This window comes from Peromyscus leucopus, chromosome 6 (genome assembly GCF_004664715.2).
Source record: "Peromyscus leucopus breed LL Stock chromosome 6, UCI_PerLeu_2.1, whole genome shotgun sequence".
Lineage (NCBI taxonomy): Eukaryota > Metazoa > Chordata > Mammalia > Rodentia > Cricetidae > Peromyscus > Peromyscus leucopus.
Window position 1 is genome coordinate 100,155,055 of NC_051068.1, and position 121,896 is coordinate 100,276,950.

The 121,896-nt window shown below is 41.4% G+C and overlaps 3 protein-coding genes across 8 annotated transcripts; 2 read left to right on the forward strand and 1 right to left on the reverse strand.

Moving 5' to 3' along the window:
- Positions 1-15,770: 15,770 nt before the first annotated feature.
- On the reverse strand, positions 15,771-32,281 carry Larp7 (La ribonucleoprotein 7, transcriptional regulator). Of its 2 annotated transcripts, none has more exons than XM_028856548.2 (13): positions 32,116-32,281; positions 26,655-26,842; positions 26,277-26,377; positions 26,109-26,192; positions 25,842-26,006; positions 25,651-25,744; positions 25,222-25,575; positions 24,993-25,140; positions 23,256-23,407; positions 22,599-22,717; positions 20,439-20,598; positions 20,170-20,261; positions 15,771-16,107 (listed from the first exon to the last, which is right to left on the reverse strand). In XM_028856548.2, exons 2-13 carry the CDS (start codon positions 26,839-26,841, stop codon positions 16,027-16,029), a joined length of 1,737 nt encoding a protein of 578 aa, XP_028712381.1. In that variant the 5' UTR covers position 26,842; positions 32,116-32,281; the 3' UTR covers positions 15,771-16,026. The 2 variants fall into 2 exon arrangements, with proteins under 2 accessions (XP_028712381.1, XP_028712375.1); XM_028856542.2 differs by having other exon boundaries at positions 22,599-22,720; positions 32,116-32,280.
- A 137-nt stretch (positions 32,282-32,418) lies between these two features.
- On the forward strand, positions 32,419-96,743 carry Zgrf1 (zinc finger GRF-type containing 1). 5 transcript variants are annotated; one of them, XM_037207084.1, is made up of 26 exons: positions 32,419-32,490; positions 34,871-34,961; positions 36,590-36,670; positions 39,204-39,263; positions 40,619-40,804; positions 41,088-43,305; positions 46,037-46,110; positions 48,744-48,929; positions 53,449-53,572; positions 55,515-56,161; positions 56,734-56,872; positions 58,583-58,767; positions 60,307-60,503; positions 62,354-62,493; positions 66,553-66,696; positions 69,044-69,158; positions 71,336-71,598; positions 73,700-73,859; positions 77,874-77,951; positions 78,779-78,926; positions 83,504-83,631; positions 85,951-86,074; positions 94,573-94,749; positions 94,880-95,014; positions 95,719-95,980; positions 96,168-96,743. In XM_037207084.1, exons 2-26 carry the CDS (start codon positions 34,941-34,943, stop codon positions 96,302-96,304), a joined length of 6,129 nt encoding a protein of 2,042 aa, XP_037062979.1. In that variant the 5' UTR covers positions 32,419-32,490; positions 34,871-34,940; the 3' UTR covers positions 96,305-96,743. The 5 variants fall into 5 exon arrangements, with proteins under 5 accessions (XP_037062979.1, XP_028712392.1, XP_037062980.1 ...); XM_028856559.2 differs by having other exon boundaries at positions 32,437-32,613; XM_037207085.1 differs by having other exon boundaries at positions 32,437-32,613; positions 94,880-94,951.
- A 17,296-nt stretch (positions 96,744-114,039) lies between these two features.
- Positions 114,040-116,626, forward strand: Neurog2 (neurogenin 2). The gene is made up of 2 exons (XM_028857835.2): positions 114,040-114,428; positions 114,674-116,626. Exon 2 carries the CDS (start codon positions 114,675-114,677, stop codon positions 115,479-115,481), a length of 807 nt encoding a protein of 268 aa, XP_028713668.1. The 5' UTR covers positions 114,040-114,428; position 114,674; the 3' UTR covers positions 115,482-116,626.
- Positions 116,627-121,896: the final 5,270 nt, after the last annotated feature.

The window sequence follows — 121,896 nt, forward strand, 5'->3', positions numbered from 1 at the left end:
AGGGCAACTTTGGGGTGTTGGTCTTCTTGTTCTACCTTAATCTGGGTTCTGGGGATAGACTCAGGTCAGCAGGCTTCTTGGCAAGCACCTTAACCTGCAGTAACAGCCGTCTTGCTGGCCCTAACCCTGAACATCGGCCAAAGGCTTGAGTCAGGCTTGGTGTGTCTCAACTACATGAGAGTCTGAGAAAAGATCGTTTGCTGAGTTCCAGGCTAACCTAGATAACGTAGCAAGACCTTGTCTCTAAAACTAAAAACAAACAAACGAACTTGAACATCACCTGCACTTGCCATTTAAAAACAAAACAAAAAAAACAAAACATCAATGATAGAGAAAAACCTCCTTCTTCATCCTGAAAAAGAAAAACCCACAATGCTGCATCTTTTAACCAAAGTTTCTTAATTTTATGTTTTTCTCAGAAGGACTTAGGAAGACTTACCTATCCTGGGAAGTGAGACACAGAGAGAGGGCTTGATGTGACAGAGTAAAGTGGAACCAAAGAGTCAAGGTTGAAGAGGGAGGGCAGCCTGGAGAGGACGTGTCCCTCCTGCTGGGGCCGCAGCAGCTGTGACTTCTCTTTTTGCCCTCGGCCTCCAGCCCAACACCGATTGCCTCCTCTGTTTACCTCTCTCCACATCCTGCCCTGGACACACACACTCAGGCCTGTGCTCCTACCCTTCTGGTCTCTCCCTACAACAGAAGTCCCAGGACATCCCTGCTAGACAAAGTGACTTCTGTGGTTCCCACCAGCCAACATCGCCTTCGGGGAACTCCTTGTGTTTGGACAACTTGTTCACCTAAATGAAAGATCAAAAGCATTGGTCACCACAAGAATACACACTCTGGACATTTTATGTTTAATATCTCAGAGACTAATGCAAGTACAACATATACTTGACATTTATAGCTTATCATCTGTGCTGGGCTTTCCTGTCAGATGAACTTTAAATCTTCTGCCTGGTTTGGTCACTTACTGGTTGTAGAAACTTCATCTGTTTTTATTTCTATGCTACAGGTTCCTTAGCCAGGATGAAGCTAGCATTATCTGACTGCAACGTAAATGCTAAATGGCATCATGTCTTGAAAAAATAACGCAAGACTAGGCAAGGATTTTTAAGCATTTTCTTATCAGGCCTTAAATGATATCTTCTGTGTGCCTGTGGCTAGTGAATTAAATAAATGAGCTCATAATAAACATGACTCCAATTCTTTGCCACCACAGGCATCTGAGAACATGTCATGGTATAGAAAAAGCTTGGTGGCCTGCCTGCATGCCTACCTTCCTTTCTTGTTTCATTTCTTCTTCCCTCCCTCCTTCCCTTCCTCCCTCCCTCCCTCCCTCTTTCCTTCCTTCCTTTCTTTTTCTTTTCTCTTTTGTTTTTTGTTTTTTTTTGAGACAGGGTTTCTCTGTATAGTTTTGGCTATCCTGAAACTCACTCTGTAGACCAGGCTGGCAGAGATAAACTCTGCCTCCCTAGTGCTGGGATTAAAGGCATGAGCTACCACCACCACCCTGCTGGCTTGGTGGTCTTTCAGTACAGCATAATGGTACTCCAGGCTGGCATTCATTTAAGCACAATTCAGGTTTAGAATCTCCATCAGTGTTTGTCCATGAAAAGGAATGAGAGCAGCCAGCAGTACCCAGACCTTAGAGTTACAGAATGTTGTCACAGAGTCTGCATTACTGAACTAAAAGCAGTTATCTTGAATCCAAAACTTGAAATCTGAAGTACTCCAAAGTCATAAACTTTGTGGGCACTTGTATCATGCCAAAGGTAGAAATTCCACACCTGACTTGATATACAAGGTCACAGTCAAAACACCAATGCATGTAAAACAACAACAAAACAAAACAAAAACATAATGTCACTGTATTCTCACTATCATACACAGAAGCAAGCACGCGCGCGCGCGCACACACACACACACACACACACACACACACGCACTCACATACTCACGCAACTAACAAGGTCATCACTAAGCTATTATCACTGATGTGATGTTAGGGTTTGGGGTGTGGCTCAATGGCATAGTTCTTATCTAATGTTCTTTAATCCCTGGATTCAACCCCATAACCACTAAATAAATAAATAAATAAATAAATAAATAAATAAATAAATAAATAAATAGCAAAATCCCACACAGCAGTGTTTCTAAGCCTTCCTAATGCTGCAACCCTTTAATGCGGTTCCTCATGTTGTGATGAACCCCAACCATAATATTATTTTCCTTGCAACTTAATCACTGTAATTTTGTTACTGTTATGAATCATAATGTAAGTATCCATGTTTTCAAATGGTCTTAGGCGACCCCTGTGAAAGGGGCATTCAATTCACAAAGGGTTACAACTTACAGCTTTTTGAACCATTGCCATACAGGAACAGGAAAATGAATTTTGTATGAAGACTGAATCTATGCTATCTCATATGTATCCATATATTTTTTTTAATCTGTGAAATTTGGGGCTGGTGAGATGGCTTGGTGGGGAAAGGCACTCGCTATACAAGCCTGAAGACCTCGGTTCAATTCCCAGAACTCATATAAGGGGGAAGAAGAGAACCACTTGCGAATTGACCTCTGACCTCTACACTCATACTATGGCACACACCCCACGACACCATCATGTACACAAACACATACACACAATACTTATTTTGTAAATCATTAAAAATCCAAAATTTAAGACAGTTCTGATCTCACATATCTTGGATTAGGGATGGTCAACCTGCACAGGACATTAGCCATCAGCTATAGGCCTGGTTCAGACAGAAGGCTTAGACGGGAAAGACATGAGGAAGGGATGTCTGACATCATCCTGTGGGGAAGGCAGATGTTGGGGAGGATCTTTCACACAGCACCGGATGACGGAGAAGCAGAATCAGTCTGCAGCTGATAAAAGATACGTTCCCTGGAGGATAACGTGGCGAGAATAGTGTGATCTGAAACATATCTCTGTGCTTCTTATTTCCCTTCTTTTCATTGAAAAATAGTCTCCTTCTCATGTCACCAGCAAAATTAAGGAAGAACGTCACATGGCCAGTCTTGTCCATGTCTAAGGGAAGTGAGAATGAGGTGATTTCAGAACAATGGGCTCCCCAACTAAAAAGATCTATCTTTTCCTGAAACTGGGGCAGAATCCCTCTGTAACATGCTTATCATAGTCCTGGCACTTTATACCGCATCTTCTAAACAATAGCTTAGAATCGCCGCTATACCACATTGAATATTCTAGGCTATTGTTATTTTATTTTTTCTTTACAATTTTGCAACCCCGAAAGGGACAGTATTTTAGGCTTTTTGTCACTCTGCTTCAATTGTTTTGCTGATCATGGTGGTTCATGGCTAAAATCCTCCTAGTTCAAAGGCTGAGGTAGGAGGACAATGAGTTTGAGCCCATCTGGGCTACATAGTGAGACATTGTCTCAAAAAAACTAAAACAAAACGACAGTCAGGAGAGCTCTCTCCTCTCCTTAAGCATCAAGACGGAACATTTTTACTTCCACCTCCCAATACTGTTTGTTTTCTGGCCTCCAGCTTCTGGACTGTCTCCTGTCACTAATGCCCTTGTTCCTCCAGTTCTAGCCAAACTGGCCTCTGGGTTTCACCCCGGCATCGGGGCGTGCTGCCATACCAAGGGCCTCACATCTGAGTCCTTAGGCCTGAGGTCTCTCCTCTGTGCTCAGCTTTGCATCTTCTAGATCCTTGCTAAGTGTCATTGCTTTCTCAGTGAAAACGGTGATATTTCTAGCAACCCCTGGACTGTGGCCAAGAAAGGGCATCTCTTTGCCCAGGAGGAAGAGCTAGCCAACCTGGACAACACAGACCGTCTAAAATAAAAGGAAGAAAAGCAAGTTTCAACACAGCTCCCACCTCTTCTTGGGCTCCCTATTATTCTTCCTGCCTTTGTAGTGTGTATCGTCATCTGATAGAGTGTGTGTAGATAGTCACCTACGTGTTGCGTTGCTATCCTTACACTACAGCATACCCTCAATGAGGGCAGGTAGGTTATTTTTGTTGTTGTTGTTACTGATGTTTGGCCCTTGGTAGCTGCATAACTAATGTGAACTAATGGGTGAGAATGATTGATACACAGAGCCTCTGTGGTTATTGTTTGTTGTTGGGTTTTTAGATAGTTTCAGTTTTTTTTTTTTAAATTAGATTATTTATGTATTTTTATGTATGTGTATGGGTGGTCAGAAGACGGCTGGCAGGCTCCAAATCTCGTTTCTACCTTGTGGGTCCTGGAAACCAAACTCGGGTTGTCAGGCTTAGCAGCAAATGCCTTTACCCTCTGAGCCTTCTTCTCCTGGCCTTGTGTTTGTTTGTTTGTTTGTTTGTTTGTTTTTGGAGACAAGGTCTTGTGTATCCCAGTCTGACCTCAAATGCACTTTGAAGCCAAAGGCGACTTTAACCTCTGATCCCCCTGATTCCATCTCTAAGAGCAGGTGGTCCCTGCCTAGCTGCCATCCTGCATGCCAGGCAAGTGCCGTACAAGCTGCGCCCCATGGCTAGCTCCTCGACCTTTACTCGGCACCAGTAGATTTAAGAAAACCTTTTAAGGAAATCTCTCAAAGAGCAAGAGCGACGGGTAGAGGGACTCAAGATGGAAAGAGGAGCGACCGCTGAATCTCTGAAGACAAACTTAGCCAGCTGACAGTCCCGGAGCAGGCTAACCCCTGACAGTATATTCACCAGCGTTAACCTCAGATGCCGGTCATTCAGGAAAAAACTCAAACCTCAGAAGCCCCACTGACTTCCAAAAACGCTGTCACAGTCATTTCTCATTCATGTTGATAGGGCTCCCCTTTTCCTCTCAGAGCGGCAGAGCCACAAGAAATGACTTCAAGGGCCTCACAGAGAACAACGAGCTAAATATAGCCACACGGTACTGTAAAAAGCACCAGCTGTGTAAGCCTGCCAAAACTGGAGCCCATCAACCAGGAACACATTATGTTGTTCTTCATTTCAACCTTGAGGTAGGAAAGGTTAAGGAACAAGTAGTCTCCGCTCTCTGTCTTATATAAAAATTGGAATTTTAGGAAATGGGGTCCAGGGTGCCCTGCCCGCTAGACAAGCACTCCGCCGCTGCTGAGCCACACTCCAGCGCCAGAACTTCAAATGACCTAGCATTTGAACTGTCCTTTCAAAGTGCAACCTGGATATTTAAAGGCAGGAACTATGTGACTCCAGACAAAAATACACTGTAGCACCCTGGAGGCTGTGTGTGCCTTTCCCAGCTGCTGCGGGGACACTTGTGTGCTAATGGAATCTGCCGCCCTGCTGAGAGCACACTTTGAAAGCAAAGCATGAAGACAATCTTAAATCTACTTTTTCAGGTCATTCCAAAGAATATCATCAGTAGAGATGACATGTCAATAATATGCAGCTTGAGGCCAGGAGGATGGTGAACGCAAGCAGCTCCTCAGGCCAATGCAGGGTCTTCCAACACCAAGCTTAAGCGTCAGCTTTAGGACAGGCAAAACTAACAGGCGTCACTGCACCAAAGCAGAGCAGCTTTGTCTGCATATATAGCTTTCTCTGCTCTTAGCCAGGGAGGGATGAGGAGAGAGGCCCTGTTTTAGAGAAGGGGGGAGTCTTCTCGCATAGATGCGGCAGGCTGAAGATGGGAAAGTGCACACGGCAAGGAGTACACTGGGAGACGAGAACAGATTTGTTCACAAGAGAATGTGATGCGGAGCTAATGCGATTAAAGGTGTGTGTCATCACCCATCTTATTTTTATTTTTTTAAAGGAGGGTTGGGAGAGATTTCTTAGTGTGGTAGAACCCAAAAATATTTTTAAAGTCTTAAAAACAAAAACAAAACAAAACAAAACAAACCCATAAAGCAGGATCTTCCCCAGGCAACTAAACAGAAAGGGGTTTGGCTTTTGATTACTTCAACATGCACGTGAAATACAGTATATAGTCCATGCGGTGTACTCATTTTATAATACAGAGAGTTTACAGTGAAAGATTAGGGCACTAGTACCATTTACATTGCATCAAGTAAGTGTGCCTACTAGATATTTTGCTGGGTTAAAATTAATGTTTATGTACTATTTTGTGATGTGTGGTGTGATATTTTTAAATTCTGAGTTGCAGGGAATTAAACTGAAGGCCTTATGGAAGCCCATATTTTACCACTTTGCTGCAAGCCCTGACAGGTGTGTGTGTGTGTGTGTGTGTGTGTGTGTGTGTATGTGTGTGTATAAATCACATATATATGTGTGATCTTCGGTTTATGCTTTGTCTATAATATTTGGGGTTACTATACAGCACTTCAAGTATTACATTATTAGTTTAGTTTATATTTATGCTATTTTTATGGTTTATAAGCTCTCAGTGTGTCTTTTCTCTCCATGAAATGACTAAACTCTGATTTTATGTGACAAACAGAGGTAGTAATATTTGAAACTGCTCTTAAAGGCAACGTTGAGAGCCACCCAGGGGGGAAATTCAGCTCAAGTAACAAAGAAACAAAGGATTGGTCCCTGATCTTCAGAGAAATAGTCACTGAAAAGTAACTTAGAGATTTAACAAGGACCACACTGAGAAGCACCACAGAGCTTAAGTCATCAGGGAATGCAGAGCAATGGTGTGAAGACTACGGGAAGTCTCTCAGAAGAAAAGGAAGTTTTGGTCAACACAGGCAAAGCAATGGCTAACAGACACGTTGGCAAAGAGTGGAGAAGGCATTCCAGGTTTGGAGAATGGCTTTTCTAGGGCCTAAGGAGAGGAACTAGCAAGTCATGTGCTGGGTGCTATCTGCCAATTAACTTGGCTCAAGAGGAAGGTCATGTTAGGGCATAACAAAAATGAGGTTGACAGCAAGCCCAGAATGCTAAACCCAGAACTACAGCAACCAGTAAACAAGGGATCCCAATGCATTCACAAAGAGGCAGTGAGATCCCAAAAACTACAATATCCTTTAAGAAACAGTTGACGCCAAGTAAATACAGTTGCAGAAATGAAATGCATGGGCATGGGCAAAGGAAGCCAATTGAAGCAGTGTTTATTATTATTGTTGTTATCATCATCATTATTTCATCATTATTGTTATTTTGTTTTGTTTTGTTTTGTTTGAGACAGGGTTTCTCTGTGTAGCTGTCTGTCCTGGAACTCACTCTGTAGATCAGGCTGCCCTCCAACTCAGATTTACCTGCCTCTGCCTCCAGATTGCTGGGACTAAAGGTGTGCACCACCACTGGCCTGCTTGAAGCAAGATTTTTGTGAACAAGATATATAAGAGCTGAAGAGATGACTCAGCAGTTAAGAGCACTAGCTGCTCTTGCAGAGAACTGGGGGTAGGTTCCCATCACCCACATTGCAGCTCACAAATCCCCTGTAATTGTGGAAATCCAACCCTGTTCTAGCCTCTGTGGGCACGCACACATACACAGTGAACACATACATGTAAATACGCACATGTATACATAAAATAAAGATAAATCTTTTATTTTGAATTTATTAGATATTTCGAGATACTCCTCTCCTCTCTGATGTAGCTCTGGCTGGCCTAGAACTTGATATGTAGCCCAGGCTGGCCTTAAACTCAGAAGACGTCCTCCTGGCTCTGCCTCCCAAGTGCTAGGAATAAAGGCATATACCACCAAGCCCGGCTAAAGCTTTTTGTTGTCTTTGTTTTTGTTTTTCGAGACACAGTTTCTCTGTGTAACAGTCCTAACTGTCCTGGAACTCACTCTGTAGACCAGGCTGGACTCGAACTCACAGAGATCTGTCTGCCTCTGCCTCCCGAGTGCTGGGATTAAAGGCATGCGCCACCACCACCTGGCCATGCTGAATCTTTTTGAAAAATGAAAAAGATGTAATTGTTTGCACTATTATGTCTTTCTTCAATGTTTTTCTCCTTAATGTTCTTGAACAACTCTGCCCTATTTACCCAACATCACAGTGGGAAATAATTCTACTGTGAATTACTTATGCTAAAATGTAACTCTTGCCGAAGAATTAACTTAGCCTTTCTTTTTTTTTTTTTTTTTGTTTTTTCTTGAACAAATTCTTGTGACAGTGGAAACCATGATCCTGTTTATTTTGCACTGAGGTGTAAGACTGTACCACTTAGGCTCAGTCCAACTAGAGAAGCCTAGGCCTGCTATATATTTTCACACAGGCCCTGAGCTGTAATGAAGACAACTGTACCTATATTCATGTGTCATTGTCTTTTTTAAAAATTGTGTGTATGTGAATATATATATGTATGTATGTGAATATATATGTGTGTGTATGTATGTGAGTATGTGTAAATGTATATGTATATGTATATGTATAATGTATGTGGAGATGTGCACAGAGGCCAGAAGCAGGTGTCACAGCTCACAGACACAGGGTTACAGGTGACTGTGGGCCATCCCACCAGTATGAGTACTAGAAATCAATGGAATCAAACTCGGCAAAAGATGGCTCAGTTGGTTAAGAACACTGGCTGGTCCCCTAGAGGACCTAGGTTCAATTCCAAGCACCCTCATGGCAGCTCACAACCGTCTGTAACTCAAGTTCCAGTGGATCTGACACTGTCATACAGACATACATGCAGGCAAAACATCAATGCACATAAATGAAAAAACGAACAAACAAACAAAACTCTGCAAAAAACAGCAATCACTCTTAACTGCTGAGCTATCTCTCCAGCCCATGAATTGCAACATCTTTAACTACAGCACGACCATGCTGAAATAACTCTAAAGATCTTGTGATGCTATGTTGTGGAGCACCAACCCTGTATTAAAATCTACAGTCTTAAGAAACCATTTCTAAGAACCTATCATTGCAGGGCCAGGGAGCTCAGGAAACCAAGAGTGAACTGAAAACCAGAACAAAGCTGCCAGATAACAAATCCCGGCCGGAATTTTGCCACGACTTTGATAGCCCAGGGAGTGATTGATGACAAAATGAAGCCTGCCAGGGACCAGGAGTTGGAGACAGCAAAGTCCTAAAAAGCAGCTTCTGTGAGTTTAGTGCAGTGTGCTTGACTTTCTGGGGCAAACTGCTAAGTACGGACAGATAAGATGAAGAGTGAGTAATTGAAATGGGGAGAAGAGTGTAAAGATTTCATTGTAGATAAAACCAAAGAAGATCACTGAGTTTCTTCTTAGAGACACTTACAGGTCTCACACTTCATTTCTGTCCTCATTCATCGTGTCACTAAGAGGGACTATAAACTACTATGGAGTCACAATGTATGCACGTTTACTTTAACTAACAAGCATTGTGAGGCTCACAAAGAGACCAGAGAGAAAGAGGAAGGGAAATGGAGACAAGGAAGGGATGAGGAAAAGTGTGATTATTTAATTGGCCTCAGAAATAGTCTACTCAATGGAGAAGTGAAAAGCGTCCCTTTTCGTTTCTGGCTTCTTCTCTGAGTGTGAGTATTGAGCTCCAGTGCAGCTTTGAACCCAAAGATGCATGCTTTTCATGACTTGACCTCTTGTACATTGGTGTCTAACAGAAGGAACAGAAAACTGTTTCTAATAACGGAGGGAAATTGGCTCTGGTGGTCTGAAGGACTTAATCTTTTCAGCTGGCATAGTGGTCTCATGCCTGTAAGAAGGGAGGCTGAAGCAGGGAATTTTCTGGTTCAAAGTCAGCCTAGGCTAGCAAGACTATGAGAGAGGGGAGAAAAGAGGGGAGAGAGCAGAGGAGAGGAGAGGAGAGGAGAGGAGAGGAGAGGAGAGAGAGAGAGAGAGAGAGAGAGAGAGAGAGAGAGAGAGAGAGAGAGAGAGAGAGAAAGAGATTGAGACAGGGTTTCTGTGTAGTTTTGGTGCCTGTCCTGGATCTTGCTCTGTAGACCAGGCTGGCCTCGAACTCACAGAGATCCGCCTGGCTCTGGGATTAAATCCGGAGTACTGGGATTAAAGGCATGCGCCACCGCTGCCTGGCGATTTAACCTATTTTTACTTTGCCAAAGTACAAAAGGAAGTATAAAGGATGATGATAGATATTTAATATCACGAACTAATTAATACATGTTATTTTATTTTATTTGTGTGTGTGTGTGTGTGTGTGTGTGTGTGTGTGTGTGTGTGTGTGTGTTTGAGACAGGATTTCTCTGAAGCCCTGGCTGTCCTGGAACTCACTGTGTAGAGCAGGTAAGCTTTGAACTCACAGAGAGCCATCTGCCTCTGCCTCCCACGTGCTGGGTTTAAAGGAGTGTGCCACCACTACAAAGCCATATTAAAACTTTCTAAAGTAGGGGCCTGGAGAGATGGCCCAGTGGTTAAGAGCACTAACTGGTCTTCCAGAGGACTGGGGTTCAATTCCCAGCAGCCACAAGGCAACTCACAACTGTCTATATCTCTAGTTCAAAGGCATGTTCCAACACCCATGGCAAAACACCAATGCATATAAAAGTAATATATATATATTTATTTAAAAATAATTTTTTTCTAAAGTGATGGCTGTAGATAGTTCAATTGGTAGAATACTTGCTTAGCAGGAATAAAGCCCTAGTTTGATCTCAAGTAATACTTAAAACCAGGAGTGGGCGTGCACACTTGCAATCCTAGAACTCAGGAGGTGGAGACAGGAGGAAGGTCATTTCATCCTTGGCTTCATAATGAATTCAAGGACAGCCTGGGATATGTGAGACTATCCAAACAAAATAAGATAAAAAGTTCATAAGTGAGTTTCCAAGTGTGTTTGGGACCACGTGTGTCTTTTGTGTTTTGTGCGTGCTGTGTGTGTTATGTTGTCAAGATAGGATGTTACTATGGAGCCTACATTGGTCCTCATGCCTTGGGCTTCTTCCTGTGTGCTGAGATAACAGATTGTGCCATCAGGTCTGGCCAGCTAGTACTATTAATCAAGGAAACTCCCAGGTCATGATACTCTTAAGTACCACATGCATTCTGTTAATTATACATTGCTGTGCTCCAAGCTGATGAAAGTAACAGGCTTTTTGAAAAGTCCAATGCCTTCCTTCATTCAGATTTTTATGTGACTATCTCTATGAGCTAGTTCTACCGATGTCCAGTGTTTTCTACTATTTGTTTTGTGCTTCCAAGCTGCTTTGTTGGGCGAAGGCAAAACTGGGTACAATTAGGTTATTTGGAATGGTTCGTGATTGAATGTAGTGTCACATGTTCTGTGCAATTGCTCTACCATGGAATGTAGAGTTGTGTCATTGCCCCTCTGGAAACTGGAAATAGGAACTGCATTTGGAGAGTGAGCACACTGTGTGTACTCAACCATGGAGTGTTTAGTTATACTCCACTATGGAGACCTCTACATTGGCTGACTCTCCCGCACTTCCCAAGGGTATACGGTATTGAAATCTTGATCTGTTTCTTCCTCGGACTTCATAAGCCTAATGGGAATTCTCACAATAATCTTTTTCCTTCCTTTAGTGTAGTAGTTACTTTTTGCTTCTTGCAGTCAAAAATACAAACAATACAATTTACTTTTCATATGCTCTTGGATATTTATTGAACAATTTAACATTTATCTATGTGTGTGTATGTATGTGTGTGTGTGTGTGTGTGTGTGTGTGTGTGTGTGTGTGTGTCTGCGTGAATGTGTGTGTGTGTGTGTTCCCATGCCAGGGAGCACACATGAAAGTGTAAAGACAACTTGTGGGAGGTGGTTCTCTTCCTTCTACCATGGAAGTCCCTGTGAGATTGAACTCGGGTCTTCAGGTTTCTGCTGAGCCATTTCGCCTGTCTGCTATTGCAAATTTAATTTTGTAAATGCATTGCTATGTCCCACATTAATCTATCCCTGCTTTGATTTGACAGGTGAAAGAATGGAGCCAACAACCAATACCTAATGTCGATTTTGGAAGCTGAACAGAACAGGAGAACTCCCATTATTTTGGGTTCTGAGCATGTTGCAGAAATGGTGTGAGAACTTTGGGGCCACCTGTGCAGGAGCAACCAGGATGGGTTTAGATTGGGGCAAAGCTAAGCAGTGGACTTTTCAAACAGATTATTTGAGGTTCCTAATGCATTATTAAATAAACCTCAAATTTTCACTTCACTCTCAGATTAATGGGATCTAAAATCTGAGTGACATTATAAATCTCTGCAGGTTTTAGAACTTGAAAGATGTTAAGTTGCATTATAGAAAATAAAGTTGAATTACAGAAAATAATATTTTTTTGAGATAGGGTCTCATATATATATGTATATATACACACACACACACACATATATATATCCCTGGCTAGCCTGAAACTTACTGTGTAGACCAGGCTAGTCTTGAACTTACAGTGATTGCCTGCCTCAGTCTCCAGAGTGCTAGGATGAAAGGCACATGCCACCGTATCTGGCTAGAAAATAAAATTATATATGAACTTTTATCTTCTCCTCTCTTCTCCTTTTCCTCTTCTGATTTGGCTTTGTTGTTCTTGTTTTTGTTGCTTCTTTTGAGATAGAATCCATCGTGATCTCAAACTGCTACGTATCCAGGGCTGGTCTTGAGCTAATTCTCCTGCCTCTGCTTCCCCAGTGCTGGGAAGACAGAAGGTCTGCACAACACAGTTGACCCAACTTAGAGTCCTTGTACATCTTATTTTGTAATCTGAGATTTGCATGAAAGGGAAAGAGAAATTTTTCTAATACTTTAGGTGAAGCTTTATAAAATGCAAATTATTTGACCAGTCATTCCCATCACATTCTTTAGCTAGCTTGTCTGCTATCAAGATTAACTTTAAAATGTTCATCCAATCTTATGATATATCTTTGTTATATTAAAATAAGGATCAGATAGGGGTTTACATCAATGTTTAACACTCTCTCTCTCTCTCTCTCTCTCTCTCTCTCTCTCTCTCTGTGTGTGTGTGTGTGTGTGTGTGTGTATGTGTGTGTGTGTACCCACCTGAAAACATCAGAGTTCAGGTGCCTCTGGAAGCTTGAGGCATCGGGTCTTCCTAGAGCAGTAGTAACAGGTAGTTGAGTTGCTCAATGTGAGTGCTGGGAACTAAACTCTGGGGTTCTGGAAGAGCAGTAGGAACACCTAACCACTGAGCCCTCTCTTCAGCCCCCACCCCCATGCTAATTTTTAGTACTTCTACACAACAAATCCCCAAAATCTTGATTCTATTTTTAGAGATCAAACCAAAGGTTTGGCCCATATCAGAGTGAGCACTCTATGAAAGAGCTATATCCCTAGTCCTATATCACAATGACGCCTATATAGTCACAGAGTTATATGGACATATAAGCCCAGATCTATTGACGTCAAAAGGAACTATCCAAAAAACTAAGGGCCGGTGGGATGGCTCAGCAGGTAGGAATGCTTGCTATACAAGCCTGACAGACTAAGTTTGATCCCTGAAACCATGGTGGATGCAGAGGACAAATCCTGAAGTGTTCTCTGACTTTCATATGTTCATGTGTGCACATTCAGACTTACATATGAAAGAAAGCCTTGAGAGAATGAAAGAAAAAAGAAAGGAAGGAAGGAAGGAAGGGAGGGAGGGAGGGAGGGAGGGAGGGAGGGAGGGAGGGAGGGAGGGAGGGAGGAAGGAAAGATGAAAGGTTATTGATGGAGTCTAGGCACAAAAGAGCTTCCTGTATCTCCACATCACCTAAGGCTTTTGAAATAGTTTTGGACATTCTCATTCGATTCACTTAGTAAGTGTCAGTATAATCGGGTTAAGAAAATACTGTCATCAACTCCAGTTGTGTATATTTCCTCTAAATCAATGGTGTCCAGTCAAATTTTAATGTGAAGCTGGGCATGGTAGCACCCATCTGTATTCTAGCACATGGGAGGTAGAGGCAGGGGCAGACAGATCACTGCAATTTCAAGATCAGCCAGGGGGCCATAGCAAGACAAAAAAACAAAGTCAAAGATATATACACACATAATTAAAAATAAAATAGTATTGAATTAAACCCCTACATAATACATTTGGTCCAATAGAGAAGTGATTATTCCAATATAAAAAGATTACTTTTTTTTTTTTTGAGATAGGATGGGGTCTAGATTTGCTTTGCAGAGCAGGCTGGTCTCCAACTCACAGAGATGCACCCGTCTCTGCTTCCTGATTAATATTGGAATTAAAGGTATATACCACCAAGCCCAGCTCTCTTAGAATATCTTTAAAAAAAATTCAGGACATAGTCTATATTTAATTAATCCAGATTGGCTACATTTCTAGTGCTTATTAGTTGTGTTGGTATCAAACAATAAAGCTGAGTAATTGCAAATTTGTATTTTAAAATTTCAAGACTAGTTTTTTTTTTTTTTTTTTTTTTTTTACAAGATTTTATATGTATGGGTATTTTGCCTGCATAGATAATGTGCACCACATAACATGTCTGGTGGGATGGATCCCTTGGAACTGGAGTTACAGTTGTGAGCTGCCATGTGGATGAAGGAAATTGAACCTGGGTCCTCTAGAGCAGCCAGAGCTCAACTGTTAAGCTATCTCTTCAGCCCCTTCAAGACTTATTTTTATGCATGTTTTGCATGCATGTATGATTTTTTTTTGTGTGTTTTGTGTTTGTGTATGATGGGGAAAGTACATGCATATAGTAATGGGCTATCACATGAGTTTCAGGGACTGAATTCAGGTCAAGCAAGTAGTTTTTACCCACTGAACTATCTTGCCAGGTTCCCAGAAAGTTTCTAACAAGCTTTCATTTTAAAAACTTTGTCTTCATATACAATATAGGTTTTGCCGGGCAGCGGTGGCAAACACCTTTAATCCCAGCATTCGGGAGGCGGAGCCAGGAGGATCTCTGTGAGTTTGAGGTCAGCCTGGTCTATAGAGTGAGATCCAGGGCAGGCACCAAAACTACACGGAAACACCATGTCTTGAAAAACAAAAACAATACAGATTTCATGAAAAATGAAAAACCTTGCTTTGTCGACTAGTATTTCTCAAGTGCTACAGCAACATCTAATGATGCTCTATAGTAAATATTAATTATATTTTGAGACAGTCTATATAACCATGGCTGTCCTGGAACGCTACGATTAGGCTGGTTTTGAATCTAGAGATCCACTAGCCTCTAATTCTACCACACCCACCCCTAAATGTTCAATTCTTTATTTACTAGAGCTCCTTTAGTTATAGGGTGTAACAACTATTTCCAGGTTTTTGGTTGCCACGATGCATGCATGTATATACATCACCCCATGGAGGAAAAAGAACAGGCAACTTGCCAGGGTACTTATATTTGGTAGTGATCAGCTGTTGTTCCTCGGCCAGTGTCCCTCCCTGTGGGTCACAGAAGTGAAGGATGCCTGACCACAGGCCTTACACAGTACATAGAAACTGCTACTCTGGTAGGCAGTGGGTCAAAGCTAGTGGGAGCAGAAATGGTATATTGCCCCAAGGCACAGAGATAACTTTCAGGAGATTCTGATGGAGTCTAAGATGCCATTCCTTCATAGCTGCTATAAGTAAACTTCTGGAAACAACTCAACTCAAATACTTAAGTTGTGTACATTTCTGGAAAATATAACAAACTTCAGTTTTCCTTAAGGTCGATTCCTAGACTCTGTCCAAGCTCATAGTACCTGGCACATCGTCTAACCAAAATAAAATGTTTGTTATTAAAAAAAAATTCAATGCTTTTAGAATTCAACATTTTAATAAGAAACAGTTGATACTCTGATAGTCTGTTGCTCAAAGGAAAGATGAGAAAAAGAAATAGAATGAAATATTTACCATATCTGCTTGTATCAAAAAGAAAAAGATATGGGAAGGGAAATGCAAGTTAGTTACTTTGCAGCTGGTATCCATCCGTGCACTTTTATTTTTGTAATCATGTTGATTTTGTAAATAAAAACAAAACAATAGTTTTCAAAACCCATTTATTTATGAAATCATTAAGTTGACCTGCATAATTTCAACAAGTAAGCTTCATTGAAAAAAAACAAACAAACAGTGACATATAATTCATCTGTTTCTAAGAAAAGTCTTATTTACACATTGAGGAACAAAGGTTTCTTTTTGTTTTTTTAATGTAGAACTCAGCAGAACATCCATCAAGCAGTCCTAGCATTCTAAGAACGCTCCAGAAAGAGAAACCCAAATGGAGCTGCCGTCCTTCTCAATCATACTCAGAGAATCGAATGTGTTGACTGGCTTGTTGAGTCTTGGCCAGTCTAATCTTCTCAGCTTTGGTGATTAACTATAGGGAAAGAAGTAAGAAATTAGAATGTCTTGGACACTCCAAAATGATAAAAACAAAACAAACAAACAAACAAAAAACAAAACAAAAAAAAAAAAACCAGTCCCAACCATGAAGTCTTACAATATTAGACTGAATGACATTTTTAAAAGCTGGGGGTAGAAAGACAAATGAGATCATTATGTTTTGATCAAATCAGTTTACAGAGAACTGGAGTTTTTTATGAAATAGATCTGACATCTCTGAAACCTCTCTCCCTCCAATTACACTGCATAACTCAAAATCTTTCAATTGAAATATCTGTCACTCCTCATTGAAGGCTCACAATTTAGTGTTATATTGTATACCCTCTGGACTTGCTTATTAATTCCTAAGACAAAATGGTATGAGTGAGATTCGATACCTCTGGGTTGTGTATTACTCAGGTTTGCTTTAAAAACTGCTTACTGGTCAGGAATGCTAACGCTTGCCTTTAGTCCCAGCACTCCAAAGGCAGAGGCAGGTAGATCTCTGTTAGTTCAAGGCCAACCTGAGAAACACAGTGGGATCCTGGCTGTCCTGGAACTCGATCTATAGATCAGGCTGGCCTCAAACTCAGAGAGTACTAGGAAAAAAGGCATACACCACCATGCCCAGCTTATTCAGTTACTTTTGAGACCAAGTCTTACAGGGTTTCTCTGTGTGGCCTTGGCTGTCCTGGAACTCACTATGGAGACCAGCCTGGCCTTGAACTCCCACGTGCTGGGAATAAAGGCATGCATCACTACACTCAGCTAATGTTACAACTCTTTTGTGCCTATTACATCTCCTAAAAGGTTTAAATTTTGCTTTACAAATGAAAAATTATGATTTCAAATAAACTACTATTAAGACCTATCTTTATTAAATTATATTATATACATATATATACTTTAAAGAAAGAAGATTTTTTTGAAACACAGAAGACAACAGATTGAAACACTCCCAAAGCAGTTGCTGCTGCTTTTCTGCAGTGGGTCTCTGTAACCCCAGGTAGTCTGAAGGTCACTCTTCTGTCTTCTGAGTAGCTGGGATTGCAGGTACAAACTATTGTACCAGCTTCCTTAACAGAAAAATTATAGCTTAGTTTTATTTTTTCTCTTAAAAATATAGGCTCTAGAGCTAGGGATGTAGCTGAGTTGGTAGAGTTCTTGTCTAGAATATACAAGGGTCCAGGTTTGACATCGAAACACCACATAAGCTTGGGTGGGGGGCCAACCTGCAAGTGCAGTACTCAGGTGGTAAGGGCTGGGGGATCAGAACTGCAATGTCTTTTTCAGCTACACAGTGAGCTTGAGGTAAGCATGAGATACCAGAGACCTTGTCTAAATCAGTCCATGAATCAAATCTTATGTCATATATGATTGATAGGAGGTCATAAAACACTCTTTACAAGTGAAAAGAGTAAAATTCAAGATTCCCCAGCACACCAATGATGTTGTTTACAAGTAGGAATTCTGCCTTTACTGGGAAACACAGCAGAATTTTTCATTGAAAAGGCCATTTTGAAGCTCATCCAAGCTAATGGGAGCTCACAGACTCTAGACTGACAGCTGGGGAGCCTGCATGGGACCACACTAGGCCCTCTAAATATGGGTGACAGTTGCAGGGCTTGATGTGTTTTTGGGTCCCCTGGCAATGAGACCAGGACTTACCCCAGGTACACAAACTGGCTTTTTAGAGCCCATTCCCTAAGGCAGAATGCCTTACTCAACCGCGATGCAAGGGGGAGGGGCTTGTTGGAATGCCAGCCTGTGTTGACTACCCAAGGGAAGTCTTACCCCCTACCAGGGGATGGGGGTGGGATGGGGAAGTGGGGGAGGGGGAGGAAGGGGGAACAGAGTATGTAAAATTGGTATAAAATGAAAAAAAAAAATTTAAATAAAAAAACTATCATTCCAAAAAAATTTTTTTGATTAAAAACAAAAGCAAACATCTAAAAAACAAAACAAAACAAAACACCAAAACATGGGTGGTTAGAGATTCTTTAGGGGTAAAGGCACTTTCTTCAAAGCCTGATAACCAGAGTTCCATCCTTAGGACCCACATGGTAGAGGGTGAGAACTGATTCTAGCAAGCTGTCCTTTAATTACCAAAGGCATGCTGTGGTACATGCACATCCACATGAAATCTAAAAATATAATTTAAAAAAATCACAGACTATTTAAACAACGGAAGAGAAGAAATAAAAGATTTATTTGGGGGCTGAGAGCAGCACTGTGAGGCCTTGGTTCTGATTCCTGACTTATCCTGATCCCCTTTGGCAGCTCCCTTCCTTAGGTTCCCAATGCTTTGTAAGCTCATTCTCCACATGCTGATTTTCACACATAAATCTCTCTGTAGAGTAAACATACTCTGCAGCACTGACTGACTCTTCTACCTTCAGTCCTAAAACTGAACAGGGATGCTGTCCAGAGGGATGAGGACAATGTGTCCTACCGTGTATCATGAAACGAAGAACTGTGGGGTTTTAGGTGCTTTTCTCCCACTCAGGGTGCACCAGTCTCTAGTGTGGAAACTGAGCTGTTGCATCAGGAAGGAATCATGCCAGAATCACTGAAATTCTGCCCTTGGTTTCCATACATCTACCTCCCATTCCTTTAGCCTCGAATGCTGCGCTTCTGAACTCTCAAGCACATGTAAAAGCTACCTGGTTTAACCTTCTGTGCCGCACTGGTAATGTTTATAGGCAAGCTAAGGGAGAATAAAGGGATTTGTTATCCATGACTATTATTCTACTTGCAGGAAAGGGGGCTAACACATTCAGAGAGTATTAGCAAGCTCCAGCAGACAGCTCAGCAGTGAGCACTTACTTAATCTCTTCCAGCACCAGAAAACAACAACAAGGACAAGTGAGATTGGCAAACAAGTTAGCTGCAGTTCATGTTCTTCAAACAAACTTCCAACACCATTTACTTTGTGTGGAAGATCCACTGCATTTCAATCCATGAAATCAGCTGGCTTCAGCTGTTCCTATCAAGATCATAATAATAACCACCCTGATAATGAAGAATGTGAAAACTGGACAATGAGTAATTTAAATTTTTATTGTTCTAGTTTAATTTTATAAAATACCCCGGAAATGTTTATTTCTTTGCCTGGGACTAAGATGAATCTTGATAAATTTCTAAAATGAAAAATAAAGTGTTGTAATTACTAGTTAAAAAGAGTATAACAATTTAAACAAAACTTCACACCAATTAGAAGAACAAATATTACTGGCCTGATTACAGTTCATTTATCTGTTCTGGATTACTGACTTTAACATCCGACCATCTCAAACAAGCTTTGAAATTAACACCTCCAAGACTAGAAAGAGCCTTGAGAAAGGAAGGGGGCCTCCCCATCTCAGCAAGATCAGGCTCCATTCAAGAAAAAAAAAAATTCACAAAGAGCAATAGTAGCAAACATCCCTGTCAATCATCATAAATGCCAAAGAAGCACTGATGAAACATACACCAAGCCAATAAGCACAAAATATTTCAATCAGGGCTTTCAAAGTTCTTAACAGGTTGTTCTAAGCATTTTGCCTAAACAATATTTAAAAGAGTAAAAATCTGTTTTCAAAGAATAAATGGCATTCTTGGTGAGAAATTATATAAATATCATAGAAATAAAATTGTTGAATGAGTTTGTTTTAATTATTTTGGTTTGCTTGTACCACTTACTGATTATCAGAAAAATAATAAGTTTTAATAACAACAATAGTAATAATTCTCATTGTCACCGGGAACCTGATATATCAAGTCTCTCAATCCTATCTGCAAAAGACCATCTTTCTAAGGGAATCATGCCCAAACTACAAAACACAGCAGCTCCAAATCAAGACTGAGTCTGTTTAACATGCACTACTGCTTCAAAGCACAGAAAACCCTAAATTACAATTACGGATGCCCGTGAGTGAACGATTTTAATTTCATCTATTTTGAAGCCAGGAGAATCTGCATTCTTTCTCAGTCTGAAACAGTACTCTAACAGGAAAGCCAAAGTGAAAAGGTGTCCTCATTTATTGCTGTCAAAAGATGCATTTAACTCTGTCCTTACCTTTTCCGTGCCTCTTTTCTTCTCCCGAGGTTGATTAAGTTTGGCCTGTCTATCTACCAAAATCTTCTGCCAGTACCTCTGCTCGTGATCACCTTAAAAACAAACAACAGCTCTGATCACCGAGCATAAGGATATACATTCAAATCTCACCAGCGGAGAATGTTTGGGGGGAAGAAAGCTACTTCCATTAGTCCAATGAAGAATGAATATAAAAACTACCTACAATAACAACCGTTTATTAAAAAAAAAAAAAAACAAATTAGGTTTACCAGAAAGGACCTCGAGGTTCCAACAGTGCTTCTTTCTAATTTCAGTCTGTGCATTCATTACCGCCTGAGCATCCTCAGGAGTTTTGAACCGGGCATGGCATTCATTATCTCCTTCTAGCAAATCAACGTAAACAACTTCTGAGATTGTGGCCAAAATATCCTACATGGTAAAGTATAAAGACTTAAAATCAACATACAAGATGTCTCACAATAAATGAATGTACCCACAAAGGTTGTCAAATGTATTACATCAATAAGCTACTCTGTAGTTGATGGGTAAATACATAAAACACTTCTAAAATACACAGAAAAACTGTTAAAAAATAGATTTGGACAAAAACGAGAAGCAATCTAACAACTCATCAAAAATTACTTTCCCTCACTCTCTTTGAAGTCTATCCTTAAAAGATGAACTTACATGGGGACCAGCTAAAGGCAAGGTTTGTAGAGGAAAATATAAATGACCCTTCTCCCAGCAACCTGGCTCTGTAAGTTAGTACAAGAAAGATTAAAAGGGCTCGAGAAGCTTATTTTCACTCACCTATACAATACCATGTTTGACTTAGAGCACATGGAACCATCTTTCAACATTTTACAAAAACCAACAGGAATCTTAGGGTTCTTGGGTAGATTTACTGGAACACAGCTGACAGCTCTCAGTTTTCTATAAAATACCTAAGTAACCCTTTCTAAGTAACCCTTTCGATAAGTAACCCCTTCGAAGCAAGCTGAGGTCCCCAACAAGGGGGACAGTTTTACCTATAATGCCCCACTGTGAAGACTAATTAAGAAGATTCTTGCATTCTTAATCTATTTTTTCTCACAGCAGGTTCTCTACAGAACATAATGCATTTATGCAGGAATGTTACAGTAAACTCAGTTGTCAAATTTCATTCATTAAAGCCAAAGAAATAAATAGATTTCCAACTGGAAAGAAACTGTTTAGTTTAGACCAGAATTTTCTAGACACAGGAACTCAAATTATTTTAATGTAATGACTTTCCAGAGCCATAGAAGGAATTGAGGATCTGAAAATATTATTTAATTGTAGAATAAAAAGTTTATTAGTTAACAGTAAAGGATAATAGACATTTGCAAGTTTCTGGACGACAAAAATTAGTCTTAACTCACCCTTAGCACACAATATACTGTGATATAAGAACACCCTTCGTGAAATAAAAAGAACTGGGGAGAATTATACCGGAGAAGTCCTCAAAGGTTTTATCTAGTTAATCAGATGAACTAGGATACATAGAGATCAATCTGTATTAAGTTGATGAAATTGTGATGTATTCTCTGGTAGTGGTAAGACAGTTTAGAGTACCATAGTTCAAAAGATATTTACTATATTATATCCACTATAAAGTCAGACTAATCTACTCATGTAAAACTCATATAATGACATATCTGTCTGGTAATCAGTAAGAGGAGCACACACAGATTACAGGAAAAAAAACCCAAAAAAACTATTTCACTGCATTTTTCAATTAAAAAGTGTAATTGGTACAGTTCTATAGAAAATAATGTAACAACATAATGTATAGTATTAAATGTCCTAAGATGCTAAAAAGTAATTTATTTTACACAGTATGAAATAAAGTGGCTAGGCTGGGAAGTAGAAACGGGATAATATCTGGCCTGGGCCAAATGATGAGTTAAGACAGCCTGTGCCACAACAAAAAAACTTGTCTCAGAAAAACAACAAAAGGAATGATCATTTGGAAATCTTAGTCCTGGTTGATGAATATAAATCCATAAATACAGCAGCTGGTTACAACTTTCAAATAATCACTGAGCAAGAATATTATGATATACATTTTTAAAAAACGATGGTACCAAGTATCTTTTTAGAACTCTTAACAACTGAAAAAACTTTTTCAGAGCATAATACTGAATACATATTATTTCACCAACTGCAATTTAGAGTCTCTGCACTCTTCTCCCCTGAACTACACAGCAGCCAGCTATTAGTGACTCAGTAAGAAAAGGCAGTCAGACTGTTCGATGTGCCTCTCATTTCCTGAAGAGTCAAGAGTTATCAGAGTTACCATGGACTCAAACTCTACAAGTAGTTTATCAGAGAGGTACAAATTCTAACTGGATTTGTTTTGTTTTCCATATTATTTTAAAAATGTTTCACACAGGGATCATAAACATTACCCTGACTTGTTTCCTGCCAGGTAGAGGCTCTGTGCTCGTGATCTTCACGATAACTCCGTTCACGAACTGTGGACCTTGTGCACTGGCCTTCTCCTGGGTGCAGCACTCTGGAGGGCCGACTGCTGATGTGAGAAGGAAAAGGCCAGAGGTCACTTTCACACACCTGACATTTGACATGAGGAGCACTACCCTACAACAGCAGCAGTGACTTCTCAGGCTAATTTAAATAGCTTAGAATTGTGCATTTTAAATTAATACTAATGCATTACACTGGCCATTTGGAAATTAACATGAAATAAAAGCATTATTTTCCTGAACAAAAGAATAAAACTCGAATAAAGGGAACGGGGTTGGGGAGGCTATGGCTGGGATGTTAAATAAATAAATGAATTAAATAAATAATATTTATAACTAAAAAATCTTTACCAATGTTACTATCAATAAGACTAATTCTTTAATATGTTCGTGTTCAGGGTTCATCTTCCACTGAAACTGCAGTCTTTATTGCCATGTCCAGGCACTCATGAGGAAACTCATGGTAATAAGAGGGTAAGCAGGCTGTTAAAGGTCTACTGTTTAATATCAACACTTCAATTTCTTTTCTTTAACCAGAATCTCCAGTGCATCATGACACTAATGCTATTTAGTGAGCCTCACCTTTTCCATTATTCACTCCAGACTTAGCAGCCGCCGCACAGTCTGTTTCCATTTCTGACTCCAATTTTATCTTAGATATTGTTTTTTTCAGAGAAGCCATGCTGGCTTTTTGCAGTGCCAAGTACTCTTTTTTCAAATCCATCCACTCAGTTCTGTAAAACAAAAAACTGAGCTACTGAAAGAGTGACAAGATGACTCAATGAGAAATCCGAAGTTGAACTAAAGATAGAAATTCCCAGTCTTTCCAACTTTCCTTTCTTTTCAAATCATACACTTAATTAGCTTTTAGGCCGTAAATCTATCTAGTAGACATACAAATGAAGTTCTTTTTCATTAACATTCAGGTAAAATGCTTTAATTTTCCAGTTAAGTTCCTAATGTGTTTTTAATATTTTTTAATTGTAAAAGCAAAATTTTGAGTTACTTCCTCAAAGTAACATTCACTAAATTAGGCAACTGTGGGGAAAAGTGAGAGACTAAAATTCAAAGATTTGTTAAATTGCTTCCAATTTGAGAGATAACATTCCTTAGGATTTACTTGAATCAAAAGGAATTTCTAAGAAGAAAAAAACACCCCATGGAAGCAATTTATTTATTTACATCCATTTACCATGTAGATGTCTCTTCAAACAGCCAGGGCTCCTCCAGAGGCAGCACAATGCCTCTCCTGGCTCTGTGGGAGTGCTCATTGTTACCCTAATCTATGCCATCAAACAAGCAGATAGGAGATTTTTTTTAAAAGAGAAGGATATCTTGTGGTAATGGTTTTAGCAGTTAACATTGACATCTGTTTACTTCAAAAAAAAAAAAAAAAAAAAAAAAAAAATCCAGAGCTACCCAGGATCCCCAGGACCTACTTTCCCTGAGAGCTGATGCATTAAAATAACAAAGGCTCTTGTAATGATTCTCTGAGATAGAAAGCCAAAAGGAATTCAGGAGTTAGGAGTAGTATAAATAGAAGTGTTCGGAAGTCTCTGGCTTTCACCCTCCAAGCAGAGAAGGAGATTCTTTGGGGCCAGCTCACAAAGGTAAGCTATCTCTGTGACCTGTGTCGTTTCTTTTCTCTCTGGTTGTGCCTGTCTTTTTTAAACAAGTTGCCTTCTGGGTGGGTTCCCTTCCACTTTAACATGGGAGTGCTTTCTGTGTCACGTAAAAAGAGTAAGTGCTTCCATGTTTTAGTAGAAGTGAATTCAGTGTACACCTGGAGTGGATAAGCTAACAACTAAGTATGAAGGAGTCCCCTCTGCTTTAACATGGGGACACCTGCTGTGTTAGACTAAAGTAAGTGCTTCCATGTTTGAGTGGAGGTGTCTCAAACCATTCAGCATGCTCTTCTTAATTTAAAAATGTTGCAGGTTAAGAAGCAGAACTTGGCAACTATAAAGACTGGGTTCCCCATCACTTAAACGTGGATGTACTTGCTTTGGAACTAAGAAAGTAAGTGCTTCCATGTTTTGGTGATGGTGAGTTTTCCTTTTCCATTCTCGTGCCTTGTAAGAATTTCGCTGATACCTGTTGAAGGCGCCTCCTTTCTTTAACATGGAGGCACTTGCTGTGAGTTTATGAAAATAAGTGCTCCATGTTTCAGTGTGGTGGCTCCTGCTTATCTTCACTTTCTACTGCAAATGGACTGTAAGCCATCACTGTTGCTAATATGCAACTCTGTTGACTAGAGATTGGAATTGCACTTTAGCAATGGTGATGGACTGACTGCCACGGAGAACAGACGGTACTTACTTGGACAACACTCTCAGCGGTATAACCTCTTCTCCCATTTTATGTCTCTCCTTATGTTTTTTCTTATGCTTCCTTTTCACTTTCAGGAGCGAGTCACCTTTTGTGTCTCCAGTCTCCTTCTCCTCTTCTGTAGAGCAGAATTCTAAGTCTAGAAAAAAGATTCTCTTAAGACAAGTTGTAGTTGGGAAATAGTTAGAAATGTCTGCACTGTCTAATCCTAACACAGTACCTCTGCTTTCCTTGGAGACTTCAGAAGCAGCTTCGCTAAGGCCATCCTTCTGAGCCCTTTTCTTGGTTTTTGGCCTGGGGGGTAGGCAGTCTTCGTCCTCAGCGCTGCTTCTCTCCCTCTTCCCTGTTCTGACTTCAGGTAAGACGGATGCCTCAACCTTGTCTCGTTTCCTCTTTTTCTTTGCAGGTTGCTTTGGAACGTCAGGAGTCTCTGCTTCAGAGCCTTCAGAGGCCGTCCTTGGTCTCTTAGCTTTGCACACTCCCATGCTACCGGTGTCTATACTTAACTCTTTGGCCTGCACACTGTCTTCCTTCTTTAGTCTGCCTTTCTTCTTCTTCTTTTTTTTCTTCTCTTCTGTAACAACAATGTTGGAAAAATTTTATTTTCTCTACGAATTCAGTATGTACCTCCTGTGTCTTAGGTACTCACCAGCTACTCTTAAGGAAGGGATGGGTTTGTTTTTCACTGTCTTGGGAAATATGCCAGGTTTTCTTGGTGCTTCTTCGGGTGGGTTGTTAAGAAACTGAAAAAGTATCAAAAAATGATTGCAAAAAAAAATGTATTCATACTAATCCCGTGTTTTCTTTTCCTTTTTTTTTTCAGGGTCACAGAGACAGTACCTCAATGGCTTTTGCTGCTTGTTCTTTCGTTTCAAACTCCACAAAGGCAAATCCCTTGGGATCCCCTGTAGACTTGTAATGTGGAATACTTATGTAAACCACATTGCCACATTTCCCAAATACTCTTTCAATCCAGCTATGCGTAACATTTTTGGGGAGTAACTCCTGGATAAATCAAAAGTGACATGAACTCAGTTTAAGCATTCTTTAAATTCCCACATTTTATCAATAAATGGAAACTAGAATCAAATTTGTGTATTTTCTTACCACATACACGGTGCGTTCCTCCTCATCCTTTGGTCTCTCACCTAGGGGCTTTTTTCTCCGGATTTTGGTTCCTTCTAGGTCCAACTTTTAAAGAAAAAATTGAGGTTTAAAGTACAGTTAAGTTAATAATTAATTTGATGTGATTAATTTGTAATGAAAAAACTTTACCTCTACTACAGACGAGCTTTTCAATGCTCTTGCTATTAGCTTCCCGTCAGTGGTTAACTTCTTCATTTTGTTAAAAGATACCAGAAGAGAGATGTCCACATCTAGTTGAAATGCAGAAGGTGGTAAGATGTTAGCTTTTAAAAGTGGTGTGTATCTGTGTTGCTGAGCAATCTCTGCTTGTGATTTTAAATAAAATGCAGGCAGGCACTGGCCCCATAAACATGGATACTAATTTTTTAATGTCCCTTGGAACTGGGCAGTCAGTTGAGGTGTTATGTGAGTGCTTGCAATTGAACCCAGGTCCATCTCTCTAGCCCCCCTAAAACTCAATAAAGAGAAAAAAACAAGACATGGGAGTTTAAGAGGAAGGAAACTTACATCCATCTCTAGATTTTTCAATTTGCTCGCGAAGAAACCTGTCCTTGTGAAGGTTTGCATCCCCAAACCAGAAGTCTACCTGCTTGGCAATATCTGCAAGCACCTGTTTAACCCTTGAGCGTTTCTTTTTTTCTTCTTTTCTCTTCTCAGTGCTTTCTTCCATAGTTTTCTTATTTTCAGTTTCCATTCTGTAAGTTAATATAGAAATGTACACATTACCCTTGATAGGGGAGCCACAAAATCTTCTGGACAAGAGGAACTCAGAGGATGTAAATGCCTGAGGCCCTAGGTGAGAGATAAAGTTAATGTACTCACTGTGTATATACTTGTGAAGATGTATACTGTACTCACTGTATATACTTGTGAAGATGTATACATGGTATACACAGTATACAACTTCACAAGTATAATGTATATACCTTTGTTGCCTGAGCCTTCCTGCTGCCAGACTTAAAGCAGAAATAAATGTGCTTCCAAGGAACAAGACCTTGATGCATCTCACTCAACCAGTCAACTTTTGGCATTTTTAATGCATGTTATAAAGCTGTCAAGTAGCAATTTTGAAAGTATAGAGAAAGCATAGAAAAAGATGTTGTATACAAGTATACAACTTCTGGCAAAACAGTAAGGTGAATAGTGTATAACCAAGGGCCTCATAGATTTCATTCCTACCATTCTAGTGGAACCTATTATTAGAGCTCAATGTCTGCTTGAGCCCAGTGCTTACCTGACCTCCCAGCAGCACTTACAGTCAGAAATTCCTTCATTGCAGATCTTTTCTTCATAAAGTTTAAAAGAGTTTCCCTTTTCTAGTTTCTTCTACTGTGTTTTATTTACCTTAATACGTTGTCTATGACTAGACTCATATCTTGGCCTCTGTTCTTGACTCAACCTTTCTGAGGGTCCTGCTAGTCAGTATTGTGAGGCTATATACCTCACAAACCACATTCTCTCATTAGTTCTACATTCCAATAGTCAATTGTACTTGACATCTCCATTTGTTCATTTAGAGGGTATCGTAAACTTAACATGATAAAAACAATTCTAAATTTATTTTTTTAAGATTTATTTATTGTGTATACAGTGTTCTGCCTGCATGTATACCCACAGGCCAGAAGAGGGCACCAGATCTCATTATAGATGGTTGTGAACCACCATGTGGTTGCTGGGAACTGAACCCAGGACCTCTGGAAGAACAAGCAGTGCTCTTAACCTCTGAGCTATCTCTCCTGCCCCAAGTTCTAAAATTTTAACAGATTTTTACCACATTGAGAAATACCAACTACAAGACAGAGAGTAAGATCAGAAAGTAGTCTCAATTCCTCCCACTGTACAGTCAATTCATTAGCAGTTGTTCTAGCACTGGCTTTAAAATATAGCCTGAACATTAGCACTTCTCATTCTAACAAACCACTTAACTCCAAGTTATTATCACGTCTCACTTAACTATCCAAGATCTTTCTTAATAGTCTACTTGCTTCTACTACTGCTTTCTTATAATCCATTTTCTACATAGGCTAATTAATAATCACAGAAATATGTAAATCAGGACAATTCTTTGTACAAACACTCCCAAAGACTTAACACATTCAGCACAGAGTCCAAAGATCTTACAGTGGTTTACTAGGTCCTATATATCTGACCTGGACACATTTCTCCAACTTTATCTTCCACAACTCTTTTCAGTAAGCTTATAACATGTCACCCCTAAGTTCCTTAAATATGCTAAAGCCATTTCTGTCTGCAGGCCTTTGTTCTTTCTGCTGTCTCTTTCCCCAACACCTGTTGTATACTTTAATATTCACCCCAGATCTGTGAATGTCACTGTCTCAGAGAGGCCTTTTCTTTCATCCAACCTAAAATAGTACCCTTGATGTCAAAGTAAACTATACTCCAAGCTTTTCTCTCTATGCTCATCACTGTCTGGAATTAAGAGTTGTCTATCTACCCCACTATAATCTAAATATAGAGAGGCAGAGGCTTCAATTTGGTCACTACATATTTGTGAAGTGGTTAGATATATTTAAAAGTACCCAGAGCTGGGCATGGTTGTATACATCTAAATCCCAGCATTCATGAGGTACTGGCAAGTGGACCTCTGTGAGTCTGAAGCCAGCCTGGTCTGTTTCATGAAAATAAGGCATTAAGCATTTCAAATTCTTTTCTAAGGCGGTAAGGTATAAATATAAATATAGACTACAATGATCACACAGCACGCTCTACTACTAGCTGTTACTTAGAAAGGGTAGACTTCAAACTATACAATTCTTTTCCATTAAAGCCAACAGTCCAAGGCAGTGGTTCTCAACCTGTGGGTGGAAACCTATTCCAGGTCCCATATCAAACAGAAGTTTACATTACAATTCAGAACAGTAGCAAAATTAGTTACGAAATTGCAACAAAATAGTTTTATGGTTGAGGTTACCACACCATGAGAAACTTCATTAAAGGGTCGCAGCATTAGGAAGGTTGAGAAGCACTGATCTAAATAAGGCATACTGAAATCTCTATAGCCACGCTATCTACATCTACTAGATCTAAAGCAGGGTAGACAGAAGAGTAGAAACACAGAATGTGGGGCTGGAGAGATGGCCTAGCGTTTAAGAGCACTGACTGTTCTTCCATTAGACCCTGGCTCAATTCCCAGCACCCACATGGCAGCTCATGACTGACTGTAACTCCAGTTCCAGGGGACCAACACCCTTACACAGCAAAACAACAATGCATAATAATTAGATAAATAAATAAGTAAATAAGCAAACAAATAAATACAAACAACCACAGAATGCCACAGTTATCATTCCACTCTCTTAGCTCAGAGGCCCTCCTTCCTGTTTCTCTTAAGGGTTACTTTTGTAGCTTAGCATATTCCAGCTCACAATGATAAAATACACCTTCAATTTAGAACACAATACAGACTAAAGAGAAAATCACATAAACTATAGAACAATTTAGTCTCCTTACACTGGGCCTGAAGAGAGCAGTTAGTGACATGGCAATACCCGGGTTACAGAGACCTACATCTTTACCCTCTTCTGTCTGTCTCCCTCATGCTGACTGTCTCCATATCCTAGGCCAATATCCTACCACTGAACCACTCCTCAGTCCTTGCTATACTCTCAATGCTATTTGTAACTTCCCAGGGTTCTATAATAACATTCCAAAGGAAATTTATCCTTTCCTTCCAAAGCCTATTTACCCTCACTAATGCTAACACTATAACCCACAAATTTGATCAAGCAAGCTCTGTATGTGCTTGGAGTAAGTTTCCTCATCTCTGTGGTTCATCAAATGTGGATACAAATCTTATCTATATAATAGAGTTACTGTGAAGATTAATTAGAAAAAATGTAATTTCAACACTTAAAAATGCTGCTGTGGAGAGGTCTGCAGAGATAGCATAGTGGTTAGGAACACTCACTGCTCATGAGGACACAGGTTCAGTTCCTAGAAGTCAAAGCTCACAAGCTCCTATAACTAATTCTAGTTCTAGGGGATCCAAAGCATTCTTCTGACCTCTGTGGGCATGTGGTACACATGTATACATTCAGACACATATATACTTAAGTTAAAAAAAGATTCTCAAAACAAAACCAGCTGCTCTGGAGAACATAATATGTAGCCATGTTATTCTTTACCAATTGGTCACTAAATCCTACCAATTTGATCTTTGAAATGGCTCTCATCCCCCTTTAGTGTTTTCCACAACTGTCATTAGAATATGATAAGTTTATAGCATGCTCTAGAAGTCATCTATCCTTTACAGAAGGCTATGTGTCACCTGGCCATAACATTGATATGGTTTGTGAAGGTTATTTCTCAACTTGCAACATTAGTAATTCCTTATCAGTTTTCCTGTGGTGTCCTAAGTATTAAAATACTGCTAAATGGGCATGGTGACACACAACTTTAATCCTAGCACTCAGGAGGTGGATCTCTGAGTCCAAGGCCAACCTGCTCTTCAGAGCAAGTTCCAGGACAGCTAGAAATGCCCTTTCCACAAACAAACAAACAAACAAAAATGGTCTTGGAGCAAAGAATAAAAAAATACTGTGAAACAATGCCAGTCACTTTATATACACTGTTCTAAATCTTTACAGTCCTACCATGTAGTTTCTTTCAACTTTTTAAAAGGAAGACAAAAGGTTATGTAATTTAGTCAAAGCTAGCTAGCTAAGCAAATCATTGATATGCTTGAATTTTATATTGCCTATCTTTTAGTAGAAGCTTCTACAGTTTGTCACTACTCATTATATCCTGATCCAGGAATTCTTATTCTGAAGTCCATGACACTTCAGGTGAGTTTCAAGAAATCTTAGGAATCCATGAGATGGTTAGAAGATAAATTTTAAAGAAAAGGTAAAATCATGCTTGTACAAATACAAAATGAATATGGCAAAACTAAGTGCTACAAATCCATTTAAAGGAGCAAAGACCAGATTAGTATGCTGTAGAAAGTTGAAATGAATGTTAACAGACATTGGTCAGGGCAATAACTAATCACATCTTATTTGGGCAAACATGATTTCCATCTTTTACTCTTTTCTGCAAGTTACAAAGTTGTAATGTTGTTCAAAGACAGTGAATGTCATAGATAATCTGGAAGTGAACTATACTAGATGTAAAGTAAAAAATTTTTTCCCCAATTTCAAAGCCACAGCTTTTGCTTGTAATATCATACGCAAAATGTTTCCGTGGGTCCATGTAAAATTTCCAAAGAAACTTAGCCATGACATTTTTCAGGTTATGAACAAAAAGAAATGTACCCAAAAGATTGAGAACCAAAGTTGTGGTCATGGCAAGACTATTGAAAGGTAGCAAAGCACTTAGTGGCCTGGATCTTTGCTCCCGATGAACCTTCTAGTGTAAAAATCCTTTATACAGCCATTCGACTTCCCACAACCGCCCTGCTTCGAAGTACTACTAAATGTAGTCTTCTTGAGGACTTCAAGTCACAGCGAACTGTCCACTCTTAATTTTCCTTAGCTCCTCATGAACGCACTCGGAACTTAATACTCATCACTTATTGTTAGCTCCTTCTTAAAACGGATTTTCTAGAGGAGGCTAAAAGGACGAACGCCTTGCAAAAGAAAAGACTTAATTTTGGAATGCGAGTCCTCACAACTGCTGTCCTCTGGAAGCCGAAACTCATCCCCCAACCTGCCTAGCTCCCACAGCTCCACTCAGCAACTGCACTTCCGCAAGGACACCCTCCCAGCAGCCGGGCGTGCCCCCAAACTCCCAACACTAGGCTCGGCTCGCCCCCTCCGTCCTAAGATTGGAACTGCAAGCGCAGCCGGAGAACTGCGCGTGCGCACAGAGTAGCCAAGCCAACGGACTGGCGCCGAGGGGGGCGGGGTGGGCCGGACCACAGCTAGTAGGGTGGACCTCAGGAGGCCGGACTCAGAGTTTACACTTGACCGGGTCTCAGCGGCTCTACGGGAGGCCATCTGCGACTTACTCTGCTCGCGTCCCCAAACCCGCGCTCAGCGACTGCCTTCTTCCACGCTTTCTGTCCCCTTCGAGCCTTCGAGTCGGCGTAAATTCGCGTCATCCGACGAGCGACGCGCTCTTCTCAGCCGACTGTGGAAAGCAGGGTCCGAGCCGCGGCTTCCGTGCCTGACGTCATAGGCGACGCCTCTCGGGGGGCGGGACCGAGGGGGGCGGAGCCAGGCGGGGAGCGCACTTGGATGTGGAATTCCATTGGTGGTTGGCGAACGGCGGCGGCGGCGGCGGGGCGGCGGCGGGGCGGGGCCTCCGCGGCACCGTCCCTGGTTGATGACGTCGCGCCAGTTCGCGGGAGAAATTCGAAAGTGGATTCTGTGACCGTGAGGAGGTGAAGACTTTCTTCTCGGGGGGATGAAGGGTGGCTAGGCCGGGAGGCTTGGCACGGTTGGGAGAGCATGGACACCGAGTCACCTCCACGGAAGCGGCCCACGGGGCGCCGTTAGGATGCTGGGTGAGGCGGCCACCATTGAGCCCCGTCCTCGTCGTGCTTGTTTTAAAGGGGCTGACAACGGACCGAGGCTCCGTTGTTTTATTTAGGGACACAAACCTTGATGAGTCAAAACTTGGCAAGTGAAAGTAATGTTTCTTTTAGTTATTTGTACTGGTGGTTTCTTAACAGGATGTGCGTGGTTTGGGCGGTGCTGGGGAGCGAACCTAGGACCTAGGGCTAGCTTGGTGAATGCTCTCCTGAGCCACTGTAGCAGCTTTCCTCGTAAAGCAAGGTTATGACAACGGCTTCCCGCCGTCTTCACGGAAAGCTCTCACTCCTCAGCATAACAGAAGAAAGGTTGTATACATCCGATTACTGGTACTGATGACTCCCGCCTTTATCTCTCACCTCGCCCTCTAGCGCTCAACCTGTACAGAGCTAGTAAGGGATCAGGCCGCTGTGCATACTGTTTTCGGTTTGGCAGTCACCATCACTGAAGAGGGGGCTTGTTGAGCTCCAGAACCGGACTTTCTAGTTTAATAGATCAAGGATAGGGCCTAAAATGTTCATTACTGACTAGTTTTCGTGTAGTGGTCATGTCATGTCCATGGAACGACTTGAAGATATGTGTACTCACTGTGTGCTTCGATGATTCCAGATTTCAAAATTTGGAAATATATATATTTCCAGTAACAGGATAGTTACAGTAGCTGCGGCAACACTGTTCAAAAAGATTTTTCTTCCTGGGTGTTGTGGCACATTACCCGTAATATCCCAGCTACTCCAGGGTCCCCGACAAGAGGATTGTGCAACAGGCCAGATCCTGTTTCAAACAAACAGAAAGGACTGGGCATGTGGAAGCATTATTACTTAGCTTACACAGGACCCTGTTGTCAGCCCCTAGAGCTGGGGAAAGAAAGGAAAGCAAAGATGTTTCCTTGAAGAGGTATAATATAATGCATATTTGGTCCAATGGTGTTGTGTTACATTGACTGAGGTATATAGTCTGCCCTCTGTAACTGGATTCAGCCAGCTGTAGACTGGAAATATTCAGAAAAAAAATGTCAGTACTGAGCATGCAGATTTTTTTGTTATAATTTCTTTTTTTCCCTTTTCCCTTTTCTTTTTCTTTTTCTTTTCTTTTTTTTTTTTTTTAAGACAGGGTCTCTCTTAGTTATGTAGTCCTGGCTGTCCTGGAGCTGTCTATGTAGACCAGGCTACCAGGCTGGCCTTGAACACACAGAGATCCACTTGACTCTGCTGCCCTTGTTCTTGAATCAGAGATGTGTGCCAGCTGGTCTTGTGGTGGTCCATGCCTTTAATCCCAGTACTCAGGAGGCAGAGGCAGGAGGATCTCTGTGAGTTGTAGGCCAACCTGGTCTACAAAGCTATTTCTAGGACAGCAAAAGCTACACAGGGAAACCCTGTCTCTCTCTCTCACACACACAAACAAAAAACAAAAAAATCCCTACAGACAAAAAGATGTGTGCCACCAAGCCTGACTGCTTGCTTTCGCTTTTTCTCACTCCCTTTTTTTTTGGGGGGGGGGCAGGGAGACAGGGTTTCTCTGTGTAACAGCCCTGACTGTTTTGGAGCTTACTCTGTAGACAGAGATCTGCCTTCCTCTGCTTCCTGAGTGCTGGGATTAAAGACATGCACCACCACTGCCCAGCTATCATTTCTTAAACAATACAGTTTAATCACTCACTATTTGCATATTGCTTATAATGCATTAGGTATAAGTGATCTAGGGATGATTTAATGTATGTTGGAGAATGTGTACATGCTCCTATATTATAAGCAAAAACTTTGACATTTATGTGAACTCAAGTGGCTACAGATGTTGATATTTGTGGTCCTGAAACTAGTCCCTGGATATGAAGGAACTACTTTAACAGGAAAAATTTAAGACACAAGGGGGCCATCTTGTGGTGACTATAATGCTTTAGAAAAAAATTGAATTTGGGTTCTAAGGAGCAAAACATGTTGAAGGAAAAATCCATTTTCTGATACATATTAGGGCACTTAGAGAGATGTTTACAGACTACTAATAGGTTTATGAATTTTACTTTGTTTTATCTTTATTTTCCAGTATGTGGTAACACTCAGTTGTGTCCTCCGTGACAGATACACTTTTGTTTCACTTGGTGGCTAGATAGATTGATAATCTTGGAATTCTTTGGTTTCTGTCTCTAGTCAAGATTTATTGAGAAACTTTGTATTTGACACTTATTCTTTTTATCCGGGTTGATTGACCATTTGCTGTTTTTCATTTTAGAGAATATAAACTGTTGAATAAAAACTGATTATTTTCTGGACCTGACTGGCTTATAATTTCAGAAGAAACAATGGAAAGTCAAGAATTTATTGTAAGTTTTAATAATTTTTCTTTTTGGGGGGAGAGGGGCAGGGGACAGGATCTCATGTATGGCAGGCTCGCCTCAAACTCTTGATGAAATTCAGTGTTACCTAGAACTTCAGATCCTCTTGCTTTTTTCTCCCAAGTGCTGGGATTATAGGTGTGCATGCCCACATCCTGTGTCTGTGGTGCTGGGGCTCAGAACCAGTCTCCTGCGTACCTGGCAAACACGCTACTAATTGAGCTATGTCCTAAGCTCCTAAATCTGACTAATGTTTTTCTTCCTCCTCCCTTCCTACCCTCTCCTTTTAGTTCTTCCTTTCTCTCTCAAATGTCTTGTTAGCATTGCTAGATTCAGCAAAACCAAAAGAAACAGGATATTAAGTTAAATTTGAATCTTAGATAAACAGTGAATAGTTTTCTAGTATAATTGAGTCCCAAATATTGTACTATATTTTATCTGGCAAGCCTATGTCGTCCCCTCCTCCTCCTTATTTGCATATACTATGAAAGTCATTTGTAAATCTTCTTTGGAAGCTTTGGACTAGGAACCAACATTTTTCACTTTAAGACCTGCCAATGGTGACATCCCTATCTATAGTGACACATTATTTGGTCTTAAAACCTTTTTGTACTCTAAAACAATATTGAAGACATTCAGTAATTTTAGCATGTAGAGCTTCTATCTATAATATTATTTATGTTAGACATAAAAACAGTGTAAAATACTCACTAAAAAGTGGCTAATATGTTACATTTTAATGTAAATTACACTTTTAATGGTAAGTAACTAAATTTGAGAGGGTCTCTTATTGGCCTGGACCTAACCAATTAGGTTAGATTGGCTGGGATCCTAGGTGTTTTCCTGTGTCTGCCTAGAATGCATCACCATGTCCAGCATTTTATGTAGACTCTGGGGCTCAAAGTCAGGTCCTCATGCCTTTGAGGCAAACGCTTTTTTGCTGAGCTATGTCTCCAAACCCCTGCATCGCTAGGCATCTTTTTCCTCTAAATTTCTTTAACATTTGATTTAGTAATAGTCAGCTGGATTTTCACACTGTTTCTGTATTCAGTCTGTAATTGAATCTGGCACCACATATAATGCTTAGAAACTCCACTCTTCCACTAATGGAGGGGGAGTCTAAAGACAAAAGCAGCGTGAAATTGTTCTGACCTCAGATGCTGTGAAGGTTGAGCAGACTGTCCAGTCTTTGGACTGTACTCAGAGAGCTAGGTGAATAAGAAGTAACGTGTAACCCAGTAACTGTTTTTCCTTCCCACTGATGATGTGGCAGTTCACAATTATTTTTAATGCTCAATAACTAAAAGACTCTTTAGGTTTTTACTTGCCCTTTCTTCCTTTGCCTTTTGGTACTACCCAGCTAGTCGACTGTCTTCCTCTCCTTAAAATTGTTTGTTTCCGTTTTTTATGCTGCGGGTTAAAGTTAGGGCCTCCTGATGCTGAGCCTGCACTCTGTCTGTAATTGAGCTATACCTCCAGACTCTCACTGATACTGTTATTGTGATGGTACCTGTGTTATTATTTTGAAATGGGATATTTTATTTTGTATGGCCTATAAACTGTACAATTTTAAATGTGTAAATAGCAATGATTTCTTCTGTACTTTTGGAAATAAGGTCCTATATACTCACCAAAAGATGAAGAAGTCAAAAGTGTGGCAAGATGGAGTTCTGAAGATCACTCCCTTAGGCAACAAGGTGAGAGCCAAGCAGCTGATGCAGCGTGGAACAGCTGTCTTCTTGACTTGTCATTGAGCATTAGGATAGCTGTTGATAATAAACTGTTGTTAGTCCACACATTGCCATGATGTGAAAAAGAAAATTTCAGATCATTTTTATATTTTTTTTGTACATTATGAAAGTTCAGTGAGCTGGTCATAATGCCTTCAGTCTATCAGTTTAGTTTGCACAACTCACCTGAAAGTTAGACATTTTATCTTTATTTTACTGATGATAAAACTGAGGGCTCAGGTACATCTTACCAGGAGTCCCAGCTGAAAATGCAAGAGTCATTCATGAGCTTAGGGCCCATTTTCTAGTAAGTTTTTTTTTTTTTTTTTTTTTTTTTTTTTTTTTTTTTTCCCAAGACAGGGTTTCTCTGTGTAGCCCTGGCTGTCCTAGAACTCCCTCTGTAGATCAGCCTGGCCTCAAACTCAGAGATGCTTCTGCCTCTGCCACCTGAGTGCTGGGATTAAAGGGGTGTGCCACCAAACCTGCTCTAGCTAAGTCTTTTTTTAATATTAACTTATTACAGAAACTTGGTTGTGAGTTTGTGATATTGTGTGCATACTAATGACAGCCATGATCTCCTGATCAAACACATGGTCTTACGTGAAGCTATTAAGGCTCTTCACATTCTGTCTTTATTCTACTTCTCTGCCATTGCAAATTGGGGGTTCTCAACCTTCCTAATGCTGTGATGCTTTAATACAAGTCTTCATGTTGTGGTGACCCACAACCATAAAATTAGTTTTGTTGCTACTTCCTAACTGTAATTTTGCTATTGTTTTTAATTGTAATGTAAATCTTTTTGGAGATAGAGGTTTGACAAAGGGTCAGAACCTCCAGGTTGAGAACCACTCTTGTAAAGCTATTACTGAAGGAAGCTTTTCAGTAGGGAAGAGGTTATTTACTGTATTATTATCTTTTTTTTTTTTTTTTTTTTTTTTTTTTGCTGAGACAGGGTTTCTCTGTGTAACAGTTCTGGCTGTCCTGGAACTCGATTTTTGTACCAGGCTGGCCTTGAACTAACAGATATGCCTGCCTCTGCCGCCCAAGTGCTGGGATTAAAGGCATGTGCTACCACCGCCTGGCTATTGTATCTTAAAAAAATATTTAATTAATTTGTGAAAATAAAAACTAGCTTTGTGGGCTGGAGAGATGGCTCAGTGGTGCACTGACTGCTCTTCCAGAGGATCCGGTTTTAATTCCTAGCACCCACATCGAAGCTCACAACTGTCTGTAACTCCTGTTCCAGGGGATCTGATACACTTATACAGACATACATGCAAACAAAACACCAATGTACACAAAATACAAATAAATTATTTAAAAAACACTAGCTTTGCCTTAAGCCTGAAAGTTCAATTTATGAAAGCATATATATATATATATATATATAGATAGATAGATAGATAGATAGATAGACAGACAGACAGAGTCTTATGATGTAAAACAGGCTGGTCTTGAACTCACAGAGATCTACCTGCCTCTGCCTCCCAAGTGCTGGATTACAGGCATGCACCACCACACCTGACTGACTTACTTTCTTTCTTTCTTTCTTTTTCTTTCTTTCTTTCTTTCTTTCTTTCTTTCTTTCTTTCTTTCTTTCTTTCTTTCTTTCTTTCTTTCTTTCTTTCTTTCTTTCTTTTTTTCTTTCTTTCTTCTTCCTTCCTTCCTTCCTTCCTTCCTTCCTTCCTTCCTTCCTTCCTTCCTTCCTTCCTTCCTTCCTTCCTTATTTTGTAAATTTCTAAAGGCATTGGAGTTGGAGTTACAGGCACTTCTGAGTCACCTGACATGGGTGCTGAGAATGGAACTCATATCTTCTGGAAGCAAGTATTCTTAATCACTGATCCATCTTGCCAGTCCATGATCTCATTTCTGATTGGCCCCATTCAATACATTCCAGTTCTATTTTCTTCCCAATTCCATTCAAGGATTCTTCTGGTAGGTTCTATTCAAGGATCCTTCTGGTGGGTTTCATTTAAGGATCCTTCTGGTAGGAATTATATATTTTTATTTCTTTTTCTCTATTTTCTTAAGGGTGTTGGGGGTGGTGTGTATATGTGTGTGTGAACGTGTAGAGGCTAGAAATCCACATTGGATGTCTCCTATCCACCTTATATATATTTTTTTGAGACAGGTCTTTCACTGAACTCAGAGCTCACCAATTGCTGGACTGGCCTGCTGTCCCCATCTGCCTCTCCTAGGGATACAGGCTCACACCACCACGCCAGTCTTTTACATACTGGGAACTGATTTCTGGTCCTTTGCTTGTCAACACGTGCTTTACTGAGCTGGACCCAGTGCCTGAGTCCCTGAATTTCTTCCTCTGTACCTCATCTCTCATGCTCAGGGGATGCAGTAACATTGGAAATAGATGTACTTTCAAATTCAAGTTACAGAATGATGTAATTCTTTTACTTACTTATATGACAAATTTTGTTTTGCTATTGAAGATTCTAAGAAATGCAAAAGAAAAATTTATAACTTTTATCTTGTTTTGTAACAGGCCATTTTATATGACGACAAAGGAGCATGTTTGGAAAGTCTATTTCTTAAGTGCCCTGAGGTATTTTAATGTGTTTACATTACTTCCCTTGAAATTTAAACATTTACTTAGATTCTTCTTTATGAATGTTGTTAATGGTTTAGTCATAGTACAGATGCTGTCTTATTGTTCTTACTCTAGTTGTACCTTCTGCTCACAGCCTTTAGTTTTTATGACAATGCTACAAGGTTTGTACATTAGGAATGCAATGGAGAAAGGCTTAGTAGCATGTTGATAATCAAAGAATGGTAGTTGCAGGACATCTTCAAATCTAGGATGTGACTCTAGAATCAGCTTCTGTTAGGTGAGGTGTTATTGTGTTGGGATGGGACCAAAGGCTTCATGAACATGAGGTGTGTATTCCACCACTGAGCTCTGTCTTTAACCTTGACATGGCGGTTGATAGTCTTTGAAATTATTCCCATTTAAGTACTTTCTCAAAAAAATAAATATATTTTCTGTGTTTTTCTTGTATTTGAGGAAGGGAAGGAATTGAAGGCATTAGAACTGTTTTGGGCTCCTTCCAGACTCTGAAACACCTCCTGTGTAGCCCATGACCTGTGTCTACTCCTCAACTAGAAACATAGATCAGCATTGTTCAGAAGATTAGAAATTACCTAATATAATTTCATGGGTTAAAATTAATAAACATCACTATGTGGATATTTGGCCATGAAATCTTGTGTCATTAATAGTGGTTGTTCTTCTAGATTTATGAATGAGGGTCTAGGAGAGACATTTTCTTAGTAGGTGCTTAATTAATGTAGCTACTGTTATTTTATCCTAAGTAGTTTCATTACTAAACATTTCATATGATAAAGATATATTTTCTAAATTGATAATCTTAGTGTTTGACTCTAGAGTTGGTAACAAATTGATGACTTAAAAAATACTCTTTTTCAGGGCATGTGATTATGTATGTAATTAAAGTTAATATTTGTGATAATTATGAAGTTCTAATTCATACACATTTATAAGGATACAGAATTGGTAGCTAATATCTTTGAGTTTTTAAAATATTGCATTTAGTTGTATGGATTCTACATGAATTATGTGAAAGGAAGCTTTCTGCTTGACTTTGTGTTCTTAGCATGTGATAAAGGGTCTCAGTAGCACCACAGTATATGCTGCTGAAGAACAATTAGCTGCTGAAGAACAAATCAGTGATGTTTTATTGCATTATTATCATTTTTTTGTGTTTTTGATGGTTAACTTGTGCATAATAATGAATAGTTGAAGGATTTAGTTACTGATTGATTTCTTTAGCAACTTTGTTGAATATTTGTTGGATCTTGTTCATTGCTAGTGAGCCTGCTGGTATATATGGAAAATAAAATTACCCAAATGCAATTTTGATGTTTATTCTTTAAAATTAGGTGAAACCTGGCGATGACTTGGAAGGTGAACGATACTTAATCACAGTTGAGGAGGCTAAGGCTGTTGGAAGCCGAGCTGTTAAAACAGATGGTACTAGGGAAGCCCTGGAGTCAGGTCCAAGGTCGTTTATATCCTCGAGCCGGTCTCTTGGGTGTCAGCCCTCTGGCTTAAAAAGGAAGGCTACTGTAAGTTTCTGTGTGGAAACTAATATTTAAATGTATAGTTATAAAGTTATTTTGGAAACTAGTAAATTTTTATGGTGGGTTACTGTTTAGTTTATTTAGGTAACAAAGTAAATGCAAGTTAGAAAAGTCTTAATAATAAATGTTTATATTTTAATTTAGCAAAATTTAAATGTTCTTTACCTTGGGCAAGACATACATATTCTTTGTTATTCCTTTTAGCAAATTTATTTCACCTTTTCCTTAGAAATAATGGTATAGCTAATGATTGTTTTGATGTGTTTAGGGCTTTCAAAGACCATATAAGGTACCAAAGACAGTGACTGTTACAGAAAATGGTGAATCAGCTGCCTCGTTTGGTGATTCGGAACCTGGCCCGACATTTCCTTCCCTGTTCTCCAGCACACCTCCTTTGTTTTCTGCTGTTGGTCAGAAAGATATAAGTCATATACCAGCAGACCATGAGAATTCTGTCACCTTCAGGAGCAGAGAGAGATATGACAGTCCTTTTCCACTTGCCTCTTCAGCCTTCAGTATTAACTCAGACACACTAAGTAAAGAGGACAACTCTTGTTTTCCCATCACCTCTGAAACCCAGCATTCAGACTCTTTACTGGCCAGTGAGCCTGTGAGAAGAAATGGTTTGGAATCTCACTGTCCTGGAGTTTCACGAAACCTCAGAAGCAAAGCACAAATATTAGCTCTTCTGAAGTCCAAATCTACCAATGTGAGTAAGGATCTGACCTGTGAGATTACAGGGCGATTTCCTAAAATACAACCACAGGGATGTTCAAAGATCACTTCTAAGCCAAAGGAAGAGTATGCTGAGAGAAAGAACTCAGGGAGTTTACGCTGTGAGCTACAGGCAGAGAATCCCCCAAGAACTACAAGCCGGTGGACCATGTATTTACCGTCCCAGAGGTCGCCTCCCTGTTCTGTTACAGATGAGAACGATACAGAGGACAAACCTGAAGCCCAAGAAAATGTGAACATTTTGAATTCTGAACTTTTGGTAGAAAAAAAGGCAGAGCTCTTTGAAACATGTGCTGAAAAGGGAGAATTGTACAGAGAAGACAAGCCAGTAGACAGTAATTGCCAGTACTGGGAGCATGAAGAAAACTTAGGTGTGCCTTCATCCTGTGAAAACAACGACTTACTGGTTAGCTGCAGCAGTAAAGAAAATGTTGATTTCTTATTAAAACCTGACATTCAGAACAATAGCCAAGTACTTTCCAGTCAAAATGACAGTGTGTGTATGGAAGGATTGCTTTGCACTGGAGAAAGTATTCAGGTGGCAGATGCAGATGCAGCACTGGAACAAGAGTATCTGTCCTGTTCATCAGGAATAGAACATAAACAAACTGAAGTTGAATCTTCTCTAAGTAGCCACTCTAGGACCTCTGATGACATTGCAGACATAGGTTCTAAAAGTAGAGCTGATAGAGAAAGTCTGGATACTATTCATCCACCTTCACAACCATTTTTGGAAGTTTCTTTTAATTTGAGCAATTTTGAGACCAGTGACACTGATGAGGCATCACAAGAAGACAACAAACTTTCCCAGGATTCAGAGAGTAGGGAAAAGGAAGTTTTGCTTACAGATGATTCATGTGGAGATATAGGCTGCCAAGAAATTGCACAGAAACCCTTGCCACTCCTACCCTCTGCCAATGGCAGGCCTAAAGAGCTCCTTCCTGCTAAGGAGACCCTGTTGTCCGAGTTTTGTGATAGAACCTGTGTGGGTTTTTACTCAGGACCGCACGAAGATGCAGACACCAGAAAAGCAGCATGGGAGCAGTGTGGTGATGCAGGGAGCAGTCTGGACTCGTCGCAGGAGTGGAATGAGGAGGTACCCGGAGATAGCGGAGAAGATGCTGAGAAACCTATCCAAAGAGATGGAGTTAATGACGGTAGTGTTTCACCCTCGGATAAACCCAAAGGTATAAGTACAGGTCTACACAGTCCTTATTTTTTAAACACAGTCACTAATCTGGCTCCTGAAAAGAGTGACCTGTTCTCAGAAGGTACTCAGCCTCAGCCTTTTATTTTGGGAAGTCACATGGATGAAAATGATGAGCAGATTTTATCATCAGTCTCTAGCAGGGGCATTAGTATCCAGCTATTGAATACCAGTCAGGATCACTCTGAATATCGTGGACTAGATGAATCCAACACGCAGGTTTCTAGTTCTTTATTTTACCCTGTGGGAACAAAACACCCTATTTACAAAGACACTGAAGCATACATTCTTGAATCCGAAGATTTTGGAAGGATTAGAAGTTTGCCATGTGATCATTTTGAAGTGGAAACTACACAGAGAAGCAAACAATCCTGGGCTACTTCTAGAAATTCTTCAGATCTTTCTGAAACAATAAATAACATGTCCCTTTTACAGTCACTGTCTGAGCATAGCACAGCTGTAGGAAGCTTGGCACCGATGTTTAGAAAGCACGCCCTTCAACAAGGAGCTCAGTACATCCGAGACCCAGATGTCAGTCCTGAAGGTTAGAGTCACCTCTCTTACTTTGGTTGTTCCCTTTGTAGCTCAAAAGAAAGGAAGATACTAGCTGTGTGCTGTATTAGAGATTTACATGCGTGGTGGCTTATTCCTGTAGTCTCAGCACTTGGAAAATATAGGCAGTATCAAGAGAATCCAAAGTAGAGTGAATTTGAGGCCAATCTAGGCTGTGTAAGACCATCTCTCACACAGTGTAACCCATATGTTTGGTAATGACAACTCGAGTATAGAGGATAGTATAGTGATGACTAAGTCTCCTTCTACCACACTTCCTCAGTCCACTTAACATTAACAGTCTCTAGGGCATCCTTCCTGAGATGCCCCATGTGTATGCAGAACACACATTGACAGGAATAAGCAAGGATATGTTCAGCTTAAGCATACCGATCCAAACCCGTGGTGCTTTCCCTTTACATATTTATACACGTTTATAAGCCTGTGGTACAAGAGTGTCCTCTACTCCATTCTGTAATGTTTCTTTACTCCCACAGTGTGAAAGGGCCCTGATTCAGTATAGTTTACTCCCTAAATTCTACAGTGCATGCCCGTTAGTTGCCAATTTGTCAGAATAGTGTTATTGCCAACAAAACACTATCAATTTTGTAAAGTTCTTTGTAACTCACTTGTGAGTAAATGAAGTTGAGCCTCTCAGATTTCATAATCCTGCCGTTTTCATGAACTCTACCTACCTTTATCTGTTTATTTTAAATGGGTATTAATCTTATTCTTGATTTATAAACAGTTTTTTAATGTATTGGCAATGTTAATCCTTTATGATATCTGTTGAATGTGTGTGTGTTTGGTTTTTTTTTTGTTTGCTTGTTGGTATTTATAGACAGGGTTTCTTTTTGTAGCTCTGGCTGTCCAAGAACTTGCTCTGTAGGCCAGGCTGGCTTCAAACTCAGAAATCCACCTGCCTCTGCCTCCTGAGTGCTATGATTAAAGGCATGCGCTACTTCCCAGCTTATGGGTATGTGTTTAAAGATGTATTTATTTTACGTGTAAGTACTCTATCTGTGTGTATGACTTTATATCCAAGAAGGGCATCAGATCCCACTACAGATGGTTTATAGATGGTTGTGAGCCACCACGTGGTTGCTGGGAATTGAACTCAGGACTTTTGGAAGAACAGCCAGTGCTGTTAACCACTGAGCCATTTCTCCAGCCTCAGTGTGTGTATGTTTTAAGACAGCATTTTGTTGCATAGCTCCAACTGATCTATAATATATGAAGGTAAATGATGCCCAATGTTAAAATTAAATCTTTTTTTTTTTTTTTTTTTCCAGACAGGATTTGTCTGTGTAGCACTGGCTGTCCTGTAACTCACTCTGTAGACCAGCCTGGCCTCAAACTCAGAGATCTGCCTGCCTCTGCCTCACAAGTGCTGGGACTGGTATTTTCTCTGCAGCAGACATCACAGCTGTATCACACTTAAGAACGCTAGCTAGCACTAACTCTAGGGAACTTTAAAATAGTGAAATCATCAATGAAAACAAAGATATACTAACTATACTGAAAACATAACTTATGTGTAGAGTATAAAATAAGGCAGAGTGTTGTCTTGTTGGGGATGTGCTCATTCTATGCTGCTGGCCTGTCACTTTGTCAGCCTTACCTTCCGCTTGCTTTTTCACACCTGCTTCTGTAGTAATGCTTAGCTTTGCTTTAGCTCTCGGTTAAGTGTCACTTGCCAGGAGGCCCTTGGCAGAACATTCTGTGTTATATTACATCACCTTTCTGTAGGACATCCTTTCCTATAGTACTCTGAATTTGTCTGGTCTAATTGTGTGGTTGTCTTCTTTGTCATTCCCTTTTCACTGCTGTATTCCAGTGCTGGCTGGGCAGTTTAGTACCTGCCTTAATCCCAACACTGAGCAGCAGATCTCTGCTCTATATAGTGAGCTGCAGGCCAGCACAGAAAACACAGTTCCCAAGCCATAGTCAGATGGATTGGAGATAGGTTTGGATAGACTGGTGCTTCCCCCTGGGGTTGTGCATAGCAATACTGTAAAAAATTTTCTTACCTTTCTTGTTCTCAACAATTGGGCAGTACTTCATTTTTAGCATTTGTAATATAGGTGAAAAATATATTCTATTGACTTAGAATATATTAGTTTTTTAAGTTAGGTGCCAAAAATTGCAAGAACATATCCCCACCAAGACATAGTGACCAGTAAGAGATCTGGAGAGATGACTCAGCAGTTACAAAGAATTTGCTGCTTTTGTAGAGGATCCAGATCTGGTTCCCAACATCTTCTCTGGCCTTGGTAGGCACCCAACATGCACATGGTGCATATATATTCATGTAGACAAATACTCCTGCAAAATAAATTTATTTATTTATTTGAGGCAGGGTGTCTCTATGTATCCCTGGCTGTCCTGGAACTCACTGTAAATAAGGCTGGCCTTGAACCTACAATCTGTCTACCTCTGCTTCCTGAGTGTTGTGATTAAAGGCATGTGCCCACTCCTGGTCTTAATTTTCTTTTTTTCAAAGAAAGTAACCAGTACTGTTTTTATTTTAAATATATTGAATTTTTGCCTTAATGTACCAGCCTATACAGAATAATACAGTGAATCTTTACTCATATTCCAGATTAAACCCAGTATTAAGACATTCCTTTTTAAAATGTATTACTTCAGTTTTAGAAGTAAATGTATTTTTGGAACCATTTGGTGCATATGATAACTAAGGCTGTTTAATTTTTCCATCCTAGCCAGGAAATCACCTGCCACAGTAGTTTCACATACTCTGCTAGAGCGTCCTCTTGAGCAGTGGGCTTCTCAGCAGGTACATCTCTCTCTCTCTCTTTAAACTACTGTATGTTTCTTGTATAGAAAATAATATTTTCATAAGTGTATAGCATATACTTTGATTATACTTTCTCTCTACTGCCTCCTCTTATGGCCCCACCCTATTATTTATGCATCTCTTGCCATATAGTTGATAAGAATTGTCTTTTTTAGAGTTGCTATTGCTGTGATGAAACACTATGACCAAAAGCAAGTTGGGGAGGAAAGGGTTTTTTTGATTTACACCTCCATATCATAGTTCATCGAAGAAAGTTGGGGTAGGAACTGAAACAGGGCAGGTACTTGTAGACAGAAGCTGGTGCAGAGACCATGGAGGGGTGCTGCTGACTGACTTGCTCTCCATGGCATGCTCATGCTTTCTTGAAGAACTCAAGACTGTCAAGCCCAAGGGTGACACCACCTGAAATAGGCTGGACTTTTCCTCATCAGTTACTAGTTAAGAAAATGCCCTACAGGCTTTTCTAAAGTTCAATATTATTGAGGCTCCCTCCTCTTTGATGACTAGCTTGTATCAAGTTGACAAGACTAGCCAGCATAACTGATCCCTGGTCAACTTGACACATGAATGCATTACTGTTAAGCTATAATTTTTCTTTCTTGTTTATCTCCAAGATCATATGTTAATATAAACACCACAATATGAAACATTTTTAAAAACCCAAAAAGTCCCATTGTCTTTACAAAGTCAAACACTTTATAATCAATCTTTAAAAAATTCAGTCTTTTTTAAAATCCAAAATCCCCTTAAAAGTTCAGTTTTTAAACTGTGAGCTCCTGTGAAATCAATAAAAAGTTAAATACTTCCTTACTTCAAGAGGGAAGAACCAGAGCACAGTCACAACCTAAGCAAAGTAAAACAAAACAACAGTATGAATAGTTCAATGTCCAATATCTGGGACTCACTCATGATTTGGGCTCCTCCAGGGGACCTGGATCACTTCTGGGTCTTCGCCCTCTGCAGCACACACAGCTTGTCCTCTAGGCTCAGGTCGGTTTCCCTTTACACTTGCTTCTGTTCCCGGAGGCCATCCCATGGTGCTGGCGTCTCAAAGTGCTCCAGTCTTGCAGCAGCTGGCCTGCACTTTCATCAGTAGTCTCTCCCTTCTCCGCATGGCGCCTTTAATCCTGGCCCTTCAACTGCTGCTGAGGGTGCACCTGCGCCAGTGGCCTCTCCTGGCCTCACGGGGCCAAGCCTCAGCTGCTTCATGGCTTCACCACCAGTACCACTTGGGTGACTCTTATACCACCAAGTTCAGCTGCCAACACAAGTTACAACTTTGGCCACCTCTGGAACACAGCTGTGTGCTGACCCTGAGGAACCGCTCTCCAGAAGATTTCACCTCAAGGATGTTGGTTTCTTCTTCAGCTCCAGCTGACCAGACTACACAGATTCTTCATACGAGTGGCCCGGTAGAGTCTTTGCTTCCCTCTGAAACTTCAGAAGCAAAGCCTCCATTGCCTGCCCTGCTCTCAGCATTTACTTTCCATTTTCCTGTGGAGCAGCCTACTGAGGTTCAAACACTCAATGGCTTTTCCAGCCCAAAGTTCCAAAGTCCTTCCACCATCTCCCCCAAAACACAGTAGGCTGGGCCCTTCTTTATCAATTACTAATTAAGAAAATGCCCTACAAACTTGTTTACAGTCCAGTCTTACAGAGGCATTTCCTCAGTCGAGGCTCCCTCCTCTCTGATGACTCCAGCAGGTGTCAAGTTGACATAAAACTAGGCAGCACAAGAATGTTTTGTAATTTATAATTGTAGCAGTACAGAAGGTTCCAAACTCTTGATTCATGACTCCCCTCACAAGCAGTTTTTAAAACTCCATTTCTTGGCCCAAACAAATGTGTAACAGTCCATTTGTTAAGCATTGAACAATAAGTATGTGTGTCCTAGTATCTTAGAAATTTATTACCAAGTGAGCACAGCTATGAATGCAGTGTATGCCCATCAGGTACTATACAGCATTTTTCTCTACTGAAGCTCTATGTAAAATAGCATTTAGGTTTGATTGTCCTTTTACATGAGCTTTGGGATCTTTATTCCTAAGTAACAGTAGATTCATAGTGTATTTATCCTCTTGTTAATTCATCCATCCATTAGAAATGAAGCCTTTCAGGGTAGATATTCTTTTGGCCTTTTAAGCTATTTTATTTTCCCATATTCTGGGTGGGCTTTGTTAAAAAACCTCATCTGGAGTAAAATGCTCAAATCCTCAAGGGGGCAGCAGAGAAAGCCATTTGAGCCCTGAAAGTGGACCACATGGTAGGTGTGAAGTCTCTGAGGGAGTTAGTCTGCATTGCAGTCACACTTCTGAGTAGAAGACTCATATAGAGCTACAGAGATCCCTCGGTCTCCCTCATAGTTTAGTCTGACAGTGTGCAGGCCTCTCAGGCAAAGCAAAGTGCTTCTTCATTTCTTCTTGTTTTTTATTTTATTGATTGCTTTCTGTATGCCAGGCACTGTATTAAATGGTGGTGCTTCTTAGGTGAAGCAAAAAGGTCTGTGCACTCAACAGGCTTATGATACATTAGTGTACAATACTATATGCGAACATTATGAATATTTATGTCTTATACTTACGAAGTTCTTATTTTTAATAATTTACCTATAGCCTGTTGAGTTTCAAGGACATCAGGTGAAAGGATCGGCTACTAGTGGTGTTATGGTCAGAGGACACAGAGTACAGCTAGGATGCAGTCAGTTTCCAGATAGCGTTGACTATGAAAACTTCATGACACAGACTCCTGTTTGGACACCAGAGTTGCCTAGCACTTGTATGCAAACTAACTTCTTGCAGGTAAAAGTAATTTTTAGAGTTACATTTCCCCAAGTTGCTTTCTGTTTGTCAGTACTAAATTTTGTAAATCCTTATAGAAAAGGAGTCCAAGGGTAAGTTGACAAGAACCATAGTAGCTCTAGACAGACTACCCAAGGCACACATGCTTTTGATTTGTTGGCATGTCTGTAATCTTCCGTTTTCTCCTCCTTTCAGCAGTACCAGGGTTCTACAGTTAGTGGGGTAAATCAGCTCACATAGTCTTTCCTCTAGTGAGTACTTCGGTTTGCTTTTCTTCTGTGTCGCCACGTCTGTACTGTTCCTTACTCTTCATAATATTATAATTTGTGGTCACCATTGCTTGAATTACTGAAAAAGAAACTTGCTGTGTGTAATGGCTCTCGACTGTAAAGTCCAGCCTTTGAGAGGCTGAAGCAGAAAAATTTCTGCTCGAGGCCAGCCTGGGCTGTATAGTGAGTTCTAGGCAGTAAGGAAAAACAAACAAAAGAGGAAGAAATTTGTGTACTTGTGTCCGTTGCCATATTTCTTTCTTTCTTTCTTTCTTTCTTTCTTTCTTTCTCTCTCTCTCTCTCTCTCTCTCTCTCTCTCTCTCTCTCTCTCTTTCTTTCTTTCTTTCTTTCTTTCTTCTTTTTTTTTTTTAAGATTTATTTATTATATATAGTGTTCTGCCTGTATGTTTGCCTGCCTGCCAGAAGAGGGCACCAGATCTCATTATGACTGGTTGTGAGCCACCATGTGGTTGCTGGGAATTGAACTCAGGACCTCTGGAAGAGCAGCCAGTGCTCTTAACGGCTAAGCCATCTCTCCAGCCCCATTGCCATTTTTCTCATTTTTGAGATATGTTAGTTATGGTCATAGGTTGTGGATTCTGAGTTTTTCACAAAATGACTAGCCCTTCTAAGACAGTGTCTCTCAATAAATGTGATGGATTGCTAACATAGGGTATTCTCGGAACTTTAAGATATATTCTCTATTTCATCTCTTCAGCCTGTTTTTTCATTTTTGAGACATTGTATCACTCAGTAGGCAGATTGGTCTGAAACTTACATACAGCCCAAGCTGGCCTCAAGCATTTAATGATTCTCCTACCTCATCCTCCAGACTGCTGGGATTACAGGCATGAGCTAACATGTACACTTCTAATTCCTAACTCTGTAATTTAAAATATTTTATATGTGGACTATTATTCAAGTAGGATAAGTTTTCACTGTGGTTTTGATTTGCATTCCCTGTTGACAAGTGATGGTGAACATCATTTCGTATATCTGATAGCCATTTGTATATTCAATATACAACATTTGTATAATGTTTGAAGAAATCTCTGTTTAGAGTTTAAGGCTAGTCTGGCTAAATAAGAAGTTTTAGGAGCTAGAGAGATGGCTCCAAGGTTAAGCACACTGGCTGTTCTTCCAGAGGTCTCATGTTCAGTTCCCAGCAACCACATGATGGCTTACACCCATCTACAATAAGATATGGTGCCCTCTTCTGGCATATACATGCCAGAATACTGTATACATAATAAATAAATAAATCTTAAAAAAAAAAAAAGTTTTAGGCCTGGTGGGGCTACCTGGAGAGACATTGTCTCAACAAAGAAAAAAAGATAAAAATTGAACTATGTGTGGCCATATCCCTGGGGTATATAATGACATTCTTGAAAGAAAGCGAGAGGTAGGGGGAGAAGGCATGGAGGCAGGTAAGTAGGCCTGCCCCATCATTTACCTTTTATGTCGCTTCAGTTGTGGTGTTGAATCTGAGCCTTGGCTGTGTGATTGATGATTGCTAGGCAAGCTCTCTACCACCCAGTTATCCCCCAGCACCACTTGCCACTTTCAAATCTGATTGTTCGGGTGCTGAGTTGATCTTCTAGTTTCTTGTCAGATGAATACTCTGCCCGTATTTCTCCCATCCTGTATGTGGTCTCTGTTGATCTCTTCTTTTTCTATGCAGAAAATTTTTAGTTTCTTAGAACCCCTTTAATGTTTCCTTTTATTGCCGCTTGCTTTTGTGTCATGTCATCTCCAGAATGGAGTCCATTATTACTGAGCCCTCCAATAAAAGGAATATAGAAATATGTCCCATTTCATTAGCTACTTGGAGATCATTGGTGACCTTGGCAAGAACAGTTGCAGTGAAATAGTGTTTGTAGAGGCCAATTCAGAGAGAATTAAAGAATGAATGAGAGATAGGAAGGTAGAATTACGGCTAACTCCTAAAAATGTATGTGTTCGTCAACCATTTAACCCCTCCACTGCTACCTCCACACAGGGCTGGGAAGCAAATCAGGACTTCATACTTGCTGGGCGTGTGCTCTGCCACTGAGTTGTAGCCCCAGGCAGCAAACAGATAATCTCACGAGCAGCTACCTACTGTCTATTGTACTGTCAAAATAGGCCTGTGAATAAAAGACAAATTCTTGTCCTCATAATGAAGTGAGACTAATAAACAGATAAATAAATAATGCCTGGAAGGGCTTAAAGTAAGCATATAGCTATGTAACGGGTGGCAGTACAGGTGTGTAGATGTAATTCTAAACAGTCTTACTAAATAAGAAACACAGAGCCAAATATTGAGTTAAAAGCCCAAGATCTTGGTCAGGGCACTAGCAAATAGCCTTTAGCTTACCAGCTGCTGCCGTCCTTCCCCTGAGAAAGACCTACTTCCTGTGTGTCTGTATTTTTATTGACTTTCTGTTCTGCCTTCTCATTGGTTCTAAACTCAACCACATGACTTCTTCATCACTGCCTGTCTATACAGACCTCCAGGTCTCAATGGTTGGTACTTGGATTAAAGGCATGTGTCACCAAGCTGGCTGTGTCCTTGAACATACAGACTCTGCCTGCCATGTGATCGGATTAAGGGCATGTGCTACCACTGCCAGACTTCTGCTAAATGGCTTGCTATTAGTTCTGACCCCCAGGCAACTTTATTTATTAACATACAAACAAAATCACATTTCAGCACAAATAAAATATCACTACAGATGGGCTGGGGTTCTGTTCCGTGAAGGTAAAGTCAGCCTTCTCTGATAAGGTGACACTGGAGAGAGATGAGAATGCCATGCCAGTATCTGGGGAGAAAGGGATTTGAGGCAGAAGACATACAGTAGTGAGGAGTGAGTGAGGGACAAGGAAGGTGACAGAAGTGAGGTCTCAGAGCAAGCCATGTAAGATGTCACAGAGCAGTCATGTACATTGAAAGAGACTGGGGGCGATTAGAGGGTTTGGATCAGTGAAGAAAAATGATGGAGCTTAATTTTTAGAAACAGCTCTGGCCAGTTGTGCAGAATGCACTAGGGGAACAGAGGAGTCCTTAAGTATTTCTTCTTTTATGTGCATGGGTGTTTTGCCTGTGTGCATGTCTGTGCACTACTTGCATGTCTGGTGCCCAGGGAAGCTAGAAGAGGGTGTTGGATTCTCTGAAACTGATCACTTGTGAGCTGCCATTTCAGTGCTAGGAACTGAAGAACACCCTGTTTTTAATTGCTAAGCCATTTTTCAGCCTCTAGTTTTGTTTTTTGAATCAGGGTCTCACAGTGTAGTCCTGGTTGGCCTCACTCACTGTGCAGACCAGACCAACCTGGAACTCACAGAGATCTGCCTGCCTCTGTCTCCAGAATGCTGAGATTAAGCGCATGTGACACTATACCTGGCAGTTGTTTATTAGTTTGACAAAGCCTAGAGTCACCTGGGAGGAGGGAACCTCCACAGAGGAATTACTCAGATCAGATTGGCCTGTAGTCATGTCTTTGAGGAACTGTCTTGATTGTTGATTGAGTGGGCAAGTGCCATCCCTGAGCAGGTGGTTGTGAGCTGTGTAAGAGCCAGTGAGCCAGGAAGGATTATTTCTCATTCAGTTCCTGCCTGAGTTCTTGGGCCAACTTCCCTCAGTAGTGGACTGCTACCTGAAAGTGTAAGCTGAAGTGTAACTGTTTCCTCTCCTAAGTTGCTTTTTGTCATGGGTTGTCATAGCAACAAAAGGCAAACTAGAGTGGTATTGAGGTTCTGATCTTGGGGAAAAGCTGCAGCACAACTTAATGCTATTCTAATGAGATTAGCAGTGAATTATATGGCTGTTCATATCTGAGTATATTTAAAAAGCCCTGCACTTGGAAGGAACATCTTGAAATGTGGATCAGCTATGCATAACCCTGAGTTCAAAAACATAAGAGAAAACTGCTCAGATCTGGTCGAGTTTGCAGGAATATAGTTTTCACAGTCCATACGTGAGATGGGGCTTGCGTTGAGCCCCTTAGAATGGAAATTTACCTTCAGAACTAAGTCTTCATAATGGAATCAGTCCAAATCAGAATACCACCTACTTCACGATAAATCCTAATCTTTTTTGTACTTAAAATTATTGTTTATGTTAGTAAACTTTTCCTAGCCAGTCCTTTTTGGTGAAAATTTTATAGTTCTTTGCTCTCAATGTGTTTAGAATAGAGGTTACTAGAATTCAAACTAATAGAAAAGGCTGCAGTTAGAACATTTTAGTTAGTGATTTTCTTTTTTCTGAACAGGTCATCTCGCCAGAACAAAAGATCTCTGCATTGAGCCCCACACCTACTTTTTCTTTCAACACAAGAAATGAAGACTCTGTGCTTGAGTTCTCTGAGGAGTGTCTGAGAGCAAGGACTTTCCCTGGTGATTTTCATTTTCTCCACTGTTATCTGGGAGAGGGTTCCTGGGCCACAAGTGTCAGGGAACCCACTGTCTCTTCTCTTAGGCCTTTTCTGTCATGGATACTGTTCCAAATGCATTTTCCTGTCTAGTTCTCACTCCCTCCTCTGCCGTCTCTTCACTCCCTCTGAAACTGTCTCTACTGTGGACGGACTTCTTGCTGCTGAAATGCCAATGCTGGTCTCCCCTTTCTATCCTGCTGTGAAGTGGCTCATAACAAATATCTCCTCAGCACCATGGTTGACCTTGGCATATCCTCTTCGTCTCCTCTTTTTGCTTTGGGATACTGTTAGTATCAGGAACTCCTCAATGGCTCATTGTTCTCAGGCCTCAAGTGTTTACGTCAGTTTTGACTTTTCTTATAAGTCATTTTCTGCTTCTTAAAAAGTATATTGTTTACTAGGATCTCTTTTTCCTGATAATTTCATTAATGTATATTTTTCTTAGTCTGAAGTTAGGTTTCATGACAGGCAAAGATATAGGTGATCAGTGGTTTTTCATTTATGAGTTGATGATTAGTATGAAAAAGAAAAAAAATTTAATGTGAATCAGAAGTTGGGTGTGAGTTGGTTTCATGGTTGTGTCTGATTGAAGGTAGGGAAGAAAAGGGAGGGTAGAAGGAGATGCGAATGGGGTGGGATGGGTGTGAGGTAGTATTGTAATATCAGCACTCAGGAGACAGGGCAGGAGAATTGCTACTTACAGGCTAGCTTGGGCTGCTTGGGAGCAAAAACAGAATGTGGAAGAGTTTGTATGGGAGGAGTACATCCTCTGAAGCAGGCTTGAATCTTTAGTTCTGTAATGGAGTTTTAATTTTCTATCACTATTGCTCAATTAGGGTGTTGAATTTTAACATAACACTTTATTGAGGAGTATTCGTTGGCTCACTTACTGCTCTACTACTTCCAAAATGATCATCAAAATTTATTTCCTATAAAATAAACTGTCAAATAAAGTAAGACTCTATAATATTTTTAGATAAAAACTTTAATAATATTTAATTCCTGTGCAGTTTTGCTGATTCATGAATATATCCAATAGATATTTATTGCTTTTTACACTTTCAGCAATGTCTATTCCAATAGCTGCTTCTAGATGGAAGGAATTGTAAAACTCATTCAGACAAAATCTGATGTGAGTTCACTGTCCCATCTATGTGATTAGTTTAACATATAAAGCTAAAAATCTTTTTTGTTGTGAAAGGTATTATAATTCATAAATACAGTAATTTAAAGATAGTTACATTGAGGGCTGGAGAGATGGCTCAATGGTTAAAAGTACTGACTGCTCTTCCAGAGGACCCGGGTTCAACTCCCAGCAACCACATGGCAGCTAGCAACTGTCTGTAACTCCAGTTCCAGGGGATCTAGAACCCTCACACAGACATGCAGAAAAAACACCACTGCATATAAGATAAAAATAAAGGAAAAAAAGATAGTTACAATCATGTCATATTAAGTGAGCTATTTGTCCCCAGAAGGTATGTGACTAGATATCAACTCATTCTGTGTTCTTTCTGACTGTGCCACTTGATACACACTGTGATCTCTGGACCTCATCTGTAAAGTGAGAGTGATGCGGCTTTTCCCAGATTCGAATGCTTTGAAAACTTTGATGTTCTGTAAATACAATGAGGAATTAAGTTAGCTACTTAGTTGTGTAGAAGAAAAGAGAAGGACTTGTATTGTCAGTCTTAATAGAGTCTTCAGATCTGTAAATTAAATTTTGAACCTTTAGAATTTGATCTGAAAGCATTTACTTTGGGAGGGGACAATAAAATTGTGTTATTCTTCTGTTTTTACACAGCAAGTCAGAACGTCTGCTCTTGCCTATGTCCCCACAGTTTTCTAGAGTCTGGGTAATGACTGGTTACATTTGTATTGATCAGCATGATGGTTTCTTTCAGGATTGAAAAACACTGATTTTCTGGAGAGTAAGGACCGTCAAAGGTTTCCATTTGCAAGAAGAGCCTCGGTTCCCTTCATTACGTTGCCACCTGGCGATGGGCCAGCAGTCTTAGATTCTTGTTCATTTATGACTGATGGCGACGCACAAGAGCCTTCTGGTTCTCCTGTGTTGGACCTGTGTGAAGAATCGGTCCTTTCATTTGCCCTTGGACCTGAGGACCAGGGTGAGCTTTCTTTCTGTGAAGGGTCTAGAGAAGGGACTCCAGATGTTTCACTGCTTCCTAAGAATTCTGCTCAAAGCAAGTGGCTGAAATATCAGAACACACTCCAGTGCAACTCGGCTTCTCCAAACAGAATTGACAGCCAAGTAACAGAGGGCCTCTTTGCTGAGGTTGTCTCTGGGATGCGGTGTAGCCACACACGTGAGAGGCAGAGTAATGCTGGGAACGAGAGCGCTGTGGACCCTGTGCACTTGCAGATGATAAAAGGCATGCTCTATCAACAGCAGCAGGACTTCAGCAGTCAAGATTCCGTTTCCAGAAAGACAGCTCTCTCTCTGAACTCAAAGCACACTTCCAAGACTGAGGAAATTCAGGCTGTGTTAGGAAGCTCTGCCAGCTACAACTCCAGAGTCAAAGATTTACAGGTGAGGAAAGTGTTTTTCACCCAGTAGTTACTGTCTGAATTCCAACAGAAGAATAAGCAAATTGTTTGGGAACAGTTTACTTTTTGATCAGATACCTATTTCCCAGTAATTATGAATATTAAATTATGTGTTTAAAAGTCTTGGGTGTACTGTTGGATATATAAAAGGTATTTAATAAATGTTAGCTCTTATTCCTCTTTCTGCCACTCCTTCCAGTACAGATCTCACTGATTGTTTTTATTTTTGACTATCAAATCAGTCTTACTTATAGGATTATTAAGTTAAGGCACATACATCTATTACAAATTTGCTAAAAGTCATTATTATAGTCATAACAGAAATAGAAAAATAAAATGATCCATTTGTAGCAAAACATATCCAAAATCATATTAAGAGACCATTGAGAAGAGTTAGTCTATTTAAGAGTCAAAAGTTCATGTAAATAATCTGGCTTTATTTGTTTTTTATTTTAAATCATAAAACATGGATTCTAAAGATCAAAAGTACAATTAGTGTTTTCTTCATTATATATGAAAAAATTTATTGGTAAATGGTGTTTCTCCCCCCCACAGGAGATAAATGGTTCAGAGCTATGCTTCCCGAGTGGGCAGAAAATAATATCAGCTTATCTTCCTCAAAGGCAAGTTCACATACCAGCTGTTTTCCAGTCTCCCACTCACTATAAGCAGATCTTTACATCTTCTATCATAGGTATGGCTGTTATATTTTTATTCTGATGATTATCTAGTGTGATATTAGAACTATAAAAAAGAATAATACATTATAGACTTTCATAGTAAATTCTCCTCTGGAGATTTATTTTGCATATGTTTAACTCTAGAACTTATTAGTAACTTTATTCTAATGTCAGATCAAAATTGAGCTTTAAAAGTGGGAAATTGCAATATTTTAAAAATAATGTCTTTTTATCTATTAAAATAGAAACAAATGAGCCCATTACACTTAAATGGAAATGTTTAAGTATGATGCATGCTTAGGTCTGAATGTTTTGAGGTGTAACACTAAAATTGGCCTTTTGAAAGATGGATTGTTATAAGGTGTGGCAGTGTTAGCCCAGCACGTAGGAGACTGCAGGAGATTGAGACCTTGATCGGTTTGGACCTTGTAGCACAAATCCCAGTTGGTCTTATAATAAAAACCTGGAGCCAAATATCTGGGTAAATGCTGAAAGATTGGAGACAACAAGCCACAGTCACTTCTCACTTCGCCAACTCCTCAGCTGAGAGGGGAAGATCCTGTTTCCACGAATCCTCAGACTGAATGCCCCTGAGTCCTCAGCTGAAAGGGTACCGAACTCCTGTCTCCTCCTGTCTTATATTCCTTTCTCTGCCCAGCCATATTGCTTCCTGTCTCAGTCTTTCTAGTGCTGGGATTAAAGGCATGTAACTCCCAAGTACTGGAATTAAAGGTGTGTGCCACCACTGCCTGGCTTCTATGTTTAATCTAGTGGCTGGCTTCATTCTCTGATCTTCAAGCAAATTTTATTTGTTAGAGTACAAACAAAATATCACCACAGGACCAACATAGTAAGACTGTCTCAAAAACTAAAGTAAAGTAAGGTAAATAAGATATGATGTGGTTTCTAAAAGCACAATATTTATATGTATTGAAATGTTACAGTGAGGAACTAGAGAGATGGCTTAGCTATTAAATGTGCTTTCAGCTCTGGCAGAGGACCTGTGTTCCATTCCATAAGCCCACAGTGAAATGATTCACAACTGTTAGTAACTCTCCTTCAGGGAGCCAACACTCTCTGGCCTCCTTGGGTACTGTAGTCATGTGCACAAACCCCCACACACGTATATGAATAATTAAATAAATAATTAAAAATAATCCTTCAAAAAGAATGTTGCTGTGAATTACATTAATATATATAATTAATATGCAACAATAATAAAAAGTGTAGATGACTGTCAGAGGAAGTATAACAGAATCTGATAGATAAAGGCTTAATACAATAGTATTTTGTCTTGGATGCATTATTAGGGTTGGCTGTGCCGCTGATTTTTTGTTTTGTTTTTTGTTGCAATGTGGCAAAATTGAGACAATAATAAAGTACAAAAGGGATTGTTAGGGAGCTGGCTCAGTGGTTAGAGTACTTAGTGCCTTACAGAGGCTCAGATTCAGTTACTGACACCCACATGGAACTACAACCATCTGTAACTCCAGCTTCAGAGGATTGAACTCTTTTTTACCTCTGTGAGCACTGCACACACTTGGTGTGCTTACATATGTACAGGCACTCACATAAAAAACAAATCCTTAAAATAATATATATTATAGTATTATGTTACAGTTGAGTGTTAAAAGGCTATTTTCAAATTGGCTAGGAAACAGTGCACTTGATACAAAGACAAAATAATTTTGTGTTTAACTTTTAGCCCTTTTTTTTTCTTGTAGAGCATCTGAATATATTACTGTTTGGATTGGCACAAAGGTTATACAAAGCCCTTTCCAAAGTTGACATATCCTTTTATACATCATCAAAAGGAGAAACACTGAAAAGTGGAAAAAGTAATTCACCATCTTGCCATCATAATCAACCTGCCAAACTAGTCATGGTTAAAAAAGAAGGCCCAAATAAGGTACTGCTTCTGCTTCCTCCCCACACTTACCTTATGCATAGTTTAGGTACTATGGAAACTGAGACGTGAGTTTTCTTTGTGGCATAAGTAGTATAATAAGCTCTCAGTCTAATGAAATGAATGATCTGTGTTCCAGGATATAAAAATAAGAAAGTTAATTGTCAAAAATTTTAGGAACTTATTGCATAACAGTGGATGGAAACTAATTCAGGGAAGAAAATCACATATCTAAGGTGAGAAGAATGTGCCGAAGCTGTCATGTCAGCACTGAGAAAGGGATCTGCTTGAGGGTTTAGAAAATGCTGAGATGAGACAGAAAGAAATGAAGGTTGAAAACTTCTGTACCAGCACTAGACAAGGCCAAGGGAATAGAAAAGCATGCTGACCTAATGTGTGTTGTGGGTATCACAAAGAAGGGTTAGGAACACATTGATAGCTTTTACTTGTTTGTAAAACTGCTTTCATCTATAATAACAATTAAATCATTTCACTATTTGCATGCATCATTAGTTGAATATATAAATTTGACCTTAAAAAATCAAAAGCAACTAGGTGGTGGTGGCGCACACCTTTAATCCCAGCACTTGGGAGGCAGAGGCAGGTGGATCTCTGTGAGTTTAAGGCCAGCCTGGTCTACAGAGCAAGTTCCAGGACAGCCAGAGCTACACAGAGAACCCTGTCTCAGAAACAACAACAAAAAAGTGAAAAGTAAGAATTCATAAATAATAGTGTAGCTATAGATTGAAGTACATAGCTACTAACAATCCTTGTGTTGTTTTTAAGATTATTTGATTGTATGCTTTGCATGTCCATGCTATATTGTTTGTTAAAAGGCTTAGGTCACAGAGTATAAAATGCTTCATTTTGTGAATTGTGAGTGTCTGTGTGTGTGTCTGTGTGTGTGTGCGCGCGTGTATATATAGAAAGAAATGTACAGATATTGCTAGTAATTATTTCTGGGTAGATTCCAAGTTGTCTAGTGAACACAATAAAATTATAGTTATTGCTAGTTTTAAAATAAGACTTATTTTTATTTAATGTGTATGTGTGAATCTATGAGGAATTGCCCACGGATACTTGGGTTGATCCTAGAGTCTTGCACATGCTATATATATAAATGTTCACCACATGTATACCTAGAGCCCATGGAGGACAGAAGAGAGTGCTGGATCTTCTAGGACTGGAATTAAAGGTCATGTGGTTGCTGGAAACCAAATCTGGGTCCTCTGTAGGAGCAGCAAGTACTCTTAATGCTGAGCCAACTCTCCAGCCTCTCAAATAAGGGTCTGTTCTCAGAGTAATATACTCTTTTGATAAAGAGAAAAGTAGGTACTTTAGGTACTTTATAATTTTAATGTATTGTTTAAATTAATAAGTGATTTATTTTTTGAATACATTAATAACAGGCCGCCTTTATAAAATGCTAGACAAGCATAGTGCAGAAAACAGTAGAACAATAGAAATAAATTTTTTCACTAAATTCTAATATGCATGCTAGCCAAACACTGAGCCTTAAATTCTTTATATCTTCTCCATTAGGGTCGTCTCTTTTATACATGTGATAGGCCCAAAGGTAATCAATGTAAATTTTTCAAATGGCTTGAGGAAGCAACTCCAGGACAGTTATCACAGGATGAGTCTCAGCCCAACATGGTTTTTAATGATGTTAAGAGTATTGGCTCGTATTTAAGAAGTCAAAAGATACCAGTCTATGAGGAATGCCAGCTTTTGTTGAGGTATGTTTTATGGTACTATAGCATGTTATGTAATTATATCAGAGAATAGCAACCCTCACAGAATTGCCCACGGGTACTTGGGTTGATCCTAGAGTCTTGCACATGCTATGCCATCATTCTCCTAAGCTACATTCCAAACCCATCAATGATTTTAAAAGAAATTGAAATGGTGTCTTAGTTAGGGTTTCTATTGCTGAGAAGAGACACCATGACTATGGGAATTCCTATAGAGGAAAACATTTAATTGGGTGGCTTACAGTTTCAGAGGTTTAGTTCATTATCATCATGGTGGGTTATGGCAGCATGCAGGCAGATGAGCTGGAGAAAGAACTGAGAGTGGGAAAGGAACTACATCTTGCCCCTGCAGGCAACAGGAAGTGGTCTGAGACACCAGGTGTGGCTTGAGCATATGAGACTTCAAAGCCTGTCTGCACAGTGACACACTTCCTTTAACAAGGCCATACCTACTCCAACAAAGCCATACTTCCTAGTAGTGCCACTCCCTGAGTTTATGGGGTCAGTTACATTCAAACCACCACAGATGGGGAAGTATATATCAAGGAGACAACTTCCAGCTCTATTATTTTAAGTGAAAGTAAGGCTTTAAAGTTATTTTGGTCCTCTCCAAACATCAAATGATGTCAACAGTATCAGGACAACTGACAAAAGGTAGTTTGTTTTGTTTTCTCCTCCCTCCCTCCCTCCCTCCCTCCCTCCCTCCCTCCCTCCCTCCTTCCCTCCTTCCTTTCTCTTCATGGCTGTTCACAAACCTAAGGGAAACCTGTTTATAAAGCCACTGTAACAATTCTTTAGCAGTACAGGGATAGGTCGTTCCCAAGCCTGAATTATAGAGCTGATAGGATGAAAGTGGGCTCACTAAACAACTAAACATAATAATAGTTAGCATGGAAATTAATAACTTTCTGAAAGCTTACAGATGATAGGGTCTTTCCCAAGGACTTTGTGTATATTATTTCCTCATAACAATAATGTATAAGATGATGGTAATTAAGATTATATATTATTGTGATTTCACAGCTATATTAAACTTAGATGGTCTGACTTCTAAATACCTTTTCTGTCATTATTATTATTGTTATTATTATTTTGTTTTTTCAAGACAGGGTTTCTCTGTGTAAAAGCTCTGGCTTTCCTGGAACTCTCTTTGTAGTTCAGGCTGGCTATGGACTTAGAGAGATCTGCCTGCCTCTACCTCCTAAGTGCTGGGATTAAAGGAAGGCACCACCACTGCCCTGCCTTGATTGTTATTAAAGCTGATGACAGATCTGTGAATTATTCTCTCTCTCTCTCTTTTTTTGTTATTTTTAATTTTTGGATTTTTCCTGACAGAGTTTCTCTGTGTAGCTTTGGAGCCTGTCCTGGAACTCACTTAGTGGACCAGGCTGGTCTTGAACTCACAGAGATCCACCTGTCGCTGCTTCCCAAGTGCTGGGATTAAAGGTGTGCGCCACCACTACCCAGCTGATAGAATATATTTATATTTTACAACATTTATGAAACAACTCTAGTTCTTTGCATTACATGCTGTGTTAAAAATTAAAATAATTCTTCCTTAATATTCAAATTCATTTAAAAAAGATTTTTAACAATCTTTATGCATATAGTATGTGTCTGAATGTATGTGCACATGTTTGTGTGTACTGTATGTATGTGCTCATGTTTGTGGGTGCTTGTGGAGGCCAGAGAGGTTATTGGATCTGTTGGAGCTGCCAGGTGTGGGTTTGGGAACCGAACTCAGGTCCCTGGAAGAGCAGGAAGTGTTCTTAACCTGAGGAGTCTTTTAACCCCTCAAATTCACTTTTATTTTTTGTTCTTTTTTATTTTTTCAGGAAAGGATATGATTTTCAGAGAAAACAGTATGGTAAACTAAAGAAGTTTGCAACTGTAAATCCTGAATTTTACAGTGGAACAAAAAGTAAGATTTATCTTAAGCTGAGTCGGAAGGAGAGCTCTTCAATTTATAATAAAGGTAGGCAGACCTGTTCATGTTCATGATTGAGTTCCACACAGCTGAGCATCTTGGTTAACATGCAGCTCTGCAATAGTAAAGAGAATTCCTAAAGTAGAATTTAATAGTGCCATACAGTGAAAAGTGTGGTATAATAGATCATTCCTAAATAACATACTTTAAATTTTTAGAGTTTTAATCCCAGCACTTGGGAGATAGTGAATTGAGAACAGCCTGGTCTACAGAGCGAGTTCCAGGACAACGAGGCTACACAGAGAAACCCTTCTTCAAAAAACCAAAAACAAAAAAATTTTAGAGTTTTTAAAAAATTTTATTCCAGCTGGGTGGTGGTGGCACATACCTTTAATCCCAGCTCTAGGGAGGCCAAGCGGATCTCTGAGTTCAAGGCCAGCCTGGTCTACAGAACTAGATCCAGGACAGGCACCAAAACTACACAGAGAAACCCTGTCTTGAAAAGACTAATAATAATAATAATAATAATAACAACAATAACAATTCCAGAAGCTACTTTATTGAAAGGTTACACTGCATTCTTGGTATCATATAAATAATAAAGTAATTTAACTCTGTGTGCCGCCATGGCCCAGCATTCATGACCTTTTCTTTCTTTTTTTTCTATTAGTTTTTTAAGACAGGGTTTCTTTGTGTAACATAACAGTTCTGATTGTCCAGAATTCACTCTGTAGACCAGTCTGGCCTCAAACTCACAGAGGCCTGCCTCTGCCTCTGCCTCTACCTTTGTCTCTGCCTCCTAAGTACTGGGAATAAAGGTGTGCGATTCTCACCCCAGTCCTCACAAAGCTTGGTATGTTGTAAGCATTTTTATGTTTTTTTGTTTTTTTTTTTTTATAGATATACAAGAAGTTTTTGTGGCTGTAGTCCTTGAATGGAAATGTTGCATTATAGATCATGAGAATGTAACATGCTTTTTTTTTTTTTTTTTAAGGAAACTCTTTTTTTTTTTTTTTTTTAAAGATTTATTTATTTATGTATACAGTGTTCTGCTTGCATGTGTCCCTTCAGGCCAGAAGAGGGCACCAGACCTCATTACAGATGGTTGTGAGCCACCATGTGGTTGCTGGGAATTGAACTCAGGACCTCTGGAAGAACAGCCAGTGCTCTTAACCTCTGAGCCATCTCTCCGCATCTTTATTTTAGAGTTCCAAACTGATTTTTTTTTTTTTTTTTTTTTTTTTTTTATCAAGTGTAGTCCTAGTACAAGAAACCCTGTGGATCAACCTATCAAGTGGGTGTACAAAGAACTGGCAGTTTCAGTTTGCACCGCTCTGTTCACCAGTGGTTTCAGAATGCTCTTTATGTTGCAGAATTCTCTAAGCACCAGCTCAAACCTAGTACTGTTTGCCCGACGTTAACTAGCTGGGGGCAGTCAAGGGCTGAGTTGAACCCTTCATTGTGGCGTACATTCTCCTTGCTGGCTTGATGCTTGCTGCATCTACAGAAGAGGCAGGTTTACCAGATGAACATATGTTCTAAGTTATCTTCTTGGTAGATGGAAACATTTCCCTTCAACTATAATGCCTTTTCCTTAAAATGTATTATCAGGATAGGTATACCAGGTTTACTATTACTAATATTTACTTGGTAAGTCATTTTCCAATACTTTCTTTTTGTGTTTTTATAAGTATGTTTCTTTTAGACATATTCTAGTATAAAAATTTTACTTATATGGCCGGGCGGAGGTGGCGCACGCCTTTAATCCCAGCACTCAGGAGGCAGAGCCAGGTGGATCTCTGTGAGTTCGAGGCCAGCCTGGGCTACGGAGCAAGTTCCAGGAAAGGTGCAAAGCTACACAGAAAAACCCTGTCTCAAAAAACAAAACAAAAAAAACCCAAAAAAGAAAAAAAAATTACTTCTAGATTATGCTCAATAATTTATTTATTTATTATGATTGATAAACTTGTATGTTTCTATAAACTTGTATTTTTATTTATTTTACTTTTTCTTATGCTTTTTTCTATTTTATTTTGTTTGTTTTGGAGACAGGGTCTTAACTATATAGTCTTGGTTGGTCTGGCACTCGATATGTAAACCAGGCTGATCGTGAATTCAGAGATCCACCTGCCTCTGCTTCTGGAGTGCTAGGATTAAAGATGTGCACCACCATGCCATGCCATATTCCTCCCCCCTTTTAATTATAAAAGCTAAAAATATAAAATTTGTGTTTGGGGGTGTTTTGTCATGTGGATGCTAGAGATTGAACCAGGGTCATCCTCAGTCAGTGCTCTTAACGTCTGAGCCATCGTTCCAGCCCCACCCTTTTAAAAAAATAATTTGACTAATTTACTTGTGAGTGTGTGTGAGGCAGGCACATACATGCTGTGACACATGTGTGAAGGTCAGGGGACAACTTTTCAGGCATCAGTTCTCCTCCCTTGTCTTAAGGCAGGATATTCTTGTTTCTGCTGTCATGGCTGTGTGTGTGAGCTTCTGGCCTGCTCTGCCTCTGCTTCCTATCTTACCCCGTAGGAATTCTGGGATTACAGACTTATCCACACTACCCAGCGTTATACATAGGCTGTGACTATCCAAGTCAGGTCATCAGGCTTGAACAGCAAATGCTTCTCTCTCTCTCTCTCTCTCTCTCTCTCTCTCTCTCTCTCTCTCTCTCTGTCGCCCTCCCTCCCTCCCTCCCTCCCTCCTTTTGTTGTTTATTTTATTTTGAGACAGAGTTTCTCGGTGTAACTCTGGCTGTTTTGGAACTCTCTGTAGCCCAGGCTGGCCTTGGACCTGGAGAACTTCCTGCCTCTGCCTCGAGTGATGCCCAGCAGGAGTTTGATTGGTAACTACTCTTGAGCCGTCTCCTTGTCCCTTTACCCCTTTCTATGCTCTTTTAAATCCTTTTCCACCTCGAAAGATGGGTAGTTGAAACAAGGACTTAGAAAGCATTCACATGCCTTACCTGTTTACCCTGACTCTGTCCCTCACGGCCTCCCAACTGCCTCCCTCCCAGATGATGTTATCCAAACAAGGGCTCCTCAGTGTGCAGCTAAGTTCTGATCCACAAACTTACTAGTTCTGAGTAGAAGTGAGGAGTTACTCCATTGTCATTAAGCTGACGACTGTTGGAGTTCATCAGTAGTTTTAGTTGTAACAAGACTTTCTGAATGAAGGAACATTATGTTGAAGGGTTGACAGAACAGGTTGAATGTCCGTTATCTGAAAAGCTGGATTCTAAAATGCTGCAAAAGCCACTTTGAGTGATGACATGATACCACCAATAGACAGTTCCGTGCCGGGAAAGTTACTGTGTTTATGTCTATATCTCAGTTATTAACCATATTGTATAAGGTCTGGGGAGACGGCTCAAGGGGTGAAAGCACTTACTGTGAAAGTGTGAGCACCTGAGTTTGTATCCCCAAAACTCACAGAAAAGCCAGGGGCACGGGATGAGCATCTGTAATCCAGCGCTACCATGGGGAGATGCGAGGCAGGGACAGGAGAATCCCCAGAAGCTTGGGCCAAATGGCCTGGGGGAAGTAGTGGAAAAAATAAAATAGACATTCCACATGGTGGAAAGCAAGACCAACACCCAAGATTGTCCTCTGACTTCCATACAAACAGTGTGGTGCATTCACACACGGATTTACATACACAACACAATTTTTTAAAGATGTATTTTTATTTTATGTATATGTGAGTACCTGCCTGAGTATATGTGTATTCTGTTGTGAGTTTTAGTCATCTGATATTCTGCATGGTAACAGCAGTCAATCATAATGTATCTTGTACTTGAAATCTGCAAAAGGTGGAGATCTTAAGGGTTCTTACCATGCACACAGAAGTAACCATGTCAGGTGATGGATATGTTAATTAGCGTGATTGTGGGAATCATCGCACAAGACATATCAAAATGGGTTGTAACTGGAATTGTAGTGCAGTGGTAGATTGTGTATATAACATGTACAAGGCATTAGGTTCAATCCCTGCTACCACCCCAAATGCCATGCTGAATATCCTAACTAGCTATAGTTTTGATTTGTTTGTTTTGGTCAAACTTACCTCAGTAAAGCTGGACTTTGAAAATTGTTGGCCTTTCAGGTGATCTTTGGGTGATTTCAAAAACCCTAGACTTCAAACTAGATACCTTCATCGCATGCAGTGCTTTCTTTGGGCCGTCTTCGGTGAACGAAGTGGAGCTGCTGCCTTTGAAAGGCTATTTCCCTTCTAATTGGCCCACCAACAGTAAGTATCCTGTCCACCTAAATTCTGTTCATCCAGAACAACAGGCACAGGTGGCGGTGAGAGCGAGAGTGGTATGTGGGATTGTTTGATTCAAGCCAGTGGAAAGGACCCATCTCCAGGTTCTAATGTTGTACGCAGTGTGGTCCTGAAAACACGTATTGTTTCTCTCTTGTAACAGAACCCTGACCAAAAGCAGCTTGCGGGAGGAAAGGGACTGTTTTGGCTTACTGGTTGGTCCATCATCAAGGGAAGCCCCGGTGTGGAGGCAGGAACTAAAGCAGAAATCAGGGAAGAGCACTGCTTACTGCCTTGCTTCTTATGGCATGTTCAGCCTACTTTGTTATGCAGCCCAGGGTCACCTGCCCAGAGGTAGCATGGCCTACAGTGGGCTGGGCCCTTCCACTTCAGTCATAAATCCTGAAAATGCCCCGCAGGTTTACCTACAGGCTGGTCCGATGGAAGTATTAGTATTTTCTCATTTAGAGTTACCTTTTCCTGGTTTGTGTCAAGTTGACATAAAACTAACACGTATATGAAAGTTGAATTTGTAAATATAGAACTAACAATATATTGAAGTCTTTAGGGGCTTGAGAGATGTATCAGTGGTTAAGAGCAAGTATTGCTCTTGCAGAGGACCCAGATTTAGTCCCAGCACCCACACAATAGTTAATCATCATCTGTAAGGGCAGTTAGGAGGATCTGGCACCTGCTTCTGACCTACAAGGGCACTGTGCACACATGGAGTACACATATGCATGCATGCAAAAAAAACACTTATCCACATAGAAAAAGAAATCTTGAACTATTTGGTTAAGATGGAATTTTATATACTATATACCTGATTATTTTAAAAATGTAAACATTGAACATGAGTCCTTTTTTATATAATTTTATTTAGATGAGTTCTAATTTTCTTGGTCTTTGAAGATATGTTTAATAAACAGTATATCTTTACATTGAGAAGGTTTTAGAGATTGGAGATTCAGCAGAATATAATTTTTATCTTGAGTACCTAAGCTATTTTGAGAAATTCTCTTTTTAGATGCATTTATTTTTATGTGTCTGAGTGTTTTGCCTGCATATATGTCTGTGCCACACATATATGCCTAGAGTATGCAGCAGTCAGAACATGGCATTGAGACCCCTGGCACTGGAATTACAGATGATTGTAAGTTGCCATGTGGGTGCTAGGAATCCAACTCTGGCCATCTGTAAGAGAAACAAATACTGAACTGCTGAGCCAGCTCTCTAGCCCCTCTTGAGAAAGTTTTATGAAGACAGACTACCCACCTTATTTTTCTTTTAGTAAGGGAATCTTTAGGCCTGGGCTACATAAGACTTGTCTTCAATAGGAAATTATAATTTCCCTGACATTTAAGGTCCTGAGAAGTCTTGTAGCAGAAGAGACTTTAGTAAGTTTACACCCATCTAGTTCTATGAATGTGGAGGTTTCTGGAGACTTCTCTATACATTTTAGTCTCTATTTCTGATAGTTGAATTTGGTCCATAATGAACTAAAGAGACAGCATTTAATGATCCTAGATTTCTAGTATTTCATGTTTTTAACCTTTGATCTCCCATCACCCTCCAACACCCTTCTTTTTGGTTGAGGCAGGATCTTGCTGTGGAGCCCAGGCTAGCCATGAACTCAGAAATCCTGCCTTCACTTCTGGAGTGCTAGGATTTTAGGCATGCATGACTTCCTCTTTTTTTCCCCCTTTATTTTGTTTATTTATTTATTTAATGAGACAGAGTCTTACTATGTAGACCTGGCTGGCTTCAAACTCACAGTGATCCACCTACTGTTGGGATTAAAGATGTGATCCACTCTACTCAACTGATTTTTTTTTAACTGAATAAACGTAGTCAACCAGTATGAGCCCAACAAGAGCCCAATTAACAATTAGTCACTTTTCAGGTGGACATTTTTGTGTTTGTTGCAGATGCTTTCTTAGCAATTTTCGCATTCCAGTTTTCTGTTTTCCATATGTTTAATAAATGATTGTGGAAGAAATATAAGAAAGTTTAAAAACTGCACACACTCCAGCACAAGCACTATGGAAACTAGAGAGAACCGCCGCTGTTAAGCGGTGCCCCGCCCTCACTAGCCCTGTTCTTCACGTACTGTACATTGTTCCAAGTGTGATTGCAGTTACACAGTTCATGAGTGCTCACACTCAAAATGAATGTAAAAGGTAGACGTTTAAACACCTCTGCATGTTCCGAAAATTTCATTTTATGTCATCTGACCTCGGAGGCTAGCCTTTGAGTTAGAAGGACATTTAATCAGTTTGCTTGTGTTGGTTTTATTTACATCTAATACACATTTTCTGTGTTGTGTCTGTAGTAACAGTCCATGCATTATTGGTTTGTAATGCCAGCACAGAGCTGACCACTCTGAAAAACATTGAGGACTACTTTAACCCAGTTACTCTTCCAATAATGCCACACCTGTTAGCAATGTAAGTATTTTTATCTTTGGATCATTGGTATTGGATTATGGTGTCCTAGTTTGCTCTCTGTTGTTTTCTAGTGCTGTGGTAAACACTGTAGTAGAAGCAGCTTGGGAGGAGAGGGTTTATTTCATCTAACAGCACATAGTCTATCATGAAGGGAAGTCAGGGCAGGAACTCAGTGCAGAGACCTGGAGGCAGGAACTGAAGCAGAGACCATGGAGGCACAGAGCTTATTGGCTTGCTCAGTCTACTTTCTTTTGCAACCCAGAACCCCTGCTTACGGATAGTACCACTTGCAGTTGGCTAGACCCTCCCTGATCAATCATTAATCAAGAAAGTGCCCCACAGATTTTCCCATGCACCTATGTGATAGAGGCATTTTCTTGATTGAGGTTCCCTCTTCCCAGATGACATGAGCTTGTATCAAGTTGACAAAATAATTAACCAGTCCAAATGGTAACTGAAAGTGCAATAACAGAACATTAAGTATATTTTACCAACAAAATTTTAATTATCTTTTAGATTAGGAGATTGCTATGTATTAAAAGTTAAGCATAAAACAGATGTGGCTCAGTGGTGGAGTGCTGTCAGCATGTATGAGGCTCTGGCTTTGATCCCCAGCACCAAAAATAAATAAATAAAATTTGTAAGAGGAAAGAAAAAATTTAGGTATTACTTCCCTTCTACCTGCTTATTTGTTGTGGTTTGGGCTCATACTGAAACTTATTCTTCTTTATCCCCAGGAGTGACTTTTTAAAGGATCATTATAGTGCATAATTTTATTCATCTATTTGGTTTTTACTGTGTATGGTGTATTCCCTGCATGCATGTATGTGTACCATGTGTGTATGTAGTGTCTGAGCGGGCCAGAAAGACATTTGGATCTCCTGGGACTAGAGTTACAACCAGTTGTGAGCTGCCATGTTGGTGCTGGACTAGAACTGGATTCCCTGGAAGAGCAGCCAGTGCTCCTCCCCGCCAAGCCTTCTTTCCAGCCACTTATCTGTATCTTTATGCTGTATATCACTGAACGTTAAAAGAATAATTTGATAGGGTAGATGTTGAAACTGTTTTCGTTCTAATTACCTGTATCTCACTTTTAAATTTCTCTAACACCAAGGCTCTTTTTAAAAAATCAGAAATATGAAAAAAAAAAAAAAAAAAAAAAAAAAAAAGCCGGGCGGTGGTGGCGCACGCCTTTAATCCCAGCACTCGGGAGGCAGAGCCAGGCGGATCTCTGTGAGTTCGAGGCCAGCCTGGGCTACCAAGTGAGCTCCAGGAAAGGCGCAAAGCCATACAGAGAAACCCTGTCTTGAAAAACCAAAAAAGAAAAAAAAAAAATCAGAAATATGGCTCAGCTACAGCTCATTTTGCCACATCCTTGAGGCCCTAGGTTTCATATTCATTACCACATAAATCAGCTGTGGCAATATATTGTACTCTCTTACCACTTCTGGTAGAGGTAGAGATAGCAAACACATGAATTCTAGTTCATCTTCAGCTACATAGAGAGTTCCAGGTCAACCTGGGATACATGAGACCCTGTCTTAATAAATCAACGAATGAATGAATGAATAAAAACAATTGGAAAGTCAATTTATACTTAATATATTAAAATGAGAAAAGTATGTTTTCTTGCACTGGGCATTCAACCCATACATGCTAAACAAGTGTTCCAGCACTGAGCTCAGTCTCAGCGCCTCTCTTCCAATTTGGATTGTTATCATCTATCCTGCAGCATTACCCTTTTCTTTGCCACAATGCCCTAGGTTGTTGTTTTTTATTTTTTTTAAAGCCATGTAACTTCATTTTTATATAGTTTAATTAACAATAAAATCCATTTGCCTATTATAATTTCACCTGATGTAGAAGCTATGTTAATTATCTAAGCCAGTGGACTACTTACTAGTGCTGTGATTTTGTGGAAACATTTCAATATTACTTATCTTTATTTGGGATAATTCCTTTTTATGTGAAGAGTATATAAATTAATATGTAAATTACTAAAATTTATGCCAGCATATAGTAGGTATTCTGTAAATATTAGTTCTCTTGCACCCTTCAGATTGAAGCCTATTCTCCAAAAATGTTCTCTGACGATTGTCAAGTGAAAGCTAAGTTGTGAATGGGTCCACTCACACACTTCAAAAGTCCCTGTTTCTGATGTACTCTCTTTTTACTAGGTCTCAGCCAACTACATTTAGCAATAAAAATGTCAGTAAAAGAAAATTTATCCCACCAGCCGTTGCAAATATTAAAACAAAAGCTGAACTCCTGAACCTAGGAGCAACCCTGCAGTTAGCTAGTGAGTTGATTGACATACACAGGTTGAACAAGGATCAAGCTACAGCACTAATTCAGATAGCTCAAATGATGGCCTCCCAAGAAAGTGGTGAAGACACACTGGAGCCCTGCACCCATTCCCTGCCTGTCACAATTATCCATGGTAAGAAAGAGACAGTCATGGTAAATGTAAACATTTACAGGTTATTCTGCTCTTTTGTAGTTTTCTAGTGGGTAAAAATGTATTGTTTTCATATCCTGCCTCCATTATTTATTGGCTGTATATAACAGGGACTATGGGGGTCCTGCCCCTCTCCCAGGGTCTGGGAAGAATCTACAATCATCTGTTAATCTAATCTTTGATGATATGAAATGAATCTATATACACGAAACTCCTTAGTCCATATACTTTATTCCTCTGAGTTGGTTCTCTCTATATACAGCTTCTATTCTGCTCTCATGTCTAGCTCCTTTCTTGCCTGATTTCTCTTTACATTTATCTGCGGTCCCCTCTAAGTTCTATCTTAATTCTCTCATCTTAGTTCTGCCCTGTCTAGGTTCTCATCCTTCTAGTTCTTTCCCATCTCAGCTCCTCTCCCATCTCCTTTCTTTCTCTTTTTGTTCTTCCTCATCTTGTTCTTCCCCATCTGGCTCTTACTCATCTTCCATCTCATTCCTCTAGTACTTTCTTCTAGCCCTTCAATCTAGTTCTTCCCCATCTCAGTTCATTCCTTTCCAGTTCTTACTCATCTAGTTCTTCATTCTCTTTTCTCATTTTCATCTTGCCATCTGAAAATAAAACTGCTTTTTTTTAAATCCCTTTGGACCTTATCTCTTCAAGCTATCTCTGCTCCTGCCATTTCTGATGAGTGTGCTTGGTTGCTAGGCAACTTGGCTAGGCATCTTCCATCACAGCTAGATGTACCTGTAAGTTGGAACCCTTTAGTTATGAGTCAATTGTTAAGGGTGGATCTAAAACTAGAGATAAGACTTTGGAAAGGGAGAAAGTTAAGCTTAATTAGCACATCCACCAGGCCTTCTCAAACAGATAGTCCAGATGCTTAAGTCTGTTCTTAGAGAATCTGTGAGGTATCTCAGGTAAGATACTTTCATCCATCTAGGGATGGTCCTGGCCAGATGCTGCTAATGATGATAATGACAGAAAGGCCTGCAATTAGGGATACTGGCCATGTCACTGCACAGAAGGTTATCTAAATATTCCTTTAGTAGAGAGGAAATGGTGCCCAATGAATGATGGAAAAGCTGCAATAGCACACGAGAAATTCATAGCAGGGAACAGCTAATAATCAAAAGCCAATATCACCAAGACTCCATGAGCCTCAGCTTGACCTATGGAAGGCCCTTGGCTTCTTTCAGGCTTGTCATAATCAGCTGAAATCCCATTTCATGCATCTTTTTGCAGCTCGCAGCATGTATGATCTTGGATAGGTGACTTACTTCTTAGCTTTGATTTCCTGTTCTGTGAAATGTGGAATAAAAATAGCACATACCTTGTATGGTTGGATGTTTAAATGATTAAATATAAATAGAATGCTTAGAGGAGTGTGCAGTGTATAGGGCCCTCAGTAAAGTTGCATTTATTATGTTGACAAGTGCTAGGATTAAGGATATGTGCCACCATGCTCAGCTTCCACATAGTTTTTCTAAGACACATTCTTACAAGTCAGTCCAGTTGCTTAAAGTCCTTCAGTGTCTGCCTGCCAGCTTCAAGAGAAAATTCAAAATTTTTAGTTATAGTTGACGTACGATTTATCTTTTTTTGAGACAGTATAGCCTGGCTGGCCTGGAACTCACAGAGAACCACCTGCCTCTGCCTCCCGAGTCTGATTTGTCCTCTTATGGTTTATCCCTTTACCTACCCCAAGCCTCCTTTCTTGCCTCTTTGCTGTGTACGCTTAGCTGACTTTCTCTAGAGCGTCAGTGTAGGATTTGGGGAGACTCAGTTCTGCTTCTTCTTTCTTTAAAGGACGCTTTCCCATCTCCACCAGGGCAAAGATAAATATTTTCTTTTTCTGGTCCCAAAACAGTGTTACCCTGTTATCATTATCTCTTTACCTATTTATCCCGTTTGCTGTTTACTGTGTAGCCTTACTGAAGATGAAAATGTTTTCTTCATCTATTTATCCTCTTATATCTTTATAGTGGACACTCTTTTTTAAATATATTAATTTGTTAAATGAAGGAAGGTAAGATAGAGAAGATATTGCTTGTGCATTCATAAAAAAGTTTTTATGGTATTTTAGGTGTTTTTGGAGCAGGCAAAAGCTATTTGCTGGCTGTGGTGATTTTGTTCTTTGTACAGCTGTTTGAAAAGTGTGATGCTGGAACAGTTGGAAATGGAAGGCCATGGAAACTTCTCATTTCTTCTTCCACTAATGTAGCTGTTGACAGAGTGCTTCTTGGGTAAGTATAACAAGTGGATTTAAATAACTGATATTTTAGATTTTTGTTGAGCGGCAGTACACTGAGTTCCTAGTGTCCATATGTATTCTTGCTGCCTGACAAGAGTGCAAGGCCATTGCTTGTGACCCAAGAGCTATGAAGTAGTAACAGTTTAACTTCTTAAGAAGTAATTGTTCATTGAGCTGACAGTTTATCTTTAATAGTTTGGAATAACCCTATAAAATGCAAGTTCAGTCAAGAACACATAGGGCTGGAAGTGTGTTGCTGAGAGAGGCAATCTGGTAAGCCCTGAGCATTCCTTTGAAAGGCATTTTTCAGGGTTGCAAATTGGACTGATGGGGTAATGTCTTCCTCTGGAATTAAAAGGATGATTACCCACTGCTTGTTGCTAAGAGTAGAGGATTTCCAACCTCAGTGCCCCTTAGCTGTACAGTTGAACTCATTGCACATGCAGGCATCTGCTAAGATGCTCTACATCTCCTGATGGATCTTGGAATGTAAGCAGAATTTCTCTGTCCCACCCCACTCGCAAATAATCACTCAGAGGCTTAATATAAAGTATAAATGCTTGGCCGGTAGCTCAGGCTTATTACTAACTGGCTCTTACATTTAAATTAATCCATAATTCTTACCTATGATTAGTCATGTGGCTTGGTACCTTTTCTCAGTATGGTATTCTCATCTTGCTTCCTCTCATCTGGCTGGTGACTCCTGACTCACCCTTCTCGTTCCCAGCATTCTCAGTTTGGCTTTTCCTCCTAATTTACTGCCCAGCTACCAGCATGTCAGCTTTTTATTAACCAATGAGAGTAACACAAATTCATAGTGTAGAAAAGGATTATTCCACAGCATTGGGGACCAAAGGACTCACGCGCACCATGGTGCTTATGCTATTTCTTGTCATAAGTAAAAATCCTTTGCCTCTGACTCAGAGGGTTGGTTTATTATCACAGACATCGGTTAAATTCCAATCCCCAAACCAACAATTATAGGCCCTTCTCTTGCTCATTCACCTGTATAAACACATTAGCATAGCCGAACAATGTCAGGTGTGTCATTGTTTTAATAAGAGGGATACAAAGAAGCCAACAACAGTGTGAGTAAATACAAACAGAATCTCTCTCTCTCTCTCTCTCTCTCTCTCTCTCTCTCTCTCTCTCTCTCTCTCTCTGTGTGTGTGTGTGTGTGTGTGTGTGTGTGTGTGTGTGCCATAGCATACATGTGGAGGTCAGAGGACAACTTCAGGTCCAGGGTAGTATCTGATGGCCTCTTCTGGCATTCTCAGGCACCAGATACACACATGGTACACAAACATACATTCAAGTAGAAAGAAATCTTAAAAAAAATAAACTTTCAAAATTTTTTTATTTGCCAGGTGTAATGGCGCAAGCCTTTAATTCCGGAACCTGGGAGACAGAGGGAAGTGGGTCTATGTAAGCTTCAGTCTAGTCTACATAGTAAGACTCTGCCTAACTTTTTTTTAAGTCTTATTATTTGGTATATAAGGCTGATGTGTGTAGGCACACATGCTACATTATGTGTTTCACAGCCAGGGGACAACACTTTGAATTCATTTTTCCCCCACTACCTTTACATGGGTTTCAGAGATGGAATTCAGGCTTCTCAGCTTGCCTGGCAAGGATCTTTTGCCTAATGAGCCATTTCCCCAACCTTAAAATTAACCCTTCTGTCAAATTAATGTGGTTGCTGGAAAATACTTGGGTTAGAGAAATGAATTAGCAGCTGAGAGCATGCACTGCTCTTCTAAAGGACTGGTGTTTGTTTCCTAGCACCCATACCAGATGTCAGCTCCAGGGGATCTGTCTGCACACACTCACACTCACACTCATGCATATACCCAATTAAAAAACAAAACTAAAACATTTTGAAGAAAGTATTTAGATTATATATATTTAATGTTCTTCATGGAATATGTTTATATCCATTCACATTTACTTCCTAAACATGGAATTCAATAACACAGCATTATGTGTTGTTTCATGTCTTGCTTTTTAAATTTAATAAAAAATAATAATGAAAATAAATAAATTTAATTAAAAAAATTTTTTTGCTTTTTCCTTGAGACAGCGTCTCATATACCTCAGAGTTGGCTCAAAGCCACTGTTGACCAAGGACGACCTTCTGCCACTCCCTGCTAAGGGCTGGGAGGTCAGGCACGTGCCACCAGGTCCAGCTGTGCCTGACTTCTTCTGAAACTTCTTAAAGTTCGTTTTGGACTGGGGATGAAGCTCAGTGGTAAAGCACTGACCTAACATGTACAACACACACACACACACACACACACACACACACACACACACACACACACACTGGGTCTTACTCCCTGGCTATCCTGGAACTCACTTTTTAGACCGGGTTGGCCTTGAACTCAGAGACTCATTTGCCTCTGTCTTCTGAGTGCTGGGATTAAAGGTGTGCAGTACAACACCAATGACTTTTTATAATTATATTCAGTGATTTGCTGATACCATTATTCAAGTGAGTTTTAATCAGTAAATTACAAAATTTTACCCGTATAAATTATATTGTGACAAAAATCTTTAAGTCTTTATATCTATCTCTGAATCTTTGTTTTTTAAATAACTTTAAAAAAAAAAAAACTATGTATGACAGTGTGGTGGTATTGTGTTGCCCAAAATATTGTGCACCCTAATAAACTTATCTGGGGTCAGAACAGAAAAGCCACTAGATACAGAGGCTAGAAAATGGTGGCACTCACACTTTTAATCCTAGCATTCCAGAGCCAGAAATCCCTCTGGGATCTCTGAGAGTTCAAGGCCACATTGGAAACAGCCAGGCATGGTGACTCACGCCTTTAATCGCAGGAAGTGAGCTTTTAATCCCAGGGAGTGATGGTAGAAGGCTGAAAGATATATAAGGCGTGAGGACCAGGAACTAGAAGCATTTGGCTGGTTAAACTTTTAGCTGGTTAAGCTTCAGGCTTTCGAGCAACACAGTTCAGCTGAGAGCCTTTGGGATGAGGACACAGAAGCTTCCAGTCTGAGGAAACAAGATCAGCTGAGAAGTTGGCCAGGTGAGGTTAGCTGTAGCTTGTTCTGTCTCTTTGATCTTCCAGTGTTCACTCCAATACTTGGCTCTGGGTTTGTTTTATTAATAAAACTCTTAAAGATTGTGCTACATGACAGAGACAAAGAGAGACACAGATAGAGAGAGGGAGACAGACAGCCAGACAGATGGACTATGGGCACACCTGTGCCCCAGAGCACACATGGAGGTGTGGGAACAACTTTCAGAAGTCAGTTCTCTCCTTCCACCGTGGGTTCTGTGGATCCAACATAACTTGTCTGGCTTATGCAGCAAGCTCTTCTATCCACCAAGCCAACTTGCAAGCTCACGAAAATGTCCTAAGCCAGGGTAAAAATAGAGACATCTTACGCTTCTTGATATATTTTAAAAGATTGACCATTAGGAAAGTTCTGCTATTGTGCACTCTCATGAGATATCTAAGAGTGAATAAGGACAACATTTTTTTAATCTAAGATAATGGGAATTACCTGGGACTTAAATGGAAAGAACAGACTAATTGCTTTTACTTCATTTGAGTTTAGATATTTCTAATTGAATTATATAGCTCTTAAAATACAGTTCTGTACAAAAAATAATAATGAACATGTTTGTGCACATCTGTATGTCTAGTGTTCAAGAGGCTGAGGCAAGAGCATTCGAGTTTAAGGATAGTAAAGAAAAGTTCTTAGGGTTGGAGAGATGGCTCAGCAGTTAAGAGCACTGATTGCTCTTCCAGAGGACCTGGAATTCCCAGCACCCACATGGCAGTTCACAACTGTCTGTAACTCTAGAATCCAGTACCCTCATACAGATATACATACATTCAGGCAAAACACTAATGCACACAAAATAAAAAATAAATTATATATATAAAAGAAAAGCTTACATTAAAATAAGTAATACATGAAACTGTTTTCACTCTGCTTTGTAAGTAAAGAGAATCTCTTTTGTCTTATTTTCTTTAAGGCTTCTCAGTCTTGGATTTGAAAAGTTCATCAGAGTTGGGAGTGTTAGGAAGATTGCCAAGCCAATTTTACCTTACAGGTGAGACTGCTAAATCCTAAAGGTTACAGAATATTCTAAGAAGTATGAAACTGGGCCCACTCCAACATCTACTCCATCTGTAATCTGCTGGATCATGGGGGTGGTGGTGGGGGCAGGGGGGCTGCAGATCTCCATGACACAGGACAGCAATGGAATGTCTAGGAATAGTCCCAGTGAGAGCCCAGCATTGATGGTGCGGCAGAGACCAGGGGCCTTGAACCAGACCAACTGTTCTTTGCAATGAATGCCTGCATGTAAAGATGTATGGAGAAAGGGGTTTACTGTGTGACTCATTGTGTCACACTGCAGCTTCCATGATGAGATTTTCCCTTCCTTTTTTTTCCTCTTAAATTTTATTTTATTCATTTTATTTTTTTGGTGGGGGGAGATAGGTAGGATTGGCAGGCATATTAAAGACACAAATAATAAATAAAAAGAAAATTAAAGAAAAAAGGAGTATGAAAATGTTATGTTTTTTAACCTTAAATTTGGCCCTTGATAGCTTTAGTTTCTAGTTAAATTAGGAAACCTAAGTAGAAATTCTAACTTAGAGTAAACAAAGTAGGTGTGGTGGTGCCTGCCTTTAATTCTGGCTCTTGGGAGGCAGAAGCTGGTGGATCTCTGAGTTCAAAGTCAGCATTATCTCCATAGCTAATTCCAAGACAGCTAGGACTAGACAGTGACATCTTGTCTTAGGAAAACAAAAACAAGCAAACAAACATTATTATTATTATTATTATTATTATTATTATTATTCCTTATGGTGTATAAGAATGTATAAGAAATGAAATGAGCAAGGAATATTTTCTTATGTTCCTCAATTTCAGCTTGCATGCTGGCTCAGAAAATGAAAGTGAACAATTGAAAGAACTGCATGCATTGATGAAGGAAGACCTGACTCCTGCAGAAAGGGTTTATGTGAGAAGAAGTATTGAGCAACATAAACTGGGGACCAACAGAACCCTGCTGAAGCAGGTGAGGTGGAATTGTGTCAGTCCTTTCTTGATCTGTATGTTCTGCTCAGATTCTTCTTAGTTGTGGAATGGATGATCTTTAATTCAAAAAGGTATATGCCTCCTGTGTCCCTACAGACTCTACCTAGTGCATATTTGGATTGCTGCAAACATTCTTCAGGTTGGTGATGAACATCTTATTCACCATGCCTGTGGCATTCTTTCTTCTCCCTTTACATAGAGGCTTAAAGAAAAAAATGGGGAGCTTTGAATAAATTCTCTGTATGCTCAGTAAAATTAGTTGTATTCTAGGAGAAAGAAAAAAAAAAGGGTTTACTCTGGGTAAAATATCAGAGTGCACATTTGTCTTTGATGTGCTCCTAGAAAGCCGATCTCTCAGGATCTGTCTGTGCCCAAGAACCCCAGTAGCACTCTACTGGCTCCCAGGCATTGGGTGCCAGGTGCCCGGACTGCAACAAGAAGTATTATCTCCTTGGTGAAGGGCATCTGTGGGTCGGAGAGAAAGATCAGTGGCTTTATCCTATGACAGTGGGGCCTGAGGAACAGAACAATGGGTGAAGAAAAAGGGAAGTCACTGGCTCCCTTGGACCGCATGGACATTGATCATTCTGCAAAGAGATTTTGGGAAACCAGCCTGTTCGAGACAGCGTCTTGGTCAGCTGTTGCTGAAGTCATGCTGCTGAACAACAGGATCTCAGGACAGCTTAGGACTCCATGTCAGCTGCTAAGGCTCAGCTTTGACTGTGAGCCAGCCTCGTTCTTTGTGCTGTCTGCAAAAGACCTTGTACTTAACACAGCACAGGAGAGCAGGCTAGACCTTTAGAGCTTCTGTTCATGCCCTGCCCCTAACATTCTGTTTGCTTTAACTCATCAGGCGTGTGGCCAAGCCACAGCAGTGAGGCAAGGAAACAACCTGCACCTGCCCCTGTGGTAGTAAGCACTGCTCGTGCGCTGGATGTCATACAAATTTTACAGGGAAAGCAAAATAGAAAGTAACGACCAGTACATGACAGGTCTGCATTTTAGGAATCCCCAGAATACTGTCTGTGTTTTTGTTACAGCATCTTACTGGGTAGCCCTGGCTGACCTGGAACTCAACAGTAATGATCCCGTCTCTGCCTTCCTAGTGCGGGGATTAACAGCATGAGCTGCCACAGTACCTAGAAGTTCTTAGACTCCTTGAGATTAATTTTCTATAATCAGAGTTGTAGAATTTACTCTGTGCTACCTCTTCTCAACCAAATGATGAATCTGGTTGTTCTCAATGAATACAAATTGTCATTTGTGTAAGTTACTCAACTTGCTATAATAACAATATATAAGAATAGCTGCTGCCGGGTGGTGGTGCCCCACGCCTTTAATCTCAGCACTTTGGAGGCAGCGGCAGGTGGATCTCTGTGACCTTGAGGCCAGCCTGGTCTACAGAGCGAGTTCCAGGACAGCTAGGACTAACTACACAGAGAAACCTTGTCTCAAAAAACAAAACAAAAGAATAGCTGCTAATATTTTTTGATAATTTTTAGTGAAAGCCCAGTTATAACAGTCTTTTGCCTATTAGCATTACCTATTCACAAATGAAACTGTGTTTTTTTTTTTAAACTACACTAACTAGTCCAGTCAAGCAGACAGTCCTGATGCTCCTCAGTACTCTGACTTTACAATAAAACTTTCAAAGCATGCTTTATAGTTCCTACTTCCTAGTCAGCAATGGAGTGTCTTCTGCTAGTCCACTCTCAGCAGTATAACAATGAATCAAAAGATAAAAATGGCCTGGCCTAGTGGTGCGTGGCTTTTAATCCCAGCACTTGAAGGAGGCAGGCGCAGGTGAGTCTCTGTCAGCTGAAGGCCAGCCTGGTCTACAAAGTGAGTCCAGTGCAGCCAGGCAGGGCTACAGTCAGAGAGACAGTCTCAAATAACAACAGCCAGGCAGGGCTACAGGCAGGGCTACAGGCAGAGAGACAGTCTCAAATAACAACAGCAAGCTAAAAATAATAATGCTTAAGGGAAAACCTTCGTTTTTTTTTAATATTTTTAAAAGCTTATTGATTTATAAATTTAAGATTTTTCTTCTAAATTGCTTTTGTTAGATATAGTTTCCAGAAATTAAATAACAAATAGTGTTTCAGAGTTGTATCAAGAGAAGTGTATGAGCTACAGATTGAGTATTTTTAAAGAACTAAATGCTTATACACTGGGATTTTTAAGACCAAGTGGCTTTCAGTTATTTATTTATCTATCTATCCATTTATTTATTTATTTTAGTTTGTATGTGTGACTGTGTGTGGATTTGTAGGTACCTGCAGAGAACAGAAGAGAAAGTTGGGTCCCTTGGACCTGGAGTTATAGGGGTTTGTTAGCTGTCCAGTGTGGGTGTTGGGAACTGAACTCAGGTCGCTGGAGAAACTGTAGGTGCCTAACCTACTGAGTCATCTCGACAGCTCCCGGATTTCTTTTTAAGGTTACACTTTTTTCTTTTGTAGTTTGTTTTTAGGTTTATTTATTTATTTAAAGATGTGTGCTCTGTCTGCATGTACAACTTTATGCCAGAAGAGGGCATCAGATCCCACTAATAGATACATTGTGAGTCACCATGTGGTTGCTGGGAATTGAACTCAAGACCTCTGGAAGAGCAGCCAGTGCTCTTAACTGCTGAGCCTTCTCTCCAGTCTGCTTTTGTTGTTTGTGTTTTGAGACAGGGTTTCTCTATGTATCCCTGGCTGTCCTGGAACTTGCTATGTAGACCAGGCTGGCCTCAAATTCACAGAAATCCAGCTGCTTCTGCCTCCTAAGTGATGGGATTAAAGTCATACACCCCACCTGGTCTTATTTATTTTTTTTAATTACATTTTTTTGTGCGTGCGTGCGTGCGTGCGTGTGTTTGTGTCAGAAGACAATTTGCAGAGGCTCTCTCCTTCCTCCAGGTTGGTCCTGGGGAGGGAACTTGGGGCCGTCAGGCTTAATGAAAGAATAAAAGTGTAACTGATACAGAGCTATTATGTGTGATAAATGTTAAGAAAATAATGCTTATAATTTTTTCCTAGGCTCTATGGGGGCAACAGTTGAGAACCCTATTTTTGTCAGTTAGGTTTATTGAAAAAGCCATTTGGTATTGATTCTCTGAAAACATATATACAAGTTACAATACACAGGTAGACTGAGAGGATTGTATGGTTGTATTTAGGAAAACACACATACATAGCAACAAGTAATGAAAAAGAGGCCATGAATTTGAAAGAGAGCACGAGGGGATATATGGCAGGTTTAGAGGTAGGAAAAGGAAGGGGGAAATGATGTAATTATATTATAATCTCAAACCCAAAAATTTTTTAAATATTTATTTATGTATTTATTTATTTCATGTGTATGGGTGTTTCTATGAATGTATATCTGCATATTAGAAGAGGGCATCAGATCCCATGGGACTGCAGTTACAGATGGTTGTGAGCTACCATGTGGATATTGGGAATTGAACTCAGGCCTCTGGCAGAGCAAGCAGCTAGTGCTCTTAACTGCTGAGCCCCTTCTCTAGTCCTAAAAAGAAGTAATTTTTAAAAAGAGATCATCTGTTTATTTGAACTGTTCTTGCTGTGTGGTGCAATTATACTATAGATATTAGGAAGGGAAATATATATATATATATATATATATATATATATATATATATACACAACACACACACATATCATTCATACAATACATATGTGTGTAACTCACAGATAGTAGACCATGAGCATGTCTGATTTCAAAAATCCATTGATTTTTCTATTGTATATTATATAATAAGTAAATATTAGCCTTTCAAGCTTTGTGCCTTGAACACAATGGTATTTTGATACAATATTTAAAGTTTGTACAATTCAGATACAGTAAAGGGTAAAAGTACATTTGAAGTTTTATTTTATTTGCATCAAGGACTCATTGTATAGCCCAAGTTGCCCTTGAATTCCTGATTCTCTTGCTTCAACCCCCTGAGTACTGGAATTACAGGCATGACCTGCTTAGACAGCTACCTTCTTAAGTAATCACAGTGTTAGAGCGTTCATAGGTTAAGCAAAGGATGGTTTCTTAGCATATTCTGTGTTCTTTGTGGAAAACATGGGTCATTGTTGATAAAATGTGCATCCTGTTAATTCAGGCTCACCTAAAAGACGAAGGAAGTTATCCTTGAAGCTTCCTGAACCATTCCTGCTTTAATAGATCCTTTCTGTTGTATTATCAGAGTAAGCAGGTTCTTGCTAGTGACCTTATAAAGTAGCTCATTTTCTGTAACACCTACTTTATATGTGAGAGTAATGAAAATGTAGCCACAAACTGACAACTGATTTCTAATTAGCAGGAACCAAAGGTTTGGTTAGTCTTCGGACAGCCTTCAAGTTCTCCAGTAAATTCTTGATTTACTTTTAACAGCCATTGGTTAGTGATATTTTTGTTTTTCTGGGCATGGTGACTCACAACCATAATCTCAACACTCAGGAGAGAGGTTGAGGTAGGAGGTTTTGAGGCTAAGCGTGGGCTACATAGTACATTGTAAGCTAGCCTGGTCTACCTTGTCTCAAAACACATTTTTTTTTAATAAAGGTCCGAGTCGTTGGCATTACCTGTGCAGCCTGCCCGTTCCCATGCATGAATGACCTTAAATTCCCTGTGGTGGTGCTGGACGAGTGCAGCCAGATGACAGAACCAGCCTCGCTCCTTCCTATTGCAAGGTAACCCACTCTCTTCCCAATAGTACACACAAGTCAGTTAGTTCAGACCTTCCCTGGGTTCAGTCTCTCAACAAAGACTTGTCAGAATTCTTAGCAATTCAGTTACTAACATTCGCTTTGTAAATCATAAACTTTTGAAGAAAATATATCACAATTTTGTGAGCTTATGGTGTAGCTGTTGGAATCACACAGTCCTTAGAGCCTTAAGAGTGTTAGTGCTAGGACCCTTAGAGGACTTCCCAGGTGTGTCAGCTGCGTTAGTGGTTCCTACCTCCACGGGCAGGGTCCTCCAGGTCTCTTTCCTTTGTAGGACTCGATGGTTTAGCTTTTCAAAGTATTCTTTAAGTTTATGAAAGAATATGTAGAAAAGCATATTGGAAATGAAAGTTTGTCCGCAGAATTTTTTTTTTTTAAGATTTACTTATTATTATGTATACAGTGTTCTGCCTGCATGTATGCCTGCACACCAGAAGAGGGCACCAGATCTCATTACAGATGGTTGTGAGCTATCATATGGTTGCTGGGAATTGAATTTAGGACCTCTGGAAGAGCAGCCAGTGTTCTTAACCATTGAACCATCTCTCCAGCCCGTCCCCAGAAATTTAAAAATTGTGCTTCTAAAGTGTCTTAAGGGCTGGGATATAGTTCAATAGATAAAACATGTATTTAATGTGATTCCTGGACTTAATCCCCGGGACCATGAAAACTGAAAATAGAAGAGCCCGACACAGTCCGACCAGCAGACCTTGCTCAGTCCCCAGCTGATGAGTCAGTCGGGCACCAGTTGTCAGGGCTTGCCTGGGACTCAGGAGACTCCTGGGCACAAGGTTTTTTAGCTTTTTACTGAAATAGCACTGGACAATCAGAGTGATTTGGCCACTCTCCAGCAGCCAGGTTTGGAGGGTCACTGAGGCCCTGGGAGCACGGAGCGTTAACACAGTTCTGCTGTATTCTAAACACATTGTGGCCTTCGTTTGATCCTTAACAGCCGAGCTCAGAGTTACTACCTCCAGCTTACTGGTAAGAATGTAAAGCAGGAGGGGTTGGGGACTTAGCTCAGTGGTAGAGCACTTGCCTAGCAAGGTCCTAGGTTCAGTCCTGAGCTCCGATGGGAAAAAAAAGAATGTAAAGCAGGGAGAGCTACGGATTAGTTGAGTTATTAGATAGAGTTGAGGTTTGGATGCAGGTTTGTGTGAAACTAGGACTTCCCCACACTGTCTTGTTCCTACTTAGAATGACATTTTGTCCCGAGGGCCTTGTTCATCTCACTTTTTTTTTTAAATTTATTTTTATTTTATGTACATTGGTGCTTTGCTATTGGTGTTGGGTCCTTTGGAACCCGAGCTACAGACAGTTGTGAGTTGCCATGTGGGTGCTGGGAATTGAACCCGGGTTCTGAAAAAGCAATCAGTGCTCTTAACTGCTTAGCCATCTCTCCAGCCCTTATCTCACTTCTACAACGAAGTTTAAGCCAAGGAATTCCAAGATAGCTTCAGAGTTTCTGGGGTCTTAAGATCACTGTTTCTCAAATGTGTTCTGTGAAAACACTAACTCTATGTAGAGGAAAGGGACGCCTAGTACATTTACTGTGGAAAAAATGTATGTTAAGTGGACATGTGTGTGTGCACATGGGTGTGTGTGTCAGTGTTCACCCATGTATACCCAAATAGATGTACAAGTGGAGGCCAGAGCTTGGTATCTAGTGCATTCCTTTGTGGTTCTTCAGTCTCTCCTTTTCCTTTTGCAATTTTAAATTTTTATTTATTTTATGTGTATGATATTTTGTTCATATGTCTGTCTATAATGTGAATCCTGGAATTGGAATAGAGTTATGGACAGCTGTGAGCTGCCCTGTGGGTGCTAGAAATCAAAACTTGTCCTCTGCAAAAACAAGTGCTCTTAACCACTGAGCCGTCTTTCCAGCCATCTTCACCTTATTTTTTGAGACAGGTTCTCACTGAATCAGCAGCTCACCATGTCAACTATCTGGCCATTGAGTCCCTGGGGTCCTCCTATCTCTCGGTTCCCAGAACTGGCATTATAGATTTATACTATGATGTGTTCAGCTTTTACGGCAAGTGCCAGCATATGAACTCAGGTCTTAGAGCACTTTGCCCCCAAACATCTGCCTAACCCAGTATTCTCTGAGGTAATATTTCAAAACCTTTAAAATGCCAGTTAGCACCATTGAACCACGCTAGCTCTTAGGCCACTCTTCACACGTGAATTCTAAGAATACATTTGGGAAAGTGCAATGAATGTTGTTAGTATACCCTTTCTCTTTGCTTAGATTAAGTTTCTAAATTGTTTCTTTTTTAGGTTTGAGTCTGAAAAGCTAATTCTCGTTGGGGACCCCAAACAGCTGCCTCCTACAATTCAGGGTTCTGATGCAGCTCATGAAAATGGATTGGAACAAACTCTTTTTGATCGACTTTGCTTAATGGCATGTACTTCTAACTACTTTAAGTTATCATGGCTTGTATACTGTGAGGGTGGATAAAGTATGGAGATATGGTACCTTACCCTTGTTTTTAAATACTTTATAATTGGAGTTCTTTGGAAAGTATTCATCTTAAAGACAAGTGGAATCCTCTTGTTCTAACATGCCTTTAAAACAGAAGTGTTTGTTAGTGTACATCGCCTTCCATTATTCATGAGTGTTCCATTTAAGAGGGACAGTAAAGTGGCATTTCGTCACAGTACCAGCAACCACCACCTCTGTCTAGGTACCCAGCAACCAGTACCTAGTAATGGAGAGAAAAAAAAAGTTTTTTCGGTAAATACTTCAATTTTTATTTATTTTTTGTTAGCATGCCCAAAATGGTTTTCACTGTGATATTTCCCTTATACATACATGTCAGTCTCTTTTGTTTATATTTGCACACCCAAGCTCACCCTTTTTGTTTATATTTGCACGCCCCTTCTCTCCCACCCCTACTGGTCTCCATCATCCCCCAATAGTTTCTTTTCAGCTTTCATGACATTTGGATTCAATTACTCTGTTCCTCTGTTCTGCTCTCTTCTGATAGTCTTTCTGCTTTCATGTCCCCTGTGTGTGTGTGTGTGTGTGTGTGTGTGTGTGTGTGTAAAGAGTAGATATATTTAAATGTACATTTCATATATGAGAAAAGTAGTGTTTAGCTTTCTGAGTCTGGCTCATTTCATTGACATTCTGGTTTCTAGTTCCATCCATTTTCATACAAATTACATCACTTCATTTTCTTTCTAAGTTGAATAAAACTGTTGTATATATGTACCATCTTTCCTTTACAAATTTGTTTTGTTTTGTTATTCTTGTGTAAGTGTGTGTGTGAGAATGTGTGTGTTTCATGTGCTACAGACATAATGTGGAGGTCAGAGGACAGCTTCTGGAGTTGTTTCTCTCCTTCCACTGTGGCTCCCAGGGATTGAACTCAGGTCACCAGGCTTGCATGGCAAACACTTTTCAGTTATCACTCCTCTATTGATGAGTAACTAGACTGCTTCTACAGTTTTGCTGTTGTGAATAGTGGAATAAGAAACATGAATATGCAAATATGTCTGGTTTGCTGACTTAGAATCCTTCAGGTAAAACCCAGAAATGCTATATCTGGATATAGTTTCATTTTTAAATTTATATATATATAAAATATATTTATAAATTAAATAATTTTTTAAGGAACTTCTATACTGATTTCATAGTTGCTGGATCACTTTTCACTCCTACCAACATGAGACCAAAGGGTTTCCTTCTCCACCTGCTTGTTCATTTTTCACCATGTGTCTGCTTTTCTCTTTTTAATTTTATTTTTGAGATCGTATTGTTTTTATACATAAGAGTGTTTGCCTGTGTACCATGTGTGCAGTGCCTGCAGAGGCCAGAAGAGGGCACTGGATCCCCTGGGGCTGGAGTTAGACAGTGGCTGAGCTGCCATGTGGGTGCTGGGGATTGAACACCGGTCCTCTGAAAGAGCAGCCAGTGCTCTTAACCTTGGCACCACCTCTCCAGTCCCCATGGTGTGTTTTCTTGATGATAGCCGTACTGACTGGTTGAAATGCAATCTCAAAATTTTCATTTGCATTTCTCTAATGGCTAAGGATGATGAATGCTTAGTTTTAGTCTTTATACATTTATTTATTTTGGGGGCAAAGTAGAGGGCACACATGCTGTGGTACAGATGAAGTCGCCAGACAACTTGTGTAAGTTATCTCCTTCTACCATCTGGGGTCCAGGGATCATAATCAGATCTTCAGGCTTGGCAACAAGTACCTTTAACCGCCAAGCCATTTTACTGTGATGGGGTTAATGTTTGAGTTTTGGTATTTGGGGAGAGCCCTGGAGATTTCAGATATTAACGCCTGTCAGATGTATAGTTGGCAGATTGCCTTCCATTCACCAGGCTCTCTTCACTCTGGTCATGGTTTATTTTGCTATGTAGAAAACTTTTTAATTTCATGCAGTTCCATTTGTCAATTCTTTTTTATTTTGTGTGTCGTTTGTGTCCTTGCCTGTATTTCCTCTACTTGTTATAGTTTCAGGTTTTCTATTAAGGTCCTTGATCTAGTCTGGATTGGTTTTTGTGCAGGCTGAGAGATACAACTTCAATTTCATTCTTGCATGGTGTGTTTCCCCAGTGCCGAGCTGAAAAAGCTGTCTTTTTCTGTGCAAGCTCTGATACCTTTGTGGGTTCGTTTCTTGGTGCTTTCTTCTGTTTTACTGGTTCCTGTGTCTGTTTCTGTACCAGTGTTGGCTGTCTTTGTTACAGTGACTCTGTGGCAGTTTGAGATCAGGATTGTGAGGTTCCCAGCATTGATTCCTCTGCTTGGGATCACTTTGGCTAATTGGGATCTTTTGTGGTGTCAGTTGAATTTTGGAATTGTTTTTGGGTTTTGTTTGTTTTCTAGTTGTGTGAAGGATGACTGGAGTTTTGATGAAGACGGCACTGAATCAGTAAATTACTTTCAATAATTTTCAGCCATTTTCTAGTGTTAATTTCGCCAATCTGTGTATGAGAGGTCTTCTCATCTAATGTTTTCCATTTCTTTCTGTGTCTAAAAGTTTGCACCACAGAGCATGCAGACATCTTCCACATCCCTGGTTAGGCTTATTCATAGGTATTTAAATTTTTTTTATTATAAATATGAATTCCTCCCTAATGTGATTATTTATTTTTGTTTGTTTGTTGGGGGGGGTGGTGAGACAGGTTCTCAGGTAGTCCAGGCTGGCCTTAAACTCACTATGTGTCCTTAGGCTACTAATCTTCCTGACTCTGTCCCACTTGCTGTGACACCACTCCCAGTCTGCTTTCTGTTGACACAAGTTCATTATTGCTCTATAGAGAAATGCTGATTTTTATATGTTGATTTTTATTTGTAAGCTGCTACTTTGCTGGAAGTATTCATCAGGTCTAAGAAGTTTCTTTTGCAGTCTTTGAGTTTGTTTAAGGAAAAGATTATGTTATCTACAAATAGGGATAATTTGACTTTTTTTCTTTTTTAATTTAATTTTTTTTTCATTTTACATACCAACCACACTTTCCCCTCCCTCCCCTTATTCTGCTCCCCCTAACCTCCCTCCCACCCCATCCTCCATCTACTCTTCATAGGGGGTAAAGCCTCCCTTGGGGAGTCAACATAGGCTGACCCACTGAATTGGGGCAGGACCAGGCCCCTCCCCATGCATCAAGGCTGAGGAAAGTCTCCCACCATAGGGAATGGGCTCCAAAAAGCCAGTTTGTGTACACAGGATAAGTCCTGGTCCCACTGCCAGGGGCCCCACAAACAGATCAAGCCACACAACTGTCACCTGCATTCAGAGGGCCTAGTTTGGTCCCATGCAGGTTCCCCAGCTGTCAGTTCAGAGTCTGTGAGCTCCCATTACCTTGGGTCAGCTGTCTCTGGGGTTTTCCTTGTCATGATCTTGACCATCCTTGCTCCCATAATCCCTCCTCCCTCTCTTCAGCTGAATTCCAGGAGCTCGGCCCAGTGCTTGGTTGTGGGTCTCTGCATCTGCTTCCATCAGTTGCTGGATGTAGATTCTATGATGACACTTAGGGTAGTCACCAATCTGACTACAGGGGAAGGCTAGTTCAGGTACCTTCTCCACTATTGCTAGGAATCTTAGATGGGGTCATCCTTGTGGATTTCCTGGGAGTTTCCCTGGCACCAGGTTTCTCCCTAACCCCATAATGGCCCCCTCTGTCAAGATAGATCTCTTTCATTGCTCTCCTTCTCCATCCCTCCCCCAGCTCTGCCATCTCAATCCCTTATGTTCTCATTCCCTATCCCTTCCCCTCACCCATACCCCAGTTTACCCAGAAGATCTCAACTATTTCCCCTTCCTGGTATGATCCATGTGTGTCCCTCTTAGGGTCCTCCTTTTTACCTAGCTTCTCTGGGGTTGGGGATTATAGCCTGGTTATCCTTTGCTTTGCATCTACTTATGAGTGAGTATATACCATGTTTGTCCTTCTGAGTCTGGATTACCTCACTCAGGATGATTTTTTTTTCTAGTTCCATCCATTTTGGCTGTAAATTTCATGATGCCATTGCTTTTTTACTGCTGAGTAATACTCCATTGTGTATATGTACCACATTTTCTTTATCCATTCTTCGGTTGGGGGGCATCTAGGTTGTTTCCATGTTCTGGCTATTACAAATAATGCTGCTATCAACATAGTTGGGCAAGTGTCCTTGTGGTATAATTGAGCATCTTTTGGGTATAAACCCGAGTGGTATTGCTGGGTCTTGAGGTAGATTGATTCCCAATTTTCTGAGAAACCACTATACTAATTTCCAGAGTGACTATACAAGATTGTACTTCTACCAGCAGTGGAGGAGTATTCCCCTTGCTCCACATCCTCTCCAACATAAGCTGTTATGATCATAGCCATTCTGACAGGTGTAAGATGATATCTCAGAGTCGTTTTGATTTACATTTCCCTGATGGCTAAGAATATTGAGCAATTCCTTAAATGTATTTTGGCTATTTGGGATTCTTCTGTTGAGAATTCTGTTTAGATCTATACCCCATTTTTAAATTTGATTGTTTGGTATTTTGATATCTGATTTCTTGAGTTCTTTATATATTTTGGAGATTAGACTTCTGTCAGATGTAGGGTTGGTGAAGATCTTTTCCCATTCTGTAGACTGTCTAGTTTTGTCTTACTTACCATGTCCTTTGCCTTACAGAAGCGTCTCAGTTTCAGGAGGTCCCATTTATTAATGGTTGCTCTCAGTGTCTGTGCTACTGGTGTTATATTTAGGAAGTAGTCTCCTATGCCAATGTGTTCTAGGCTACTTCCTACTTTCTCTTCTATCAGGTTCAGTGTAATTGGATTTATGTTGAGGTCTTTGATCCACTTGGACTTGAGTTTTGTGCATGGCGATAGATATGGATCTATTTGCAGTCTTCTACATGTTGACATTAAGTTATATGCCAGCACCATTTATTGAGGATGCTTTCTTTTTTCCATTGTACAATTTTGTCAAAAATCAGGTGTTCATAGGTTTGTGGATTAATGTCGGGATCTTCAATTTGAGTCCGTTGATCCATGTGTCTGTTTATATGCCAATACCAAGCTGTTTTTATTACTATAGCTCTATAGTAGTACTTGAAGTCAGGCATGGTGATGCCTCCAGAAGTTCCTTTACTGTACAGGATTATTTGGCTATCCTGGGTTTTTTGTTTTTCCATATGAAACTGAGTATTGTTCTTTCTAAGTCTATGAAGAATTGTGTTGGGATTTTGATGGGGGTTGTGTTGAATCTGTTTATTGCTTTTGGTAAGATTGCCACTTTTACTATGTTGATCCTACCTATCCAAAAGCATGGGAGATCTTTCCATTTTTTTGGTATCTTCTTCAATTTCTTTCTTCAAAGACTTAAAGTTCTTGTCATACAGGTCTTTCACTTGTTTGGTTAGAGTTACCCCAAGATATTTTATGTTATTTGTGGCTATTGTAATGGGTGATGTTTCTCTGATTTCTTTCTCGGCTCATTTATTATTTGTATATAGGAGGGGTACTGATTTTTTTTTTTTTTTTTTTTTTTTAGTTAATCTTGTATCCTGCCACAGTACTGAAGGTGTTTTATCAGCTATAGGAGTTCCCTGGTAGAATTTTTGGGGTCACTTTATGTATACTATCATGTCATCTGAAAATAGCAAAAGTTTGACTTCTTCCTTGCCAATTTGTATCCCTGATCTCCTTTCGTTGTCTTATTGCTCTAGGTAGAACTTCGAGTACTATATTGAATAGATATGGGAAGAATGAACTTTGTCTTATTCCTGATTTTAGTGGAATAGCTTTGAGTTTCTTTCCATTTAATTTGATGTTGGCCGTTGGCTTGCTGTATATTGCCTTTATTATGTTTAGGTATGTTCCTTATATTCCTGATCTCTCCAAGACCTTTATCATGAAGGGGTCTTGGATTTTGTCAAAGGCTTTTTTTTTAGTATCTATTGAGATGATCATGTGGTTTTTTTCTTTTACTTTGTTTATATGGTAGACTACATTGACAGATTTTGGTATGTTGAACCACCCCTTCATCTCTGGGATAAAGCCTACTTGATCATGGTGGATGATTTTTTGATGTGTTCTTGGATTCGATTTGCCAGTATTTTATTGAGTAATTTTGCATCAGTGTTCATGAGGGAGATTGGCCTGTAGTTCTCTTTCTTAGTTGGTCTTTGTGTGGTTTGGGTATCAGGGTAACTGTGGCCTCGTAAAGAGTTTGGCAATGTTCTTTTTGTTTCTGTGGTATGGAACAATTTGAGGAGTATTGATCTTAGCTCTTCTTTGAAATTCTGGTAGAATTCTGTTCTGAAACCATCTGGCCCTGGGCTTTTTTGGTTGGGAGACTTTTGATGACTGCTTCTATTTTCTTAGGGGGTTATAGGTCTATTTAGATTGTTTATCTGGTTTTGATTTAATTTTGGCAAGTGGTACCTATCCAGAAAATTGTCTATTTCTTTAACATATTCCAATTTTGTGGAGTACGGGTTTTCAAAATGTGATCTAATGATGCTCTGGGTTTCCTCACTAACCAAAAGGCAGAGAACGAATATCCAAGTTAACAAAATCAGAAAAGAAAATCAAGATCAGATAAACAATAGAAGGGAATTCAGGGCAGGAATCCAAGGCAGGAAGCTGGAGCCAAGAGAGAAGGCAGGGTAAGTTGTTTACTGACTTGTTTATCCTGCTCTATTATACACTGGCTGGCACATCTATATCTATCATTAATATCTATCATTAATCAAGAAAATGCCCCACAACTTGCCTATAGGCCAATTTGATAGAGGAATTTTCTCAATTCAGGTTTCTTCTTCCCGGACGATTGTAGCTTGTGTCAAGTTGACGAAAACTAAGAAGCATAATGCCTCATATGATTTCTGTTCTTAAGTCTGTGTTTGTACTGTATTGCTTTTCCTCACTGACATGTGTTCAATCATCCTTACAACCGTGGGATGAAACCAGCTTTGTGTATGATCTCCCTAATGGAGTTGAATTATTTTGTATGTATTTTATTGGGAATTTTTATAGCTGTGTTCTTCAGGTATATTGGTGTATAGTTCTCTTTTTTGTGGTGGTCTGGTCTGCTTTTAATATCGAGGTAATGTTTGCTTTGTAGAACAATTTTGCCTCCAAATGAAACCTCATACCGTTCAGCAGTTACTCCCCACACCCTCCTACCTCCAGCCCCTGGCAACCAGTTGTCTGCTTGTATGGGTTTATCTGTTTTGTGTTTTTATCTTGATGGAATCCTACAATATGTATCTTATATCTTTACTTAGCATAGTTTTAAAGTTTGCCCACTGTGCCATCTCACCAGCCCACACTGTTTTGTTTTGTCTTAAATCATCCCAAATGGCAAATTTGTACTTACTAAATAACAACTTCCCATTCCTTCTTCCCTCCTGTACCTGGTAACCTCTGGTCTTCTTTCTGGAAGGCTTGGTTTGTGATCATCATTGTTGTCAGAAATCACTGAATATTACGTTATGTAGCTGTACATAATTTAGTCACCTCTATATCATTGAAATCCTAGTTATTTCTATTACAAGTAATGGTCCTTGCAGTATTTTTATACCCGAGGCTCCATCCTAGGTTTTGCATGTGTGCTGATTTAGACTTAGAAACTTCACCAAGTCTGTACCGCTTAGAGTAGTGAGACTTGATGTCTTCATTGTTTTTTATGTTTCTCATAGAAGATGCTTTGTTCATGAGGTCATTAACTCTACACTTAATATAAGTTTGTTATTGGCAGTCTTTGCACCTACTCAAGATGTTTTAATAACAACTGGAAAGTTTGGCTGATAGTGTGCTCCAGAAGCTTGCTGGAGGAGTGAGACTTGGATGCAAGGACACAGTAATGAGAGCTGGAGCTGTTTGAATATTCTGAATGAAACAGTGGCTTTAGCAAGGAAGAAAGTGAACAGAGTGTCAGTAACTTTCTGTGCTAGCAGGTGTTGAACGTGGGGCTTGTGTGAACTAGGCAGCACCATTGCATGGGGCAGCCACCACAGCCCTCTCTTCACTTGGTGTTTTGAGACAGTGTCTCACTAAGTTGGCCTTGAATTCCTTGTATAGTTCAGATAGAGCTTGGACTTGTGACCTGCTCACCTCAGCCGCCCTAGAGCTGAGATCACAGGCTTGTACTCCAGGCCTGCCTGATGTTAAAAGACCTTCATTATGAGGCCAGACTCCAGGTAGATTATAAAAGCATAATGTGGTGGGGGGAGCGAACATTAAGATTTGATTTACTCTATATTTTGTGGTCTTATAGTCTGTGAACACACTTTTCATAATGTGTTTTAAATATTTTATCTGTAGTTTGTTCACTTATTGTTGTAATTTATCTGAGCGTGATGTAACACTAAAATGTTTTAAATATGGTTTCTTTCTCTAGAGAAAAGGAAATGCTGTGTTTTAACTTTTGTTTTCCTCCATCTAAATTTCTTAGGGTTACAAACCCATTCTGTTGAGAACCCAATACCGCTGTCACCCTGTGATCAGTGCCATAGCTAATGATCTGTTTTATGAAGGAAACCTCATGGATGGCATTTCGGAGACAGAGAGGAGTCCTGTCCTGGAGTGGCTGCCCACGCTGTGTTTCTATAACGTAACAGGAGCAGAGCAGGTGAGTGACGTCAGTGTTGATGGGAATCACTACTTAATTTCTTGGTTTAATGTTATTGTTGTTTGCATGGCTTCACAGTCCTTCTGTAGCCTTTCTGGGAAGATAATTTCAGATCTGTTTCTTACTTCAGGTCGAAAGCGAGAACAGCTTCCAAAATGTGGCAGAAGCTGCTTTTACACTCAAGCTAATCCAATCACTGCTTGTAAGTGGAGTAGCGGGCTCCATGATTGGGGTGATAACATTATACAAGTCACAGATGTACAAGGTGTGTGCTGCATAGGATGATATTTATCACATTCTAAACATCATAGTCTATATTATAGTATTTGGTGTTACACCAGCAGTAGTTCACTTTGGTGCCTGAGACCTTTGGGACTGTCATTTATGTACTTACAAAAGAATATTCTGATGTATTTCTGGCCTGGATTTTTTCTGCATAACTCAATGTAAACCTAACAAGGTTTAATTAAATTCACTTTACAGCTGTTGGGACAAAATGTAAATAAACAGATTAGAGGAAGAAAATGAGGTGTATGCTTTGTGTCTGGGGACAGATGGAATTGAGACTGTTTTTCAAAATGTTCTTGCATTATTATATTTCATCAGTAAATTAAGGATGGATACCAGGTATTAATGTACATAAGAGCCAGTTACTTCTAAGTAGATTTTAATAGTCTTTTCTCTCTTAGTATTTTTTCTTTTTCATTATTAGTTACTTCTCAGTTCAAATTAGTATATAAAAATAAAATCCCATCAATAGGTTAATCTTCACTCGATTATGCTTCATAAATAAAAATAATACTGTCATTTTTAATTTTAGAAGCTTTCTACCTAAATTCATATAAGTTGTAAGAAAGAAATAAAAAATGCTCCTGAGTTAGTTTACTCCAAATGGTTGCATTGTTGACCAGTTTGGGGACTAAGTTCTTCATGATCTCTGTACTTCCTGAGCCTGTCCTTTCTCTACAGATTTGCCACTTACTCAGTGCTGTGGACATTGGCCATCCCGACATTAAAGCTGTGCAGGTGTCCACGGTGGATGCCTTTCAGGGCGCTGAAAAGGAAATCATTATTCTGTCCTGTGTGAGGACAAGACAAGTAGGATTCATTGATTCAGAAAAACGAATGAATGTTGCATTGACCAGAGGAAGGAGGCATTTGCTGATTGTGGGAAGTTTATCCTGTTTGAGGAAAAATCGACTATGGGGGCGTGTGATCCAACACTGTGAAGGTAAAATAAAAATGTACTTATTTCAAGCATTTTTAATTAGAACTGACTTTGTGGGGTTAGTCCCTGGGCGGTTAGTGTGGTTAGTGAGGAATAGCTGTGACTCATGTCCCCTTGGGAGATGCCTGAGGGCACAAGAACATGGAGACCCCTGTAAAAAAAAGTGTTCTTATGTTCTGTATCTTTTAAGGAAGAGAAGGTGGATTGCAACATGCAAGCCAGTGTGAACCACAGCTAGACCATCTTCTTAAAGATTATTTTGAAAAACAAGCAGAAGAAAAACAGAAGAAAAAGGAAAAAGAAAAATCTAAGGATAAATCTCATTAACAGAAACAACAACAAAGTATGGCCAGGAGTGTTGGATTGTTGTAAATTCAGAATCTTTTTACACTGTGTATTTTTAATAGTTTTCTTTATTCTAAAGCCCCTAATACAAAAAGTTACATTATTTAAATAACATGCCAAATAAGTGCGTGTAAAAATTTGCTCTTTAAAAAGGTCTGCATTTTATATTAAGATAGGCAGATGTTTGTGTGATAGACAAATGTCTTGTTTATGAAAGAAACAAATTTTACAAGAGTCAGGAAGGCATTCAGTATGCATAAAAAATACATGATGGTCTCAAAAGCACAGCCCCAGTCAAGACTACTAGCAGTTTCTTCTGAACTGGAACATTGGGATTGAAATACATGAATTGGGGCTGGAGAGATGGCTCAGTGGATAAGAGCACTGGCTGTTCTTACAGAGGTCCCGAGTTCAATTCTCAGCAACCACATGAAGGCTCCCAACCATCTGTAATAAGAACTGGCACCCTCTTCTGGCCTGCAGACAGAACACTGTATACATAATAAATAAATCTTCTTAAAAAAAAAGAAAGGAAGAAATAAATAAATAAATAAATAAATAAATAAATACATGAATTGGCCAAGCATTTAAAAACTAAAACCATTAACAATAAAAACTTAAAAAGTACAGGAGAGAAGGTGCGGTACAGCACTGTGCCACAGACAGTAGGTGCTGTAGGTCTCTGGGGAGTGGACAGGACAAGTCACTTTCAGCCCTCCTCGGGTCTCCTCCCTGTGCATTTATCTGCACAGTACTTACTGGTGTATGTGTAGAATATGTGGATAATGTACAAAATAGAAAAGTGTACAAAATACAGAAGCTATATAAAAGAAAACAAAATTACCTAGAAATCCATTGTTCAGGTTATCATTAACAAATTGCTCCCGTCTTTCTGTGTTTATAGTCACTCTGTAAATATATACGTGTAAGTTTTAGGCATTGTTAATAAAGGAATGTATTCATATGCAGATGGAAAAAATGACAAAGTCTTGATCATAATTAATATCAGTGTATTTATTTTTAGCAAACAAAACATTTTAGTGACCCAAATCATTTAGTATTTATTTAAGAATTATTTTAGCATTTATTTCAAGAACACAGAAAATTGTTTCCTTAAGTTTCCTTGTAATAAAATCTTACCAGTCTAGGGCTGGCAGGATGGTGCAGTGGGTAGAGGTACTTTGCTGCCAAGCTTGACCACCTGAGTTTAGTCCTGGGTCCCCACGTGGTGCACAGCAGGGAGAGCCGACTCCTGCAGCGTATCCTCTGACCACACACGTGCCTGGTCCACAGGGCCGCCCGCACACATGTACTAAATAAGTTAATGTCCTCAAAAATGGTAGCGGACATTTACATTAAAAATGATAATTGTCTCTGTGGAACTCCAACCATAGTTACTCTTTTTTCATTTGTGTGTGTACATGTGTGAGTGGGGCAGGTGACAGCAAGTGTCTGGTATTGCTCCATACATTATTCCTTTGAAATACCACCTCTGGGCTGGAGAGATGGCTCAGGGGTTAAGAGCACTGGCTGCTCTTCCAGAGGTCCTGAGTTCAATTCCCAGCAACCATCTGTAATGAGATCTGGTGCCCTCATCTGGCCTGCAGGGATACATGCAGGCAGAACACTGTATATGTAATAAGTAAATCTTGAATGAGAGAGAGAGAGAGAGAGAGAGAGAGAGAGAGAGAGAGAGAGAGAGAGAGAGAGAGAGGGAAGAAAGAGAGAGAGAAAGAAAAGAAAAAGAAATAAGGTCTCTGAACCTAGAGCTCATGGTTTTTTGACTAGGTTGATTCTCCTGCTACGCTTTGTCTTTCTCAGATCTGAGTGACAGGCATACGGGATGTCACCTAACCTGTCGTGTAGGTGCTGATATCCAAATTCTGGCCTTCATGCTTGCCCAGCAAGTGTTTTTACCTGCTGAGCCATCTCCAATCCAGGAGTTACTCTTTTTAAATGCTCTGTAAAGTAAATGATGAGATTCCCCATGTGTCTTTACAATGTATGAGGAATATTTGGAGCAAGTATTATAGAACTGTGCTTTGCCTGTGGGCTGTGTAATATAACAACTAATATTTAAAATGAATTCCTGAGCTTTGCTGTTCAAACCTCCCATTTTTTAAGAAAGATTTATTTATTTATTTATTTATTTATTTATTTATTTATTTATTTATTTATGTATTTAATATAGTGTTCTGCCTGCATGTATCCCTGCCCGCCAGAAGAGGGCACCAGATCTCATTATAGATGGTTGTGAGCCACCATGTGGTTGCCAGGAACTGAACTCAGGAACTCTGGAAGAGGAGCCTGTCCTCTTAACCTCTGAGCCATCTCTCCAGCCCCAAACCTCCCATGTTCTTTTTTCCTTAATTTTGAGTCTTTTCTTGGCTAACTCCAGCAAAAGTTTTAAGTGATTTTATTTTCTAAGACAAATAAAGAACTATGTCTTTTATTTATTTTAATATTTTATGTATATAATTGTCTTGCCTACATGTATGTGTGTATATCATCAAAATGCCAAGACTTACAAAACCAAGAAACACCAACTCTCAGAGGCAAATCTATAAGAGACCTTAGTAGAGATTGTGAAAACCAAGAAAGGATGGTATGCGAGTTCAAGCCCTGATTGTGAATAATTTCCAGACAAATATCTAGTAAAATTATCTTCTAAGAGTAACAGAGAACTTAACAAGCATTTCAAGACAGGCACAAACTAACCAAACTCATGACGGCCATGCCAGCATTGTAGGAGATATTAAAGGAATCCCACACAGAAGAAGAAAATCACAATTGTGAGAGTACAGAAAAGAATACATTTCATGAGAGGAGTAGATGAACAAAAAAAGCTAGTGAATCGGTTGTGTTCAACTCAGAAAACCCTAATATAATAAGGAAAGAGAGACAATGAGAGAACAAACACTGATTGAACCACACAGGGAAACACAAGTACAGGAACCAGCCTGTCCCTCTCAACAACTCAGATGTACAGTCATTAAAAAGACCTAGCTATTGGGCTGAAAAACAAGATCTGTTTGTTGTCTCTAAGAAAAACACCTCTCTGGCAGACATGCACAAAGAGAGTCAAATGATGTTAGCTGGCGTACCAAGCCAAAGTTAAAATGAACTCTGGTAAGGTAGACCTCAAGCAAAATGGTAAGATAAAAGAATGTCACTGCATTTTACTGACAGGAGTAATTCATCATGAAATAATGGTGTACTCAAGTTCACAAAAGCATAGCAACCACTCTTAGCTATAAAAGGCAGATCTGTCCAGTTACGGTGATAGTGGGCAACTTCTATACCCCATTCTCATTACTAAGGACGATTCAACACACAAATCTGTACATGTAACACAGACTCATGGGCAGAAACCACATGGTCATCTCAATAGAGACAGGGGTTTTGACAAAATTCAACATCCCTTTGTGATAAAAATTCCATATGGAAGTAGGAATAGAAGAAATATACCTCTAAACAGACTCATAGGGAAGAGGACGGTAGGTAATAGGGGTGGAATGGAGATAAGGTGGTAATAGTAATGATGTGTGTGTGTGTGTGTGTGTGTGTATAAAATTGTCAAAGAAGAAATTTGATTTTTTAAATGGCTATACTGGCCCGTTGTGGTGGCACACACCTTTAATTCTAGTACCCAAGAGGCACAGACAAGAAGATCTCTGCAAATTTGACACCAGCCTTTTTACACAGGGAGGAGTCCCAGGCCAGCCAGGGCTACAAAGTGAGACCTGCCCCTCCCTTGAAAAGGCTATATTATGCCAACCTATATCCTACACCATATTGAATGGGAGAAAAATTGAGAACATTCCACCAGAAAACTCTTAGAGCTGATAAATGCTTTCTGCAAAGGATCAGAATACAAGTCAGCACTAAAAACTTAGAAATTTTTCTTTATATCAGTGATAAAATTTTCTAAGAAGTTCCAGGTTGAAAAAAAAAATCTCATCCACAATAGCTTCAAAAAATAAAGTATCTGGCTGGAGAGATGGCTAAGTGGTTAAGAGTGCTTGCTGTTCTTGCAAAGGGCCCAGGGTTCAATTCCCAACACCCAATTGGAGGCCCACCACTTTCTCAGCACCAGGCATGCATGTGGTGCACAGACATATGTGCAAGCATAGCACTCAGACAAAAAACATTTTAAAAAGCATAAAATTTTTAGGAATAAACCTTGGGAACCAGTCTAGATCCAATCAATGGATAAAGAAATGTGGGGCTGGAGAGATGGCTCAGAGGTTAAGAGCACTGACTGCTCTTCCAGAGGTCCTGAGTTTAATTCCCAGCAACCACATGGTGGCTCACAACCATCCATAATCAGATCTGGTGCCCTCTTCTGGCCTGCAGGCATACATGGGGGAAGAATACTGTATACATAATTATAAATCTTTAAAAGAAAGAAAAAGAAAGAAAGAAAGAAAGAAAGAAAGAAAGAAAGAAAGAAAGAGAAATGCGCGCGCGCGCGCGCGCGCACACACACACACACGATGTTTTATTCTGCAGTAAAGAATAAAATGACATTCCCACAAAAATGAGAGGACTGGAGATCACCGTGTTAAATGAAACAAGCCAGATCCAGAAAGACAAACATTTGTCTGTTATGTACGGAATGCAGATTTTAAATAGATGACAGGAGAGTTGAAGGGGAACTATGTAGGTAGGAGGAAGTGTTTAAGGGGAGATGGGGCGGGCAAGAGAGGGTAATGGGAGAAAGACAAATATGTTTTATGTTGAGGCAGATCTCTACCTGTCTGATATGGAAGCCGAAGGGAGACTATTTGGGGAACACAGAAGAAAAGGGGTGATGGGTGAGTGAATATGAGTAAAGCATAAGTATGTATGATGTCACAAAAAAAGCCTTATATTGTATACAAACAAAAATTAGTTGAGAGACTATAATAGAAGAAAAGGCTCCAGCGTGCTACTCAAAGCAAGGAAGAACAATGCTTAACTGAAGTGTATTAGTAGCCACGCTGGTTATTCTTACAATTCTCATGATTTGATAATCAAAAGTGGGTTGAGACAATATACTTGTTTTATGATTCTCTCCTCTGCAGCCAATCCTGTGTTTGAAAGCATATATTACAAGTTAAATTCTGAAGTTACAAAGCCCTGCTTTAAACTTCAAAATAAAACGTAACTTTTGGCGTTATTATTTTACATTTGAGAAAACACGTTTGATTTGAAAATGCCAAGGCAAACCCCCGAGGCTGCATGCTCTCAACTACAGTTTAATTTGAAGGCAGCTGTGAAGTAGCTTTATACTAATTAGATTTTTTTATATTAAATAAGAATGAACTGGAAATTGGTGATTTACTTGACAGATAATTGGGCTTTGAAAATTAAATAATTGCTCTAAAAACATTAACTCAGCACTGATTTGAAATGCCTGCTTTGTTATTACTCATGAGCAGAAAGTAAGTTTGGTCCAAGCTGCATTAATATGATTTGATTACACAGTCAAGGAAAAATACTGCCCACCTCTCCCTAATCCTCCATTCTTTCCACCCAGAAACACTAGTTGTGTTGATTAGTCTCTAAGTTACTGGTTTTCCTTAATTTTCTACTCTCTAATTAAACAAGTCCGAGTGGGGATAAACGAGTGTGTGAGAGCATGTGTGTAAAAAATTAGGAAGCGGGCAACAGAATAGTTTAGTTCAGGTTTCCACAACATGTATGTGCAGCTTGTTTTATGGGTCGGCCTAGGCAATGAGGGACTGGTTACATGCTACTCTAACCTCAGCTCCTGGAGGGGTATACTCTCCCTTACAGAGAAACTTTCAAGCATTCTAGAAGTACAAACACTGGGCTTTGACCACTCTTGGAATGTGCCCTTCTTCCTTTCCTCCTCTTCGACCTCCTCCTCCCCCCTCCTCCATCTTCTCTCCCTCCTCCTCCCCCTCCTCCTCCTTTTCCTCCTCTTTCCCCTTTAATATATAATGCCTGGGGACTGGAGAGATGACTCAGAAGTTAAGAGCACTAGCTGATTTTCCAGAGGACCAGGGATCAGTTCCCAGCACCCACATGGCATCTCACAATCTTCTATAGCTCCAGTTCCAAGGTTTCTGATCCCCTCTTCTGGCCTTTGTGCTTAATACATATATATGCGCGTGGTGCACAGACATAACATGCAGACAAAACACCCATATACTGTAAGATTAATCAATTTTTAAAAATTGCTCTGTGTGTGTGAGAGTGAGAAAGAGATAGGAGATCAAATGGTGTCCTTCATTGTTCTTGTGGCTCCTTTTAGGTATGGGAGGACCTATGTGGTATTTTGAATGGATGATGGTAACCTTGAGCACCATGGTGCCATCAAATAGGTACAGAATCAGGGAACAGCAAAAATGTAATGAACAGCAAGCAGGCCAGGGAGACTTGCTGATCTCGGCACCCTTGGGATGAGATGATACTTGCTCTTACGTGCCATGCATGTGGAGTAAGCAAGCTCATTGAATGAGATACGAAGGACAGAAGTGGCTGCGTGTCAGTGAAGGAGCGGACACGGGCAGCTTCCGCGTCAATGGCTCTTTTGACTGTGCTTTGCATCTATAATTTGGTCCTGGCACTAGCATGATAGGTGAGCAGCAAGTGCTCTCCACCAAGCGATGAGGGAATTAAGGACAGGGCTGGGGATGCAATTCTGTAGTAGGCACTGGGCCACATGTGCCAGATGGCTTTGATCAGCATTGCTGAAAAAAAAAAAAAAAAGCAAAGTGACCAGACAGACTGTTTTCTTTTTAAAAACACCACCTACTTTACCATATTTTCTATAGATTTGTTTGCTTGTTTTTGAGACAGGATCTCATTCTATGGTCTTGGCTGCTCTTGAACTCATAGAGGTCTACCTGCCTTGCCTCCCAAGTGCTAGGACTAAAGGCATGCTTTCAAAGTCAAGAGGAAGACACTAAAAGTTGACTGGAAACACTTGATTTGGGGTGCACAGGTTGGTGTGGAAAATGAGGTTATCCATGGGCTTCACCTTCAGATCATGGTTGCCTTTACTTGGTAATACAAGTCTGAATGAGAAATAGCATGTTGTTTGTGTTCATTACACAAGACAGACAGCCCTTCACTCACTGAGTAGTGGATGCTCTTCAGACTAAACTCCAGTAAACAATTTAGATCAGAATCAAGTAAAACTGCCTAATTCAAATCAAGCCCGTCAGTCAGGTTCTAATTAGGAATGCATAGCTCAAGCTAAGAAATTCAATAGGAGGATTTTTAAGAACTAATTACGAAGATATGTGAGAACTGAAACCCAACCAGAACAGAAATTAGTAAAGCTAAGGCAAGAGGTACCAGAGTCCCAGAGCTGGGAGTGTTGAGCGAGATCATGGAAAACAATCGGTAGGCACCGGGATTATAGAAGTTCTGCTGGGAGCTGGGAGTGATGGAGACAAGCTTGGAGTTTCGGGTCTGAATGCCAGCGGTGATCATCAGCAAAAGCTTCCTCGTGTGTAAGCATGATGATGCCAACAATGTCTTCTTTGGGATCTGCATGAGGATGAAGTGGAGTGCCATGCTGAGTTCCTGTCTGGTATAGTTCCGGCTCACTGTGTGTCTGCTTCTTTATAGAAGTTCCTGGATCTTGCGGATCTGCTTTTTTTTTTTTTTCCTAGAAGTTTCTTTTACCTCAAAAATGTTAGCAGGTATGTGTTAGAAATTAGCCTTTAAAAAAGTCAGAAAACAAACAAAAAACCTGGGTGTAGTGACACTCTCCTTTAATCCCAGCATTCAGGAGACAGAGGCAGGCAGATCTCTGAGTTCAAGGCCAGCCTGGTCTACAGAGGGAGCTCCAGGACAGCCAAGGCTACACAGAAACTGTGTCTTGGTTAACATTAACCAATGACAAAATGTCAGAAGAGGGAAGGCCATCATGTCCATCCCCCCAACCCCCCATCCCAGAACTCTACCTTGGTGTTCCAACTCAAGTTGCAACTGATCCAATCACCTTGATGATTAAAGAGAAATAACTGCTTGGTATACAGATTTTTTTCTTAAATATCAAATTAGAGAGAAGTTCTGGTTGTCTGTAAATTGTGGCTGAAATCACTGTCTAGTTGTACCTTTGTGGCCTGATGCTTGAAACCAAAGACCATTCTACTGAGTCTAATGGACTACTTGTGTGCATTTTTAGTCACTATTTTAAAATTCTATGTGACCTGTTTTATGAGGAAGTGAAAAATCATGTTGGGGAAGGCAAGGCTGTTACCTTAATGAAGAACTGTTTCTTAGTTGGTCTATTGTGAGCAAATGATCCTTGTCCAGGTGTCAGCATGGAGGAAAGCATCACCAAGTTCAGCAACAATGGGAGCCAGAGGAAGCCAGAATGGAGTGCGGTTCTTTGGGAGTGCTTAGATATTTATTTTGAAACACATGCCCTTCCCCGAATGCCTCTCAGCTCAGCTTCTGAGGAAGTGTTCATCCAATAGAACTCAGGTGACTTGAAGGATTTGCCAAGGATAGAATTCCAGATCCACGAAAACAACAAAACTGTATCCCCCCCCCCAACACACACACACCCTTTTTGTAGCAAATTAGATCCTTCCCAGGAGGGAAACTTACAGAAACTGTGTTCTATTTGCAGCAATCAGTGAATTCAGATTTAGTTAATATTGATGTAGAGTCTTGTTGTTTGAATTTCTAGGTTATTTTGTGCTTTCAAAGTTTCTTGATAGACTTTTACCACAGTGTTAGAAACTATCATTTCAATTTTTTCCTCCTGATTTTTTCTACACAACATTGTATTGTAAGATTAGTCCTTCTCTTCTAGGGAAAATAGGCTCTAAAATCCTCAGAAATAAGACCATGGTGGACTTACCAGGGACAACACTCTCAAAACTGAATTGCCCTCTCCCAGGAGCTATTAATTGCAATATTTTTATTTATTTAAGATTTCTGTTTATTTAGTGTATCTTTGTGAGTGTAACCTCATTGCGGATGTGGATGCCTCCAGGAGCTGGAGTTGTAAGCCGTCATGAGTCTGGAGCCATGAGTACAAGAGCAGTGATCAGTCACTCCTAACTTCCAAGCCAACTCTCCAGCCCTGTCACTAATACTTCATACGCATGATCTAATAAGAAATGAACAGTGGGAATCAGTGAAATGGCTCTGTAGGTAAGGGAGATTGGCACCAAGCCTGATGAAGTGAATTCTACATCTGTATTTCTACTCATAACAATCATCATTTGCTAATAATACCTCATTGTTCAGAGAGAGGGTGTGGGGCGGGGAGGTGCATGCCTTTTATCGCAGCATTAGGGAAGCAGAGGCAGGCAGATCTCTGAGTTGGGGGGTCTACAGTGAGAGTACCTGGATACACAGGGCTACAAAACCCTGTCTCAAAAAACCAGACACACTGGAGAGGCGCACGGACAACGTTTATCTGTGCACACACCGTGTGGATTCGCTGAGACGCACAGCTAAGCCCTGTTCACCGTCTGGAGTCGAAATCTTCCTAGTTATTGGGCCCCGTCGTCGCTTCTGGTTGGACAGCGAAATTCTCAGAACAGACTTGAGGCCCCCGTGCTATTGTTCTCAAGCTTGGCTGCCATCAGAACCCCGAGGGCAAGTGTTGGTCAGTCTATCTCGTTTGTATTCGCCGTCTGAATCCGCAGGCTGGGTACGGCGCATCTGGGAGCAGCAGGTGGAGACTCCCCGGCAGGGCGTCCGAGGAGGGCGTCGCCCCGGGGTGGACGCTGCCCGCGAGTTTCCCCCGCAGGCCCCGGGAGGCGTCGTCCTGCCAAGTCCCGCCAGGGGGAGCCGCGACCTCGCTGGCCGCCCTGCGCTCCTGCCGCCGTCGCGGGCTGTCGAGGCTCAGGTGTGGCCTGCAGGCCGCCGCAGCCCCCGCCGCCCCGGGCTGCTGGAGCCCCTTCCCCACCGCTGGGCGCTGGAGGACGGCCCGGTGTTGTGTTGTAAAAGCCTTCTCCGCCCCGCACTGCGCCTAGGCGTGAATGAGGGAGGGGTGGGAGGGGCACGCGGGCGAGATGGAGAAAAGAGGCGCTGGCGGCCTGAATACCTCCTTTAAATTACTGCTGACACCTCGGTTCCAGGCCCCTAAAATCTCAATCAACAATCCATTAGAACTCAACAGGAGTAAAACTAAATCCTCGTTTAAGTGTATTTATCCGATCTCCTTTCTCTCTTTCAAATGCTAAATCCATTTCAGCATATGCCCCTTCTTTCTCTCGCCTTTTTCTTAAGACTGGCAGCCCATACCTCTCTTGTAAATATGAGAGATGCTAATCATATGACATATCACGTCTCCGTCGGAGCCGGAATAAAGCCTTCAGATTTGGGATCATTGCCTCCAGACAACAGCTTCATCAGCCGGAAAGTTGGTTTTTTTCTCCTTTCCTTCAACTCTCAATCCCCTCTTTGTCTGGAGGAAAATGCGGCCGACTCGAGCCACCCAGGCCATATGGTTCACTCTGTATTTTTTTAGTTGAATTCTGAATTGTTTCTGTGACTTGCGAAGTTTTTTTGGAAGTGCATATAAAGAGGTAGGAGAGCTACTTGTGCGGGGGAGCGCTGCCCGGCGCGCCGCGGCCGCCCCCTCCCGGCCGGGAGAGCCAGCTCCGCCCAGGCCTGCACCAGCAGAAGCATGATCTCAATATTGTGAGCCACTGCCGAGCCGGGAGACAGCGTGGTTCGCCCCAAGTGCCGACCCGGGGCCCCTCTCCCGGCTTGGCACATAGGGTGTGCTGAGAGAATGAATGAAGGAACAAACCAGCTTTATAGGTGTATATATACCCTGGATTGCTGGGGTGGGGTTAAATATATCTTGGCACCTCTGAAAATTAATTCTCTTCCCTCCCCTCCTCCTGCCACGCTGTATTGCATTGCACTTGTGCATTGTCTTCATAGCACGGACCATTTTCAGACGCCCGGAGTTTAAACAAAATTCTGTTTGAATGTAGGCTCCATGTAGCTGTGGAACGGTGCCCATGTTGTGCACCCCAGCGTTGCCCCGGGCCAGGCCAGTGCTAGCTTGTCTAGGATGCCCTTAAGAGTAACCTTGAATGTAGGAAGGAGCGAGAAGGCAATGAATAAATTAAATAAATATCTCATTCCCCGGAAGCATAGATTAAAGAATTCGTGTCTGCTAAAATTCAAACTTATTTGCTCCAGCCTCACTATACAACACTTAAAGTCAAGAAATAACACTCGTGTTTATTTCTAGAAGTGTTTTTAGGTTTTTGTTTTTGTTTTCCTTAACGGGAAAATGAGAGGGGGGGGGGACATCAGCTCTCAAGATCTTCATCCATTTCTCTGCATGTTTTTTTTTTTTTTTTTTTTTTTTTTTTTTTTTTTTTTTTTTTTTTTTTGCTTTCCAGGTTGGAGACATGGAGACAGTTCCCGAAGGCAGCAGGCTGCCAAATTTCCTTTCTCTCTAACTCCTAACACAAACCCCAAAGGGCCCTTTCACCAAATCATTACATTCTACAGAGGTGGTCAAGCTAGCACTGCTTTTCATGAAATGGAGAAAGAAAAGGGTCCTTGAAGTTTAGAAGATGCCCAAGGAAAGTCCTTGAATGACATCAAAAGAACGAGTTTCCATAGCTGTTGAAGCGCGAGGGCAGTGTATCCGCACAAAGGGGACGGGGCACCAGGACGGGCCCACTGCTCTGTCCCAGGACAATTGGGTCACTGAAATAGGGAATTAATTACCATTGGAGAGTGGGCAGCCCATTCACTACTGGCTGAGTTTTATTAAACGCCAATATAAATAACAAAACAGCTCTTGTGGCCGCACTATTCCTACACGCCAAAGGAAGGATTATGCCGAGGATTAACATCTTAAAGTCTATGAGACTTTCTGACTCAGGGCTCGGGGCTGGTAATCGCGTTTGTCTCCTGGTTCAGCGATTAGTGCTCTTTCTTGCACTTTCTCTGGATAGCCAATGTCCCTTTTTGCAGGCACACAGGCTTGGGGAGGAGTTCTCTCCCTAGAAGCACCCCCCCCCCCCAACTTCACATTCAGACGTCGGCCGGCCGTTCTTTCTCCTTCACCTGAGTAAAACAAGCAGGGAGCTAGCATGGACAGGCAGGATCTCTCCCCAGTGAGTTCTTTCCTTCGTGGGGGAAGAATTAGGGATGAGAGTCTTCCAGGCTCTGCCTTCCTCAGAGCCGACTAGGCGAAGATCAGTGGAAGAAGACCAAGGCCGGGCCTGTCCTGCACTTACCGGACCCGGTGAGGCAAGCCGGGTCATCAGTGTGTTTGGCTGGCAGGCACCCAGAGCAAGCTGTGAGGCTTGGAGCCGCGGTCTCAGACCGAGGAGAAAGTCCTCTGACTTCAATTGTTCTCAACTGGTTTCTCCGACGCAGAAAGAGGGGTCGGCACTGGGAAGAGCTAGCGCAGCCACGCAGTGGGGACCCCTCCAGGACTCGGTGGAAACGGCACCCTCCCATCACAGGATCTGAGGAGGAAAAGAGTGAGAATCCCAAGTCTGGAGCTTGAGGGAATCAGGACTCAGCAGGTGTCAGTTTACACTACTTCCCGCAACTCCAGGGCTCCAGAGGAGAGCTCTCCGAAAGCGGAAGTCCCTCCTGCCTCCACCACCAAAAACTAACCTTAAAATCGCAGGGTTGGGCCGGGCGGTGGCGGTGCACACACCTTTAATTCCAACACTCAAGAGGTAGAGGCAGGCGGATCCCTGAGTTTAAGGCCAGCCTGATCTACAGAGTGAGTTCTAGGACAGCCAGGGCTACACAGAAAAACTCTGTCTTAAAAAAAAAAAAGTTGCAGGATTATTTTACAAAGGAAAGCTGATTGTTCTCATGCTAGTGACTCGAGCTCTGGAAACTGCACCTCCAATTCGTAGGGAAGCCCCAGAAATCCTACAAATATAACATACCGGGATTTGCTAATTTAACTTTCTCGCCATCTTTCCGCCTTTCGGGCAGCTCACTCGGAGGGTTAGGATTAAGGCTACACAGCAGTTTCTTTCTGCAGAGAGTAGACACGCGCCCTCTTGGCGTCGTCGCGGGATAGCCACGAGCACTCACAAGGAAGGGCTCCCTCCTTCACGCCCGAATAGTCGTCTGTCGAAAGTCTGGACCATTTGTCCTCTCTTGCCACTTGTGAGGTCGAAATGCTGACCTCCCCACAGAGACACCTACCCTAAACTTTAGGGCTTTGGGCCATCTCAAAGTTCAAGCTTCTCAGAAGGAACAAAGGTTTTCTAAAGATCTCCACCCCTTGACCCCTCCCCTTACTTCAACTTTTTCTCTAGCTACACGCAATCCGCCTCCTTTCTAAGGCTTGCTTGGGGACGAGTTTAAATCACTAGGCTCCCATTTCTCGATAACAGCGTGCTTTGAGCTTTTGTTCTCTCAAAGTAGGATTGCACACTGAAAGAGGGACTGAAGATGAACAGTTTGACCCTTTAGGACAGTTCACGCTATGGCCAGGCGCGGCCCTAGGTCGCCAGCCTCGCCGGGGCTATTCACGCGATCCCCGCCCCCTTCACACAACATTTCAGCCGGGGCTCATCTACACAAACTTTCAGACCACACAAGTGCCTCTTGAATTTATTTAAGTTAAAAGAGTGCTAGAAGGATCTAGCTAAGGATGTTGGTCACGTCTTCGCAAAGCTGAGTACCAATCCAAATTGCTTTTTCGTTCGTTTTCCCAGCAAAACTGAGCACAGTCTCGAACAAATAGAAATCTGCTATCCAGACAATTGAGCATGGTCAGTTAGTTGGCCTCTGGATTGCACAGTATTGTTAGCTTGTCTTTGGACTTGTTTCTTTTCTTTTTTGAATATTATTTTTATAGTGAGAAATATGTATAGAAGTGTTTTGGTGTTAAGAGCTAGCAGGAGGCTGGACACTGTGGCACAGGATTTTATTCCCAGAACCCAGGAGGCAGAGGCAGGGGGATCTCTGACAGTTTGAGGCCAGCAGTCTCCAGAGTGAGCTCCAGACAAGCCAGGGTTATATGGCAAGACTCTGTCTCAAAAAATTAGAGGGTGGGGGGAGGAGAGAGACAGACAGACAGACAGTGCCAGACACAGAAGACAACTCTTGAGAGCTACAGCACAAACACATATAATTCTTAGTTTCAGAACATTTACATCTGTACTTCACAATGTAATCTAACACACACCCATTGCATAAACCAAGGAGCTTCTTACTCAAAAAGTGAAAAATCTATGAACCCATGACATCTTGATATTTAAATGAATTAGGGATTGATAATATCAAAATCTGAATATGCACACAATTCTAAGTTTCTTGACAGTTTTGAAATGCATGTTGCATTCTTCGAAGAAAACCTCCATAATAAGAAATGTGCAGCCGGGCGGTGGTGGCGCACGCCTTTAATCCCAGCACTCGGAAGGCAGAGCCAGGCGGATCTCTGTGAGTTCGAGGCCAGCCTGGGCTACCAAGTGAGCTCCAGGAAAGGCGCAAAGCTACACAGAGAAACCCTGTCTCGAAAAACCAAAAAAAGAAAGAAAGAAGAAATGTGTAGCCAATCTTAAAACTATTTTACCACTTGTCAGCATTGGCTCAGACACTTCTGTGTGCATTATTTGTATGAACCGCAGACATAGTATGGATTTGTCCTTTTTAAAAAAAAGATTTGTTGCTAAGCGTGGTGGCACACACCTTTAACCCCAGCACTCAGGAGGCAGAGGCAGGCGGATCTCTGTGAGTTCAAGGCCTGCCTGGTCTTGCACAGCGAGTTCCAGGACAGCTGGTGTGGTTACACAGAGAAACCCTGAAATATTTGTTTATTCTATTTTATATGTAGGAGTGTTTTGCCTGCATGTATGCCTGTACTCTATGTGTGTGCCCAGTGTCTGTGGAGGCCACAAGTCTGAGGAGGGAAAAAGGCGGAAAGAGGGTGTCAGATCTGGAACTGGAGTTAGGGATGGTTGTGAGCCTCCATGTGGGTGCTGGTTATCGAACCCAGGTTCTCTGCAAGAGTAACAAGTACTGTCAAGGGAAGTGCTGAGCCATCTCTCCAGCCCTTTAGGTGTGGACTTGTCAAAGGGAGGCCTGTGCATACTCAGGGAATCGTAACACCATACAATGATAGCAGCATAAAAAAGTGGGAGTCAGACCCCCCCATGCTGCTAACAAGCAGTGAGAGAATTCCACTGTGTGTTCCACTGGCACTAAGTGTTAGACCCCGCTTGATGTCGTTCTTATTCTGGGCTACACAAGGCTCATCAGCTTTCCCTTTAAAGCTTGTATTTAACTGAATTATGATTATATTCTGCCAATATTTTGTCTGTAGGTCACCCAGCACGCCCTGATAGGCAAAGAAGAAGAAGAAGAAGAAGAAGAAGAAGAAGAAGAAGAAGAAGAAGAAGAAATTTGCCCAAAGGATGTGTTTCTACTGATACCCAAATAAGCCTTCCTTTGTTTTCTATTGCATTAATTTAGTGGCTTGTCTGTGCTGGCAGGCAGCCCCTGAGGAGAGGTGGAGCTATCCCCGGGCTGACACAGCAGGTTCCTCTCGTCACTCTGGTATTTGTTTTTAATGGTCTTTGATCATGTTATCAGATCATGTTCCATCCTTTACTCCACTCAAGTTTATGAACAAAACAAACTCCGCATCCACTCCCACATGTTCCTCCAACGCCCATCCTTCCAGCCAAGGCCAAACTGGCCCTTACTGGGTTTTCTTTTAGGGGGATTTGAAGAGTGGTTAAGTGTTCCGTGTCAATGGCCGCCACTTATAGAATAGTGATCACGTGCACCTGCAGCCTGTGGCGTAGCCTACAAGTTTTACTCTGAATCTATGTTTTGCTTAGATCACATTGCCTTCCGGGATACTCTGCTTCTGAGGGTTCCTAGACAGGGCCGGAGACCCCAAAGAAGACACTCTGAGAGGGCCAGATGCTGTGTGCTGAGGACACAATGTCTTTTCATGTCCGTCACTTCAGTCCTATCTACAAGGGAAATCAAACTGTTCTGAGAGGATCTAGTGGTAACTAGATGAAATAATGCTTTTAAATTTAGGAAACTGGTTTTTAAAGAAAGAAATGAAAACATGTATCAAAAAGCAAATTAAAAATCACTTCCATTTTGACAGAAAAATCTGAAGGTTGGGGAGCTGCAAAGACCTTAATTTTCCTTTTCCTCACCCTCTGCACTCCATCCAGTCTTGCTCGTTGGTACTGTGGGGAAACCGAGCCAACACGCACACTCCCTGGCCGCACTCTTCTCGGAAATTCAACTTATTTTCAGTCCCCACGAGAGGAGGGGTGGGACACCTGCGGATAATCTCTTTCTCTGACTCGGGTAGACTGCTAAAGTCACCCCCCCCCTCCCCCGAGACGCTCCTAGTTTAAAGGTCTTTGCAAAAAGTATCTCCAGAGGTGGAGTCCAGTGACACCGGCGACTCCTCCAAGATGTACTCGGCCCAGGACTCACTCCTGGGGTTCTGGTTCTGCGCCTAGGAGAAATCAGTAGAGTGACAAGAGGGGCCGTGCGCGGCGTGGGGGAAGGGCTGACAAGCAATCCGGAGCAAGTGCCCCCCCTCCTGTGGTTGAAAAAGCTGGAGATTCTGGAGGACGGGCCCAGTGTCTCAATACCGCCCCCCCCCTCTCCCAAGTGGAGCGGAGGTCACACAAGTGTCAGCGTGGCCCATTCGCTCCTAGGAGCAGCAGCCCCCCTGCCTCTGCCACCCTCCCGGGAAGTCACACTGATGTAACCTATTGTCGATACCCACTCCTCTTGCACCAGAAGCCCCCCAAATTATGACAGCGCGTGAAGCCTTACTGTGCAGCAGGTCAAGTGAGTGCGTTTATGTCTTTAAATGCCTATCCACTGCTCCCCCACCGACCTCCCCTTCTAGGGGACGTCTCTGTGAATCCCCACCCCCCTCATCCTCCTACGCGAGTTTCTCTAGAACTCAAACACACTCGCTCACAAAGTGCCTACTGCCTGGCACCCGTATGTACCCCTTCCCTTTCCTAACCAAACGAAGGGTTTTTTTTGTTTGTTTGTTTTGTCTGTTTGTTTGTTTTTAACCGTCTACTATCTGATACAGCCCCAAAGAGGCTTTGCCTTCTCCGGGATTCTGACCCCCATTAACTAATTCCGCAGCTCCCATAGTCCGCGAGGCCAGACTGCACTGGGTGGGACCCGTACGCGCGCATGACGCGCGCATCCCGGCAGGGGCAGCCCCTGCTGCCTTGAGGACCCGGGAGGGAGCAGTACTCCGGGTGCACCCCCCTCCCCGCTCCACGGGCCCCCAGCGCTCGGGCCCCTAATGAGCTGCTGAAAGGGAGCGGGCTCCGGTGCGCGTGGCTCGCAGGCCTCCCGGAGTCCCGGGAACACTGATTGGCCAGCTGCGCCTCGCGACCTCCTTTCATTAATAAATTAGCGGCACGCTCCAGCCGAGCGCGAGCCACCAATCACAATAGACAGCGGCGGCGACAACGGCCGCAGCTTGAGCCGCTGCCGCCGCCGCCGCCGCCGCAGCTTCGGGAGCTTGGGCTGCAGCCTGGAGCGCCAACAGGAGCTTTAGAACCATTTTATGCTGATTAGATAAAGGGGGGACGGAGGGGAGGGGGTGATGAAGGAGGAGGATGGATGGCCGGGCCAGGGGAGGGAGAGAGGGACTAAAGAAAGGGAAAGAAATGAATGATGATAATACGATGAAAAGAATAAGCTGGGGAGGGAGAGCGGGGGACCAGGGGGAGGAGGAGAGGGCGGGGGAAGGGTAGGTGAGGAGGGGGCCCCGGGGCAGATCTGATTGTTTTCTTGGTGGTATATAAGGGGTTTTAAGGAGAGTCGTGTGCCAGACACGCAGCCACTGAACCACAAGCAGCTCGGCTTTAACTGGAGTGCCTGGGAGTCGCGTGCCAGCAGCCGCACGGCCAGGGACTGACTGACAGACAGACACGCACGAGCACGACAACACACGAGACCCGGGCGGGCTGCCGCGGTCGCCGGGGCTCTTGGCAAAGTCACCCAGCAGAGAGGCCCCCCGCAGAGGTGCGCCTAGGAAGCGCCAAGCCCTCGGCGCTCCAAAGGAGCGAGGGACAACGCTCTTGGTTCCCGGCTGCGGGGACATTCCCGGACACACACCAGAGCAGCAGCTGGTACCGGGGACACATCTGGAGCCCAGTAGGTAAGTGTGCGCTCCGCGCCTCTCAACTTCGCAGGCAGTTTCCCCGCACAGGCTGACTTTCGGTCGCCCTAGACGCAGTGGCTTCTGTGACCCGCACGGTGCACGGTCAGCTGGTGGCTCAGCCAGGGGCCCTGATCCCCAGCTCCATTTTCGCCTTCTTCACGGGTGCACCTTGCGGGGACCCGACCGAGACACGTCTACCGGCCTGTTCTGGAAGTAAATTTCATCTGCCTCTTCTTTTGCAGGATGTTCGTCAAATCCGAGACTCTGGAGTTGAAGGAGGAAGAGGAGGTGCTGATGCTGCTGGGCTCGGCTTCCCCGGCCTCGGCGACCCTGACTCCGATGTCCTCCAGCGCGGACGAGGAGGAGGACGAGGAGCTGCGCCGGCCTGGCGCGGCGCTTGGGCAGCGTGGGGCGGAAGCCGGGCAGGGGGTGCAGGGCAGTTCGGCGTCCGGCCCTGGGGGTTGCCGGCCAGCGCGGCTGCTGGGCCTGGTGCACGAGTGCAAGCGGCGCCCCTCGCGCGCACGGGCGGTCTCCCGAGGAGCCAAGACGGCGGAGACAGTGCAGCGCATCAAGAAGACCCGCAGGCTGAAGGCCAACAACCGCGAGCGCAACCGCATGCACAACCTGAACGCGGCGCTGGACGCGCTGCGAGAGGTGCTGCCCACTTTTCCCGAGGACGCCAAGCTCACCAAGATCGAGACGCTCCGCTTCGCCCACAATTACATCTGGGCGCTCACCGAGACCCTGCGCCTGGCGGACCACTGCGCGGGCGCCGGCGGCCTCCAGGGGGCGCTCTTCTCCGAGGCCGTGCTGTTGAGCCCCGGAGCCGCGCTCAGCGCCCCGGGGGACAGCCCTTCGCCCTCCTCCACCTCCTCCTGGAGCTGCACCAACAGCCCTGCGTCCTCTTCGGCGTCCTCCAACTCCACATCCCCATACAGCTGCACTTTATCGCCCGCTAGCCCCGGGTCAGATGTGGACTATTGGCAGCCCCCACCTCCGGATAAGCACCGTTATGCACCTCACCTGCCCGTCGCCAGGGACTGTATCTAAAGGGGCGAGCCTCCCTCTCCAGTCCTCTACCTGGCCCTCCTCCACCCCCTTCTCCCGCCTCCACCTCCCACGCCCTGGACTCCGCTGCACAGAGCAGAGGTAGCCGCGGCGATCCCTCGGCAGCGGATGCATTCTTGGGCTGTGGGTTAACTTCACGCAGACACCGTCCCTGAAGTATTGAAGATGTGAGGATTTATGGTCAAAGAGGATTGTGGCGTGTAGGGTTGGGGTGGGGGTGGGGGTTTGGAGGGGAGACTTCGTGAGACTCTAAAGACAGACACTGAGAAAAGATGCCGGTGCCATAACTAATAGTTTGCAGAGCGGGCTGGCGCTCCTCCCCTCTCTGAGCTGCTGGAGGAGAACTCCAGGGGCAGTTCGTGTGAATCTCACAGAGGGAACGCAACGGGTCCCTGTGATCTTTTCACCTTCGTTTCTACATAGAGATGTTAATGTCAGTCGAAAGAAATGTATCTTAGCATCTGAATGAATTTCCCGGTAATAATATTATCCACACATTTGCAATGGCTGGCATCTGCTCTATTCCCATTGCTGTCGGCAGGCTGTGGGAAATTCACCTGTCAAACCAAACTTTCCTTCTCTGATATGCACTTTGTTCTTTTTCCCAGATTCGTCACAATGCCTATTGTCCCGCCCTTCTCTTTCCTTTTTTTCTCCATTTTGCCATCTGTCTCTTATGATTTATAAGGGGAAAAACTTGTTTTGTTAGAGGGCCAGGTTAGAAGTCATTGTATAATTTGTAGGCTTTTGTAAGGATTGAATACAAGCGTGGAAATTTAGGCTGAACTCTCTATCAAAAGGAAAAATGTGGAGGAAAAGGGAAAAATCAGGAGGGAGGACTGCTTCATGCATTATTTATCTCGACCTTTTAGGGGAGAAGGAACTCCCCCATCCTTTCAAGAGATTAAAAATAAATCAACAGCCTGAAATCCTAAGCAGACACGGGGCATTACCAGGATCAGCCACACACGTGTTCCCTTCTATTTATTTTGAAGAAAATTTTCATGGGAAAAGTATGTATTTTTTTGTATATTCTACAGAGTTTATTCTAGTATGTATTTACATCTTGAAGAACAAGAAAATTGTTTTGTGATTAAGCTATAAATAAAGTATATAATTTTCATAAATTTGTATTGAGTTATTTATTTTTGCTGATGTGGTCTTTAATGCAGAACGAGTTGTATTTTACTAAAGTTCTTGGCATGTTGGACTGGGTATATTTGTATTTCTTGGGTAATGTTTGGAGTTTCACTAAAAAAATTACAAAATATGGAATCAAATTTGAAACACCAATACTGAGATAAGAGTGTAATTCATCACAAACCCAAATTTTGCCTTAAGAAATCACTTCTTAGAGGCAGGCAGATCTCCATGAGCTCAGAGCTAGCATGGTCTAAAGAGTGAGTTCCAGAACAACCAGGGCTATACACTGAGACCCTGTCTCCAAATAAATGAATCATTCACTTCCTAAGCTGGGGAGGTAGTTTAGTGGTAGGGCACTTGCCCAGCATGCCAAAGTCCTGATGTCTAAATAAATAAATACGTCTTTAGTCAAAGAAAAGAGTAAGGGGAGGGGTCTTAAATAATAATTACATCACAACAGGCTCAGAGTTCAGAAAAACTTTGATTTTAATAGTGGCTGGGTGGGGTGGTGATGCACACCTTTAATCCCAGCACTTGGGAGACAAAGGCAAGGGATCGCTGTGAATTGGAGGCCAGCCTGGTCCACAGAGTGAGTTCCAGGATACAGCCGGGCCTATAGAGAGAGACAGACTGTGCGTCTGTTGATAAAAAGTAAGAAAAAGAGAAAAAGAAGAAAAGAAATTTCTTGGTAGAATGTGCAACTTTTTTTTTCTCGTTAACTTCTTTTGGATTCACCTTTCATCTTTAAACTGTAGGAACTGTGTATTATCCCCAAGGACTCCCCCTTCCAGTTCTAACTTGCGGAACATAACAATATATTTTTAGTTTGTTATGGGTGGCTGATTTTGTACTAGCCACTTTGACAAGCTAGTTGGCTTCCAAAGGTGAAGTTCTAGAGAGAAGGAGACGTTCCGAGTTGGTTCAAAGCGTACACTGAAGGAAACGGCTCTGCCTTCTAATCTTGGTTAGAGTCATTTGAAGAGGGGGCAAAAGTGACACCACTCACAATTCACTCTCAAACACTTCGATGGCTGAAAAATGACCAAGTAAAAGTTGACCACATTCGAGAGTCAAGTCCCAGGTGAACAGATGCACACAGCAAAATAAAATCATGTAATTAAAAAAAGTTGTTCATGTACTTTCTTCCTATCAATGTCCCATTTGATTTTGTCCTGACTAAACCCTCGGTTCCTTTACATCAAGAAATAACTGCTTCTTCTGGGGTTTCTGTCCGAAATTCTCCACAAATAGGGAATTTTTAGTGTTTAACACCTTTGAAATTTTAATATTTATTTTATATGTAAGAGGGTTTTGCTTTTCTTTTCCTGTGTGTATGTCAGGGCACCATGTTATGCAGTGCCGGGAGAGGCCAGAAGAGAGGGTCACCACCATGAGATTGCTGGAAACTGAATCTAGAGCATCTGGAAGAGCAACTGGTGTTCTTAAAAGCCACCTTCCCAGCTCCAGTGTTTAATATCGTTCATAATTACATTTTAATCAAAGGAAGAACCAACCCAAAGATTTGTTCAGCTTTCATACTAGACAAAAAAAGGGTCTGCTGGACCCACCCACTTCTTGTGATAAGCTAGGAATTGAACCCAGGGTGTCATGGATGCTAGGCAAGCACTCTTATCAATGAGCTGTTCTTCTGCCTCAAAAACAATTCCTTGTAGTTTAGATCCCCTTGTTCATGGGGTGATGATATGTTTTGGGGACAAAGTGGTATTTTTCTTATTCATGTTTGTTCCTTTAGTACTTAAAAAGCTACCCAGCTAGCAGAGGGTGGCAGTGAGGACGGTCCACGACAACACGGTTTTGATGCCAAGGGTGTCATCCTGTGGATGATGATTACAGTCCTTTGGAAAACATCACATCTCCTTTGGAAAACCCCTGAAGAAACAGCAGTTGAGAGCCAAGTCTTCTAAGGCCTTAAGCAGTAGAGGGCACAGCCATGATAGCTTTGAGTAATGGTTACATGGTTGATGACTCACCACCTCCAGGCATCTGGTAGCTTCCCCTCTACAGTTTCTCCAGGCCCAGAGGTTTGCCTACTTCCTGAAGGTGGGGGCTTGCAGGTAGTCCACGCATACACGTCATGTGCTACAGCCAGGGGTTCTGGCTTCACACCCCAGAGCCCCACGGTAGCTCTTTCTTTCCCCATTTAACAGCAGGTTATCATACACCAAATTTGGTGTAGTTGTTTTTATGGTGCCCAGTCATCTTCAATAGTTAAAAATGCTGTCCTCAGGGTAGTGATGATGGCTCAGTACAGAGCATGCTTGCTGTATAGTAGGACCTGCATTTGATCCCTAGCGCCCAAGTTAAAAAAAAAAAAAAAAAAAAAAAAAGCCAGGCGTGGCAGTTCTGCTGTAATCCCAGCGCTAGAGAGGCAGAGACAAGCAGATTCCCGACGTTTACTGCCTGGTCAGCTAAGCCCAATCTGTGAGCTCGGGTTCAGCGATACCCATTTTTTTCTTTCGAGATTATTATTTAATGGCAGCTTTTCTCTCTTCCCTTTCTTCCCTCCACCTCCCCCCGCCCCATGTACCTCTCCCTGTTCTCCTCCAAAATCATGGCCTCTCAAAAAAAATTGCTATCGCATGCATATCTGTGTATGTTATACACATATATTCCTAAATATAACCTGTTCAGTCCGTATGACGCTACCTATATGTATGTTTTCGGCGCTGACAGTTTGGCACCGAACAGTCAGTTGGTGTGCTCTCCACACCCATAGAGTCTCACCAACGTGGCAGCCCAAATGTGAACTGAATAAATATGACACCAATGAACGCGAAAACTGGATGGAGAGCAGCAAATGAGGCCTCAGCGCTACACACAGACTCGGCTTGATACAAAACAACAAAAGGTGAGAAGGGATGAGGGAGAGTCCTGATGTTGACTTCTAACTTACACACACACACACACACACACACACACACACACACACACACACACACACACACACTGCTGTTCTTCCTGGCTCACCTAGCCCTGGGAGTTCTCCATGTCTAACTGTCACTCCCAAAGCTAGTGGGCTGGGTCCTTTCAAACCCTAGAAGGATGAACACAGGCAGAGGAAAGAAGCGGCTGCTGCATCTGCAGTTGGCACCAGAGCTTTCCCGTTCTCCCTGCTCCACACCGCGAGGTCTTGGTGAACTGGGTCTGTCTGCACTATGGTCTCTCTCTCGGTGATTCCGGACTATGCCATTCCAGCTCGACAGGCTCTCATCAAGACAGGTTTCAAACAGCGCTGCCGAGATGCTCTTCGGGGGACAGTTCACTGCGCTGCGCTGCTGTTCCTAGATCTTTCTAGCAATGGGGCTTAGTTTCGGTTGGTCCAGTCCTCGAGGGACAGTCGGAAGTTTGACAGTGGATGCATTATGGGTTGCAATGCATAAAACGATCTGAGGCTGAGAAGTGGGGAGAAAGAGCAGGACCTGGCCCAGAGAAACATCTGAGTTCAGAGGAGCATCTGGGGCTTATGGGCGGTTCCAGGCTCTGTTGGAGGAGAGGGTCGTCGGTGGCCTTGGTCGTCAGTACAGCTCGGGAGGCCTTCACGCCCACGCTGGCCTCCGCAGAGCCACTGGACGGTCGCGGTCGCAGGTGCTGAGGCTGCGGAAGGGCTTGGCCCGCAGAGCAGGCTGGGAGCTGTGGTGCCCCTCAACCCCGAGCATCTCCTGCATCCCACAGCCGTGGGCGGGTGGTGACTTCTGGGCACCGACACCTGGAACCCGTTAAAAGCTCCTTCTCAGGCGGGTCCAGGACCTCCCCCCACCCGCCTAAGGCTCCCAGGCAAGCTTTGAATGTATTAATTAAATAAAGCAGGCTGCCCTTGAATCGGCCAGTGGTGGGAGCTCCCAGGAGCGTGAAAGTCCTGGCCTGCGAATCAGCAAAAGAAATGTGTGAAAGGAGAATTAGTGAAATTAGGTTAGGCCAATAAAACGTGAGGGCTGCAGCACCCCTCCCTTCCTGCTCCCCAAGCCTGGGGCTAGGAGGGCTATCTGGTCTGATCTATTGTCTCCCGCCCTGGCAGGGGGTTCATTGTGTGATAAATAATTCCCCCTCCGTTTTCTTTTATTCTTACTAAAAATGGGTATTTGCATAATCAGTGCTTTGAAGTGGCCAGAAATCAGAGGTTTGGTGTCCCCCAAGTCGGCTATTGGGAGTGAAGCAACAAAGCTCGATCCAGATCTCTCTTTCATTTCGCTGCGAGCGTGTGGGGCAGACTGTCACTAACAGCGACGTTAAGCCTCTGCCTCCCTTTTAAAAGGATCTACTTTAATGATTAAACTTAAGGAATGTCCAAAGTGTGTGCGTGTGTGAGAGACGAACGCTCTCACCCCTCTCTGGCTTCTGCCTTTGGAGTTCATTGTCCGCCGAAGTTTGTTTTCCAAGGCTCTTGAGGTGGGGGCGGGGTGAGCCTGGATTCAGGCCGTCCCACGTGGCTTGGAGAGGGTCCCCACAGGGGTCCCCAGGGATCATGGGAGGCAAGGTCTGCTGTAGAGTATCTTTCTATACCCCTCCCCCCCTCAGCGTTTGATTTTCCCAGTTTGGTTTCTCCAAGCCAAGATGGGACATGTTCATCTAATGGAGGATCCGGATCAAAGTAGAGAGATTCAGTCCCGTGGTACAATCTGAAGGTGGGGGTGTGAGGGGGCGCAGATTGGGGCTAGTTTTAGCGGGTACTCTTCCCGGGATAGAAGAGACCCAGTCATGCGGAAAGCAGAACGCCAAAGCCGGTGTGTCGAGCTATTATTATTCCCACTGCAAGGTGGCCGGGTGGGAAAGTTTCCTGATGGTGCATGCTCTGTAATAAATGACTTTTCCTCCCAGTACCAAGGTTCGGGGGCGGGGAGGTGGGGACGGATGTGCCTGCGATCTCTTACTTTTTAGGGTTGGATTATTGATGCGAAGCTCCTAGGCCCCGGCCCAGGCTCAGCCTGAGTACAACCACCATCTCTCAGCAAGCGCAAATGGATGTCGGGAAGCAGCCTGACTCTGGGAACACCCTCACCACCAGGGCCGGGTTCTTCTCCTAGCCTGCTCTTCACCTTCCGGGTTATTCTCCAGGTGACCCACCAGCTTTGGATCTCAAAGCTTCCGCTCACCTGCGCTCTACTTACCCTCTGATTTTTTCTTTTTACTTTTCAAGGCTGTAGCTGTGTAAGTGTTTGGCTTTCTTTGTATCTCCTGTTAAAAGAAAACAAAACAAAACAAAGTCGATACACGTTAGGAGAAAGAAAGACAGGGT

Excerpts from the sequence above, each read along its gene's own strand:
- Larp7 (XM_028856542.2), bottom strand. The coding sequence starts at position 26,841 with ATGGAAACTGAAAATAAGAAAACTATGGAAGAAAGCACTGAGAAGAGA. Across the intron at positions 26,378-26,654 it reads TGAAAAATCTAGAGATGGAT|ATGTGGACATCTCTCTTCTG; the intron begins GTAAGTTTCCTT and ends CATTTCAACTAG. Across the intron at positions 25,745-25,841 it reads AAGCAGCAAAAGCCATTGAG|TTTCTTAACAACCCACCCGA; the intron begins GTACTGTCTCTG and ends ATACTTTTTCAG.
- Zgrf1 (XM_037207084.1), top strand. The coding sequence starts at position 34,941 with ATGGAAAGTCAAGAATTTATT. Across the intron at positions 53,573-55,514 it reads GAGAGCAAGGACTTTCCCTG|GATTGAAAAACACTGATTTT; the intron begins GTGATTTTCATT and ends GGTTTCTTTCAG. Across the intron at positions 60,504-62,353 it reads GAATGCCAGCTTTTGTTGAG|GAAAGGATATGATTTTCAGA; the intron begins GTATGTTTTATG and ends TTATTTTTTCAG.
- Neurog2 (XM_028857835.2), top strand. The coding sequence starts at position 114,675 with ATGTTCGTCAAATCCGAGACTCTGGAGTTGAAGGAGGAAGAGGAGGTG.